This window comes from Lynx rufus, unplaced genomic scaffold, assembly GCF_022079265.1.
Source record: "Lynx rufus isolate CCGP_SWC_20201006 ecotype Redwood Valley unplaced genomic scaffold, mLynRuf1.p SCAF_12, whole genome shotgun sequence".
Classification (NCBI taxonomy): Eukaryota; Metazoa; Chordata; class Mammalia; order Carnivora; family Felidae; genus Lynx; species Lynx rufus.
The window spans coordinates 26,517,731-26,661,909 of record NW_025814826.1 but is presented as its reverse complement, the minus strand read 5'-3'; positions in this window follow the sequence as shown (position 1 = coordinate 26,661,909).

Sequence of the window (144,179 nt, the reverse complement as noted above, 5' to 3'; positions counted from 1 at the left end):
TTTCTTGTTCAGTGGGTTCCCTCTAACTTTTTTTGCATTGGTTATGAAGCTATCGTCTCTCATAGTCTTCCATGTTCAGTTTTGTGATTCTGGGGTTGGGACTCAGCAAACCACAGTTTTGCTTCACCAGCTGTTTCCTATTAGGTTCTGCAAATGAAGGGAGCTTGGAAGGCTAGAGGAAGAAGGGAAATACTCCCTCCGTTTTGTTTGCTATTCCCATTTGTGTCACCTGAGGAATGGCTCTTCCTCCCCCCCTCTGGCAGCAGCAGTTGGTTCACTCATTGTTTATATAATTATTTTGTAACCTAAATAGCCATATAGGAGGTACTAGCACCCTCCTGGTGCTGGGCTTCTCAGAGGTGTGAATTCAGCTCCTTGGGGTTCCTTTTCAGAATATCTGAGGTGCCAGCATCAACAGGACAGCACTTCTCTTTAGAAGCTGTGGGTCTCAACCCCTTCTGAAGCCTGCTCCAAGCTTCTAGAGTCTGAGACCAGTTGTTCCTTTTTGTTCCATTAGCCCTACAGACGAAGGCTGACCCTTGAAGTTACTATCTGCTAACTCAGTTTTGTTTGTTCATTTGTTGCCTTTGTAATTCTCCTCTATTAAATTTTCCCCATTAAAATAGGTGGCACAAAAAGCTGTTTTCTTGGTTAGATTCTGATAGGTTTCTTATTTTCCTTCTCACTTCAAACATTCAGCTGAAAACACTTTACGGGCCTTTGTTCCTATTGAAACTTCAAGAGATTCTTCTGTTTTATGTGTGTGTGTGTGTGTGTGTGTGTGTGTGTATTTTTTTTTTTTTACTTAAAAATTCACTTCAGCGGTGCCTAGGTGGCTCAGTCGGTTAAGCATCCAACTTCAGTTCAGATCATGATCTCATAGCTTGTGAGTTAGAGCCCCGCATCGGGCTCTGTGCTAACATCTCAGAGCCGGGAGTCTGCTTCTGATTCTGTGTCTCTCTCTTTCTGCCCCTCTCCTGCTCATGCTCTGTCTCTCTTTCTCAAAAATAAATAAACATTAAAAAAAACCTCACTTCAAAATGACTAAACAAGAATCTGAGAGCCTCCAATGTTCAAGACCTTATACAAGACACCATTAGGGGTACATAATACCAATGGTGGAGCAGTGGTGTTCTCTTGATAGATGACAGAGAGACAGAGAGAATGACTGAAAGATACAACAATATATACATAGATAACAATATATACAACAATATATACATAGATGTATAACAATGTGTACATAGATATCTAGATAAACAATAACAGAAGACCTCCAATATTGTATTATACTTTATCAACCAAATAACAACAACAACAACAACAACAAAACACTTACATTGTCTCAATACTTGGTAAATTTTAATGAATGTCATTATTCTTGGCATGTTTGTCTTATTTTAATTTGAGACTGAAATAATCTAATTTTTTACTTATTTTACATGGATAGTTAGGTTCCCTCACATATACACTGGAATAGCAAGAATTTAATATTAAAATGGTTCAATTATAACCACTATACTCATGCAAATGTGGTTTTAGAATGCACAACTCTCTCTACCTCTTCCCTGAATGCCTTCACTTCTTGACTAGGCTGTGCAGGGGGCAAGGGGAGGAGGTAAGAGAAGGAGAGTTGGTAGGGGATTGTTAATTTGTGTATAGAAAGTAGCAGCAGCTTAAAAATTGGATGAGAAAAATTTGCCGGCCCAGAAGGTGAAAAGAGAGAAGGTTAAAATGGAGGAGTCAGCAACATTGTAAAGGAACACTGGCTCTAGTTAGAAGCCTGGAAAATCAAATAGTAGTTTAAAGGCAGTTGGTACATTGGGCCTCTTAAGAAGTAGAGAAGACACATTTCATATCCTTTGTTTGAGATGAATGAAATCTCAAGCTGCTAAATTTCAATGAACTGAAAGATACATTATTTGTGGAATATATTTAAGAATTCCTAAGAGTGCTAGATCAACAGGAACTGGCATAGTTTATTATATTTCAGCTGACAGAGTGAAGAATAAAGACAATTCTGTGCAAGGGTCACATGAAAAAGGAAGTCAAGTGTAAAAGAAATCGGATCTTACTTTTTTCCTGATCTCTAGCCAAACATTCAGTTAAGAGGTGAACTTTTCTTCCAGCAAAGAAATGTCGCTTGCCAAGAATGTGGAGGTAAGCTATCTTATTCCAGGCCAAGCTGGGAATGAATTATGAAAGCGAAACTTATATCTTTTGGGAAACCAGATCAACTAAAGATCTGATGCAAAATGTTAAAAGGAATTGAATTCAGGAAGATCTGGATTCTAACTTAATCTCAGAGGGAATTCAAGGATTTTGTGGTTTCCTCCTCCCCCCCCCCCCCACCTCTGGAATCAAATTTTACAGTTCTTACCTTTGTAGAAAAAACATATAATGTTTTCTGAACTTTGTGTATGTTTCGTAGGGCCTTTAAATTGCTAGTTCATTTAAATAGCAGAAGATGGTACATTTAATTTATGACACTTCTGTGTATCATGTGGGGCAATGTTGTTCTCTGAATGTTTCTGGAGCATCACCTAATTCCTCTGGCCTTCCAAACAACATGTCTTTGAAGGAAAAATTATCAATGATTAAAATCAAGCATGATGGTGCTATGTTTTGATAGTAAAAAATACTTGAATAATATGATATATTCATAATTTGCATGCCTACTTATTATTTATATTCAAAGCAGAGAATAAATCACTGGCATTTGGCACTTGTTTATAATATACATGCATTTGTAAGTGGCCACTATTGGATGCTCTTGAAGCAAGTAAAGCACTTCTGGTAAGAGAATAGTATAAGCTAATGTAGGCAATGTATTTGTAAAATATTTTAAAAAGCATGAAGAATTATACAGCATGATGTATAGAAATAAAGAATGTAGGGTGTTGTTTGACTAATACAATGTGTGGTAAGTAATTACTCCCTTTCCCTATTTTGCGAGGTGAGGATGTTACATCTGTTCACTGTTAGACTATGTTTTATGAAATTATTGTCTGGATTGAAGTTTCAGTAAGAAAGTATGAGCATTTCCTTATAAGCCAATCTTCATTACTATGAGTTTTAGATTACTTTCCAGGGTACAAGGTTTGCATCTATGTGGCAAGAGACAGGAACCCTGTGGTGTGCTTATCTCAGGACCATGTGTTAATCAGCAATGTCTAAGTGCTTTCTGTGGAAAGTAATGCAAATACAGATGAAATGCCAGTAGAACCATTTCTTGATTTCAAGAATATTTTGCTGTAGTAGTACTTTGTTTAAAAACATTCCACTGTTTAAAAACCACAAGGGCATACCAAGAGTCCTGTAAGTAAAAATAAAATTTGGATCATTTTACCAGTTTTCCTCCACTGGGTGTTTTGGAAGTTTATGTTGCTTTTTCTGGTTAGAGTGTTCATGCTATTTGAGGTTAAGAGTTTGAATAGGAAGGTACCAAGGCACTGATTCTCCTGCTAAGTGAGATGATGACAGAGATAGGAACCATTCAGCAATATTTAGTTAAAAAATACTAAACATAATAGATAGTGGTTGATTGGGGCGCCTGGGTGGCTCAGTCAGTTGAGCTGCCAACTCTTGATTTTGGCTCAGGTTATGATCTCTCATGGTTTGTGAGATGGAGCCCCACATTGGACTCTGTGCTGAGAGCCCGGATCCTGCTTTGGATTCTTTCTTTCTCCCCTCTTACCCTCCCCTGCTCACGTGCATGCTCTCATTCTCTCAAAATAAATAAATAAACTTTAAAAATAAGTAAATAAATAAATAATAAAAAAACCATAGTGGTAGAAATAAATTGAGAATTAAATATATTACAGTCAATAGCTAGTATGTAGGGATGTACTCTAATAAAAACAGAAGAGTGATTAGTGGCACTAAAAAGGAGCCAATCGACTAGTATAGGAATTCCAATACCAACAAAGTAAGCTTGTATTTCCTGAGAGAAACAGGAAAAGGGTGACAATTAAGAAGTGAAAACTGGTAGACAGCATCTAATAATTCTTATCTACTGATATTCACGTCCTTATGTAATCCCCTCCCCTTGAGTCACTTTCTGCTAATGGACAGAATACCACAATGGTGACTGAATGTCACTTCTGAGATTACATTGCAAAATGACACTGGCTTCCACCTTGGTCAGTCTCTCTAGATCTCTCACTTGCTTTCTCTCATGAAGTAAGCTGCCACAGTGGGAGGGGACCTATGCGGAGGCAAAGAACTGAGGGCAGCCTCCATACAGAAGACATATGAATAGACACTTTTCCAAAGAAGACATCAAGATGGCCAACAGACACATGAAAAGATGCTCAACATCACTCATCACCAGGGAAATACAAATCAAAACCACACTGAGATAACACCTCACATTGGTCAGTGTGGCTAAAATTAACAACTCAAGAAACAACAGATGCTGGTGAGGATGTGGAGAAACAGGAACCCTCTTGCACTGTTGGTGGGAATGCAAACTGGTCCAGCCACTCTGGAAAACAGTGTGGAGGTTCCTCAAATAATTAAAAACAGAACTACCCTACGACCCAGCAATAGCACTACTAGGAATTTATCCAAAGGATACAGGAGTGATGATTCATAAACATGTATCCCAATGTTTATAGCAGTGCTTTCAACAATAGCCAAATTATGGAAAGAGCCTAAATGTTCATCAACTGATGAATGGATAAAGAAGACATAGTTTGTATATACAATGAAACACTACTTGGCAATGAAAAAGAATGAAATCCTGCCATTTGCAGCAACGTGGATGGAACTGGAAGGTATTATGCTAAGTGAAGTAAGTCAGTCATAGAAAGACAGATATCATGTTTTCACTCATATGTGGAACTTCAGAAACTTAACAGAAGACCATGGGGGAAGGCAAGGGGAAAAGTAGTTACAAACAGAGAGGGAAGGAAGCAAACCATAAGAGACTCTTAAATACCAAGAACAAACTGAGGGTTGTTGGGGGCAGGGGAAGAGGGGAAATGGGTGATGGGCATTGAGGAGGGCACTTGTTGGGATGAGCGCTTGTATGGAAGCGATGAATCATGGGAATCTACCCCAAAACCAAGAGCACACTGTATAAACTGTATGTTAGCTAATTTGACAATAAATTATATTAAAAAATAAATAAAAATAAAAATAGGTATTAAAAAAAGAAAAACAGAACAAAACAAAAGCCAGTAAGAATGTTAGGGCCTCAGTCAACAGTCCATGGTGGACCGAATCTTGCCAACAACCACACGAGTGAGTCTGCAAGTGATTCTCTTCCCGATCAAGCCTTGAGATAACTGCGGCCCTGCCTGACACCTTGATTACAGCTTAGAGGGAGACACTGACACACAGACATCCTCCAAATTATGCCCAGAGTTCCTGAGGCAAAGAACATATGAGATAATAACTGTTAGTTGTTTTCAGCTGCAAAGTCTTGGAGTAATTTGTCACACAATCACAATTAACTACAACAACAAGGGCCCTGAAAGAGCAGAAAATTTCAGATAAATAGACCTAAGTAGAAGAAGGGAAATTAAAATGTATTCTTAACAGAAGGAATAGCATAAGAAATGCAGAGAGGTAGGGAATTTCATGGTGTTTTTGAGGAAAAGCACTTATGTAAATTTTCTGGAGCACACTGTGCTTGGAGGTGGCATGGAGGTGAGAATTCAGAACAGTACTTTGAAGTTCTCAACATCACAGATAGTCTGGAAAGTCAAGTTTAAGATTTATATTTTATTTAGTTAAATCAGGTACATGAAGGGAGCCAAGCAGTACTTTAGGAAGTTTTGCTGAGAGTAATGTAGAAGATGAATGAAAAGGGAAAGACATAAAATGTACTACTGCAAGACCATATAAAAGTACAGAAGAGAAAGAATGAGCAAAGGTGACAGAATAAAGATGTGAGAGACTAAGGTAAAGAAAAGTGACAGAATTTTTTTCTTTTATCAACTGACTTTATGTGGGAGTCTTGAAGAGAGAGATAAGACACTTGCAAGGATTCAATCTTGGGATACTGGAAAAACAGCGAAACAACTTTAGAAATACTGAATTCAAGAGGAGATGTATGAAAAGACAAGGATTGATTTTTGACCTTTCAAGGCAAGATATCAACAAAACATTGTGGTGACAAATCAAAGCTACTGGCGAACATTTTAGGATAAAATTTGTATATGAGTTATACTTAAAGATGTGTGAAATGATCAAAGTCAGAGTCTCAAAAGAACTTTGAGAATGGGAAAGGCCCACATTTAAACATGAATGAAAAAGTATAAAAGAGCCAGAGAAAACAGTGCATTAGCAGAAGAAAGTGGTTGGTATCAATGTAGATGCAGATAAGTCCTTATACAAATAGGAGATCATAACCCAGTGTTTTAGGCCAAAAACTGTGTAATCAAACTTACTTCTTAGCCATTCAAAAAGAAATTTCAGAAAAGCTGCCATTTAATCCCTACATTTTAATATGGAATTTCCATGTGTGCTACAGTTAATTTTTATTGTACTTTCCAAAACAAACCAATTATAAGTGGACCTAAGTAACTGAACTAAGCTACTTGTTACATGGCATTTTTGAAAAGGAAGTATCTTTGCAAGACAATTACTGAGATTTTAGGTCCTTATTTGTGGCAAATAGATAAAAGTGTCAGCTGTGGACTGGAAAACTAAGAAGTCAGGAATTCCATCTTTATTAAATGAGGTCGTTATCTTTTATAGGTAATTCTACCCAAGTGGTAAACATCTGAGCTTTATAATGATCAACATTAAATTTAGAAGCAGAGCATTGGACAACTTCCAGCAAGTTGGGAAATTGGGAAGGGCAGGCAGCACACTTTGGACTACTTTTGTTCAATTAGGAAATTTTCCTTTTCTATTCTTACTCTGTCTCTTTTACAGATTGGTAAAAATTGCTGTAAAGGAATAATTTTACGTAGTGACAAGATCATTGATATTTAGTCTTGCTGTTGCCATCTACTCTACATTTTTGAAAAAGTTAAGAGTGATGATAGGAAAAAAACCCCTAGAAGCTTCCCTCCCTCTCCCTCTCTCTCTCTGTCTCTCTCTGACTCATAAGTAATCACCTTTCTCCATCTGAAACAAATTAACTCCTGGGGAGGAGATGTTCCAAGAGCTTTCACATAGTCGTTTCCAAGGAAACAGCTTCTTTTGTCCACAAGCGTCCTGCAGTTCAGACAGTAGATTGCTTTGTATCACCAGACAAGAGTCCATAGAAGCCAGCTAGTTCACATATACCTTAGAGTGTTAAAATCAAACTAATGATCCCACTGTAATCAGTACTGGATTACCATTTTAAAAAGTCTCAATCTACTATAAGGGGTTGTGGAAAATGCTAAGGGTGGAGTTTCAAAATACAGTTTACTATGTTGGGTATAATCATAAAATGGCTTCATAAGAGGAACCTCCTCATTTTTTGTGGAATATAACATCCTTCAGTCTTGTGGAGCCCTCTACTGGAAAGCTCTGTGTATCAAACTCAGAGAAAGGTATTTTGCTTTTTAAAATCCATCTAAGTGTGAATTATTATATTGGTAAATATCATTTAACTTTTTCTTAGGAATTTATCTGTATTTCAACAGTTCGTAGGTACTTTGTCTAAAGAGTTGCTCTTAACTTTCTTGTTATCGTTTTCTGTTTGGAGAAAACAGTGTTGTTGAAGACACTTGATCTATATTCTTTTATGTTGACAGAAATCATCATCTTAAAAACCTTGTATCAATATATTTGAAATATATGAAAATTATAGAATAGGAAAATATAATAGTATCTCTAAGGTGACATGATGAAACTTTAAGCATTGTAAAATGAGAACTGTATTCAGTTAGGCAAGAGAGATTACAATTCTAACCATGCAAAGAACAGTACAAGGAAAAGTTCAAAATTCAGCATAAAGTCAAACAAAGAGTAATTTTCTGAGTGTGAAAATTTAGAAAATATAATATTTTATTTTAGAAAATGTATCACCAGAGGGGTGCCTGGGTGGCTCAGTCGGTTCAGCGACCAACTTCGGCTCAGGTCATGATCTTGTGGTTCATGAGTTTGAGCCCCGTGTCTGCTCACTGCTCTCAGCGCAGCGCCCACTCTGGATCCTCGGTCTCCCTCTCTCTTTGCCCCTCCCCTGCTCACTTTCCCTCCCCCCCTTTCTCTTTATCTGAAAAAAAAATATTAAAAAAAAAAGAAAATGTATCACCAGAGATAGGTTACCATAGGTTACTCCATATTAGTGATATAATTCAAAATTAACTGTAATGACATTTGATAGAAATAAAAATATTATATTTAAATCACATTTATGTAAGAATACAGGGATGTGAATTAGAGTTTTATACTTCATGGTTTCTGACTTTTTCCAGTGTAAATTAACCTAAGTGCCTACTAGAAGAGTTGTAGAATACAGGAAGCATTTTGTAAATGTTGCATCATACTCAGGATGGATATTCTAGTGACTCTGAGACAGTGCTGTCTATATGAGTACAAGCAGAGTCTGTCCCTGTAGCAGCAATGACAGGGTCTAGCCCTCTAGGTTTAGTGAGAAATATTCAAGTAGGGTGTTCATATTATTCGAAGTCCAAACAAGGAAGCTTTGGGGAGTAAAAGGTAATTGATTATTCCACGGTAATAGCACAGATAAAAACTGACTTGGGCTGACAGCTATACTCACACAAACTACAACTCCAAATATGTCTGTTGCATGAAGGCTTAGTCAGTTGGGGCTGAAACAAAAGATAATATTGGAAATAATGACTATTCTAGGTTTTACAGTACTTTTCCCTTTTCCGCTCTAAATGGTTTATATTTAAGCCACATATCTAGGGGCTCCATATTTTGAAATATGGCTATACAAAGGGCTATAATAATTATGCTTACTGTTATGTAGCACTGATGATTACCTAAAGTATGAACTAATATTAAGAGGATAGTATATATTAAGAACATTGCTTTGAAGTCAAAGTGGATCCCACTCCATGATTTAATGTTTGGCATTTAAGCATAATTTTCTCCATGTATAAAGTAGATATACTGTAATACTCATGTTTAAAAATTGTGATGAGGGTTTAATGAGATAATAAATATAAAAAACAATAAAATGCTGGATATATCACAAGTGATCCAAATGTGAAAGATACTATTATATATTACCAGGAGCAACATTTATTTACTTAGTGCTTTTGATTTTTCTAATAATTTTCATATGTATGTTTTGATACTTTCCCTTATGACTCTGATATTTGTAATTTTTTTTTTTGTATTTTATGAGTGAGGGCACTAATATTCACAGAGATTATGTGATTTAACCAATCTAGGGTCACCTCATGAAATGTAAAAACCTCTGGCAGCTATTTAAGGAAAGGAAGAGTAGGAAAGGTAAGTCAACTAATTTAGTTAGATGCACAATTAGACTGGAGCTCTTTTAAAGGTGTTTCAATATGTGAACTCATCTTTGGAGAAAGGATTGGAGACTCTGAAAAGAGGGTAATGTTTCCTTAACCAACTAATTGTTCCACTTACATACTTGGACTAGAATTAGGGTTCCCTACCCCTTACTTTCTGAGGTATGTGAGTTTTTCTCACCAAAGGTTTCTACGAAACCCTGAGAAAACTCTGCAGCCTGCAGGTTTTGAGGTGCAGTCATTGTACCTGTTACACGGCACTTACGTTCTCAGGGAATGTGATTACCATATGAAGCTTCCTTGCCTGGCACTGCTGTAATCTTGTACAACTAGCCAAAATGCAAGTCCTTCTGTCTTCACCTTACTTCCATAGCTGAGTTCCTAAATTTGTCCTCCTCTCTCAACTAGCCTGCATCTTTCCATCATTATAGCATAGCGGTTAAGAGGATGTTCAGGTATCAGACTTTCTGGCTTGAATCATTTGGTTTTTGCCTGTTACTGTCTTCACAAGTTTGGGCAAGCTGTTAACCCTTTGATGTCTCTGTTCTCTTCTCTGTAAAATAGGCAAAACAGTATATATTGCATGGGTTCTTGTGATGATTAAAAATGAGATAACATTACATTTAAGATTCTTGGAAGTGTCTAGGTAATAGGAAGTATCTAAAATATTAATTTTCATTATTATTGATACTCTTTCCACCTCTTAACAATTTCCTGATATGATCCCATTCCACTGAGCCAGATATAATTCAATTTCATGACAAAGAAACCAACTATTCTAAGCTACTGACTTTTGTTAAAGTCAAAATCCGATCATGTGAGAATTTCTGCTTCCTCTGTTATATCTTTAAATGGGGATTGCTTATTATCCAAAATTCTATACTTTGCAGGCTAGAAGGAAAGAGTGTTAGGATTCTACCTCTTTTCTCCAAAGACAGTATCCTACCACACTCAAATAAAAATTTCTTCTTTAGGTTTATGGTGTTATGCTATTCTACCTTCCACCTCAATGCTGGTATCTAAGGCTTCATGGTCAGACTTTATTTGCTGCACCTGGCTCAAGTCTTTTTACACCCCTAAATTACACTATCGTCCAAGATGGTTTCAATATCTATGCTCATCTATCCAGTAACCTTGTATCACAATTTACTGCCTTTCTTAACGTCAATCACCTGCACCTCAACTTTACTGCAGCCAACTATACCCATGGTCGTAACTTGGAACTAGTCATTGCTAAGAATTACCCAACATTCCAAATACAAACTCTACCACAACTTCCACCAAGCTGTTTCACATTTTTATGCTTACACATCATTTACTAAGTTCATGATTTCCTTTCTTCTCCTTCCCCCCTTTCTTCTCCATTCTCTCTCTCCCCCTCTCTCTCGGACTCTCAGTCCCCTAAAACCTCATTACTTACACCACTAAGCCACCCATATCTCACTGCCTTGTCTATTATTTCTTCTAAGTAAACTTAAAATTCTACAATACCCCCTAAAAACTTTCTAACCCAGGATTAGTCCATTCATTCAGCTTCTTCTTACACCCTGTCTGCCAAGAATTTCTATACACACATAATTTGAATTGGCACCATCATAGATTCATGGTCTTTAGTCTCAGCTGGAAACCCAATGTGTCTTACTGAAATTTCATAGGCTGCAATAGAAATCCAGCTCCTATTTCTCAAAAGAGCCACTTTTAACCTTTTTTACTCTGATTAAAATTATTTTATATAACATTGCCATAATCACACTAAGTAAACTCTGCCTCCCAACTCAATAAATAAAGGCCATCTGACAGGAATTCTTTCAATTCTTGTCCTTCCCTCACTAACAAACTTGCCTACATGGTAAATAATAAATGATCTGAGTCAGGGACGGGGGTTTTAGATGCAGACTCAGAATTTTCAGAGATGGGTTCTTTGCTGCTGAAGGGTTCTTCTTTGTTCAAAAACACAACTCTGTTTCCCTGACCACAGATGACTGTGTCAGCCCATAACTCAAGCTGGGTCAATTAGATTATCTTTTCTGGGAATTTGAAATTTGGTTTCAGAGATCATAGGCAGTTTTGGATGATGCTTTGAACTGCCATATGTACACTCAGGAGCCATGTGCACATGGAAAGGCAGAGAGAAAGTGATATTGAAGCAGGGGTACCAAAGGAAGCTGAGATGAGGGAACTACAGCCCCGAAGAGACTGATTTTGGATCTTAATGAGACCCTGGTTCCTCTTTCCAGTCCCTGGTGATTTGTGTCTTCTGCTTGGAGATCCTAGCAAATACCTCTGAAGCTTATATTACCCCCACTCCCTTTGTTTACACTAGTTTGAATGGGTTGTAGTTACTTGCAACCAAAAAAATTTCTACTGAGGCAAGTAGTCACATCCATTCATTCTCTTTCTCTCCAATTTCATACAATAGTTTTTCTTCTATCATGGGTGAGTCCTTCTATATGTGCTCTGGATCCACTCTTCTCTTATGCCGTTAGTTATCAACACTCTCTCCTCTATGTCTTCAGCCTTACCTTCTATCTCTTTTCACTCAGAATATAAACACCCTTCACCACTCTAACCTTGAAAACAACATTATCTTCCTTGAACTCTTGCTTCTCTCAAACACTGCCACATTGTCACAATGACACTCAGCAGAAAACCTTTTATCCTCTACTACCAAACTTCTGGGAAAAGCAGTTTAATCTCACAGTTTCTAATTATTCACCTTCACTGGCAATTTGCTTTCTGCTCTCAATGCTCTTTGCTGACAAGTTTCAGTTCTTTATTTTTTTCTGATATATTAGAGCATTTGACATAGGTTAACTCCCCTTCTCTTTTAAAACCAGCTCTTTCCATGGGGCGCCTGGGTGGCGCAGTCGGTTGGGCGTCCGACTTCAGCCAGGTCACGATCTCGCGGTCCGTGAGTTCGAGCCCCGCGTCGGGCTCTGGGCTGATGGCTCGGAGCCTGGAGCCTGTTTCCGATTCTGTGTCTCCCTCTCTCTCTGCCCCTCCCCCGTTCATGCTCTGTCTCTCTCTGTCCCAAAAATAAAAATAAACGTTGAAAAAAAAGAAAAAAAAATAAAAAAAAAATAAATAAAACCAGCTCTTTCCTGGTCTCTGACATATTATAGTCTATAGTATAAACATTCTTCTTTGTGAAACTGATCCCTACTAATTTTAATGACACAGAATTGTAAATGTATCACTCAGATCTCTCTTCTGAATTCCATTCACAGGGATCCATCTTGCCCATGTCTAAGGGTGGTAGTATCTATGTCACTCCTGTGCTGGAACTATATGATCTTTTCTCATTAACGTCATGCTAAAACTCAAACAGCTAAGATGTTAGGCATGACTCTTCTTGCTCTTTCCCATCTTTCCATTGCTCCTTCAATCCATACCTTTGCTCTGTGCTGAATTTCTCATACTTCCCAAACCAGTTAGGTACTCTCACACTCACATACTCTGCCCATGGTCTTGTCTTTTGGTAATGCTCTCTCCCAAATTTATTGCCTGGGCCATTTCTACTTACTCCTGAAATCTCTTAACAAACATCACTTCTTCCCAGGAAAGAATATATATTTTTAAAATTTAATTTATGTATTTAAATTCAAGTTAGTTAACATACAGTGTAGTATTGGTTTCAGGAGTAGAACCTAGTGATTCATCACTTACATATAACACCCTGTGCTCATGCAAACAAGTGCCTCCCTGATGCCCATCATCCATTTAGCCCAGGCCCCTTCACACTCCCCATTCAGCAACTCTCAGCTTGTTGTCTGTACTAAAGAGTCTCTAATGGTTTGCCCCCCTCTCTGTTTCTATCTTATTTTTTCTTCCCTTCCCCTATGTTCATCTGTTGTGGTTCTTAAATTCCACATATGAGTAAAATCATTAAGTATTTGTCTTTCTCTGACTGACTTCTTTTGCTTAGCATAATACACTCTAGTTCCATCCACATTGTTGTAAATGGCAAGATTTCATCTTCCATAAAGAAGATGTGGTATCATATCTTTTATTTATCTTTTTTATTTTTTTCATATTTTTCCTTTAAATCTGTCTTCATATTTAAATTGGCTTTTTTTTAAAATATGAAATTTATTGTCAAATTGGTTTCCATACAACACCCAGTGCTCATCCCAAAAGGTACCCTCCTCAATACCCAATCACCCACCCTCCCCTCCCTCCCACCCCCCATCAATGCTCAGTTTGTGCTCAGTTTTTAAGAGTCTCTTATGCTTTGGCTTCTTTATTCACTTGTCAGTTGATGGACATTTTGGCTCTTTCCATAGTTTCGCTATTGTTGACAGCACTGCTATAAACATTGGGTGCATGTGCCCTTTTGAGTTAGCATATTTTCCTTTAGATAAATACCAGGTAGTGCAATTGGTGGATCCTAGGGTAGCTCTATTTTTGAATTTTGAGGAACCTCCATACTGTTTTCCTGAGTGGCTGCACCAGCTTGCACTCCTACCAGTGTGCAAGTGGGTTCCCCTTTTTCCACATCCTCGCCAACATCTGATGTTTCCTGGGTTGTTAATTTTAGCCATTCTGACAGGTGTGAGGTGGTATCTCATTGTAGTTTTGATTTGTATTTCTCTGATGATGGGTGATGTTGAGCATCTTTTCATGTGTGTATTAACCACCTGGATGTCTTCTTTGGAAAAGCTTCTATGCATGTCTTCTGCCTATTTCTTCACTGGGTTATTTGTTTTTGGCTGTTGAGTTTGTTATATTCTTTATAGATTTTGGATACTAACAATATGTCATTTGCAAATATCTTCTCCAATTCCATCAGCTGTCTTTTAGTTTTGTTGATTGTTTCCTTCCTGTTCAGAAGCTTTTTATCTTGATGAGGTCCCAACAGTTCATTTTTGCTTTTATTTCTCTTGCCTCTGGAGGCATGTCTAGTAAGAAGTACTGTGGCCAAGGTCAAAGAGTTTTCTGCCTGTTTTATCCCTAAGATTTTGATGGCTTCCTGTCTCATATTTAGGTTTTTCATCCATTTTGAATTTATTTTTGTGTATGGTGTAAGAATGTGGTCCAGGTTCATTCTTCTGCATGTTGCTGTCCAGTTTTCCCAGCACCATTTGCTGAAAAGACTGTTTTTCCCCCCATTTGATACTCTTTCCCGCTTTGTCAAGATTAGTTGGCCATACACGTGTGGGTCTGTTTATGGGGTCTCTATTCTATTCCATTGCTCTATGAGTCTGTTTTTGTGCCAGTACCATACTGTCTTGATGATTACAGCTTTGTAATATAGCTTGAAGTATGGAATTGTGATGCCTCCAGCTTTGGTTTTCTTTTTCAACATAACTTTGGCTGTTGTGGTTCCATACAAATTTTAGAATTGTTTGTTCCAGCTCTGTGAAGAATGCTGGCATTATTTTGCTAGGAATTGCATTGAAGGTATAGGTTGCTTTGGGTAGTATCAACATTTTGAACAATATTTGTTCTTCCAATCCGTGAGAATGGAATGTTTTTCCATTTCTTAGTGTCCTCTTCAATTTCTTTCATAAGCTTTCTATATTTTTCAGCATACAGATCTTTTACCTCTTTGGTTAGATTTATTTCTAGGTATCTTATGGGATTTGGTTCGATTATAAATGGGAAAGACTCCTTGATTTCTCTTTCTGCTGTTTCATTATTGGCATATAGAAATGCAACTGATTCTTGTATGTTGATTTTATATCTTGTGACTGCTGAATTCACGTATCAGTTCTAGTGTTTTTTGTTTTTTGTTTTTGTGGATTCTTTTGAATTTTCCATGTAGAGTATCATGTCACCTGCAGAGTGAAAGTTTGGCTTCTTCTTTGCCAATTAGTATGCCTTTTATTTATTTTTAATATATGATTGCTGAGGCTAGGACTTCCAGTTCTATGTTGAACAACAGTGGTGAGAGTGGACATCCTGTTGCGTTCCTGACATTAGGGGGAAAGCTTTCAGTGTTACCCCATTGAGGATGATATTAGCTGTGGGTCTTTCATATGTGGCCTTTGTGATGTTGAGGTATGTTCCTTTCATCCCTACTTTCTTAAGGGTTTTTATCAAGAATGGATGCTGTGTTTTGTCAAATGCTTTTCTGTATCTATTGAGAGGATCACGTGGTTCTTGTCCTTTCTTTTATTGATGTGATGTATCACATTGATCATTTTGCAGATATTGAAGCATCCTTGCAGCCCATGAATAAATCATACTTGATCATGGTGAGTGATTTTTTAATGTACTGTTGAATTCTATTTGCTAATATCTTGTTGAGAATTTTTGTATCCAGGTTCATCAGGGATATTGGCCTGTAATTCTCCTTTTTAGTGGGGTCTTTGTCTGATTTTGGAATCAAAGTAATGCTTGCTCCGTAGAATGAATTTGGAAGGTCTACTTCCATTTCTATTTTTTGGAACAGTTTGAGAAGAAAAGGATTAACTCTTCTTTAAATATCTGGTATAATTATTCTGGGAAGCCATGTAGCCCAAGATTCTTGTTTGTTGGGAGAATTTTGATAACTGATTAAATTTCTTTGCTGGCTATTGGCCTGTTCAAGTTTTCTATTTCTTTCTGTTTCAGTTTTGGTAGTGTCTGAATTTCTAGGAATTTGTCCATTTCTTCCAGATTGACCAGTTTGTTGGCATATAATTTTTCACAGTTTTCTCTTATAATTGTTTTTATTTCTGTGGTATTGGTTGTAATCTCTTCCTCTTGCATTCGTGATTTTATCTCTTTGGGTCCTTTCTCTCTTCTTTTTGATGAGTCTGTCTAGGGTCTTAACAATTTTGTTTATTCTTTCAAAGAACCAGCATTTAGTTTCATTGATTTGTTTTTGGTTTTTTGTTTGTTTGTTTCTATATCATTTATTTCTGCTCTAATCTTTATTATTTCCCTTCTTCTGCTGGCTTTAGGCTTTATTTGCTGCTCTTTTTCTAGCTCCTTTAGCTGTAAGGTTAGGTTTTGCATTTGGGACTTTCCTTGCTTCTTTAGATAGGACTGGATTGCAATGTACTTTCCTCTTAAGACTGCATTTGCTACATCTCAAGGGTTTGGACTATCATGTTTTCATTTTCCTTTGCTTCCATGTATTTTTTCATTTCTTCCTTAATTTTCTGTTTAACCCACTCATTGTTTAGTTGGATATTCTTTAACCTCCATGTATTTGAGGACTTTAAAAATATTTTCTTGTGGTTAATTCCAAATTTCATAGCATTGTGATCTGAAAATATTCACGGTATGATCTTGATTTTTTTATACCTGTTGAGGGCTGATTTGTGACCCAGTATGTGATCTATTCTGGAGAATGTCCATGTGCACTCGAGAAGAAAGTATATTCTGCTGCTCTAGAATGGAATGTTCTGATTATATTTGTTAAGTTCATATGGTCTAGTGTGTCATTCAAAGCCATTGTTTCCTTGTTGATTTTTTGCTTAGATGATCTGTCCATTGTTGTAAGTGGGGTATTAAAGTCTCCTTTTATTATGAATTCCTTTATGTTTCTAATTAATTGATTTATATATTTGTGTGCTTTCAAGTTGTGGGTATAAATATTTACAATTGTTAGATCTTGATGGACATACCCCTTAATTATGATATAATGTCCTTCTTCATCCTTGTTACAGTCTTTGTTTTAAAATCTAATTTGTCTGATCTATGTATGGCTACTCTTTTAGCCTCCATTAGTATGATAAATGGTTCTTTTGACCTCCATTAGCATGATAGTTCTCCATCTCCTCACTTTCAATCTGCCAGGGTCTTTAGGTCCAAAGTGAGTCTCTTATAGGCAGCATATAGATGGATCTCGATTTTTTAATATACATTGTAATACCTTATGTCTTTTGATTAGAGCATTTAGTCCATGTACATTCAGAGTGATTACTAAAAGATATGAATTTAGTGTCATTGTGTTACCTGTAAAGTTGGTGTTTCTGGTGATGTTCTCTGGTCCTTTGTAGTCTTTGTTGCTTTGGTCTTCTTTTTCCTCCACTGTGAGACTTCCTCTCAAAATTTCTTGCAGGGCTGATTTAATAGTCATGAACTCCTTTAGTTTTTGTTTTTTGGGTAACTCTATCTCTCCTTCTATCTGAATGACAATTTTGCTGATAAAGAATTCTTGGCTGCATATTTTTCCCCCCATTCAGCACATTGAATATTTCCTGCCAGTTCCTCTGGCCTGTCAAGTTTCAGTGGATAGGTCTGCTGCTAACCTTATCTGTCTACCCTTGTGGGTTAAGGACTTTCTTTCTCTAGCTGCTTTCAGAATTCTCTCTTTATCTTTGTATTTTGCAAGTTTCACTATGATATGTCATGGTGTTGACCTGATTTGTTGATTTTGAGGATTATTCTCTGTGCCTCTTGGATTTGAATGCCTGTTTCTTTCCCCATATTAGGGGAGCTCTCAACTATAATTTGTTCAAATAAAACTTCTGCCCTTTTCCCCACTCTTCTTCTCCTGGGATTCCTATGATACAGATATTTTTTCATTTTATAGAATCAGTTCTCTAAGTCTCCCCTCATGATCTAACAATTTCCTTTACCTCTTTTTTTTAACTTCATTATTTTCCATAATTTTATCCTCTATATCACCGATTCTCTCTTCTGCTTCTTCAATCTTCATTGTCACTGTATCCAGTTTGTTTTGCATTTCAGTTATAGCACTTTTTATTTCATCCCGACTAGTTCTTAGGTCTTTGATCTCTGCAGCAAGGATTTCTCTTGGGTCTTCTATGTTTTTTTCAAGCCCAGCTAGTAGTCTTATGACTGTTGTTCTAAAATCTTATTCAAATATATTGCTTATATCTATTTTGAGCAAGTCCCTGGTTATGATTTCTTCCTGACTTTTCTTTTGGGGAGAATTCCTCTATCTTGTCACTTTGGTTAAGTTTCTGTCTTTTGTGTGTTTTAAAAGCTTGTTATGTTCCCTAAACCTGGGAGTATTTCTATATTAAAAAGGGGTCAGGAGCTTTAGTAAGTGTTTCTGGTGTATGCTGTGTGTACACTCTTTTGTGTTTGGGCTGCTCTTTCTCACTGGTCAGTCCTATGCAGAGTTCCTCTTTTTTTCCAGGGGTGGAATATTTGCTCCTTTAACTAGCTATGCTTTTATTGTTTGTTGAAGTAACCATAGAAAAAATGGTGGGAAAAAGCCTGAACCCAGAAAAAGAGAAAAGGAACAGGAACAACAGCAACAGTAAAAAACAAACAGAGAATCAAAAACCTATAAAGTTGAGTCAAAAGAAAAAGAAAGGGGAAATAAAAGAAAAAAAAGTAAAAAGAAAAATATTAAAAAGTCTGATTCAAAAAAGAGAAAAGGAAATGAAACAAACAAACAAACAAGAAACTATGAGCCTGGTTCCAAAAGAAAAAAAAATTAGAAATTAAAAAAACAAAAAAGAACTGTAGGTGCCATTTTGAAGCACTCAGTTTTCAGTACACTTGGTGCATGGGGTTGCTGGCTGTGTTAGTCTTCTGGAGAAGAGGTTTGCTGCATTGGCTCAGAGTCAGTCTTGCCTCAGTAAATAAGCAGTTGCCAGGCATGCATGTGGGGGGGCAGGATTGGTGTAAGCAGGTCCTGACTCCACTGAAGGCCACTGTGCTGCTTTCTGAAGTACCACCATGCTGGTGTTGGATGAAAAATGGTGCCACCCTAATAACTCATCCCCAGACAGGGGATCTCACACCCCCTGCTGTTCAGGCAGCCCTCACAGAATAGGGAGGACAGTCAGTATGCCCTGCGACACAACTCTCCTGCATTTTTCCTTCGGTGTGCGGCTGGGATACAAAACCCAAAGCACTGTGCAGATCTGCTCTCCTCCTCCAGAGTAGAGCATTTCCTTGCTATGTCTTTAGCCCTCTGTCCCTGAAAAACAGGCTCACAGCTACATTATTGCACAGAATCTATGGTATAGCACCATTTAAGCGGTAAAGGTTATATTCCCTCTGGGTGCACCTCTGTCCCCTGCTGACGAAAGGCCTTTTACTGACACTTGCAGGGTCTTTTGTCCTTGGGGAGGCAATAAATCTGCTTCCAAAAGACTCTAGGAAGGGGAATATTCTCTCCCAGTGCACCCTGGAGATCTCTACACCACACTATACACTCTGGGGTCAGCTTCCTCCTCCCCAGGAGTGTATGCTACAGCTCCACTCTAAAGAAAGTTGCATACTTCTGAAACCTCAAATTTGAGCTGCAAAAAGTTTGAAAAAACAAAAACAAACAAACAAAACCAAAAACCAAAACAAAACAAAAAGACCTGGGACACTCAGTACTTCTCTCTCCGCTGTGGTCCACAATGGTTTTCCTCTTGTGCACACTTGATGCTGTACTTTCTCAACCCCTCCCTCTTTGTCTCCCTTTTGTCTCTCCACAAAAAGGGTTTCCCTCCCTCCACAGCATTGCCATTTTTGTCTCCCCCAATTCACTTCCAATGCCCTTACATCTGCCAAACTGTCTTCCTCCAACTGTGGAGATCCTTCTGCCATTCTGCAGATTGATTTCCTGGGTGTTCCAAGTGATGTGACCTCAATACAGCTGTATTTGAGGGACAGGAAAGCCCAGGGTCCCCCTACTTCCCCACCATCTTAACTCCTCCCCAGGAAACAATATTTAATCACTTCCCTGGACTCAGGATAGCATAGCACTTACGAACATGGATTCTGAAATCAGCCTGTCCACGTTCAGATCCTAGCTCTAACACTAACTAGGTATGTAACCATGGGCAAATAAGTTAACCTTACTGTGCCTCAAGTTCCAAAATGGAAATTGGAATAATACCTACTCATGATGTTGTTGTGATGATGAAAAAAAAAAACACTGAGAATAATCCTAATACATAGCACATATTAAATAAATGTTAATTCATTATAACTCCATCCAGACACTATGCTTGACACATCGTAATCAATACATGTTGTGGACTGTCTGGGAGAAGTTCCTGCTTTCTAGGATATTCATAAATCACAATGGAATAGAAACAAGAGAATTGATCTAGCTTTAAAATTTTACCTCAGAATTTCCAGTGATCAGGCTATTCATGTCCAGATGACCTAAAAGTCTAAATTAGGACTCTGTAAATGGTCTGATACAAAGATTTCCATTTGGAATTTGGAGTACAACTTTAGAGAACTCAGAAACATTCTTCTGATGAATGAATAGTTGTCAGACCTTAATTTATGAGGGAATGGAGTCAGTCTTAGGTAGGAGGACAGAAAAAAAAAAAAGGCAGGGTAGAGAGTCTCATTATCATTCACAAATGATTCTGTCCAGAAAATATGCCAGAGTTGAGTTTTCATTAGAACTCTAGACCTGGGGGCGCCTGGGTGGCGCAGTCGGTTAAGCGTCCGACATCAGCCAGGTCACGATCTTGCGGTCGTGAGTTCGAGCCCCGCGTCAGGCTCTGGGCTGATGGCTCGGAGCCTGGAGCCTGTTTCTGATTCTGTGTCTCCCTCTCTCTCTGCCCCTCCCCCGTTCATGCTCTGTCTCTCTCTGTCCCAAAAATAAATAAAAACGTTGAAAAAAAAAATTAAAAAAAAAAAAAGAACTCTAGACCTGAATGGAAACTGTACTACTCATACAGAAGAGGCTCAAGGTCTGGAAGAGCTGTGACTTGAAGCACATCTTCCCTGGATATCCTAAGTAGTAATCCTGTTTCCTGGACCTTATTTGCAAGGAGCTAGACAAGCTGAACACTGTGGAAGGCCAGCAGATGTTTATGAGTCACTGTTTTTGGGGAGTAAGAACTTGCTGTTAGAATGCTCTACATCTCAGCCAAGATTTTATCTCAAATTTGATTGAGCTAAGTATGCCCAAATGTATGGAGCTAGGTATTGGCAAAGTCTCTGGAAATGAAGCAGAGACCTTTAAAGTAGCTGTGTCAGAATTTCAATCGAGTTCTGAATTCTGAATCTTGTGCTTTTACCATTTTAAAAAATACCAGGCATCATCATTTACTGGAATAAATGTGTTCTAGGAAGTAAAATGGAGTAAATTGTGTTTCTACTAAATCCTTTTCCACATTTTTCTTATAAATGTGGCGACGTGTTTCTACCAGCACAGAAAAAGACATTTCAGCATCAACATGTGAAAACAAAATGTAAGTAACAGCTATTTCATTTTAACCTTAAAATCCTGAAAGATAAGGAAGGAAGCTATATATTATCACCTCCTGTTCCCTGTGTAGAAAGGAAAATGAAGCACATTGGGGTCAAGTAATTTGTCAAAGGTCACCAAGTGAGTTGGTGAGACTAACACTCTTCCAATATGCTTTCACCAGACCATGTTAGACCTAAAAGGTCATGGATACACACTTGTTTCCAAGTCTGAATTACATTTTGGAGTGTGGAACCAGGTGACTAATGGAGAAATAGTGTTTGGATACCATGTTGTTGAGCTTGGACGAAACAGTCCTATTCAAGCCAATGACTGAAACTGAAGGAATAACCTGATGGAAGACTTAATGTTCCAAAGCCAAGTGCTGCCTGCCTATGTCAAGATACATGCAGTTTTACCCCAGCACTAAAGAGAGAAACATCTGTTACAATGGAGTTACTCCAGTGCAAGGGAGATGAGAAAAAAATGTTGATTAGAACACTGACAATATCCAGCTAATTTCATAAAAACGCACTATTGCACAAAAACAATTTGCCAGGTAATAAAAACTGCTGGATTAACCAGGTGGCATTGTTGGATCAAATCTTGCTTTCCACTTTGCACAGTAGATATTCAAATGTCAACAGATGATTCCTCCAGGTCCCTTTACTTCTGTGGCTTATGGAAATATTTAATTAGCTTTATTGACATTCCATCATCCAATATGTTAAGGTTGGAATTCCAAACATTGTAAATTTACAGCAGGATCTTTTTAATCTCTTATATATATTTTAAATATTTTTATGAAGAGTGATAATTAATATGCCCTTTCTACTTTTGCTTCTTAATCTAAATGCATTTTTCTAGCCTACTTGCTTGGATTTGCAGCTAAGCTTGTTTGGGGAGGATTTTGTTGACTAATCCAAGAATCCTAAATAATTTCTCTATGTAAAGAGGTCAAAATCATGGGAATACCACACCTCTTCCCTCATGACCCAAGGGTGGTGAGCACTGTGATTGCACTGATTTAATGTGTGCTTTGCTGCCTGTCTCTCCACAATGAGATGCTATACACAGTCAGAGGACTTAGTCCATGTCCAATGTCAGAATGTAGCATTGTGCTCCATCCCAAGTTTCTCTGCGTTAGACCTTAATAGTTACTTTTTGTTAAGAAGTATGAAATAAAGTACTATGATATCTGAGTCTTTAAAAACATGCATATTTGCATAATAGGTCAAAAAAAATGGCTTCCAAACCCACAGACAAAATACTTTTAATGATGCCTCTTTTTTTTCTTTTTTATATTTTATATTTGAGAGAGAGAGAGAGAGAGAGAGAGAGAGAGAGAGAGAGAGAACAAGCAGGGAGGGGAAGAGAGACGTAGACAGAATCTTAAGCAGGCTCCAGGCCCTGAGCTGCCAGCACAGAGCCCAATGAGGGGCTTGAACTCACAAACTGTGAGATCATGACCTGAGCTGAAGTCAGATGCTTAACGGACTGAGCCACCCAGGTGCCCCACAGAGAAAATATTTTTATACTTTCATATGATTATCCACCTCCATTTTTGCAGACAATTGAGAGATGATTTAGGGATTCAATTGTATTTCTGGTCTAATCTACTAAATTATACTTTTTACTGAAACTCAACTCAACTACTAGGATCCATCAAAGTAGACTATGTGTGTATAGTGGAAAGTGTATATATGGAAAGAAAATGAGATTAGATTGAAATGTTTTCATTAAAGATCGTAGCCAATAGTGACATATTTGGCAAAATTATGGTAATATATACAGAGATTTACACAAAAAAAATGTTTGCACAACTAATGCATGTAAGAATATGCACACATATGGGGAAAAATAGGCTGGGAATCTGGAAGAAGACATGTTATTCAGGATTACGTGGGCACTAATTCTTATTCCCCTTTTCACCCAGTAATGACAAGATATTTTGATGCTGTGCCTATTTCAAAACCTAACAGAACTCAGAACAAATGTTTCCCTATATAGAAGCACTCAATTATTACAGTATTTAATGAGAGTGGAATAAGCTCATAGTATGCAGGAAAATACAGTGGCAAGTGCTTGTGGGGTGTGGTTAGATCTTACCTCCATGAGACAGTGCTCCTATTAAGGACTCTAGGGACTAAAGGAATTCTCTTGATTTTAATTAAATTCTGTTCTCTTGGCTAAATGAGTTTTAACTCAATCTGATATTCTACAGGAATGTTGTATACATCAAAGCAAGATGTATGGGTCAACAATTGTAGGTAGGTTCCTTATAACAGTAAATGAAACAGCACAAAAGAATCTCACCACATACTTAACACAATCAAATTTCTCCCACTGCCTCACATTCGTATTATAAAAGGCTATTATAAAAGTTATCTGTTGGCTAAATGCAAAAAGGAAAATCACACTAGTTTTTCTCATCTTTATTACCTATCTTTTGCTAATCAATTAGAAATGAATAAAATCAAACCCCAAAAAGACTATTAGTTTTAGACCATCAGTAATATACATTCTTTCAGTACATAGGTGAAAAGAATTTGTACTTTTATATAGTCGTTTATTTATATATTCAGATAGGCATATCACTATTGTAACTAGAATTTCTATAGACTGGTTCACTTTATAAGACATTTTTACTCCATCAAAACTATAAGATCACTTTTATTATCATAACTTTACTGATGAGAAAACCAAAGCTCTGAAAATTAACTGATTTGCCAGAAGTAAACAGCTATTGCAATTGACCAAAGTGGGACTTGAACTCAGATACACTGACGCCATCCATATTCCATATGCCCTTCACTATACCACACTTATTAATTTTTATATCTGTACTCTCAGGTACATAAGATGTGTTTATAATGTGTGTTAGTGGTAACATAATTTCTGCTAGAAGACAGAAACACCCAAAATAGAAGTTTCAGAGACTGGCAAAAACTTAGTTTGTGGCCACACCTGATTGTAAGCCAGGTTTAGGAATACAGCTTTCATTCTGGGGGCCATGTGCCATAGTCAATAACAGGTTAATAAAAAAAAGACCTAAGAACTGGTTATGATATTCTTTGTCATATAATGGGAAATAATTTTTGATTCTTTGAATGGTGTCTGAAGAGTTCCCATTTGTGTATTTAATACAATTTCCAGTAAAAGGTCTTAAAGATGGAAAGGAAAGAAGAGTTGCAAACTCCATTTTAAAATTAAATTATTTTTAAACAATAAAATAAAATCATTAGTTTTAAAAAATTTTTTAAACATTTAATTATTCTTGAGAGACAGAGCGTGAGTGAGGGAGGGGTAGAGAGGGGAGGCAGAAATCTGAAGCAGGCTCTAGGCTCTGAGCTTTCAGCACAGAGCCCAACATGACGCTCGAACCCACTAACCATGAGATCATGACCTGAGTCAAAGTCATACGCTCAACCGACTGAGCCACCCAGGAGCCCCTAAAATTAATTATTTTAAACAATAATTTCAACAAAGCTATTTTTAGTCCCTTGGAGTTTAATATATTTTAATTTGCATACTGCATGAATTTAATGGGTAGAGGCACATCTATTTTAACTTTTATGCAGTTTTTAGTTGAAATTCATGATTATATGAAATTTAAGTACATAATTTTAGTGCCGCTAAATGTGCGGATGTGAAAAAAAGATAATCGGCAATTTGATATTCTGCAAGTGTATTGATAACTGGCTTCAGAAAAAGTAGTGAAGATAGCTCTTTGTTCATTTAATTTGAATATATAAATAAGTTATACTCTTGGAATATCCCTTAACCATCAGAAAATATTATGGTTGGAAAGGAATAACTTGACAGTGGGCCACAGCCAGGTTAACTGGACATGCATTCTTTCTGGATTCCTACATTTTTCTCTTCAATGAAAATAGAAAAAAGGCAGAATAGCTTCTTGATGCCAAAATGTAAGACATTTTACATTCCTCCATCTCAAATTTGTCTTCACATGATTAGTTGGAAAACAGATTGAATATTCAGGTAATAAATTCCTCTGAACCACACATTTTCTTTGTTGTTGTGTTGTTGATGTTGTTTTATTTTGTTTTGTTTTATGGCATATGACAGCTTTCTCTGCATGTGTTTTTCTTTTGGTATCAGTCCAGTATCTTACTTTTCAGCATCGCTTTAACATCAAAATGCAGGGATTTTCTGACATGAGCCGTAGGCAAGATTCTGCGGAAGCAAGTTTCTTGGAGCTTCAATATTAATGTTATGATTTAAATTACATTTATTTCAGTTCTACTTTACTCCTCCTAAAAATTAGAAGTTATCACAATTTGTCTAAGAATGTGTATATTGTAAATTCCTCTAATGGTTCATACTCTTTCCCAATGCATCTTGCTCAATTACTTATGGTGGAATGATATTGGACATAACTATCACCGAGACTGAAAATTATACAGTTGACACAGGCATCATGTGATCTGCAAATTGGGCTTGAATTTAGGGGATGTTATTGTAATGTTTTGTCTTCTTCTTTTTGAAGTTTATTTATTTTGAGAGAGAGAGAGAGAGAGAGAGAGAGAGAGAGAGCATGCAAGAGAGAGTGAGCGAGCACAGGTGCACAAGTTGGGGAGAGGCAGAGAAGAAAAGAGAATCCCAAGCAGGCTCTGCACCATCAAGCCTGATGTGGGGCTCAAACCCATGAACTGCAAGATCATTACCTGAGCTGAAGTCAGACACTTAACCAACTGAGCCACCCAGGCACCCCTAAAATGTTTTGTCCTAATGTAATTTTATTTGAGGCCATATGTCCTCTTTCAGGCTTATGAAATTTCTAGAGTAGTCTACAGGAGTTGGATGGAACAGGGAGGAGGTGAAGAGGAAGAGAAACTGAAAGAATCCCAAGTCCCTAACACCTCTGGAATTGGTGTTTCCAGAACTGTCTAGTTGTATTTTTAGTTGCTTTGTGAATATTTATATTATTAAACACACTAATATTTAAATGTAAATATTAAAATGTATAGTGTGTACCATAAAGCCACTCTTGTCCCCTCTAGTCTATTTTCAGTGCAGCTGCAGAGGGTCTGTTCAAAATCTGTCATGCCATTTATCTGCCCACCACCCATCCGCTGCAACCACTCCCCACTTCACTCAGATAAAAAGCAACTATTGTTGCAATGGCCTCTCAGCTTTCTCTCTCTCTCCCCCATATAAACCCTACCACCTCTTGGCCTCATCTCCTTTCTTCTTTATGACTCACCCCAGCCACATTCACCTCTCTGCTATTATTTGAACATACACGGCATCTTTCTATCTTTAGGCCCTTGTTTAGCTCTTCTCAGCCTAAAAGAGTTTTGCCCCAGATAAATGTACTTATTTCACTCTTCTTCCTCTTCCTCAACTTTCTGTTCAACTATCGGCTTCATAATGTGGCTTTCTCTGACAACCTATTAAATTACTCTCCACCCACACCCCTGACAACCTCTTTACCTTGCCTTTATTTTTTAAATACAACTTACCATCTTCTAAAATGCTATAAAATTTACTTAAAATTTTTTTAAATATCTATTTATTTTTGAGAGAGACAGAGACAGAATGTGAGCAGGTTAGGGGCAGAGAGAGAGGGAGACATGGAATTCGAATAAGGCTCCAGGCTCCGAGCTGTCATCACAGAGCCCAACGCAGGGCTCGAACTCAGGAGCTGCGAGATCATGACCTGAGCTGAAGTCGGACACTCAACTGACTGAGCCACCCAGGTGCCCCTAAAATTTACTTTTTAATTATGTTCATTGCCTATTGTCTTTTTCTTTTCTACAATATAAGCTCCATGAAGACAAGGATTGTTGGCTTGTCCTCTATGTATCAAAAAGGCCTTAAATGGTGCCTGACACGTTGTGGACACTCAATATAAAGGAGCTGAACAAATGAATATAACAACCTTCCACTCCTAAATATCCTGCTCATCCTCTGTTTCTTTATTCCTCTCTATGTTTCTTTCTTTCTCTCTCTTACACATGTACAGTCACATACCTATTAACTCAAAGACACAGTAGCTCTTCCATTCAATATCTCAGCTAGAAGTAGCAAATGGATACTTAGCTCCACAACAGAACTCACTACTGCAGAGAGTCTATTGTGGAAATAAATGAAGACCAACCAAATGAGCAGAAGCAAAAGGTACTTATTCAGAGTTTTAGCAAGGAAGTCAGCCATCATCACTCATGGCTTTGGCAGAGTCAAAGGCTGGCAGAGTCAAAGGCAGGCAGAGGAGTAGAAAAAAAAAGGGAAGGATTCCGCCCTGAGTGGAAGCTATTAGTAGGCAGAAGCTGGAGATGAGTTAACAAGAAATGGGACATTTTATGTGATTATTTGGAGGTACATATTTGCTTTCTCTGGTTGGTAGTAAGTCAGACAAAAATCATGGAAACTTCCAGTATTAATCAAGTCTGGTATTTTTGGCTTAAGTGTTACTATTTGGCTCTTGGATTGTTACAACAGATTGCAGTCGGACTTCTTACAAGCTTGACTTAAAAATAGCAGGCTGCGTTCCTGAAGGGCTGGTTACTGTAGATAATGGATTGGTTTCCTCAGCCGTTGCTGTAGGCTTTGGGTCAGAGTTCTATATTGTATATAATTTTACTGTTGCCCATTTATATTTTATGTCTCACTGTATATAAAACAAATGAACAGAGCAGTGTTTAAAAGATGGGAAAACAGTACCTATCTAAATAGCCTCTAAATATTCTTTTTTAACAACCATTATCACTTCAAATTCTCTAGACTTCCAGAATCTCAGTGAATTACTTTTAGGCTGGAATTAAAAAAAAAATCCTCAATGCAATCCTTTCTGTTTCTGAGATTTTTCTCATTGGGTTATAAAAATTTTTGAGGGTAAGCCACCCAGATGTATTTGCGGATGAGGTAACAATCCATTGATCATGTCAGCACTGGGCCAAGACCTATATTCATTGGCTTCCATCATCTATTCTTACTCTGCTCCAATCTGGTTTCCATACTGCAACTATTAATATATGTAAAATTGAGAGTGATGGCACAACTTATTAAAACATCACCTCATTTAGTCCCTTCATTGATTTATTATTGCTCTGAGGGTAAAATACAAGACCATTAATATGGCCAGCTAGACCCTTAATTGGCTTGGCTTTACCTTCCTTTTCAGCTTCTCCTCATCCCTAAACCTCTGTTTTTGTTCTAATTACTCTGGGAACTGCCTTGTGCTGGCCATGTTCCCTCTCACCGCATAGGATTTCCCTGCACTTTCTCAATTCCTAAAATTTTCCCTACCTCACCCCTGCCATTGTTTTGATTAATTAACATATTATCATGCTACAGATGTCAGCTGAGACTTTAACCCTTTTGCTAGCTTTATATATCTCTGTTTATAACCATTATAACATTATACCATTTATATGGTATACCATATATACAATTTATATACCATATATAATAATGATATACCATTAAACCATTTCATTTGTTATTAAGAATCAAACAAATAAACGTTGTTTGTCTTCTCCACTAGACTGAAGCTTTGGAAAGAAGGTAACAATTATTCAACACTACTTTCACCTTCAACACTACATAATGAATACTCAACAAATGATGTTTAATGAAAGAACCAATTAATGACTGCTAAGAATGCACATAAGAGTAAAATAGGAACAGTAATCTGAAGGAGCTTATTGTCTAGACAGGAGTTAAAATAAATCAGACATAAATAGTACAAAGTAATCTACAAAGTAATATGAAATAATCATAGAACAGGGAACAATTAACTAGAAGAATAAGGTCAGCTTCTCAAACAATATGTTCCTTGAGTGGGGTTAGAGTAGGATTTTTTCAGATGTTGAGGAAGAAATGAAAATCAATGATACCTTCTTATCTATGATTGCTGTAACATAGACTTTATACATATATTTTTTGTAATTTTTGGATCTGCAACTATTCTTTATTATCCACAATAATGCTTCTCTGTTCACTGGGCATGATGATTTATGGTTCAGTCATAAACTATATAGAATATTTTGGAAAGAAATAATGACATTTCTTTTCAAAGGAATTAAACAGTGATTTCCTTCACTATTCTTAGTGTAAATTAAAAAGGGGGGGGAAAGGAAAAGAATAATCTTCCATAATGCTCATAAATCAAGTTATTTAAAGCTATTCTTTGATGGATAGGGAAATATTGAACTAGGCAAAGTAGGATCTGAAAACTAAGAAGAAGCTGGGTTATGAGACAGGGTTTTATTAGGTTTTTCCTACAGCACTCAGTCACCCTTGCTGCTCTCGGTTCAAGAGGAAAAAACAACACTCTGTAAGTCGCTGTTGAAAATACAAACTTTCTTTATTTCCAAAATATTTCTTCTTTGAAGAACTGTATGTTTAAAAGCCAATATCTTCATACTCTTAAACAGCCTTGCCTTTTCAAATAGTAGCATTAATAATAGAGATTCACTTGCTCCAAATATTAAATATGTCTAAAGCTTTTAGGAATCGATACATTTTAGGTAATTCTATACTCAAATACAAGCCTTTAACTAACACACAATATCTCTTTTTATATGGTGAAAGTGTATAAAAGTGCTAATGTTTCCTGATTTGCTCCTGATAAACAACAAAATCCTTTAACATTGCAATGATGATCTATTACCATTAACAGTATTTTAGAAGACCCCTGAAGAGAAATACAATGTAATGAGTTCCCTTTAAGTCTTTACTTACAGAGAAAATATAATATATTCTTAGTCCCATCTGAATATTCAACAATTTTTCCAGTTCTATTTGATTAAATTCCAGCTGAGTCTACCACAGGGAGTAGTATTTGCAACATCACTGGAAAAATTGAGGTTGATGTTGAAACACAGACTGAACAGAACTGGTATTTGAAGATTTTTCATTTTTTTCTAAGTCTAATATTATTGCCATGGAAATGGGAGAAGGACTGATGACAATGTCTTTTTAGTAAGAGTCCAGCAGCACTGTATCTGATGTGCTAATCAAGAGCTGAGACATCTAAGTATCTTAAATCCAGGGGTTTGTGTTTCCTTTTTATCTCCTTTAATGCCTAGTCATATATTAACCTTAATCAGCAGTTTACATGGTGATATGTCACTCTCTTAGCAGAGAATTAAAAAAAAAAAAACTTGCCACTTCAAGATAAATAAGTTTTGACTAGGTTATATATTGAACAAAAGACAATATGTGCAAAGCCTTTTTACAGGGATAAATGTTTGAATGGAAGCTTAATGCCCCTGTATTGCTTTTTAGCACTAAGAGACAACTTAGAAGGCTGTGTCCGTTCCCATTCCCTGTGGAAATGACCTATTGATATATTGTAAGGAAGATATATCTGTATCTAAACCTAAGTTTATCTATAAAGTGTTTTAATTGCCATATCCATCTCTGCTGTACCAATTGTTGATTGTGCACTCAGTGAGATTAAGTAGAATGATTAATTTTTACATTTTCCCATACTTTGCATTACTGACTTGTGGAAAAGTTACTTTTTTTTTCTTTTTTTTTTCAACGTTTATTTATTTATTTTTGAGACAGAGAGAGACAGAGCATGAACGGGGGAGGGGCAGAGAGAGAGGGAGACACAGAATCGGAAACAGGCTCCAGGCTCCGAGCCATCAGCCCAGAGCCCGACGCGGGGCTCGAACTCACGGACCGCGAGATCGTGACCTGGCTGAAGTCGGATGCTTAACCGGCTGCGCCACCCAGGCGCCCCGAAAAGTTACTTTTAAAAACAGACTTATTCATACAAACAAGTGGCATTCTTAGGGTTTAATTGTTATGGCTTGTGTGTATTAGCTGAGTATGTGACCCATTGTTTTATTTTTAATTTTTTTTAAGGAACTTCTGAGTAAGAACATCCACACAGCTGGATGATCCAACTTGACTTTCTGCCCAGGTCCACACTCAAAATTTTCTTACAGTTCCCTGTGAACATTAGGTGTCAGCATAGGGCAATCTACTTGCAATTATTCCCAGCATGCCATTTCCTAAATTAGTATAAAGTCATTAGAATTCTATTTTTGTGTTCTTGATTAATTACCATCTACAATAGTCTCTTTGTTAATTTCTTATCCTTTCTTTGCCTCTTTTATATTTTACGGTGCAAGCTATGATGGCAGGAGGCAGAATCAAATTACTGGGGCCTAATTTTCTTTTACTTAGACATAGATCTGGTCTATTTACATAAAAAATAATAGAAATGTTAGAGAATACAAAGGAAACTACTTTCTTAGCTATGATGATATATATCTGTGTGTGTGTGTGTTGCTATTCATTAAGACAGTTTTGCTTAGGTATATATTAAGTGTACACATTACTGCATTCCTTAAATTTAAACTTTTAATCAAAATTAAGTGATTAAATAAAATTAAAAATACATATGAAAAACAGGAGTCCCTATCTGTGTTCTCTAATTCCCTCTCTGAGAGGTATTTGACTTTTTCAGACTGATGGTATTTACATTTATAGATCTAACTAATGTACATATACTTTTACATCTTGATGTTTTTTTCTCTTTTACATAGTATTAATTAAATTCCCTAATCAAAGAAAAGGATTTCACTCTCTCCCATTCTGTCCTCCACTATACCACATCCTTTATTTTCCCTCTCATTATAATTATTTGTGAATCACAATTCACAACTAAGTAATATTTACTTTATATCATGTCCTTTCTCGCACAAAATTGTGTTGGCCCTGGAAGTAACAAAGATCTCTTTTTGATTTCTTCATTTGCTCAGTTCTAGTCACCATTTCATCCCCAGATTCCAATGTAAAGGGTCAAACTCTTTTTAATATATTTTAGTTCAGAAGTATTTAATAGTTTTGAGATATAATTCACATACATACATTTCACCTATTGAAGTGTATGATTCAATGGCTTTTAGAATATTCAGATGTGTATGTCCATCACCACACTCTATTTTTAGAAGATTTTCATCACTTCGAAAAGAAATGTAATACCTCTTAGCCACCACTCTCACACCCACTTCCCCCCAGCCCTAGGCAACTGTTAATCTATTTTCTGTCTATAGATTTGCCTATTCTGGACTTTTCATAGAAATGAAATAATGTAGTATGTGGTCCTTTGTGATAGCTTTTTTGTATTAATAATGCATCCACTTTCATTTCTGATGCCAGTTCTCTTTCTCTCTGTCTCTGGTCTAGCTAAAAATTTGTCAATTTTCTTGATTTTTTGCAAGAAACCAACTTTTTGTTCTATTGTTTTTCTATTCTACTTCTTTTATCTCCACTCTAATTTGTATTATTTTTTTCCATCTGCTAGCTTTGACTTTAGCTTACTCCTGTTTTTCTTGTTATTTACAGTTTAACTTTGGTTTTTGATTTGGGATCATACTTCTTTTTAACAGAAACAGGGATAGGGATGCCTGGGTGGTTCAGTTGGTTAAGGGTCAGACTTGATTTTGGCCCAGGTCATGATCTCATAGTTTGTGAAATCAAGCCCTGCATGGGAGTCTGCTTGGGATTCTCTCTCTCTCTTTCTCTCTGACCCTCCCCTGCTTGAGCATCTCTCTCTCTCTCTCTCTCAAAATAAATAAATAAACATTAAAAAAACATAATCAGATATAGCCACAAAATTACCTCAGGGTAGTCCTTTTTTATTTCTAATACTGAGAATGTGTTTTTATTTATTATTTTTTATTTGAATTTTAGTTAGCTAATATACAGTGCATGATTGGTTTCAGGAGTAGAATTCAGTGACTCATCACTTACACACAACACCCAGTGCTGATTACAAGTGCTCTCCTTAGTACCCATCACTCATCTAGCCCATCTCCCACCCACCTCCCTTCATCAACCCTCAGTTTGGTCTCTTGCAGTTTGTTTCTCTTTCTTCTCTCCCCCTGCTTCCCATTTGTTCATCTGTTTTGTTTCTTAAATTCTACCTTTGAGTAAAATAATATATTTGTCTTTCTCTGACCAACTTATTTCACTTGGCATAACACATTCTGGTACCATGCACATTGTTGCAAATGTCAATTCCATTAGTTTTGATGGCTGAATAATATTTATTATAAATATATACCATATCTTCTTTATCCATTCATCAGTCCATGGACATTTGGGCTCTATCCATAGTTTGGTAATTGTTGATAATGCTACTATAAACATCCCAATGTTTTTTCTGTGATTGATTTCTAGTTTAATTCCATTATGTCTGGAGAAGATATTTTGTGTGATTTAAGTCTTTTTAAATGTATTGAGACTTGTTTTGTGGTTTAGCATACAGTCTATCCTAAGACTGGTCCATGTGCACTTAAGAGTATGTATATTTGCTATTGTTGGGTAGAGTGTTTTGTACATGACTGTTAGATAAAATTAGGTTTTGGTGCTGTTGAAGTCCTCTGTTTCTTTACTGATCTCCTATCTAATTTTTCTATTCATTACTGAAAGTGGTGTATTGAAATGTTCAACTGTTATTTATTTATGAACTGTCTATTTTGATTTTGTCAAGTTTTGCTTCATATGTTTTAAGGCCCTATTACTAAGTACATATATGCATATAATTATGTATTTTTGACAGATTGATCCTTTTATCAATATATAATGTCCTTCATTGCCTCTTGTAACAATGTTTTACTTAAAGTCTATTTGGTTTAATATTAGTACAGCCACCCTAGCTCTTTTGGTTGTGGTTTGCAGGGAATATATTTTCCTATCTCTTTCTTTTTAACCTATTAGATTCTTTGACTCTTAAGTAAGTCTCTTGTAGAAATCATATAGATGGGGCCTATTTATTTAACCATTCTTCTAATTTCTGTCTTTTAACTAAAAACTTTATCCATTTATATTGTAAGTTAATAACACAGAGTCAAGAACTTACTTCTGCATTTTGCTAGTTATTTTCAACATGGTATGTCTTTTTCTGTTGTTCTGGATTCTTCCATTAATGACTTATTTTTAGTTAATTATTTTTATTTTTAAAATTTATTTTGAGAGAGATGGCGAGCAAGCAGAGAGATAGGGGGAGACAGAATCCCAAGCAGGCTCCACATCCTCAGCGTATAGAGCCTAACGCAGGGCTTGAACTCAGGAACCGCGAGATCATGACCTGAGCCGAAATCAAGGGTCAGACACTTAACCAACTGAACCACCCAGGCACCCGTATTTATTTCTTCTTGTCACATACCATTTTTATTCCTTCTCAGTTATTTTTGTGAATATTTTAAAGTGATATTCTTAGTGGTTACATTTGAAATTATAATTAACATCTCCAACTTGTAACAACCTAGTTTGAAGTTATAGCAACTTAGCTTCCATAGTATTCAATTCCCCTGTTGCTCTACATCTCCATTCCTTTCCCTTTATAGTGTCATCTTCACAAATTACATCATGACATGTGCCTGTTAACATAGGTTTATAATTATTATCTTATTTATTTGTCTTTTAAATTATACAGAAACAAAAAGAGAAGTTACAAACCAAAAATACAATACTGGTTTTTATATTTACATATTTAGTTACCTTTATTTGTATCATTTATTTAAGTTATTCTCTAGCATCTTTACATTCACCCTGAAGGACTCTCAGTAGCATGCTTGTAAGGCAGGGCTACTAGGAATGATGTCCCTCAACTATTGTTTCTCTAGGAATGTTTCAAATCTTCTTCCATTTTGCAGGATACTATGCCAGATATAAAATTCCTTTTTCACAGTTTTTTTTCTTTTATTTTCTTTCAGTGCCTGAAATATATTATCCTACTGCCTTCTGGTCTCCATAGTTAATGATAAAAAAATAAAATGTTATTCTTGTAGATTTCCTTTTATGTTATGATTTGGTTCTCGTATGAGGCTTTCAAAATTCTCTTCGCCTTTATCTTTTGACAGTTTGATTATAATGTGCCTATATGTGTAAGTCTGTTAGTTCATCCTACTTGGAACGCGTTGAGTTTCTTGGATGTCTAGAACCATAATTTTCATGAACTTCGGAAAGCTTCTGTACCTTATTTCTTCAAATATTCTCATTCATCTCCTTTTCTTGTGGAATTTCTACTATGTGTATGTTTGTGTATTTGATGGTGTCCCACAGTGTCTTAGGCTGTGTTCAATTATTTTCATTCCTTTTTTTTTTCCTGACACTTCAGAGTAGACAAATTAATTGACCTAACTTTAAATTTGTTGGCTGCTTCTGTGGCTTGTTCATATTTGCTTTTGAACTCCCACAATGAATGTTCCATTTCAGTTATCATGCTTTTTAGCTCCAAAATTTCTGTTTGGTTCTTTATTATAATTTTTCTCTCCTTATTGATATTCTCTATTTGTTGAGATGTTGTTCTCTGGCTTCCCTTTAGCTTTCTGTCCATGGTTTACTTTATTTGCCTAAGCATATTTAAGATAATTGATTTAACGTCTCTGCCTTATAAATCCAATGTTTATGTTACATCAGGAACAGTTTCTGTTAATCCTCCTCCTCCTTTTTATTTCCTGTGAATGGGTCATACTTTCTTATTTCTTGGAATGCATCTTAATGTATTGTTGAAAACTGGACATTTTGAATGTTATGATATGAAGAAAACACTGGAAATCAGGTTCTACATTGTACCAGAATTTTTTGTTTATGGTTTATGTAGGGTTGTAATTATTTGTTTAGTAACTTTTCTAAACTTTCTTGGGGCCACATTGGATTTTTTTTTATCATGTGTGGTTTCTGGTCTCTTTTCTTTTGGCTTAGTCGCTAGCTATTGGTTTAATATAGATTTCCATAAATGCCTTTAGTCAAAAAAAAAAAAAGGAAATAAGAAAATTTAAAAATCCTTCTTGTTGAAACATTCCTTCAGCATATAGCAAGGTACTTTACAACTCTGCCTTAGCTTCTTTATTTTTCCAGCTTTACCAAGATATAATTGCCATATAACATTGCGCAAGTTTATGTCCAACATATTGATTTGATACACATATATTGCAAAATGATTACCACAATAAAGTTATTACATCCATTGCCTGACATAATAAAAATGTGTGTGTGTGTGTGCGCACACACACACACGCTTTGTAGCGAGAACATTTAAGATCTAGTCTGTTAGCAATTTTCAGGTATATAATTCAGTGTTGTTATAGTCACCATGCTATACAGTAGACCCTCAAAACTTATTCAACTTATAACTGGTAGTTTGTACCCTTTGAGCAACATCTCTCCATTTACTCACCTTACAGTCCTTGGCAACCACTACTCTGCCCTGTTTCTATGAATTTAGCTTTAGATTCTAAATATGAGCGAGATCATGGGGATGCAGATATCTCTTCAAGATAGTATATTCATTTCCTTCAGATATATACCCAGAAGTGGGATTGTTACATCACACAGCAGAGCTTTTTTTAATTTTTTGAGGAATCTTCAAACTGATTTCTGTAATTTAAATTTAAATTCCCTTCAAAAGTGCACAAGGGTTCTCGTTTTTTCAACATAGTTGCCAACACTTATTTTCTTTTGGTTTTTGATAACAGGCATTATTACGTGTATGAGAAGTTATCATGGTTTTGATTTGCATTTCTCTGATGATTAGAGATGTTGAACATTTCACCTATTGGTCATTTGCAGGTCTCCTTTAGAAAAGATCTATTCAGATTCTATGCAAATTTTTTCATCAGTTTTTTCTTTCTTTTCCTTTTTTTTTTTTTAACCACTGAGCTGCAAGTTTACTGTATATTTTGGATATTAACTCCTCCTCAGATGGTTTAGCAAATATTTTCTCCCTTCCCATATGTTGTTTTTTAATTCGGTTGATTCTTTATTTTAGTGTTCAGAAGGTAGTTTATTTTTATTTTTGTTGCTTGTGCTTTTGGTATCTTATCCAAAAAATTGTTGCCAAGAGCAATGTCAGAGAGGTTTTTCCCTATGTTTTATTCAAAGAGTTTTATGGTTTTAGATTTTACATTTAAGGCTAATCCATTTCAAATTATTTTTTGTGAGCAAGGTAAATTAGGGGCCCAATATCATTCCTTTGCATATGAATATCCAGTTTTCCCAACATTTATGGAAGAAACTATGTTTTCCTCATTGAGTATTCTTGGCTCTCTTATCAAATGTTAGTTGATTATTTACACATGGGATTGTGTTTAGGCTCTTAGTTCTGTTCTATTTGTCTATGTATTGGCTTTTATGCCAATTATATACTGTTTTGATTATTATAGCTTTGTAATAAAGTTTTAAATCAGCAAGTATGGTGTCTCCAGCTTTTTTCTTCTTTCTTAGGAATTTTTAGCTATTTGGGGTTTTTATAATTCCACAAACATTTTAGGATTTTTTTTCTATTTCTGTGAAAAATGCCATTGAAATTTTAGTAGACATTGCATTGAATGTGTAGGTAGTTTTGGGTAGGAAGGGCATTTTAACAATATTAATTTTTCTTATCCACAATCATGGGATACATTTCCACTTATTTGTGTCTTCTTCAGTTTCCTTCTTCAATGTCTTATAGTTTTCACTGTACAGATCTTTCACTTCCTTGATTAAATTTACTTCTAAGTATTTCATTAAATTTCTGATGATGATGTAACTGTAATTGTTTTCTTTTTTTCTTTTTCAGATAGTTTACTGTTAGTGTATAAAGACACAACTGATTTTTCTATGTTGATTTTGTGTCCTGCAACTTCATTTACTAGTTCTAACAACTTTTTGCTGGACACCTTAGAACCTTCAATATATAAGATCACATCATCTGCAAATAGAAACAATTTTACTTTTCCTTTCCAAATTGGATGTCTCTTATTTATTTTTCTTGCCTGACTGTTCTGACTAAAACTGACAGTGCTATGTTGCATAAGAGTGGTGAAATTGGACACCCTTGTTACATTCCTGATTATAGAGGGAAAGGTTTCAACCTTTCACTGATGAATATGATGTTAGCTGTGGGCTTGTCATACAGTCATATTATGGTGAGTTATGTTCCCTCTATACCTGATTTGTTGAGAGTTTTTATCATGAAATGATGTTGAAATTTATCAAATGCTTTTTCTGCATCTATGACATGTTTATATGATTTTTATTCTTTATTTTATTAATGTGATTACCACATTTATTGATTTGCATATGCTCAACCATCCTTGCATTCAAAACATATATCCTACTTGATTCTGGTGTATGATTGTCTTTTTTTTTTAAGTTTATTTTCAGAGAGAGAGAGAGAGTGAGTGAGTAGGGGAGGGGCACAGAGGGAGAGACAGAATCCCAAGCAGGCTCTGTGCTTTCAGTTCAAAGCCTGATGCAGGGCTTGAACTCACAAACCATGAGATAATGACCTGGGCCGAGATCAAGAGACAGATGCTTAACTGACTGAGCCACCCAGCATCCTAGTGTATGATCCTTTCAATGTGCTGTTGAATTTGACTCGTTAGTATTTTTTTTCCTTTTTTTTTATATATGAAATTTATTGACAAATTGGTTTCCATACAACACCCAGTGCTCATTCCAAAAGGTGCCCTCCTCAATACCCATCACCCACCCTCTCCTCCCTCCCACCCCCCATCAACCCTCAGTTTGTTCTCAGTTTTTAACAGTCTCTTATGCTTTGGCTCTCTCCCACTCTAACCTGTCTTTTTTTTTTTTTTCCTTCCCCTCCCCCATGGGTTCCTGTTAAGTTTCTCAGGATCCACAAAGGAGTGAAACCATATGGTATCTGTCTTTCTCTGTATGGCTTATTTCACTTAGCATCACACTCTCCAGTTCCATCCACGTTGCTACAAAAGGCCATATTTCATTTTTTCTCATTGCCACGTAGTATTCCATTGTGTATATAAACCACAATTTCTTTATCCATTCATCAGTTGATGGACATTTAGGCTCTTTCCATAATTTGGCTATTGTTGAGAGTGCTGCTATGAACATTGGGGTACAAGTGCCCCTATGCATCAGTACTCCTGTATCCCTTGGATAAATTCCTAGCAGTGCTATTGCTGGGTCATAGGGTAGGTCTATTTTTAATTTTCTGAAGAACCTCCACACTGCTTTCCAGAGCGGCTGCACCAATTTGCATTCCCACCAACAGTGCAAGAGGGTTCCCGTTTCTCCACATCCCCTCCAGCATCTATAGTCTCCTGATTTGTTCATTTTGGCCACTCTGACTGGCGTGAGGTGATACCTGAGTGTGGTTTTGATTTGTATTTCCCTGATAAGGAGCGACGCCGAACATCTTTTCATGTGCCTGTTGGCCATCCGGATGTCTTCTTTAGAGAAGTGTCTATTCATGTTTTCTGCCCATTTCTTCACAGGGTTATTTGTTTTTTGGGTGTGGAGTTTGGTGAGCTCTTTATAGATTTTGGATACTAGCCCTTTGTCCGATATGTCATTTGCAAATATCTTTTCCCATTCTGTTGGTTGCCTTTTAGTTTTGTTGGTTGTTTCCTTTGCTGTGCAGAAGCTTTTTATCTTCATAAGGTCCCAGTAATTCACTTTTGCTTTTAATTCCCTTGCCTTTGGGGATGTGTCGAGTAAGAGATTGCTACGGCTGAGGTCAGAGAGGTCTTTTCCTGCTTTCTCCTCTAGGGTTTTGATGGTTTCCTGTCTCACATTTAGGTCCTTTATCCATTTCGAGTTTATTTTTGTGAATGGTGTGAGAAAGTGGTCTAGTTTCAACCTTCTGCATGTTGCTGTCCAGTTCTCCCAGCACCATTTGTTAAAGAGGCTGTCTTTTTTCCATTGGATGTTCTTTCCTGCTTTGTCAAAGATTAGTTGGCCATACGTTTGTGGGTCTAGTTCTGGGGTTTCTATTCTATTCCATTGGTCTATGTGTCTGTTTTTGTGCCCATACCATGCTGTCTTGATGATGACAGCTTTGTAGTAGAGGCTAGAGTCTGGGATTGTGATGCCTCCTGCTTTGGTCTTCTTCTTCAAAATTACTTTGGCTATTTGGGGCCTCTTGTGGTTCCATATGAATTTTAGGATTGCTTGTTCTAGTTTCGAGAAGAATGCTGGTGCAATTTTGATTGGGATTGCATTGAATGTGTAGATAGCTTTGGGTAGTATTGACATTTTGACAATATTTATTCTTCCAATCTATGAGCAGGGAATGTCTTTCCATTTCTTTAAATCTTCTTCAATTACCTTCATAAGCTTTCTATAGTTTTCAGCATACAGATCTTTTACATCTTTGGTTAGATTTATTCCTAGGTATTTTATGCTTCTTGGTGCAATTGTGAATGGGATCAGTTTCTTTATTTGTCTTTCTGTTGCTTCATTGTTAGTGTATAAGAATGCAACTGATTTCTGTACATTGATTTTGTATCCTGCAACTTTGCTGAATTCATGTATCAGTTCTAGCAGACTTTTGGTAGAGTCTATCGGATTTTCCATGTATAGTATCATGTCATCTGCAAAAAGCGAAAGCTTGACTTCATCTTTGCCAATTTTGATGCCTTTGATTTCCTTTTGTTGTCTGATTGCTGATGCTAGAACTTCCAGCACTATGTTAAACAACAGCGGTGAGAGTGGGCATCCCTGTCGTGTTCCTGATCTCAGGGAAAAAGCTCTCAGTTTTTCCCCATTGAGGATGATGTTAGCTGTGGGCTTTTCATAAATGGCTTTTATGATCTTTAAGTATGTTCCTTCTATCCCGACTTTCTCAAGGGTTTTTATTAAGAAAGGGTGCTGGATTTTGTCAAAGGCCTTTTCTGCATCGATTGACAGGATCATATGGTTCTTCTCTTTTTTTTTGTTAATGTGATGTATCACGTTGATTGATTTGCAAATGTTGAACCAGCCCTGCATCCCAGGAATGAATCCCACTTGATCATGGTGAATAATTCTTTTTATATGCTGTTGAATTCGATTTGCTAGTATCTTATTGAGAATTTTTGCATCCATATTCATCAGGGATATTGGCCTGTAGTTCTCTTTTTTTACTGGGTCTCTGTCTGGTTTAGGAATCAAAGTGATACTGGCTTCATAGAATGAGTCTGGAAGTTTTCATTCCCTTTCTATTTCTTGGAATAGCTTGAGAAGGATAGGTATTATCTCTGCTTTAAACGTCTGGTAGAACTCCCCTGGGAAGCCATCTGGTCCTGGACTCTTATTTGTTGGGAGATTTTTGATAACCGATTCCATTTCTTCGCTGGTTATGGGTCTGTTCGAGCTTTCTATTTCCTCCTGATTGAGTTTTGGAAGAGTGTGGGTGTTCAGGAATTTGTCCATTTCTTCCAGGTTGTCCAATTTGTTGGCATATAATTTTTCATAGTATTCCCTGATAATTGTTTGTATCTCTGAGGGATTGGTTGTAATAATTCCATTTTCATTCATGATTTTATCTATTTGGGTCATCTCCCTTTTCTTTTTGAGAAGCCTGGCTACAGGTTTGTCAATTTTGTTTATTTTTTCAAAAAACCAACTCTTGGTTTCGTTGATCTGCTCTACAGTTTTTTTTAGATTCTATATTGTTTATTTCTGCTCTGATCTTTATTATTTCTCTTCTTCTGCTGGGTTTAGGCTGCCTTTGCTGTTCTGCCTCTATTTCCTTTAGGTGTACTGTTAGATTTTGTATTTAGGAATTTTCTTGTTTCTTGAGATAGGCCTGGACTGCAATGTATTTTCCTCTCAGGACTGCCTTCGCTGCATCCCAAAGCGTTTGGATTGTTGTATTTTCATTTTCATTTGTTTCCATATATTTTTTAATTTCTTCTCTAATTGCCTGGTTGACCCACTCATTCGTTAGTAGGGTGTTCTTTAACCTCCATGCTTTTGGAGGTTTTCCAGACTTTTTCCTGTGGTTGATTTCAAGCTTCATAGCATTGTGGTCTGAAAGTATGCATGGTATGATTTCAATTCTTGTATACTTATGAAGGGCTGTTTTGTGACCCAGTATGTGATCTATCTTGGAGAATGTTCCATGTGCACTTGAGAAGAAAGTATATTCTGTTGCTTTGGGATGCAGAGTTCTAAATATATCTGTCAAGTCCATCTGATCCAATGTCTCATTCAGGGCCCTTGTTTCTTTATTGACCGTGTGTCTAGATGATCTATCCATTTCTGTAAGTGGGGTGTTAAAGTCCCCTGCAATTACCACATTCTTATCAATAAGGTTGCTTATGTTTATGAGTAATTGTTTTATATATTTGGGGGCTCCGGTATTCGGCGCATAGACATTTATAATTGTTAGCTCTTCCTGATGGATAGACCCTGTAACTATTATATAATGTCCTTCTTCATCTCTTGTTACAGCCTTTAATTTAAAGTCTAGTTTGTCTGATATAAGTATGGCTACTCCAGCTTTCTTTTGGCTTCCAATAGCATGATAAATAGTTCTCCATCCCCTCACTCTCAATCTAAAGGTGTCCTCAGGTCTAAAATGAGTCTCTTGTAGACAGCAAATAGATGGGTCTTGTTTTTTTTATCCATTCTGATACCCTATGTCTTTTGGTTGGCGCATTTAATCCATTTACATTCCGTGTTATTATAGACAGATACGGGTTTAGAGTCATTGTGATGTCTGTATGTTTTATGCTTGTAGTGATGTCTCCGGTACTTTGTCTCACACGGTCCCCCTTAGGATCTCTTGTAGGGCTGGTTTAGTGGTGACAAATTCCTTCAGTTTTTGTTTGTTTGGGAAGACCTTTATCTCTCCTTCTATTCTAAATGACAGACTTGCTGGATAAAGGATTCTCGGCTGCATATTTTTTCTGTCTAGCACACTGAAAATCTCGTGCCAATTCTTTCTGGCCTGCCAAGTTTCAACGTTTATTTATTTTTGCGACAGAGAGAGACAGAGCATGAACGGGGGAGGGGCAGAGAGAGAGGGAGACACAGAATCGGAAACAGGCTCCAGGCTCTGAGCCATCAGCCCAGAGCCCGATGCGGGGCTCGAACTCACGGAGCGCGAGATCGTGACCTGGCTGAAGTCGGACGCTTAACCGACTGCGCCACCCAGGCGCCCCTGGCCTGCCAAGTTTCAAAAGAGAGATCAGTCACGAGTCTTATAGGTCTCCCTTTATATGTGAGGGCACGTTTACCCCTTGCTGCTTTCAAAATTTTCTCTTTATCCTTGTATTTTGTCAGTTTCACTATGATAGGTCGTGCAGAAGATCGATTCAAGTTACGTCTGAAGGGAGTTCTCTGTGCCTCTTGGATTTCAATGCCTTTTTCCTTCCCCAGTTCAGGGAAGTTCTCAGCTATTATTTCTTCAAGTACCCCTTCAGCACCTTTCCCTCTCTCTTCCTCCTCTGGGATACCAATTATGCGTATATTATTTCTTTTTAGTGTATCACTTAGTTCTCTAATTTTCCCCTCATACTCCTGGATTTTTTTATCTCTCTTTTTCTCAGCTTCCTCTTTTTCCATAACTTTATCTTCTAGTTCACCTATTCTCTCCTCTGCCTCTTCAATCTGAGCCGTGGTGGTTTCCATTTTGTTTTGCATTTCGTTTAAAGCGTTTTTCAGCTCCTCATGACTGTTCCTTAGTCCCTTGATCTCTGTAGCAAGAGATTCTCTGTTGTCCTCTATACTGTTTTCAAGCCCAGCAATTAATTTTATGACTATTATTCTAAATTCACTTTCTGGTATATTATTTAAATCCTTTCTGATCAGCTCATTAGCTGTTGTTATTTCCTGGAGATTCTTCTGAGGGGAATTCTTCTGCTTGGTCATTTTGAATAGTCCCTGGCATGGTGAGGACCTGCAGGGCACTTCCCCTGTGCTGTGGTGTATAACTGGAGTTGGTGGGCGAGGCCGCAGTCCGACCTGATGTCTGCCCCCAGCCCACCGCTGGGGCCACAGTCAGACTGGTGTGTGCCTTCTCTTCCCCTCTCCTAGGGGCGGGATTCACTGTGGGCTGGCGTAGCCCATCTGGGCTACTTGCACACTGCCAAGCTTGTGATGCTGGGGATCTGGCGTATTAGCTGGGGTGGGTAGGCAATGTGCACAGGGGCAGGAAGGGCAGGCTTAGCTCGCTTTTCCTTAGGTGATCCACTTCAGGAGGGGCCCTGTGGCAGCCGGAGGGAGTCAGATCCGCTGCCGAGGTTTGGTTCCGCAGAAGCACAGAGTTGGGTGTTTGCGCGGATCGAGCAAGTTCCCAGGCAGGAACTGGTTCTCTTTGGGATTTTGGCTGGGGGATGGGCGGGAGAGATGGTGCTGGTGAGCGCCTTTGTTCCCCACCTAACTGAGCTCTGTCGTCAGGGGGCTCAGCAGCTCTCCCTCCCTTTGTCCTCCAGCCTTCCCGCTTTCCAAGCAGAGCTGTTAACTTATGACCTCCCAGACTCTAAGTCGCGCTTGCTGTCGGGAACACAGTCCGTCAGGCCCCTCCGCTTTGCAAGCCAGACTCGGTGGCTCTGCTTGGCCGGCGAGCCGCCCCTCTGCCCTGGCTCCTTCCCGCCAGTCTGTGGAGCGCGCACCGCCTCGCCGCCCTTCCTACCCTCTTCCGTGGGCCTCTCGTCTGCGTTTGGCTCTGGCGACTCCGTTCTGCTAATCCTCTGGTGGTTTTCTGGGTTATTTAGGCAGGTGTAGGTGGAATCGAAGTGATCAGCAGGACGCGCGGTGAGCCCAACGTCCTCCTACGCCGCCATCTTCCCTCCTCGACTCGTTAGTATTTTATTTACGTATTTATGTGTTCATTTATTTCTATTCAAGTTAGTTAACAAACAGTGTAGTATTGGTTTCAGGGGTTGAACTCAGTGATTCATCATTTACATATAACACCCACTGCTCATCCCAACAAGTGCCCTCCTTAATGTCCATCACCCATTTGGCCCATCCCCTCCACCCACGTCCCTTCCGGCAACCCTCAGTTCGTTTTCTGTTTTTAAGAGTCTCTTATAGTTTGCCTCCTCTCTGTTTTTATCTTATTTTTCCTTCCTAGTTTGTTAGTATTTTGTTGAGAATTTTTGCATCTGTATTCATCAAGGATACAGGCTTAGAGTTTTCTTTCCTTGTAGTGTTCTTATCTGGTTTTGGCATCAGGATAATGCTGTCCTTACAAAATGAGTTTGAGAATATTTCCTCCTCTTCAAATTTTTGGGATACTTTAAGAAGGATAGGTATTAATTTTTCTTTAAATGTTTGGTAGAATTTACCAGTGAAACCATATTTTCCTAACCTTTCTTTGTTGGAAGGTTTTGAATTGCTGATTAAATCACCTTACTCATTGATGCTCTGTTCAGATTTTCCATTTCTTCATCAAGCCCTGTTAGATTGTATGTTTCTAGGAATTTGTCCATTTCTTCTAAGTTATGTTATTTATTTTGATGTATAATTGTTCACAGTATTCTGTTATGATCCTTTGTATTTCTGTGATATCAGTTGTAATGCCTCTTCTTTCATTTCTGATTTTGAGTCTTTGTTGTTTGTCAGTCCAGCTGAAGGTTTGTCAATTTTACTTTTTATTTTCATTCTTATTTTCTATTATTTATCTGTTTTCTATTTCTTTTATTTCTCCTCTGACGTTTGTTATTTCTTCCTTCTGCTAACTCAGGGCTTCATTTGTTCTTTTTGTGGTTCCTCTGGGTATAAGGTTTTCCTTATGAGATCTTTTTTCTTTTTTTTTAAATTTTTTTTCAACGTTTTTTATTTATTTTTGGGACAGAGAGAGACAGAGCATGAACGGGGGAGGGGCAGAGAGAGAGGGAGACACAGAATCAGAAACAGGCTCCAGGCTCCGAGCCATCAGCCCAGAGCCTGACGCGGGGCTCGAACTCACGGACCGCGAGATCGTGACCTGGGTGAAGTCGGATGCTTAACCGACTGGGCCACCCAGGCGCCCCGAGATCTTTTTTCTTAATGTAGGTGCTTATCACTCAAAAGTATCCTGTTAAAACTACTTTTGATGCACCCACTAAGTTTTGGAATGTTGTTTCCAGTTTTACTTGCTTCAAGATGCCTTTAAAATTTTTATTTTATTTCTTCCTTGACCCACTGGTTGTTCAGTAGTATGTTGTTTAATTTTCAGATTTTGTGAATTTTCCAGTTTTCTTCCTGCTATTACTGTTTCGTCCCACTGTGCTCAGCAAAGACACTTGGTACGATTTCAATGGCTCCTACCTTCCAGTCATCAGCATACCTCAGTATTCTGAGTGGAAATGGATCTCTTCCCAGTGTCCCACACAGCTGGGAAGCAAGGTGCTCACTCACATGCTCTCATTTTTCTATGTGAGAGAAACCGTGGGCCTCAGGGAGTTTCTCTTGGCACTGGGCTGTATCATCAAGGGAAGGGGTGATGCAGGGAAAGTGAAACTGTTCCTCTTAGCCTCTTCATTGCATTGCTAATTTTTTTATTTTTTTAATTTTTATTCAATTTTTTTAGTGATTTTCATGGTTCTTTTTTTTAAACTTGTTTTATTTTTTATTTTTTTAATTTACATCCAAATTAGTTAGCATATAGTGCAACAATGATTTCAGGAGTAGATTCCTCAGTGCCCCTTACCCATTTAGCCCATCCCCCCCACACAACCCCTCCAGTAACCCTCAGTTTGTTCTCCATATTTATGAGTCTCTTCTGTTTTGTCCCCCCTCCCTGTTTTTATATTATTTTTGTTTCCCTTCCCTTATGTTCATCTGTTTTGTCTCTTAAAGTCTTCATATGAGTGAAGTCATATGATTTCTGTCTTTCTCTGACTGACTAATTTCACTTAGCATAATACCCTCCAGTTCCACCCACATAGTTGCAAATGGCAACATTTCATTCTTTTTGATTGCCGAGTAATACTCCATTGTATATATATACCACATCTTCTTTATCCATTCATCCATTGATGGACATTTGGGCTCTTTCCATACTTTGGCTATTGTTGATAGTGCTGCTACAAACATAGGGGTGCGTGTGTCCCTTTGAAACAGCACACCTGTATCTTGTGGAAAAATTCCTCGTAGTGCAATTGCTGGGTCGTAGGGTAGTTCTATTTTTAGTTTTTTGAGGAACCTCCATACTGTTTTCCAGAGTGGCTGCACCAGCTTGCATTCCCACCAACAATGCAAAAGAGATCCTCTTTCTCCGCATCTTCCTCGCCAACATCTGTTGTTGCCTGAGTTGTTCATGTTAGCCATTCTGACAGGTGCAAGGTGGTATCTCACTGTGGTTTTGATTTGTATTTCCCTGGTGATGAGTGATGTTGAGCATGTTTTCATGTGTCGGTTGGCCATCTGGATGTCTTCTACAGAGAAGTATCTATTCATGTCTTTTGCCCATTTCTTCACTGGATTACTTGGTTTTTGGGTGTTGAGTTTGATAAGTTCTTTATAGATTTTGGATACTAACCCTTTATCTGATATGTCATTTGCAAATATCTTCTCCCATTCTGTCAGTTGCCTTTTGGTTTTGCTGATTGTTTCCTTCGCTGTGCAGAAGCTTTTTATTTTGATGAGGCCCCAGTAGTTCATTTTTGCTTTTGTTTCCCTTGCCTCAGAGACGTGTTGAGTAAGAAGCTGCTGCAGCCAAGATCAAAGAGGTTTTTGCCTGCTTTCTCCTGGAGGATTTTGATGGCTTCCTATCTGACATTGAGGTCTTTCATCTGTTTTGAGTTTATTTTTGTGTATGGTGTAAGAAAGTGGTCCAGGTTCATTCTTCTGCATGTCGCTGTCCATTTTTCCCAGCACCACTTGTTGAAGAGACTGTGTTTATTCCATTGGATATTCTTTCCTGCTTTGTCAAAGATTAGTTGGCGTTTATTTATTTTTGAGAACCAGAGACAGAGCGCAAGCAGGAGTGGGGCAGAGAGAGAGGGAGACAGAATTTGAAGTAGCCTCCAGGCTCTGAGCTGTCAGCACAGAGCCTGATGTGGCGCTCAAACTCAAGAGATGTGAGATCATGACCTGAGCCAAAGTCGGAAGCTTAACTGACTGAGCCACCGAGGTGCCCCTCTTCACTGCATTTAATTTTGGATTTTTTCCTTCTAATAGTATGCTAAAAGTTCTCTGCTGAACTGCCGGATTTTCACAAAGGCACCTTCAAACTTGGATGATGGTAAAAATCAATGCTCTTAGGGAAAAGATGGCAGAGTGCTCTTAATTATCCATTTGATCCTTTACTTCTTATTTTTAATGACCATAAAGATCAGCCAGAAGTGAAAGCTCTTCTCGGGTATTTACTAAGCACGCACACTGCCCTGTGCATGCACATGGCTTTCTAGATTCCTCAGTGTATGCAGAAACTTTTAAAATCTTGATGCCCCAAAATATCACATTCTCCAGCTTTTCCACCCAGGCTTTCAGCATGTCTATTGTTTTCCACAACTGTTATTTTATTCTCCAGGCAGAACAGTTGTTCAGTTGCCTTTCACTTGTGTCTTTGATGAGCATACTCCACACAGGCACTTCTCTGTACTTAGTGCCAAGTTAGATGAAATTAAGATTAGATCCTTGCATCTGTCCTCCAGCAAACCCACAGACAGGTCAAAACAGACAGACACGATTCCTTGGGAACAAAGTCCATTCTGCTCCTTCTGGAGCCAAGTACCCATGCCACCAAAACGGGCTGAAGTCTTCAAGATTGCTAACATCCTGGAGAGTAGGGTAGAACCAAGGTAAGTTAAAATGCCCAAAACCTCTCCTACCACGTTTCAGTGGCATTCCTCCCAGTTAAACAGTCACTTGTTTGCTTTAAACCTTTGACTATCTTCCAGAATTCCATATAAGGTTAAGTCTGACAGATTTGCCAGTTTTTCAGTGTTTCTGGTCAGGAACAGACCCCTGGAGTTCGTGCTATTCAATTTATGCTGACTGGACTCTTGCTGTGTTTTATATTCTATCATGTTAAGCATTTTATATTTAAATTTTCAAAGGTCAAGAAACATATTCTTAACTATAGAGAACAAACTGATGGTTACCAGAGGGGAGATGGGTCAAATAGGTGATGGGGATTAAGGAATGTACTTGTGATGAGCACTGGGTATTGTATGTAAGGGATGAATCAGTATGTTGTGCACTTGAAACAAATATTACACTACATGTTAACTAACTGGAATTTAAATAAAAACTTAGAAAAAAAAGAAAGCCAGCCAGAACATAAAAAATAAATTTTTAAAATTCAAAATATCAGGAAAATTTTGAAATTAATATAAAACGCCCACCTCTGGAGGTGGAATGCCAGGGGTACCTTACAAAAGCAAACACAAAAGCATTCTAGAGGGACCTCCACCTTAGCTCTACAAAATTACTCAATATAAAGCCCACTAAAGATTATCACACACTTCAAAGCCTATAATAAATAAACACATGAAGGAAAGTCTATCATATATAAGATTTAGAAGACTCAACCATAACAAGATTAGATAATCATGATCCTTAAAAAAACAGAAATATTGTTTGAGCCTGTTTTAAAATTTGATTTGTGTGATTAAATTAATTATACAGAGCCAGATGACAGGATCTCAAGACTTCAGAGATTATATATGTTCAGCTTTAAATAAAGCTAAATAATATGATATAGCAGTAGGAACAAAGCATTGGCAAACATTAAAGAGGTCTGAGATGTCCCGGTGCAGCTCCCAGGATCCTTTCCCATCAGACAGGCTATAGTAGGATACATTTTTTACTGCCCATCATTGCATTGCTCAAATTCTTCCATGGCTGCTCATCTATTATAACAAAGAAGCCATCCAAAGACCAAAGGTGGGTGTACAATTTATGGCTTTAGTTGTGTTATGTTTGTTTATAAATTTGTAGGTGTTTTTGTTTTTGATGGGCTTCAACTTGGACTTTCCTCCTTAATAAGATTTTTTATAATGTAGCACTCTAGAGTAAAATGCCTCTTATGTTCCAGTCCTTTCATACTTTCAGTTCATTGGCTTTTATCCAAAAATATATAAAACTCCATATCATATCCTTATTTTTATGATCTAGTTCCTCTGATGCCACAAGGAACATAATTTTTAATTCCATGCATTAAGCAGACTTATCTTTACCTTCTTTATTCAAAGTATAACCAATTACCTGTCACAATGCCTTCCAGACTGAATGTTGTCATTTGAGGTGGGGGGGGGGGGAATCTAACAAAGGGCCCAAAGGCATGGAAGCCACATTTTTATGTATTGCAGTGGTCCATTTCCATTTGATGAGTATCTGTTGGATTTCTTTCCCTGTTAGAATGTTGTTTTTACATGATGCATGCATGATGTGTATTTCAGATCTCAAAATAATTTTACACCCTTCTAATAGAAGCAGGTTTAACTAAAAAGCACAATAACAAGTGAACAATCGTCAGAGACTAGAGCTGGGAATTACATTAGGAAAATTTCAAGTAAAAAATCTTAGTGGTTACTACTGGAAGGCAGTAACAAGCTTTTGGCCAAGGGCTCAGCAAGTATGGTTGGAGTTGCTGGCACTTTTATCATTTGATCATCTTTGAGGTCGTAGGATTCCAGAAGTATCCATTATGTAACGGCTTTTTGACACTCCATGGTAGGCTACTATTGTTCAGAGTCCCATTCACATTCAGCTTTTCTTTTTCTGGTAACTTTGTGAGTGGGTACTAAATTTATGAGACAAAACAAACCAATTAATTTTTGTTTCAAGTTTTGAGCTGGTAGAAACAGTAGCTTATTTTCCATTGTTTGAGGAATGTTGCTAATGTCTCTGGGCCACATAATTCCCATGAATGTTACCATGTATTCTTGAACCTGCATTTTTACCTGGTCTCTGGTAGTGATATGATTAATCAGCATTTTTAATTATCTTAACTTGATCTTCAGATGGAGATCAGCATTATATCATCAATAAAATGTGTAACAGCACATTTCAACTGAATCAAATTGAACTAGTTATGGCACTAAGTAGAATTTAATTATCCCTAATGGAAACTCAGTAAACCTGTATTGGATTCTGTCCAATATGAATAGACAAAGGTTTGTTTTTAATTTAAGCACAAGTGACACACAATGTTACATTAGTTTCCGGTACACGACATAATGCTTCAATAACTATGTTATACTTTCCACAAATATAGCTACCATCTGTCACCATAAAATGCTATTATAATACCATTGACTATATTCCCTATGGTGTACCTTTTATCTCATTCCATAACTAGAAGCCTATACCTCCCACTCCCCTTGCCCTTTTTGTCCATCCCTCCAATCCCCTTTCCCTATGGCAACTACCAGCTTGTTTTCTGTATTTATAGGTCTGTTTCTGCTTTTGTTTGTTTATTCATTTGTTTTTTTTTAGATTCCACATATAAGTGAAATAATATAGCATTTGTTTTCCTCATATTTCATTTAGCATAATGGCCTCTAGGTCCACTCATATTGTTGCAACTGGCAAGATCTTCTTCTTTTTTAGGGCTGAGTAATATTGATAATGATATATATATATATTGATATATATATATATGTAATATGTATATCATGATATATATATCATGATATATATAATGATATATACCTATCATATGTATATCATATATATACATATATATGTATGTGTATATATATATGATATATACATATATATCATATATATATCACATCTTTATCCATTCATATATTGATGGACACTTGGATTGCTTCCATACCTTGGCTATTGTAAGTAATGCTGCAATAATCTTAGGGGTGGATATATCTTTTCAAATTAGTGTTTTCATTTTCTTTGAGTAAATGCCTAATTGTGGAATTAGTGGATAATAGGGTATTTCTATTTTTATTTTTTTTAAAAAACTTGAATGGGTAAGATCTTTCTAAGGATTTCCATTTAGTACACCCAATTAAAACAGTATATAGAGCAGATTTTTACAACATCTCTTTATCTAATTGTTTGAGTAAAGGAAGAGCTTTCCTTTCCTCCCATTCAAATGTCACATATATTCGAATAATACATTCTGGTAAAGTTGATACACAACCATAAATAATCTTTGTTCATAAATTTCTCCTTCAAGCCATAAAATTTACCACATCCCCATAACTTAATTATGTTGCCTTTTTGCTTTTTACTAGCAGGTTTAGGTATGACAGTAAACTATAAGCCACATAGAACAATTCTGATAAAATTTCTCCATCACGCCCACGACATTTCACTCACACCAATGCAAAAGGTCTTGGATACCCTGCTACTGATGGCACCCCACTTTCCACTCTGGGACCAACCTGATCTATCTTCTTTAACTCACCTGGTTTTAATCACTGCTGTTTATGAGGATCCTTATTTTTTCCCTATCACCATAAGATTTTTAAAGATTCACTATGACTAGGATAAAGTGAACAAATCTTTTCTATAACTTCTGGAGTTGGTGGTGCTGATGGGCCACATAATCTTTCCAGCAACGTATTCCTTTTTCATGACATTTTTAATGAACTATATCCCTCTCTGTTTAATTGTCCTAAGGTTTTTTCATCCCTTATAATCTTAAAGTAACTTTTTTCCCCTGAATAGTATTTTTCCCGTCACTTAACTCTTTAGGAGTTGAGCCAGTACATCTGTGACAGCTTCTCTCACATGCTTTTATGTTCTCAACAGGAGGGCCATACAAGAATCCCAAGCATGTGAGCCCCATTTACACATAAATCATTTCTTGGGTTAAAAGCCTAAATTTGGAATATACTTCATCATCATATGATCAATCTTAAGGTGCTTGTACTTTCAACATTTCAGTGCCCTCAGGATTACTCAGCTTCGTATAAGAGTGCAGTTGGACTATTACCCCTCTCAAGGTATTTTCACATAACCCTGCCTTCTGGACTCAACCAGCTCAACAGGTTAAGATATCCTTATTTATGCAATAAGTAGACAGCCTGAGCCCTTTCAATGTTCCAGGTTTGGGGTATCTCTTGAGCCCCATCTTTACCCTTACCTCATTCAAAGCCTATATAATCTTTTTAGTGATTATGAGTTGGGTAGGATAACATTCTGATCAAAAGAAGTATTTACATTACTCCCTGATTTCATCATGTCCCTTCCTGTTACAGACAGAATCAATGGTGGTAACTTGGCAGACAAAAAGCCTTGTGTTTTTTTCTTAGTGACTCTCATTTTGCCAAAGCAGCTAACAGCAGCCAAGGGACAGAATTCTTGACTGACTTCCCTTCTGTCTGAATTTCTTTTTTCATCCATTTAGGTATTTCCTTCAGCTCCAGATCTACCCACTTCCAAGTTGACATGTTTATCCTGCTGTCAATGGTCACAATACCACTGAATTGAAAGTCAACCTGAGGGAGCTAGCCTGGCATCAAAGGTCCTCCATATCCCATTTCATCTTCCTTTCCTCCAAACTAAGCCTTATCCATCATTTAATTATAGACCCAAGGCCACTTCAAGTATTCTGCCTGGAACACCAACTACAGCAAATTGCACAGGGTCAGGTGACTCAAAGAACTCATGTAGCCACAGAGTATACTATTGGGGAAGGTCATCAAGAAGACACGACTGCAAGTTGACCTATGAGGTGCACCCCAGCAATCAGAGGCTCTTCAACAGCCCCATCTATGGATTGTGGGTTTTTCTTGCCTTGCCCACTCCCAGAAGCTGCCCCTAAGACATAATAGCCTTGAGATAGTGATGTGGCACTGAGACCATCTGGCAAGTATACAGTCCCACTGTGATAAACCCAGTTGAGGCCTCCATATAACTTTTAAGATTTGGTGGGCAGGTGCAAAGATCTACTCACCTTGCTGCTGCCCAAGACAAGCCCTATATGTAAGTTCCCTTTGCTCACTAAAACTCCCACCTACCAACCTGGAGTGGCCTGCCCCTATCTTCGGTCTCTCCTTGCCCTCCAAGTATGGGGGCCAGTTTTAGATTTCACCCAGGAAGCTCCCAAGGAGGTTATAAACCAACATACATTAATATAAAGCTTTACTAAAGGTAAAAGATATGACACAGCAGAGGATAAAGCATAGACAACCTTGAGAGAGAATGGAGATTTCTAGGCACAACTTGCAGACTATTTTCTCAGAGGCAGGACATACTTCATTTTTGGATCATGACCACCAAGGTAAGTGTGGGAAATCAGGATTCAGCAGAACCAAGACGTAAGTTCACTGGATGGGTCTTTTATATTCCATTGGTCAGGGAACTAAAGCAGACGGGGTTTAAACAGGTGAAATAGATACAAACGATTAATCATGTATTTTCAACAAAAAAGTACCCACACTGGTTCAGAGAACCTCTAAGAAAGCTTTGGACTTTTTTTTTAATGTTTATTTAGTTTTGAGAGAGAGAGAGAGAGAGAGAGAGAGAGAGAGAGAGAGAGAGAACGACTGGCGGAGGGAACAGAGAAATGGAGACATAGAATCGAAAGCAGGCTCCAGGCTCGGAGCTGTCAGCAAAGAGTCTGACTCAGAGCTCGAACTCATGCACTATGACATCACAACTTGAGCTGAAGTCAGATGCTTAACAGACTGAGCCACCCAGGCGCCCCTGGACTTTAAATAACACATTATAAATTACTACCTAATGTGTTTAATCACTTCTTCCATCCAGTGTCAGTATCATGGTGAATCTGGACATAAGAATAGAGATACTGAAAACTAGCTTTTAGCTTTTTCAACAACTTTCAAAAATTGTATGTCAGAAGGTTTCTATTGTTAATCCATTAAAAAATGGAAAAGCATAAAGTCTTGGTTTTGAATCATGTAATGTTAGAAATACACATTAAACTGCTATTATATACACAGACATGCTATTTAAAAATATACATATGTGCTATTGATTGTTTTAAAACAAATTATTTGATTGGCTAGATCCTACTAGAAACCTTTTTGGTGACTGCCTGGTAAGCCCAAATATCTCCTTATCTGTGAAGCCACTTAGGTGATAGAGAAAATGTTCAAAATTAAACACAAATATGAAATGCTTTGATATGAAAAATGTATTTCTTAAGCATTTTAAAAATAGAAATGTTAAAACTGAAAATAAAGAAACATTAAAAAATGAGCTACTAAGCTATAAAAATATGGAAGAACAAATTCAAATTACTAAGTAAAATAAGCCAATTTGAAAGGGCTATCTACTATATGATTCTAACAACATGACATTCTGGAAGACACAAAACTACAGAGACAGTAAAAAGATCAGTGGGGATCTTGCCAGGATTAGTGGGGAGGTAGCAATGAACATACAGGGCCCAGAGGATTTGGGGGGCAGTGAAATAATACTATATTATATTGTGTGTATGCAATTATGTTGTAATAACTTATACTTGTAATATATATTTTGTATGTAAATAATATATATAGTATACATACATTATACTCTATCAATAGATACATGTCATTACACATTTGTCAAAACTCATATAATGTACAACATCAAGAGTGAACCTTAATATAAACTTTGGACTTTGGGGATAATGACGTTTCAATGTAGGTTCACCAATTATAACAAATGTACCTATCTGGTGGGGATGTTGAGAGTAGGGGAGGTTGTGGAGGGGAGGACAGAGGGTATATAGAAACTTTATACAATTTTCACTCACTTTTCTGTGAACCTAAAACTGCTCTAAAAAGTAGCCTATTGAAAAGAAAAAAAAAAGGATGGATGGAAAAAGATACACTAGGTGCATTATAACAAGTAGTTTACTATTACCATCAAGACAGGGGTATTAGGATCTTTACTCAGGATAAAGATATTTGCTACAGTTAATAAAAGGAAAGTTTACCAGACTGTTATATCAACTATGGACTTTAGTTTACCTTGTCAGCTTCTGGAGGCTGCCTACATCCCTTGTGGTACTTTCTCCATCTTCCAAGCCAGCAACGTTGCATCTCTCTGATCCTTCTTCTCCTCTTTCCGTAACTACTAAAAAGAAGAAGTTAGGAAAAGTTATCTTCTCTAAAATCTCCTATCATTAGATTGAGTCCACCTGGATAATCCAGGATGCTCTTCCCATCAGAAGGTCTTTACCTTTGTAACACCTGCAAAGTCCCTTTTGCAGTAATACATTCACAGGGTCCAAGGATTAGGATGCGAACATCTTTGAGAACATATTTTACCTTCTATAAGCTTCCAAGTTCAAGTTGTTTGCCAAAACAATCCATTGTGTCTATACAACTAAAGATCCCAATTTTTGCTTGCTATTGGTTAAAGGCAGTCTTGAAACCCTAGAGGCCGTCTCCTGTTTCTTGCCATATGTGCTTCTCCAACATAACTGCTGATTTCATGACACCTGTAGGGAGAATGTCTGGCTCTAGTATGCTATGATATAGTCATATAGCATAACCGAATCATGGAAATGATTGCCATATCCTATTGATTAGAAGCAAATCTTGGGGGTTGCTCAATCAAGGGGGGGGAGTGGGTTACACAAATGTGTGGACACCGGAGAAAGGAAAATCTTTGAAGCTCACCTTAGAACCTGCCTCCTCACTAGTCATTGAACTTCTTAGTATACTCTGAGAAAAATCTCACAGGAGACACATAAACACTTGTATGGAATACTAATTGTTGTATTATTTGCAACTGTGAAAATCTTGAAATAACCCAAATGCCCATTAGCAAAAGAATGAAATAAGTTGTGATACATCCAGACAATAAATATTAAACTGGTTAAAATGAATGAATTAGAGCCTCAGGTATCAGCATACATAAATCCCCAAAATGTGTTTTTTAACTCGACAAACTGTAATTTGTAAATCATATTGAACCATTTAGTTAAACCTGAAAACAAGAAAAAGGATATAATGTAATATTTATTAATATAAATCTGTGTTTAAAATTTCTAGAATACATGCATAGAAATGATAAAAACCAAATTCAGAAGAGTGGGTACTTCTGAAGGGATGAGTGAATTACGGAATTAGGGAGAGATATGCAACTGACCTCAACTGTGTCTTGAATGATTTATTTATTTTAAAAAATTCAAAAAATAACGAAGCCAAATCTGACTTTGAAGGTAAAATCTGACAAAGCTGACTGGGAAGCACAGGGTGTTCAATATTCTATATTATTTTTTTTTGTGTTTACCTGAAATATTTTGTGAAAAAAATGTAATATAGATACACTGAAACATCAATATTTAGTATTTAAAACAAGGACACTGGTTCAATCCCAAATCCCTCATTTACTGACTATGACCCATAGGCAAGTTGTTATACCAACATGCACCTCAGTTTACTTTGAATGGGTTACAAAGAGCATCTCCTCATTGAATTATGATGAAAACAAAAAAAAATGGTTTAATACATTTAAAGCACTTAAAACGGTTCTTGATAATGATAGCAGTTTTTATTATGTATCAACTTGACTAGGCTATAATGCCTAGTTGTTTGTTCAAATACTAGTCTAGATGTTGTTGTGAAGGTATTTGCAAAAGTGGTTAATGTTTACAATCACTGGATTTTATGTAAAACAGATTAACCTACATAATGTGTGTGCCAACAGTTAAAGGCTTTAAAAACAAGAAAAGCTCGGGACACCTAGGTGGCTCAGTTGGTTAAGCGTCCGACTTCGGCTCAGGTCATGATCTCACGGTTCATGGGTTCGAGCCCCACATCTGGCTCTGTGCAGGCACGCTCGGTGTCTGGAGCCTGCTTCTGATTCTGTGTCTTTCTCTCTCTCTGCCCTCCCCTGCTTACGCTCCGTCTCTCTCGAAAATAAAATAAAATAAAACATTTAAAAAATGTTAAAAAAAAAAACAAGAAAAGGAATTCTATCTTAAGGCTACAGCATAAAAATCCTGCCTGAGTTTTCAGTCTGCTGTCCTGCCCCGTAGATTTTGAATTCTAGACTGCACCATTAACTCATACCCTGCCGATTTTGAATTCTAGACTGCATTATTAACTCTTCCATAAATTTCCAGCCTTCTGGTTTGCCCTATAGATTTCAGACTCACCAGCCTCCACAACATGTGAACCAATTCCATAAATATACATCTCTCTATAAACCCCATTGGTTCTGTTTCTCTGTAGAACCCTGACTAATAGAGCAGTTTAGTATCCAGATGTTCTCAGTTTTTCTTTTGGTCCATATTAACACAATGGGCAATATGAGCTATATACTTATTTGGGGGATAATTTAATTTGCATATTTTCTCTTTTGCATTTATTGGATGTGGCCTTTTACAAAATTTTCTGTGGTTACAAAATTTTCTCTAGGAAGTCTTTAGCATATGTTTTCCATATACTAAAAGGTTAGAATTGGACTTTGAACTATTGCAGTTAAGATAAAGTAAGAATTAATGGAATATTTAAAATGTGATGTTAATAAAATTAGTATGTTTGGCATGTGGAAGAATGCTCTGGACAAAACCACTGAAACGAACTTCCGGCTAGATGTAAAGATATACCTTGTGGCCACTAGAGGGCACACAACATCTGCCACATTTTTCTTTAAAACCAGACTTCTGACTGTAAAGTAGTTACATTTTGTCTAAAAAGCAAGAAAATGGAGCCTCATTTATATTTAAATCATTATCGTTGAAATACAAATATTGACCTAATTAAAAATGAGTGCATTCACTTAAGATTCACTTTTCAGCCAATTTTCAATATTTAGGAATTTCTTCCCCAAGACAAGATTTTTAAATATAGCAATGCATTCGATTCTGATCAATGAGTATAAATAAGTAAAATTAGATTTTAAGTTTTTTAAAAGTAGGAATCACACCTTATTTATATTTGAATCCTAATACATTTGCTGACTGTCACATTTTAGGAACATACATGGTTTTTCATTATGAAATTCAAAGATTTATATCAAAAACAACATTAGGTTCTTTACAAAGGTATATAATGCAATTCCATAGATGTAATTTTGCTAGACATATAATGAGGTGATGGTAACAGTCAAATCATATTCTCTACGAATTCAGGGCCAGGTGACAGCCTTATGGTATATCAGAGGTAAAGCCCACTTGCCCAAAACTATTAGCTCTATCTGCCTGTTGGTTGTTGGAAAATTCTCTTAGGATCTTCTATTGATTAAATCTCAGGTCCATTTTTTCTTTCAAGCGTTGGGTACTTTGCGCCCATAGACTGTCTTCCTCAACCCCCTAGGGATGCATCTTATTTTCCTTTTCACAGACTGTTGCTTACTCCATTTCTTGCAAATGTTACCTACCACAGAGTAGATGCCAGTTCCTGAGCCCCAAACCATTTTTTTTTTCTCTTTAAAGGCTTTCATTTAATCTCAGAGAACCCTACTGGACTGACCTTTTCTGCTTTAGACATTGACACACACAGACTAGATGTATTGCTGGGTCTGATGTGATTTCATGCCTCATAGATTATAAATATACAGTCACAATGATTACTTCTTCTTTCTTTTCATCAGCTCAAAGAGTTATGAAAATATATAAATATTTCTTTTAAAAATATTCATATTCATTCCTTTCCCTCTGTTTTTACCACTACTTATTGAGTTAATCTCTCATGGCCCTGCATACGAATTACTATAAGAGTTTTTTTTTTTAATTGGCATCTCCTACTCTGTTTCCATTTTTGAATCTCTTTCTATAAAGACACTAGAGCAATCTTGTTTAAATGATTTCACGACCGTTCTCCCAAGCCAATACATCTCTAGTGATTTTTTACACCAAGTCAATGTGAAAGTGTCTGATATGTTAGCTCTCAGAATATGATCCCATCCATCATATGTATCAAAATTTATTTCCCTGGACTCCCACATGCATTTTTGTCATGACAAAAAGATTACTTTCACAACACAGCAACTTTAGACTTTTAAATTGTCATATACTGTAACATTTAGCTTCTCTAGAGCAGGCACCCTCTTGTTAGATTTGTATGTTCAATGTTTTCTATAAAGCAGGCCCCTGGAAGAAGCATAATCATTACTGGCTGAATGTATAAATCTACAAAACGACATCCAGGCTATATCCTCTTTATTTTTTTTTCACTGTTTAATCATATTTAGGTCAGTGTGGGTGGTACAGTAGATAGCATATACGACTTAGGAGTCATAGGTTTAAATTCTTGCTCTTCTATCTAATATCTTTGGAACATTGGGAACATGTCCAATCTTTTCCGAAACTGAGAAAAAAATAGTATTTTCAATTGCAAATATAATATAGACAGTACAGAGAATTTGGGGGAAAGGGGAAGAAAAATTTTACCTCTAAATCTGTGTTTTCCATTCCTATTACTGCTATAAAAATGATCATAAATTTAGTGGCTTAAAACAACATGAAAATTTATCATGTTTTGTCTTGTAGGTCATAGTCTGAAATGAATCTCACTGAACTAAAATTGAAGTGTTAGCAGGATCACATTACTTTCTGGAATCTCTAAGGAAGAATGACTTTAGGTTTTTTGTTTGTTTGTTTGTTGCCTTTTCCACTTCTACAGTTACCCCCTTCCATCTTCCAAACCAACGGTGGTCAGCTGAATCTTTTTCTCATTGCATTACTCTGACACTAAAGTTCTGTTGGAATTACATTATTGGATTATTTTAGATAACCCAGAACAATCTCTTTATCTTAATGTTCCTGCTGACTAGAAACCTCAGTTATATCTACCACTTTATTCCCCCCCTTGCTACTTATTCAGAGTCTCAGCATTAGAATATGCATATCTTTCAGGTGAGAGCATTATTCTGCCCCTCACAGCTTACCCTCTGGCCCTGAAATAGTTACGTCTATCTCAAATTCAAAATATATTAAATTCATTTTAATATTCTCCAAAGTCTCAATCAATTATAGCATCAACTCAAAGTTCAAATATGTTATCTAAATATCATCAGTTCAAAAGCCCCACTCTCATTATCTAAGTCAGGTTTGGCTGAGGTTCTGGATATAATTCATCCTTAGTCACAATGCATCTCCAGCTGTGAACCAGTGAAACTCAAGAAACAAGTTATTTGCATACATAATAAAATGGTGTGCAGATACGGGGTAACATTTTATAGACATTCTCAGGTAAAAGGGGAGACAAATTGTTTAAAAAGTGTTACTGGTCCCAATTTGGTATCAATTTCTATATCATCTGGGAGAGCTCCATTTGGTTTCAAGTCTTGGAAATAATCCTCTGTGCCTTGTGATTCCACTTTCTGGGCTCCTGATTCTGCCTTAGGTATCATTCTTTCTTGCTCTTCAAAGGTAGAACATGTTTTCAGTTCATTTGTTTTATTAACCTGTTGGGTATATCCCTTTTAAACCAAGGTGGCAGTGTTTTCTGCTGGTATAACATCGTCAAGAAATTTGTGGCTCTCCCATTTATGTTATGAGAATTCTTTCGAGACAAGAGTTCTCCACGTTCCTCTTGGATAATCATTCCTGGCTTCTGCTGATATGGCCAAGAAGACCTATGAATCACATGCCTAATCTCTTCAAAGAGCCCTCTATGTAACTGAATACTCTGACCTTTTTATCCTTCTGATCCACTAAATAAAAGTTTTCCAGCCACACCCTCGGCTTTCATTTAAAAGCATACTTTCCTGACAACAAACCTGATTTTCACATCTTGTGCAGTCTAGAAAGACAAGGATTTCTTCCACCTAACTAAAGAACACAATTCAGCTAAGCTCTCCGCCATTATATAGCAAGGACTTCCTTTTCTTTAGTTTCCAATAATAAGTTTCTCTTTTTCACCTTAGCCCTTATTAGCAGCTCCTTCCATGTCCATATTTCTACAAATATTTTGTTTTGTTTCTGATGATTTATGTATTCCCTTGCTTCGTTCTAAGAGAGCTGCTAACACCCACTAACAGTCTGTTCAAGGCAATGTAGGTTTTTTCTTTTTCTTAAAGCTTATTTATTTTGAGAGAGAAAGAGAGTGTGAGTGGGGGAGGGGCAGAAAGAGAGGGAGAAAGATAATTCCAAACAGGCTCCATGTTCACAGCCTGATGCTGGGCTTGATCTCACAAATTGTGAGATCTTGACCTGAGCCAAAATCAAGAGGAGGAGGCTTAACAGATTTAGCCACAGAGGTGCCCAATGTGGGCTTTTTCAATCATACTTCTCAAAATTCCTCAGTGTCCACCTATTATGCAATTCCAAACTCACTTCCATATTTTGAGGGATTTGTCACAGCAATGGTCTACTTCCAGTTACCAAAATCTGTATCAGTCAAGGTTCAATCAGAGCAGTAGAATGAGCAAGAGATATATATTGAAGTATTTATTACAAATAACTGACTTACAAGATGGTGAGGGCTGCTAGATAAGTCTAAAATCCAAAGTACAAGACTTAAGGAAGGGCAGGCTGCAACTCTTATAAAGCTGAAAATGCTGAAATGGACTTTGCTTTTCATCAAGGAAGCCTGAGCTCTATTTTTAAGGCTTCTCAAAAGATTTAATCGATCCTGCCCGGGTTATCTAGGATAATCTTTCTTACTTAAAGTCAACTGACTATGGATTTTAATAACACCTACAAAATGCCTTCACAGCCACGCCTAGGTTTGTGTTTGATTAAATAATTTGGGACTACAGCCTAGACACATCAAACACATTCAAAGATTATCATACTATTACTCTAACATAATTATTATAGTTTATGTATTTCCTTTGTCCTTTAAACATGCCTCTATACCTAATTATATTCATAATGTACACCACTTTGATGTCTACTTGTTTTGTGTAACATGCATAATAGACTTTTTCCATTACTGAATATTTCTCCTAATTAAAATAGTTAATGATTACATGACATTCAGTCCAGTACTTATGTCATAATTAACAATTGCCTTCCATTTCTTAACCACTGAAAATGGCATTATATTTAATAATTGCATACTAATGATTTTTCTGTATTTTTATTTTTAAAGACATATACCCCAAAACATAATCATTAGTTCAAAGAATATGAATACACTGATGTAAGTGAAGTTACCACATTATTAAATTGGAAGAATAATAAAATCATCCTCACCTACCTAAAAAGATATAGTTAAATTATGGCAAAATTTTTAACAAATTATAAAGATCTCTATAAACATGAATGAATTCTTGTTTTTATTATAATACATTGTGATATAAAATGGAGACTTAATCAGGGTTAAGCCAGACAGTAAATATTATAGGCTTTGTGGGCCCCATATGGTCCCTGTTGCACTTACCACAACTCTGCCACTGTACTGTGAAAGCAATCATAGCCAATATGCAAACAAAACACTATAAGCCAACAAAACTTTATTAAAAAAATAGAAAGTGGGCCAGATTTGTCTCATAGGTTAATAGCTACCCAACACTCTGGTCTAAATTATTGATTAGTAATTTGGCCAAAAGATTATTAATGTAATTTGAAACTATTTGCAATTTGGCTACTTTCCATCACATTTGAACCATTGAACCTTTTCTTTAAGTTTATTTATTTATTGTAGAGAGAGACAGAGACAGCATGAATAGGGGAGGGGTAGAGATGGAGTGAGAGAGAGTGAGTCCCAAGCAGGCTTCGCGCTGCCAGCACAGAGCCCATTGCGGGGCTCGAACTCACCCACTGTGAGATCATGACCTGAGCCAAAACCAAGAGTCGGACGCTTAACTGACTGAGCCACCCAGGCGCCCCCATCCTTTGCACCTTTTAAAAAATTTTATTGTTGCTGATATAAAGACCCTATCCCTATAACTGGGCATCTTAAAGAGCTCTGATATTAGAAAGATAGAGAACCATCTGGCCTGCAGATCATCATGCCCGTTGTGTATCCACCAATATTTTATACACTGACATTTTCTGGTCTCCTAATTCTGCTCCCTTGTAAGACCTAATAATCCCAAGGATATAGATCCTTAAGAAGCATAAGTGAAATAAAGTATCTGGGACATCTTGTTTGTCCCCCGGTGTTCTTTTTTTCCTACCTAAGGTACATACTCTTTGGCCCTGAATCATAGATGAGGTCTCCAAGTGTGAGGCGAGGTTTCCTTTACTCATCAGAAAACATTTAAGTTATAAAACATCTCCATTTTATAATCCATAGAGTTGTATAGCTTATATGACATTCCCTGGAGACCTATGCTTTCATAAACTCATAGACTTCAGGTTTATCTACCATCAGTAATTTTTAGCCAGGGACATTCTGCTACGATCATTCTATAAATAGCTCTTTTTCTTTAGGAAATTTCACCTGTTTGTTTGTTTTACTCAGAGGTGCAGCTGAAAAGGAGACTGGGCCAAGTCGGCTACTTCCTCCCCTGGTTCCCTACCACTGCCCCAGGAGCATCCTTCTGGAAAAGGGAGCAAATGGATCACAGCCCAGCTGCCTTAACTTCTTTCTCACTCACAATATACTGGATAATAAAGAAGGTTATGTTTTATCCCTATTGCATGTGCTCACACAAGTTTTCTCAAAAACTTGTGTAAATAATAAATAAATAAATAAATAAAGATAGATAGATGTCATGGAAAATATACGTTTCTCTGAAAAATAAGATGCTGTCACTGACAACAGAATATTGTAGCAGACCTGTAATGCATTAAAGAACAAATACGGGTTACACTGGGAGTAGGATCAATCAAGATATAGGTTAAATTACGAACACTGTACTTTGGCTCTCTTTTATTAAAGGACTCTTTATATAACAGAATAGGCAAAACAATACTGTTGTGGAGTGATCATCATCTACATATCTTTCCCCTTTCCACTAGTTTCTGATTTCCTTAATGGCTCACCTGTTCACCATTTTATACCCAGAGCTGCTGAAACAGCAGATAATCAGTAAATATTTTGAATGAACAAATTCAAGAATGAGTGGATGAATGAATGAATCTTATCAGCCCATATATTTCTCCATGTTTTTAATGTATTTTACTTTGAGAATACCATTAAAAACATTATTTATAGTTTCTGCATCATTATTACTAGTGCATATCAGAACCCTTATAACTTGTGGTGTATGAAGTTTCACACTTGTTGTATAAAATATGCTCAGTTTAGGAAAACATATACTCTAAAGTCTAACAAATGTTAATTTTCTTAAGTAGATATTTCTGAAAATATGACAAAAGAACACAATGTTCTTCAAATTGTGCTTAATATTTGATTTTTAACAGAAGTTCAGACATAAGCTTACTACCAAGTCTACTCCAAAATATTTGAAAATTCTGGGCGAACCCACAAAATATCAGTTTTCTCAGAACTATTTCTCAGTAATGATATTTCACACTCTGAATAACACTTTTCTTCATAGGCTTAATTAATGAAGAAACACAAGTGAGCAGGCAGATGGAAAATAAATCTTAGTATTTCATAATATAACTATTTCTTTAACGTTAACTTTGTTTTCTGCTTTAGAGAACAAACAACTCCTAGATGTGGAGGGAAAACAACATTTATTAACTAAGAAATCAGAAAGTGTCAAACTGAAGGGAGAAAGGAGATTGATAGTATGCTTATGGGACTCTTCAGTTGTTGGGAGTTTCAGTGACAACCTGCTGTCCAAGAGTCAACTAGTAGTTATTATTTGTTCTTTACATGGCAGTTATTACAACATCACAGTGAATAGGGGCGTCTGGGTGGCTCAGTTGGTTAAATGTCTGACTTTGGCTCAGGTCACAGTTTGTGAGTTTGAGCCCCACGTTGGTCCCTGTGCTATCGGTTCAGAGCCTGAAGCCTGCTTCAGATTCAGTGTCTCCTCTCTCTGCCCCTCCCCTGCTCACGCTCTGTCTCTCTCTCAAAAAATGAATAAAATTTACAAAAATTAAAAAAAATGTCACAGTGAATACTACAAGTAAGGAATTCTAGAAGAGTTTATGCCTAATTGCAAGAATGAAGATATGTAAGTCATCTTGATGTTTGGTGCCAATTTCAACCCCAAATATGTACTGTTTCTCTCAGTAGACTGAGAACAAAACTATACCAAAAGAAAATGGTTCATTAAAATCACTGTGCAGTAATTACTTCATATCATGTTAAGTTTTCCTATATGCCCCTGTAAAATAATCTATTATAAAAATTCGTAGCCTTTTTCTACTTTACCAAGTTTTCACTCACATGATGTTCATGTTTACAAATATATCAGAAAGCTATTTAAATCTCCTTTTTTGTCCCTGATTTAAGACATAAGAAACTTAAGGTTATACTATTTGAGAGTCTGTAGAAAGGGATTATATGAACTCCCCTTTGATTGTATGAACTCTCACATTATAAAACCTTCTTGTGTTACATTAAATTTTCTCAGATTTCTTTTCCTCCATTTCTTTCCATTATATTTCTTGCTTTGCACACTTTCCATGTTCTCTTCTATTGCCAAGCCTCCATGTATATGTTAGCTATATCCCTAGCCTTACCCTTTCTTCCAAACTCAATATCTACATTCCTCTTCTTAATGAATATTTCCAGGCTAGATAAACTTGAACTTAATAGGTCCAACATTAATTCATGATATTTCCTCTGGGAAAGAATTTCTCCTAAATATTTTATTGGGATAGCTTTATATTTAGCTGTAGTAAATATTTATCTTATTTCTATGACTTTCTTACATTCACATGCTGATAATACACAGACAGATGGGAATCTGGAAAGAAGTTACACATGACAATTTAGTAGTAAGACAGTGCTGTCTCACCATTCCGTCAACTGGGGAAGGGTATGCAAGAAGATCAGGGATATATGAACCTTGTATGTTGGAACAGAAACCTTGATCTCAACAAGTCCTGATATTATGTTTGAGTCAACAATGTGATATAACAATAAATCATGCATCAAGAAACAAAAATCAAATAAATTTTAAACTTAATCTAAAAGATTTTCTACTTAATTTTCACAAATATTTTCTGAGTTGTACAGTAGCTTGCAATCGTCAAGTGTTACAAATGTGATGATTGAAAGTTCTGTTAGCTTTCTTCCACATTCATCAAATCTATCAGAAGAGGAAACAATTTTCTGTCTTTTCAATTTTAGAAGCGGCCCTTAATTTTCTCTAAAGTCTTCTTTCTCACTGTTCTTGATCCAAATTAATGGAATCATAAGCATCCACTTTACTTTTTTTCACCACTGACTTCTCTCTTAATATTCATGTAGTTGGGATTCAAATTCTGTTTATTTGACCTCAGAAATGATTCTCAGTTTGGGCTTCTCTTCTCCTTATCATTCCTATTCCTTAATGCACAAACTCATCATCATTTTTGTAGGCCAGGGTTTTCAGTCTCAGCACTACCGACATTTTGATCTGTATAGTTTTTTATTGAATTAGGAGAAGCTATCCTTTGCACTGTACTATGTTCAGCAGCATCACTGGCCTCTATCAACTAGATTCAAGAAGCACTCTACCTCTACTACCATCACCTAGTAGTGAAAATAAAGAATGTCTCCAGATATAACAAGTATATACTTCGCAGGCCAAAATCACCTGTAATTGAGAACCACTAACCAAAAATAAACATTGCTCCAGGCCTGAATAACAAAGCTTACAAGCAAGACCCAAAAGAACCAAATGACTTCCAAGTTACCTTAATGTATTTCAGGAACAAAACACAAAAATATTTATAGACATATAAACACAGCACTCAATAAGTAAAAATGACAATGTCTGCAATCTAATAAAAATTATGAGACATTCAAAGAAGCTGAAACATAGAATCCATTGTCACAAGAAAAATCATTCCATGCTCATGGATTGGAGGAATAAATATTGTTAAAATGTCAATACTACCCAAAGCTATCTACACATTCAATGCAATCCCAATCAAAATTGCACCAGCATTCTTCTCAAAGCTAGAACAAACAATCCTAAAATTTGTATGGAACCACAAAAGACCCCAAATAGCCAAAGTAATATTGAAGAAGACCAAAGCTGGAGGCATCACAATCCCAGACTTTAGCGTCTACTACAAAGCTGTAATCATTAAGACAGCATGGTATTGGCATAAAAACAGACACATAGACCAATGGAATAGAATAGAGACTCCAGAATTGGACCCACAGAAGTATGGCCAACTAATCTTTGACAAAGCAGGAAAGAATATCCAGTGGAAAAAAGACAGCCTCTTTAACAAATGGTGCTGGGAGAACTGGACAGCAACATGCAGAAGGATGAAACTAGACCACTTTCTTACACCATTCACAAAAATAAACTCAAAATGGATAAAGGACCTGAATGTGAGACTGGAAACCATCAAAACCCTAGAGGAGAAAGGAGGAAAAAACCTCTCTGACCTCAGCCACATCAATTTCTTACTTGACACATCTCCAAAGGCAAGGGAATTAAAAGCAAAAATGAACTCATGGGACCTCATGAAGATAAAAAGCTTTCTGCACAGCAAAGGAAACAACCAACAAAACTAAAAGGCAACCAACAGAATGGGAAAAGATATTTGCAAATGACATATCGGACAAAGGGCTAGTATCCAAAATCTATAAAGAACTCACCAAACTCCACACCCGAAAAACAAATAACCCAGTGAAGAAATGGGCAGAAAATATGAATAGACACTTCTCTAAAGAAGACATCCGGATGGCCAACAGGCACGCGAAAAGATGCTCAACGTCGCTCCTCATCAGGATATCACCTCACACTCAGATATCACCTCACACAGGTCAGAGTGGCTAAAATGAACAAAACAGGAGACTATAGATGCTGGAGAGGATGTGGAGAAATGGGAACCCTCTTGCACTGTTGGTGGGAATACAAACTGGTGCAGCCGCTCTGGAAAACAGTGTGGAGGTTCCTCAAAAAAGTAAAAATAGACCTACCCTATGACCCAGGAATAGCACTGGTAGAAATTTACCCAAGGGATATGGGAGTACTGATGCATAGGGACACTTGTACCCCAATGTTTATAGCAGCACTCTCAACAATAGCTAAATTATGGAAAGAGCCTAAATGTCCATCAACTGATGAATGGATAAAGAAATTGTGGTTTATATACACAATGGAATACTATGTACCAATGAGAAAGAATGAAATATGGCCTTTTGTAGCAACATGGTTGGAACTGGAGAGTGTTATGCTAAGTGAAATAAGTCATACAGAGAAGGACAGATTCCATGTTTTCACTCCTTTGTGGATCCTGAGAAACTTAACAGAAGACCATGGGGGAGGGGAAGAAAAAAAATGGTTAGAGATGGAGGGAGCCAAAACATAAGAGACTCTTAAAAACTGAGAACAAACTGAGGGTTTATGGGGGGTGGGAGGGAGGGGTGGGTGGGTGATGGGTATTGAGGAAGGCACCTGTTAGGATGAGCACTGGGTGTTGTATGGAAACCAATTTGACAATAATTTCATGTTAAAAATAAAATAAAATAAAATTCATAAGAAAATGTGAAGGACTGAAGAGACAAACAACTTTGAAAGAAGAATAAAATTGGAGGAGATTCACTATCTGATGTTGGATTTATTATAATGCCATAAAATCAAGACTATGTGCTACAGGCATAAAGACAGACAAATAGATCAATGAAGCAGAAGAGGAGGTCCAGAAATAGACACACCTATAGGTAGCAAAAGTTTTCTATATAGTCTTTTCAACAAATTTTGCTGGAATAATTAGATACCTATATCAAACAAAACAAAACAAAACAAAAACTTTGATACAAGCATGTACCATATAGAAACATGAGTTCAAAACATACCAATGATTTAAATGTAAAACCTAAAAATGTAAGGATTTCTCAAAGTGTAAAAATAAAAAATAACCTGAATTTCTTTTTTGTTTTAGAGAGAGAGATAGGCAGGGGAGGGGCAGAGAGAGAAGGAGAGAGAGAATCTCAAGCAGGCCCCACACCCACACAGAGCCCTCCATCTCATGACCATGAGATCATGACTGAGCCAAAATCAAGATACAGACATTTAACCAACTGAGCCACCCAGGCCCCCCAACCTGAATTTCTTAAATGTACAAATTATTTTTTCTTTGTTTCAAGTTATTTAAATTCCAGTTAGTTAACATGAAGGGTAATATTAGTTTCAGAAGTAGAATTTGGTGATGCATCACTTATGTACAATACCCAGTGCATATTACAAATGCCCTGAATAATACCCATCACTTATTTAACCCATCCCCCCCCATTTCCCCTCCAGCAACTCCCAGTTTGTTCTCTATAGTTAAGAGTCTGTTTCTTGGTTTGCTTGTCTCTTTTTTTTTATTTTCCCATGTTCATCTGTTCCATATTAAATTCCACATGAATGAAATCATATGGTATATGTCTTTCTCTGACTGACCAATTTAGCTTAGCATAATACTCTCTAGCTCCATCCACATCACTGCAAATAGCAGGATTTCATTCTTTCTGGAGGCTGAATATGTACACACACACACACACACACACACACACACACACACACACACATACCACATCTTCTTTATCTATTCTTCATCCAATGAGCTATTTGTGCTCTTTCCATAATTTGGCTCCTGCTGCTATAAACATTTTGCTGCTATAAACACTGGGGTGCTTGTGTCCCTCCAAATTAGTATTTTTGTATTCTTTGGGTAAGTACCTACTAATCCAATTGTAGGGTAGTTCTATTTTTAACTTTTTGAGGAAACTCCATACTGTTTTCCAGAGTGACTACACCAGTTTGCATTCCCACCCACAGTGTAAGAGGGTTCCCCTTTCTCTGCATCCTTGACAACATCTATTGTTTCCTGTGTTGTTAATTTTAGCCATTATGACAGGTGTGAGGTAGTATCTCATTGTAGTTTTGATTTGTATTTCCCTCATGATGAGTGAGGTCGAGTATTTTTTCATGTGTCTACTGGCCATCTGGATATCTTATTTGGCGGGGCGCCTGGGTGGCGCAGTCGGTTGAGCGTCCGACTTCAGCCAGGTCACGATCTCGCGGTCCGTGAGTTCGAGCCCCGCGTCGGGCTCTGGGCTGATGGCTCAGAGCCTGGAGCCTGTTTCCAATTCTGTGTCTCCCTCTCTCTCTGCCCCTCCCCCGTTCATGCTCTGTCTCTCTCTGTCCCAAAAATAAATAAACGTTGGATATCTTATTTGGAAAAATGTCTTCGTGTTTTCTGTTCATTTCTTCACTGGAATATGCGTTTTTTGGGTGTTGAGTTTGACAAGTTCTTTATAGATTTTGGATACCAAACCTTTATCAGATATGCCATTTGCAAATATCTTTTCCCATTATGAAGGTTGCCTTCAGAAAGACAAAACAATAGTTGTGTTGATTGTTTCCTTCACTGTGCCGAAGTTTTTTTTTTTTTTTATCTTGATGAAGTTCCAATATTTCTTTTTTGCTTTTATTTACCTTGACTCAGGAGAAATGTCTGGTTAAGAAGTTGCCAGGGTCAATGTCAAAGAGGTTGCTGCTTGCGTTCAACTCTAGGATTTTTCTGGTTTCCTGTCTCATATTTAGGTATTTCATCCACTTTGAAATGGTTTTCTACATAAAGTATGATGTCTTCTACAATAATGGAAAGTTTGACATCTTCCCTGCTGATATGGGTGCCTTTTATTTTTCTTGTCTAATTGCTAAGGCTAGCATTTCCAGTACTATGTTAAATAACAATGGTTGAGAGTGGACATTCTGCTCTTCTTCCTGACTTTAGAGGAAACACTCAGTTTTTCCCCATTTAGGATGATATTAGCTGTGGATCTTTCATATATGGCTTTTACGATGTTGAGGTACATTCCCTCTATCCCTATTTTGGTCAGGGTTTTTATAAAGAATGGATGCTGTATTTTATTAAATGCTTCTTATGAATCTATATACAGGATCAATGGTTCTTATCCTTTCTTTAATTAATGTGGCATATTATATTGATTCATTTGTGAATACTGAACTACCCTTGCAACCCAGGAGTAAATCCCACTTGATTGTGTGAATGATTTTTTTAATGTAGCATTGGATTCAATATGCTAGTATTTTGTTGAGAATTTTTGCATCCATGTTCACCAGGGATATTGGCCTGTAATTCTCCTTTTTAGTGGGGTCTTTGACTGGTTTTGTAATCAAGGTTATGCTGGTCTCATAGCATGAATTTGGAAGCTTTCCTTCCATTTCTATTTTTTGCAACAGTTTGCAATGAATAAATATTAACTCTTTAAATGTTTGGTAGAATTCCATTGGGAAGCCATCTGCCCCTGAACTTTTGTTTGTTGGGAGATTTTTGATCACTGATTCAATTTCTTTGCTGGTTATGGGTCTGTTCAAATTTTCTACTTCTTCCTGTTTCAATTTTAGTAGTTTATATGCTTCTAGGAATTTGTCCATTTCTCCCAGATTGCCCAACTTGTTGACATATAATTTTTCATAATACTCTGTTTTTATTTCTGTGGTGTTGGTTTTGATCCCTCCCCTTTAATTTCTGATTTTAGTTATTTATGTCCTTTCTTTTTTCTTTTTGACAAGTTTGGCTAGGGGGTTATCAGTTTTATTAATTCTTTCAAAATCCGACTCCTGATTTCATTGATCTTTTCTACTGCTTTTTTGGTTGATGTTTGTTTCTGTATTATTTATTTCTGTTCAAATATTTATTATTACCCTTGTCCTTCTGGCTTTAGGCTTCATTTGTTGTTCTTTTTCTAGCTCTTTTAGGTATTAGGTTAGGTTACGTATTTGAGATTTTTTTTTCTTCTTGAGATAGACCTTTATTGCTATATACTCCCCTCTTATAACTACTTTTGCTGAATCCCAGAGGTTTTGGACAGTTGTCTTTTCATTATCATTTGCTTCCATATTTTTTTTATTTCTTCTTTAATTTCCTGGTTGACCCATTCATTCTTTAGTAGCATGTGGTCTTTCTAACTTTTTTTCTTGTGGTTGGCTGCAAGTTTCATAGTGTTTCGATCCAAAATTATGCATGGTACAATCTCAAATATTTGTACTTGTTGAGACCTACTATGTGAACTATTCTAGAGAATGTCCCATGTTCACTCAAAAAGAATGCGTATTTTGCTGCTTCAGGATGAAGTGTTCTGAATATATCTGTCAAGTCTATCTGATCCAGTGTGTCATTAAAGCCAACCCAAATTGGGGGAGTACCCAAATATTTACAATTGTTAGATCTTCTTATTGGATAGACCCTTTTATTATGATATAAAACCTTTCTTCACCTCTTTGGCTTAAAATCTAGTTTGTGTGATAGAAGTATTGCTATTCTGGCTTTCTTTTGACATCCATTAGCATGATAAATGGTTCTCTACCCCCTCACTTCCAGTCTGCAGGTGTCTATAGGTCTAAAATGAGTCTCTCATAGGCAGCAAATAGATGGATTTTGTTATTTTTACCCATTATGACACCCTATGAATTTTATTAGAGCATTTAGTCCATTTGCATTCAGAGTACTTATTGACAGATATGAATTTAGTACCATTTTATTACTTGCTTTGTCATTCTTTCTGGAGAGTCCTCTGTTCCTTTCTAGTCTTTGTTGCTTTTCTTTCCCACTCAAAGAGTCCTCTTTAATATTTCTTGCAGGGCTGGTTTAGTGGTCATAAATTCCTTTAGTTTTTGTTTGTCTGGGCAACTCTTTATCTCTCTTTCTATTTTGGATACAGCCTTGCTGGGTAGAGTATGTTTGGCTGCATATTTTTCCCAGTCACCACGCTGAATGTATCATGCCACTCCCTTCTAACCTGCCAAGTTTCTGTGGAGATGTCTGCTGCTAATCTTATTTGTTTTCCTTTGTAAGTTATGGATTTCTTTTGTTTTGCTGCTTTTAGACTTTTTTTTTAATCTATTTTGCGAATTTAACTATAATATGTCTTGGCGTTGGCCTGCTTTTGTTGATTGTGATGGGAGTTTTCTTTGCCTCCTGGATTTGGATGTCTGTTTCCTTCCCTAGATTAGGGAAGGTTTTGGCTATAATTTTCTCAAATAAACTTTCTGCCCCCTTTTCCCTCTCTTCTTCTTATGGGACTTCTACGTAAGAATGTTATTATGCTTTATGGAGTCAGCTAGTTCCGTTAGCCTACATTTTGATCTAATATCTTTCTTTCCCTCTTCTTTATAGCTTCATAAATTTTCATAATTTTTTCTTCTATATCACTTATACATTACTCTGGTTCTTCCATCCTTGTGGTCATTACATCCAACTGGTTTCAAATCTCAGTTATTGCATTTCTCATTTAGGCCTGATTAGCTTTTAGGTTTTTTATCTCTGCAGTAAGTGACTCCCTGGTGACTTCTATGCTTTCCTCAATCCCAGCTGGTATCCCTATTATTGTTGCTTTAAATTCTGGATAAGGCATATTACTTATCTCTGTCTTGATTAGATCCCTGGCCATGAACTCTTCTTGTTCTTTCTTTTGGGATGAATTCCTCCATCTGGACATTTTGCTTAGATCTCTGTTTTCTTTGTGTTAGGTAAGCCTGTTATGATTCCTGCTCTTGAGTAATGGCTTTGTAAAGAGAAGGTTAGATACTGTCTAGGGACTTGCGCTTCAGGAAGTGTCTCTGGTGTATGCTGTGTGCACTCTGCTGCTGTGTTTTGACTGCCCTTTCTCTCAGGTTAGTGATCTGCAGTTTCTCCTTGCCTGCAGCAGGGAGTGTTTGAACCTTGGCCAGAGTGTGGTGAGTTTTAACTAGATATGCACTGATCTGCTTGTGAAGAGACCTGAAGCTATTTCCACTAGAGCTGAATCTTTCCAGACCCCTATGGTTAGTAGATGTGGTGCATGCAGAGGGGTTTGTGCTAGTCTTCTAGGGAGGCACCCACTGCTCTGGTTCTCAGACACACTTGCCCGAGAAAAGCAGCACCTGCAGAATGCAGGGGGTTGGGCAGGGCTTGGTGTAAGAAGTGGCTTAAGCCATCACTGTTGGTGCTGAACTGCTTACTGAATTTGGCTTATGCTGAGGGGCAACGGAGAGAAATGGCACCAGCGCCCTCTCTGGTCCTTGGAGAGTAGAGTTTGCACCTGCCACTGTTTACAAAGCCCTCCCATAGGAGTGAACAGCCTCCCCTTGTGTGCCCCAGGCATCCCTCAGATACCTGCCTTCACATTGTCTGTGTCCAGGCTGTCTACCCACTCAGCAGCACAGTGCACCTGAGTTCTATCCTAGGTAGGGTGGCTGCGTTTTAAAACTCCAAACTTTAGGGACCTGTTGTGGCTTCTGGGGGAGGGTCTTGCTGCAGGTTTGTCCCAAAAGGGCAGTCACACCAAAGCTCAGAGGCACGGAGTTTGGAGTAAACTGCAGCAAACAGCAGGAGTCTCTGCACCTATGCTGAGGGGCAGGAGAATGTAATGGCACCTGCTATCTCTTTTGTCCTTGGAGAGGCAATACCACCTCTTCCAGATGTGCTCCAAGAAGGGGGAACTGCCTCTCCCAATATGTCCCAGGGAGCCCTCAGATTGCACCATCTTCCCCAGGTTATCTGCCCCCCTCCACAGGAGCACTGCAGCACCCTCAGGGTTCCACACCAGCCATGCAATGAATGTCCAGAACTCTAGTCTTTGAGTGCCACTGGTTGTAAAAACTCACAAAAATCAGCCCCTTTTATTTTCCCAGTCAATGGCTTCGTGTGCTCATTTTTTTTCTCTCTTTCTCCCTCTCTTGGTGACCAGGGCTTCCTCTTCCCTGCAGCATCTGAGATTCCTTTCTCCCCCAAACCACATCTCTGCACCTCCTACCTTCCATGATGTGGCCTTTTCTTTATCTTTCTTTGTGTGGTTTTCTGTCAGTCATCAGATAGATTTATTGGGTATTCCGAATGATTTGATATTTATCTGGCTGTGTTTGAGGGACAAGGAGTGTCTAGGGTCTTCCTACTACACAGCCATCTTAGCTCCTCCCAAATGTAAAAATTATTTTAAGAGATTTCACCAAAAAAGACATATTAAAGCAATGAAAAGTTGAAAAGATTCTCAACAGTATTAGCTAAGCAAAGGAAAAGGTGTCAACATCATTAGTCATTATATCAAGCACAAATTAAACCCTCAGTGTGATACTATACATTACTACCCTTACTTAAAACAGGTTTTCTCAATCTAGGCACCACTGACATTTTAGTCACAGTATATCTTTGTTGTTGGGGGCTATGTTATAGATTCTAGGGTTCAGCAGCAAGCTTGCCCTCTAGACTCCATCAGCACACTACCCCTCCAATATTCTCCAGGCACTGACAAATGTGCCCTGGGAACAAAATCACCCCAGGTTGAGGACCATTGACCTATACTATTGAAACCACTTCCAGTATGTTCTCAATGTTTTCAGTCTTGCCCTACTTTCTCCTGCTCTACACTATTGTCCAAATTACCTTTTAAAAACCAACCTGATTATATTCATCTGTCCATTTAAAGACCTCTGGTATTTAATTGCCTTTTAGGCACAAGTCCTAAATTTTTTGCTTGTTTGTTTGCTTGTTTACTTATACAACTTCTTCACTGTCTTTTTCCATGACTTCTCATATATAGACTGGGTTATAGAAAGTCAGAGCTCCTTGCTGAATACATGTATCCTTTTGTGCTTTTGCAATTCAGAGCATTTGGGCATAGTGCTTCTTCCCCACAGAATATTGTCCTGTCACTATATTCTCTCCCATTAGGCAGAAATCTCTGCCAGAAATCCTGCAATACTCAGAGGACATCTTCTCTGTGAAAACCTTGCTCCTTACTACAAAGCAGTATTATATTCAGGTTCTCAAAGTGCAACTACCACAATACAGGTGAGAAAAAAAAAGTGCTTTATTTGTTGTTAGCATGAGGGTCTATCTGAATGTGGGTGTATATGTGTTTCTGGCAGTTAGCAGAAGTTTATGTGTTATCTGCACATAAGGGGATGTTAACATTAGTTAATTGTTCTCAATACTCACAAAACAATGTTCTCTGAGAGTAAGCAAGCCCAGGAAAAATACTTGGGTAGTCTTGGACTTTCCAAAAACATAGCAATTTAGGCTCTGGGCTTGTAATTCTTTGTTATACAAGAGTTGTAGAACTTTGTTAAATCTTTACGTTTTTAGCTTCATATGATGAGTTTCCATAGAATATATCTTCATACCTTGATTACACAGTATTTTTCATATTACATTTTTTTCATATATTCTTATCTTCCCAATTCAATTATCAATTCCTCAGAAGCAAAGCAAAAGCAAAGCCAGTGTCCAATTTCTCTACTTTATCCTTCGTATAGCACTGACCACGCATGGTTGTATTGTGTGCAATGCTCAAAGACACCCAGGCAAGATAGATGGTCAATGGTGGCTGAAACCCAGTGTGTGTGCCCTTGCAGAGAGCTGCAACCACTAGAGGAGAAGGGAGGCTTTCTCTAAACTGTAAAAAGGCACTATAAGGCTAGCCGTGAAGCTGTTATAATGTTCAGTGTAGCTCATAATAACTACTCAATTAAAGCTAGTTTAAATTCAGAATACTCTCTCAGACAAATGAAAGATTCGGGACTAAGTCCAAGCCAGCCATCCCAGAACATCATGCCGTAAGTTACAGGTGGAAAAGTTAAAATAGATACAAGAATGAGGATTAATATGTAAGGTCAGGCAAGGAGAGAGTGGTTCAGACGGGTACACTGGATGAGAAGTCAGGGAACATTACAGAGGCACTGATGTAGAGAGAGGTGACAATGATGATGGTAATAATAGTTCAAATTAATTAACTCCTTTTTCTGTTGAATTTTCACGTTTAATATAGTGAAGAGAAACAAACACACCTGGCCTCAGAGACTTAATTCTTACTTTCGTAAAAACACAGTGACATTAAATAATGAAAAGCAACCTGCAAAAAGAATTTTTTTAAAAAAGCACTTTCTAGTTAAAGATATGAATAATATAAAGATAAAGTAGATGTATAAAGTTTCATTTAACTCTGACCTTTAAAAAAGGAAATAATACAGGTTTAGACCAAGTGTATGTTTTGGCAAAGTTCAAATTTTAGTGAAATCTGATAATGGCCAAATATTTTATGCATTTCCAAAGTCAATTGGCTAAGAATCAAAATAAATTTTCATTTGGAAATTGGAAAGTCTACTTAGTGAAGTGACTTCTTATCAAACATCATTTAAGTCACTGAATACAGTCTTCATAAACATGAAAAGTCTAATAGCATTTTGAAAATTCTGGGAACAGTGAGGAAACACTAGATCATGCAAATCCTAGAAAGGATTTTTCTTTTTTTTTTTAAGTTTGTTTGTTTGTTTATTTATTTATTTATTTATTTAGAGGGAGAGAGAGCATGAGAGCATTTATTTATTTATTTATTTAGAGGGAGAGAGAGCATGAGAGCATTTATTTATTTATTTATTTATTTAGAGGGAGAGAGAGCATGAGAGCATTTATTTATTTATTTATTTAGAGGGAGAGAGAGCATGAGAGCATTTATTTATTTAGAGGGAGAGAGAGCATGAGAGTATTTATTTATTTATTTATTTATTTAGAGGGAGAGAGAGCATGAGAGTATTTATTTATTTATTTATTTATTTAGAGGGAGAGAGAGCATGAGAGTATTTATTTATTTATTTATTTATTTAGAGGGAGAGAGAGCATGAGAGCACACAGTGGGGAGGGGCAGAGAGCAAGGGAGAGAGAATCCCAAGCAGGCTCCCCACTGTCAGCATGGAGCCCGATGTGGGGCTCAAAGTCATGAACTGTGAGATCATGACCTGAACTGAAATCAAGAGTCAGATGCTTAACTGACTGAGCCACCCAGGTGTCCCTAGAAAGGATTATTCTTGACTTTTTACCTTTTTTTAAAAATAATATTTTATGGGGTTTTCTAAAGAATAATTGTTGCATAAAGAATGTCAGTTTATATTCCATGGATCTTAGATTATATCCCTGGTAGGCTAAACTTTGGGTAGATACTAGTACATATTTTCATGTTCAAAAATAAGCAAAACCCCCAGATATCTTGTTATTTTTGTATCAGCGAGAGTCCTGTAAGAAATCAATGTCATATATACATTTTAAGAAATGTTTTAAAAGTGACTGTTTGCACAAGCATGGATAGGTTTTAAGGAGAACACAAGGGATAGTTTGTATCCATCAGCAGCTATTTCAATACATTATTTCAGGTTTTTTGTGAATCTTAATGACATGGAAACTTGAGCAATCAAGTACAACTATGACCTGTTTTTGAGAGCCTATCACTGATGGTCTCAGTGTTGGGAGAAACTGCCTTACATGGAAAATCTCTGGGCCAACATAAAAAAAATGCTACATTCCTCCAACTTACCAGAGAAGGAAGACAAAAATGATGCAAGGTATCTATCACAAGAACTACTTAAATTTAGTGCAGTGTTGTATGTCTAATGCATGGTGATTCCTGATAATAGTCTTGGGTAGTTTTTCCCTAGGACTTCTTTCTGGCTGGCTACAAGATTTTATAAGTCTAAAGTGATATATTCTACACTGTTTACATTACTAGTGCCAGTGAGTACTGACAACCTCATCATGTTGACTTTTAGTTCACAATGGTCATACCCCAAAACTTTTTAGTTTCTTCTATAAAGGCAAACATCAGCTGCTATCCTACTTATCACAACAGTCATATATTACGTATGTACTTTAAATAGTTTTTGTAAGCCATAAATTAAAACAAGATGTCCAAAGTTTGAATACAATTAAACATGTGCAGTACCATATGGAAAAATGCACTCAGGAAGGATTTATCAAACTTGGACTATGTGTTCTGCGTTATCCATTTGGGACCACTCTCTTGTAAGGTCAGGGTAGGCATTGCTCAGTGTTAGAATGCATATACTTTTACTTAAGAGGATCTTGAACTTGATGTCATATTGTCATGCAGTCTCTTGGAGTTACTCTGTGATGAATCCCAGCATTGCTGATTCAGAAGTGTTCAAAGATGGGATAATGAAAAACACCAATTTTTACTCGCAAGACTTAGTCATAATAGCTTTCTTAAGAAATTAAAGTTAATGATTTTATCAAAACTAACATGTATTTACTCACTTATTTACATAATTCCTTGAGAATAATTCAGGCCCCAGCTTTCAATGGCCCAATTATGTAAAATTTCATGTAATATATAAAACTAAGTCCAAATATGTATTTCCTTAAGTGACACAACGGATTGGAATGCAATATTACTAAATACTTCCCTTTTCTTTACTGATCATATTCTGCTAAATACCTTTACAAAGAGACTCCAAATTTGAAGACTATCATGACTATAGAAATGGCATTTAGATAAATCATTCTAGGTAAATATATTCATATTTACGTTGTTTTAAATTATTTCATCTTACACTGAGAATTCCCTGCACTATTCGTTATCTTTGCTACAGGTATCTGACTACTCAGAGGGAATGATTTAATTACTCATGCAGTCCTATATTTGATAGCAAATACACCTCTATAAACATGAAATAACTATAAGAAAGAGGGCTGTGATTTCAGATAATCAGACTTTATATTCCCTGTTTTTCATTGCTTGTATAAAAAAGATTAGAGATTGAGAAGCCCAATATCTCTCTATTCTTACTAACAGACCAACAAGCAGCTATATTTTGAAGCCATAATCAAGCTCCTACTTGATTAATTCTCCTACTCAAGTGAGCCACAAAAAGTATGGAATTATGAGCAATAATAAGAGTCTAGTGTCATCTTGAAAAATTAACTAAGAAACTGAGGCTGCTTGAAATTTCTTAGAATATTTGTTTGGGGTTTGTCATTATTAGCTGGTAAATGAATAAATGGTTCTTTGCAAATTCAGTACATAAAAAAACTTCAACCTACATCAGTGCTAATGATCATGAGAAACATTTTAGCTGTTCCTTTTCAAAGTGACCATTAAGAAAAACCAGAGAACATGATATTTAACAAATTTAAAAATATAAAAACACTAAATAACAACAACAACAAAATAATTCCACATGAAGGGGTGGCTTTATAGATCGATATTAGATTAAGCTCTCTGCCATTACCACAGTATTTACCAGGAAACATAATATATTTATGAATATTCCAAGAATGCGCCCAAGTAGGAATTCAATTCCTATGTTTGCTGTCTTTGCTTTGATATCCAACATTATGATTTAATTTAATGTAATTTTTATCTGAGGGAGCAGGAGATGTTTTGTACACTGAAACAAGTTATCTGGATTAACAAAATAGCACTTTTTTATTTTTTATTTTTATTTTTATAATTTCACTTCTTAAACTCTTCAAAACTCAGATATTATTTATTGTAATTATTTTAAATCAACATGAAAGACTTCACATACTGTTTCTTCATTTTGATGACCAAGATTGTTAAAAAGGCAGATAGATGCACAGCACTCATTTTTATTATGGCCATAAATTCAAATTCAACTTCAGAAAAAGGCTAAGAACGGCTAGTGGGAAAACTTGGCCTGGCATTCCAGCTACTCCTGAGGAAATGCTGTGATTCCATCTCTTAAAGGAACTGAAGAAGTACTCCCAAGAAGGAAAGAAAGAAAATGAACGAATTCATCCAGTGCAGCCCATACTTTAGCATAGAGATATGACAAGGGGTAGGTTTTGTACATGTAGAAGTTGAAGTCCCATGGTGATGTCAATATGCTGTTGGATTTGGATGTCAAAAACTCAGGAGATGATTCTCAGTTTAGATATGCAGAATTGTCAACCAATTGACTAAAGATAGTAACTAGAGCCATCGGAATATATTAGTGGGAGAATGGAGTCAGGTAGAAAGAGATCCTAAGAGAACATTTAAAAATAAGGCAATTTTGGGGTGCCTGGGTGGCTCAGTTGGTTAAGCGTCTGACTTCAGCTCAGGTCATGATCTCGCAGTCCATGAGTTCGAGCCCCGTGTCGGGCTCTGAGTGGTCAGCAGAGAGCGCTCAGAGCCTGGAGCCTGTTTCTGATTCTGTGTCTCCCTCTCTCTCTGACACTCCCCCATTCACTCTGTCTCTCTCTGTCTCAAAAATAAATAAACGTTAAAAAAAATAAGGCAATTTGATTTCATTCTTTTTGAATGCCGAGTAATACTCCATTGTGCGTGTGTGTGTATATATATATATATATATATGTATATATATACCACATTTTCTTTATAGAATCTTGCCATTTGCAACTATGTGGATGGAACTGGAGGGCATTATGCTAACTAAGTGAAATTAGTCAGCCAGAGAAAGACAAAAATCATATGACTTCACTCATATGAGAACTTTAAGAGACAAAACAGATGAACATAAAGGAAGGGAAACAAAAATAATGTAAAAACAAGGAGGGGAACAAAACAGAAGAGACTCATAAATATGGAGAACAAACTGAGGGTTGCTGGAAGGGTCGTGGGAGGGGGATGGGCTAAATGGGTAAGGGGCATTAAGGAATCTACTCCTGAAATCATGGTTTCACTATATGCTAACTAATTTGGATACAAATTTTAAAAAATTAAATAAATAAATAAATAAATAAATAAAATAAGGCAAATTGAAAAATAAATTTCTTGGGATCCTGGGAAGATGGCGGCGTAGGAGGACACTGGGCTCACCGCGCATCCTGCTGATCACTTAGATTCCACCTTCACCTGCCTAAATAACCCAGAAAACCGCCAGAGGATTAGCAGAATGGAGTCTCCAGAGCCAAGTGCAGACGAGAGGCCCACGGAAGAGGGTAGGAAGGGCGGCGAGACAGTGCGCACTCCACGGACTGGCAGGAGGGAGCTGGGGCAGACGGGCGGCCCGCCAGCCAAGCAGAGCCCCCGAGCCTAGCTGGAAAAGCAGAGGGGCCTGACGGTGTGTGTTCTGACAGCAAGTGGAACTTGACACCTGGAAGGTTATAAGCTAACACCTCTGCTTGGAGAACGGGAGGGCCGGAGGACAACGGGAGGGAGAGTTGTTGAGCCCTGGACTACAAAGCTCAGCTTGGCGGGGAACAAAGGTGCTCACCAGTGCCATCTCCCTCACCCATCCCCCAGCCAAAATCCCAAAGGGAACCAGTTCCTGCCAAGCAACTTGCTTTGCACTGCACAAACACCCAACGCTGTGCTTCTGCGGATCCATCCCTCCGGCGGGTCTGACTCCCTCCCAGTGCCTCAGGGCCCTTCCCGAAGCAGATCTCCAAAGGAAAAGCGAGCTGAGCCTGCCCCTCCCAACCCTGTGCACCTTCCCGATCCACCCCAGCTAATATGCCAGATCCCCAGCACCACAAGGCAGGCAGTGTGCAAGTAGCCCAGACAGGCCACGCCACCCCACAGTGAATCTGGCCCCTAGGAGAGGGGAAGAGAAGGCACACACCAGTCTGACTGTGGCCCCAGCGGTGGGCTGGGGACAGATATCAGGTCTGACTGCGGCCCCGCCCACCAATGCAAGTTATTCAAGACAGCACAGGGGAAGTGCCCTGCAGTCCTGCACCACTCCAGGGACTATCCAAAATGACGAAATGGAAGAATTCCCCTCAAAAAAACGTCCAGGATATAACAACAGCTAATGAACTGATCAAAAACGATTTAAACAATATAACAGAAAGTGAATTTAGAATAATAGTCATAAAATTAATCGCGGGGCTTGAAAACAGTATAAAGGACAGCAAAGAATCTATTGCTACAGAGATCAAGGGACTAAGGAACAGCCAGGAGGAGCTAAAAAACGCTATCAATGAGCTACAAAATAAAATGGAGACAACCACGGCTCGGATTGAAGAGGCAGAGGAGAGAATAGGTGAACTAGAAGATAAAATTATGGAAAAAGAAGAAGCTGAGAAAAAGAGAGATAAAAAATCCAGGAGTATGAGGGGAAAAATAGAGAACTAAGTGATGCACTAAAGAGAAATAATATACGCATAGTTGGTATTCCAGAGGAGGAAGAGAGAGGGAAAGGTGCTGAAGGGGTACTTGAAGAAATAATAGCTGAGAACTTCCCTGAACTGGGGAAGGAAAAAGGCATTGAAATCAAAGAGGCACAGAGAACTCCATTCAGACATAACTTGAATCGATCTTCTGCATGACATATCATAGTCAAACTGGCAAAATACAAGGATGAAGAGAAAATTCTGAAAGCAGCTAGAGATAAACGTGCTCTAACATATAAAGGGAGACCTATAACACTCGTGACTGATCTCTCTACTGAAACTTGGCAGGCCAGAAAGGAATGGCAGGAGATCTTCAATGTGATGAACAGAAAAAATATGCAGCCGAGAATCCTTTATCCAGCAAGTCTGTCATTTAGAATAGAAGGAGAGATAAAGGTCTTCCCAAACAAACAAAAACTGAAGGAATTTGTCACCACTAAAGCAGCCCTACAAGAGATCCTAAGGGGGATCCTGTGAGACAAAGTACCAGAGACATTGCTACCAGCATGAAACCTACGGACATCACAATGACTCTAAACCCATATATTTCTATAATAACACTGAATGTAAATGGACTAAATGCGCCAACCAAAAGACATGGGGTATCAGAATGGATAAAAAAACAAGACCTATCTATTTGCTGCCTACAAGAGACTCATTTTAGACCTGAGGACACCTTTAGATTGAGAGTGAGGGGATGGAGAACTATTTATCATGCCACTGGAAGTCAAAAGAAAGCTGGAGTAGCCATACTTGTATCAGACAAGTATTAGCCTTTAAATTAAAGGCTATAACAAGAGATGAAGAAGGGCATTATATAATAATCACAGGGTCTATCCATCAGGAAGAGATAACAATTATAAATGTTTATGCACTGAATACAGAAGCCCCCAAATATATAAAACAATTACTCATAAACAGAAGCAACCTTATTGATAAGAATGTGGTAATTGCAGGGGACTTTAACTCTCCACTTACAGAAATGGATAGATCATCTATTGACACATGGTCAATAAAGAAACAAGGGCCCTGAATGATACATTGGATCAGATGGACTTGACAGATATATTTAGAACTCTGCATCCCAAAGCAACAGAATATACTTTCTTCTCGAGTGCACATGGAACATTCTCCAAGATAGATCACATACTGGGTCACAAAACAGCCCTTCATAAGTATACAAGAGTTGAAATCATACCATGCATACTTTCAGACCACAATGCTATGAAGCTTGAAATCAACCACAGGAAAAAGTCTGGAAAACCTCCAAAAGCATGGAGGTTAAAGAACACCCTACTCACGAATGAGTGGGTCAAACAGGCAATTAGAGAAGAAAGTAAAAATATATGGAAACAAACGAATATGAAAATATAACAATCCAAATGCTTTGGGACGCAGCGAAGGCAGTCCTGAGAGGAAAATACATTGCAATCCAGACCTATCTCAAGAAACAAGAAAAATCCCAAATACAAAATCTAACAGCACACCTAAAGGAAATAGAAGCAGAACAGCAAAGACAGCTTAAATCCAGCAGAAGAAGAGAAATAATAAAGATCAGAGCAGACATAAACAATATAGAATCTAAAAAAAATGTAGAGCAGATCAACGAAACCAAGAGTTGGTTTTTTGAAAAAATAAACAAAATTGACAAACCTCTAGTCAGGCTTCTCAAAAAGAAAAGGGAGATGACTCAAATAGATAAAATCATGAATGAAAATGGAATTATTACAACCAATCCCTCAGAGATACAAACAATTATCAGGGAATACTATGAAAAATTATATGCCAACAAACTGGACAACCTAGAAGAAATGGACAAATTCCTAAACACCCACACTCTTCCAAAACTCAATCAGGAGGAAATAGAAAGTTTGAACAGACCCATAACCAGCGAAGAAATTGAATCAGTCATCAAAAATCTCCCAACAAATAAGAGTCCAGGACCAGATGGCTTCCCAGGGGAGTTCTACCAGATGTTTAAAGCAGAGATAATACCTATCCTTCTCAAGCTATTCCAAGAAATAGAAAGGGAAGGAAAACTTCCAGACTCATTCTATGAAGCCAGTATCACTTTGATTCCTAAACCAGACAGAGACCCAGTAAAAAAAGAGAACTACAGGCCAATATCCCTGATGAATATGGATGCCAAAATTCTCAATAAGATACTAGCAAATCGAATTCAACGGCATATAAAAAGAATTATTCACCATGATCAAGTGGGATTCATTCCTGGGATGCAGGGCTGGTTCAACATTCGCAAATCAATCAACGTGATACATCACATTAATAAAAGAAAAGATAAGAACCATATGATCCTGTCAATCGATGCAGAAAAGGCATTTGACAAAATTCAACAACGTTTCTTAATAAAAACACTCGAGAAAGTCGGGATAGAAGGAACATACTTAAAGATCATAAAAGCCATTTATGAAAAGCCCACAGCTAACATCATCCTCAATGGGGAGTAACTGTGAGCTTTTTCCCTGAGATCAGGAACACAACAGGGATGCCCACTCTCACCGCTGTTGTTTAACATAGTGTTGGAATCGCTAGCATCAGCAATCAGACAACAAAAGGAAATCAAAGGCATCAAAATTGGCAAAGATGAAGTTAAGCTTTCACTTTTTGCAGATGACATGATACTATACATGGAAAATCCGATAGACTCTACCAAAAGTCTGCTAGAACTGATACATGAATTCAGCAAAGTTGCAGGATACAAAATCAATGTACAGAAATCAGTTGCATTCTTATACACTAACAATGAAGCAACAGAAAGACAAATAAAGAAACTGATCCCATTCACAATTGCACCAAGAAGCATAAAATACCTAGGGATAAATCTAACCAAAGATGTAAAAGATCTGTATGCTGAAAACTATAGAAAGCTTATGAAGGAAATTGAAGAAGATATAAAGAAAAGGAAAAACATTCCATGCTCATGGATTGGAAGAATAAATACTGTCAAAATGTCAATACTACCCAAAGCTATCTACACATTCAATGCAATCCCAATCAAAATTGCACCAGCATTCTTCTCGAAACTAGAACAAGCAATCCTAAAATTCATATGGAACCACAAAGGCCCCGAATAGCCAAAGGAATTTTGAAGAAGAAGACCAAAGCAGGAGGCATCACAATCCCAGACTTTAGCTTCTACTACAAAGCTGTAATCATCAAGACAGCATGGTATTGGCACAAAAACAGACACATAGACCAATGGAATAGAATAGAAACCCCAGAACTAGACCCACAAACGTATGGCCAACTCATCTTTGACAAAGCAGGAAAGAATATCCAATGGAAAAAAGGCAGTCTCTTTAACAAATGGTGCTGGGAGAACTGGACATGCAGAAGATTGAAACTAGACCACTTTGTCACACCATTCACAAAAATAAACTCAAAATGGATAAAGGAACTGAATGTGAGACAGGAAACCATCGAAACCCTAGAGGAGAAAGCAGGAAAAGATCTCTCTGACCTCAGCCGTAGCAATTTCTTACTTGACACATCCCCAAAGGCAAGGGAATTAAAAGCAAAAATGAACTCATGGGACCTCATGAAGATAAAAAGCTTCTGCACAGCAAAGGAAACAACCAACAAAACTAAAAGGCAACCAACGGAATGGGAAAAGATATTTGCAAATGACATATCGGACAAAGGGCTAGTATCCAAAATCTATAAAGAACTCACCAAACTCCACACCCGAAAAACAAATAACCCAGTGAAGAAATGGGCAGAAAATATGAATAGACACTTCTCTAAAGAAGACATCCGGATGGCCAACAGGCACATGAAAAGATGCTCAACGTCGCTCCTCATCAGGGAAATACAAATCAAAACCACACGCAGATATCACCTCACGCCAGTCAGAGTGGCCAAAATGAACAAAACAGGAGACTACAGATGCTGGAGAGGATGTGAAGAAATGGGAACCCTCTTGCACTGTTGGTGGGAATGCAATTGGTGCAGCCACTCTGGAAAGCAGTGTGGAGGTTCCTCAGAAAATTAAAAATAGACTTACCCTATGACCCAGCAATAGCATTGCTAGGAATTTACCCAAGGGATACAGGAGTACTGATGCATACGGGCACTTGTACCCCAATGTTTATAGCAGCACTCTCAACAATAGCCAAATTATGGAAAGAGCCTAAATGTCCATCCACTGATGAATGGATAAAAAAATTGTAGTTCATATACACAATGGAGTACTACGTGGCAATGAGGAAGAATGAAATATGGCCCTTTGTAACAACGTGGATGGAACTGGAGAATGTTATGCTAAGTGAAATAAGCCATACAGAGAAAGACAGATACCATATGGTTTCACTCTTATGTGGATCCTGAGAAACTTAACAGAAACCCATGGGAGAGCGGAAGGAAAAAAAAAAAAAGGTCAGAGTGGGAGAGAGCCAAAGCATAAGAGACTGTTAAAAACTGAGAACAACTGAGGGTTGATGGGGGGTGGGAGGGAGGAGAGGCGGGGTGATGGGTATTGAGGAGGGCACCTTTTGGGATGAGCACGGGGTGTTGTATGGAAACCAATTTGACAATAAACTTCATATATTGAAAAAACTAAATTAAAATAAAAAAATAAAAAATAAAAAATAAAAATAATAAATGAATAAATAAATAAATAAAAATTTAAAAAAAGAAAAATAAATTTCTCAGTACAGATTAAGAGTTATATAAACATTCATACCTACTGAAAAATTATAACTTTATTCATCTATAAAACTAATCTTCCATTCAGAAATAATCCAATGTTTGGAGAATAATTTTAGAAATCAACTTAAACAAAAATAGAGAAATGGCTATAAAAGATATTATATCCATTTAAAAATGCAATATATCGTCATTGAATTTTTACAAAAGTGTTTTTAGTAACACAGGCAACTATCATAATGGTAAATGAAAAATAGGCTAGGGGCGCCTGGGTGGCGCAGTCGGTTAAGCGTCCGACTTCAGCCAGGTCACGATCTCGCGGTCTGGGAGTTCGAGCCCCGCGTCGGGCTCTGGGCTGATGGCTCGGAGCCTGGAGCCTGTTTCCGATTCTGTGTCTGCCTCTCTCTCTGCCCCTCCCCCGTTCATGCTCTGTCTCTCTCTGTCCCAAAAATAAATAAACGTTGAAAAAAAAAATTAAAAAAAAAAAAAAGAAAAATAGGCTATGAAATAACTCATCCAACTTGAGCCCAGCTGGTTAAAACACACACACACACACACACACACACACACACACACACACACACTCACACACACAGACTCTTCAAAAATATTCCCAGTGTTTCTCTCTCAGAAGATTCCTATTTATTTATTTATTTATTTATTTATTTATTTATTTATAGAAAGAGAGAGCAGGGGAGGGGTAGAAAGAAAGGGAGAGAGAATCCTAAGCAGGCTCCACACCCAGAGGAGAGCTCCACACGGAGTTCACCTGAACTGAAATCACGTGACAGATGCTTAACCAACTGAGCCACCTAGACATCCCTGCTTCCCTTATATTTTAGTCAATCTTCAATTTTCTACAAAAAATCTCTATTTTTAGTTTGAAAACCAAAATGTTCAATATTTTTATAGGACATCGCAGTGTCCCTCCTTTTTTGTGTGGTGTTTATTTTGTTTTAATTTGTGGTGGGCTCTCCTGGTCTGCATAAATTTGCATATATACTATAAGCTAACTGATGAGTGTACCACATTTATGTGAATATGGATATTGGGGCATAGATGGGTATATAATTCAAAATAGAATAGTCATACTCAGAAATTTTATTGGAATAACTGAGAAATGGCATTCTATTTGATTTGGGATAATTAGTCTAAAGGTGATGTAAGGCCCCAGCTGGTGATCATTTTTATTTGAAAATGAAACCAACATAAAAGAATTCAGAGTTTAGAGATGGAGAAAAAGACCTGTTGTTTGAAGCCTGGATCCTGCCATGCAGAAATGAGTCACCTTTACCTGTTTCTGTTATGTGAGGTAACAATTGAGGGATGGGTGTAAGCTAGTTTGATTTTCTATCATTCACAAATGAAAGGTCAAATGATAATAGGCCCATAACAAGGTCAAACACTGATGATCTACCCTACAAATCTCTCTCTCCAATTCTGATCTGGTAACTTTAAAGAGATGACCTGATGGAGAATAGAAAGCATTGGGGGAGCACAATACCAGAGCTGAAATCCAGAAAGGAGGTTGAATTGTTCATTCCACTTACACCTTACTTGTTGAGATGATGCCCGATACCCACATTATAACAAACATTATCTGTCCACAAACATTCGGCCTCAACCTCAAAACAAGAGATTGAAGAGGACATCGAGTGAAGTCAAATCATTATATGAAGAGAGTAACTAATGATGTATCCATTTGCCAACTCTGTTTGTCCTAGGATTAAGGACCAGGAGGGAAGGACTAGACAAGTGATAGATGATGGATGGCTTTCATTATTTGTCCGGTTCGTTTCTGTGTAGTAGCCTACTTAGGACTTTTTTTTTCAATGAGTAGGCTAATAACACTCACTTCAGTTAATCCTCATTTGTTCGTACTGAAAGTAGTGGCGAGTTTTTATACGTAATTTCCTTCTGATTACTAGAGCCAACTCAGAGAATACATTACAAAAAAATCAACAACATTGCAAAAAAATCAAATATAAAACAGAGAAAAAATGAAGTAATGAAGCATATCTGGAACAGTCACTAGAACTCTGAACTAAGGAGACATACTGTGATTGAAAAAAAGTTAACTTCCTGGCTAAAACAAAAATTAGATAGACTTTTTTTCTAATGAAATGTGGTTTATAATCCACATGTCATTTATGTCAGGTATTTTTTTTCAAGAATTACTATCATAATATTTGTGATGTTTCATTATTTTTGATAGTCCTTATCATTTTACCTAAACTGAATATGGGCTTGCATGGGTTTTTTAAAAACACATTATTAAAAATCTTGGCATTTATTGCCAATGAAAATTCAATTAAAAAGTTACTAAATTATCTAAGACGTTTTAGGATCCTAAAATGTTAAAGACAAAGGTTATTAGTAATGACCAAATTATTTAAAAATTCAATTAACAATCAATATAATATAGATAAGAGTGCACTGCCCTATGTAACACACTAAGGGATAACATACGAATTGGATTCAAAACACACAATTTATAGCCAAAATTCTGTATGCTGCATACTTGACAAGTTAACCCACATGGCAATATCAGAAATGTTTGGAACCTACACTAGTAATAATGCTTAGTTTAATTGATTTGGTCAACAAGGAATGCACTGATAAATCTTAGGGAAACCAATCTTACAAATCACTGGTATCTTTACTGAGAAATTTAAAAATCAAATGAGCTTTTAAAAAGTTGTTTCTTCTAGGTCTACTTTCTCAACGTTTATTTATTTTTTGGGGACACAGAGAGACAGAGCATGAATGGGGGAGGGGCACAGAGAGAGGGAGACACAGAATTGGAAACAGGCTCCAGGCTCTGAGCCATCAGCCCAGAGCCTGACGCGGGGCTCGAACTCACGTAGCGCGAGATCGTGACCTGGCTGAAGTCGGACGCCCAACCGACTGCGCCACCCAGGCGCCCCCTAGGTCTACTTTCTAATAGTGAATGCACTTTGAAAAACAAATAACCAAAGCCCCCTTACTCTGTTTAAATTGTGGGTGTTTACTATTCAAAAGTAGAGAGATTTCATTTATTTTTCAGTCCAGGAAAAAGAATCACACCCTGAGTGTCAATCATCAAAATTTATTCAGTTTTCAAAACAGTGAAAAACAAATCAAGGCTCTTAGTTGAATTCCGTTTGGCATATACACTATAAATACTCTGTGGCCAACAAGAGTGTTTATAAAGTAGTGGAAAGCTGAAAGAGCACAGAAGTACTAGTTTCGAATTTTAAACAAAAAATTACAGCAAATCCAGTGATTTCGTGACATGGGCACATGTACCTAGGATTTTTAAGACGATTAGATGCCAGTTAGTAGTTACTTTGCTGAATAAGTAGAAGTAATTTTCCATCAATGTTAGTATATGAAATGTAAACATTAGAATTTTGATGAGTAAAAAATTCAGTAGAAGACACCCTCTTTGCATTTTTCCTTTTCCATACAAAAGATAAGCCCCTTATCTGACCTTCTTTCATAATGACCTTGAAAAATTAAGCAGACTTCATTCATATTACTTCAAATACATTATTATGAAGAATGCCATTTTTCTTACAGTTGGTACATTAGTTTGTTCTGGTTCCACAGACACTGTAATTAGGTTCAAAGTGACTCCCTATCATTGTCTGGCTTACCATTTCAGTGAGCATATGACATATGCAAAGCAATGAGGAATCAGAGTCATATGTACACCGCTTACATTTTTTACTCTGGACAATCCAGGAAAAATCATTCTTCATAAAACTTTAGTTGACTCATTTATAAATTGGATTTAATAATATCAACCATGCCTGGTGTTTGTTGAGAGAATAAAGGAATATAGTAGAGTTAAACATGTTCATCATGCTGGACATAGATATGAATGAAGTGAATTCTCTTTTGTACTTGAAATACCATTTCCTCTGCCATCCACCGATGTTCCATCAGCTGGAATTAATCACTTCTTATTCAACACTACTCCTACTGTGGCATTATGGAAAATCTGAAAACATATCTCAGCCATCATTTGGATCTTTCCCACCTATCACAAACAATTCGTTAAATTTTTTTTAAAAGTTTATTTATTTTGAGAGAGAGCAAGTGCAAGCAGGGCAGGGACAGAGAGAGAGAGAGAGAGAGAGAGAGAGAGAATTCCAAACAGCCTCCACGCCATCAGTGCAGAGCCTGATGTGAGGCTTGATCGAACAAACCATGAGATCATGACCTGAGCTGAAATCAAGAGTCAGATACTTAACCGACTGAACCACCCAGGCACCCCTGAAATTGTTAAATTTTGCACTAACTTTAAAACATGAGAATAATTAAACAATGTTAAAGTTATAAAGCAACCCCCAAAATTAGAGTTAGAAGATAAAACTTTTAAAATCAGAATAGTAGAAAAATATTAAAACTTAAGTATGAAAGTATATAACTACGGCAAGGCTAAAATTATAATAAGACAAAAATTGAAGACTACTGAGCTTGTGAATGTAAAGGAGCATAAATAAAAGGGATAAGGTAAGAAATAACATAGTCTTTAAAGTTGCAACTTTAGGAGCTTTAGGAATAAATTAAAATAGATAATTTCTACATTTGAAAATGAATATTAAAATAAAAAAATTACTAAGAACAATAGTTTAAGAAGCTAAAATAAATAATAATCCAAAGATATTAGAAGGTTAAAGGTATATAAGACAAAATAAAATACTTATTTCAAGTCAAAGTGATAAAATGAGAATATGCATATATAATTTTAAAATGATATGGTTTAAAAGCTAAACCAGAAAGCTTAAATTATGAGAAAGAGAGCACAAAGAAGAAACCAGTTTAAAAATAGCATCATTCAATATAATATACTGAAACATTATATATGTATGAACAACATATATCATATGTATGAACAGCACACACACACACACACACACACACACACAAATACAATAAACAATAAGGAATAGATTATAGAAAAACAGAACACTTTGCCCTGTTCTCCAAACTATGAGCTCAATTTCAACAGTTGTCAAGAGAAAGAACTTGAAACAACTCTCCTAAGTGTTTTGCCTCATGATTTCATCTTCTGCAAAGTAAAATAGTCAGCAGAGCAAGGTAGGGATATTAGATGTTCTAAATGTAGAAATCATGTATGGAGATTATGTCTGTCGGTGGACACTGCATGGGTGGAGAATATATGGAGAGGTGAATGGAGGATACAGAAAGTCTTGAGTGGCAGGTTATAGTGCTCTTTGTATAAAACAGTGAATGAGAAGATCTGAAGAGTATGGGTGCAAGAGGGAACAAAGGAAGAGAGAAAGTGTCTATGAAAAATATGTCAGGAGTCTATGGACTGAATCTCACTTAATATCTTTCTTGATGTGCAAATGAGTTTTGGAATTTCTTTTTAATTTTATTTTATGCTTTTTTTGGAGTGAGGATGCTATCTGGATAATGGTTCCTAAATGTGATGCCAATGTGTAAAATCTTGGTTATAGTTTCAATGGTATGTCCATTACCCAAACAGATAAATGGTTGCCTACAGTGTTGCTTCCGAAACATCCCACTAGACAGGTCCTGGAGTGCTGTCCATCTTTGATCCCCTCTACACAGCACAACATCTTTGCTGTGATAAAGCCTCAATGGAACGGTCTTAAGCTGGTGCTGGAAATCTACATTTGAATTCCTGGACTTCTTTATACAAACACATTCTAGAAAGGAATTTACTTATCCACTGATTATGTTTGTCAAGTAACTTTTCACATTTCTCACTCCAAAAGGTAGTTATTCGTTTTACAGCTGCTAACAAAATCATGATGGAAGGACTGTAAGGACTTCAGCATTGCATCATTGTTTAAATTATGTGCAAATATTTCTGAAAACATGTTTTCCTTTAGATAAAAAACTCTTTCAAAGTATATTTTGCATAAAAAATGAAATGGAAAATATAAGTATTAAAAATGAATATTATAAGATAATTTGGAAGAAAAATACATTACTATATTCAGGGACATCATAAATGAAGACTGTTTTATTACATTTTCTAGCTTACAATGTTTTACTGAAAAAATATTAAAACACACAAAGTTTGGAAACCTCCAAGATAATTTGCCTTTTACTAATCTGTGCTCTGTTGTTTACCTGAATAGCAGGAATCCAATACTTAGACTCTATGGGGTTTTGTGTTTAATTCTTTTGATTTTACTCAAGTGAATACTAAGTCTTGCCAGCCCCTAATGGCATCCTTTCAGTCAAGGGCCTCATTTATCCCCTTCCTCTTAGAATGTTTACTTTTTTTTTTAAATTTTTTTAATGCTTATTATTTTTGAGAGAGAGAGAGACAGAGAGACAGAGAGTAAGCAGGGGAGGGGCAGAGAGAGAGGGAGACACAGAGTCAGAAGCAGGCTCCAGGTTCTGAGCTGCCAGCACAGAGCCTGATGCGGGGCTCGAACTCACAGACTGCGAGATAACGACCTGAGCCAAAATCGACGGCTTAACCAACTGAGCCACCCAGGCGCCCCTAGAATGTTTACTTTTTTATCATCCACACTATTCCGTTCTTCTCATCAGCTCTTAAACATGATGAAAACAAAAAGACAAACATGATTAAATTTCTTCCATTTTAAGAAAAGAAAAATCCTCCTTCCTCTAACTTCCTCCTACTTTTCCCTCCAACTACCCACTCGTCTGCTCAAGGCTAAACCTCTCAAAAACTCTATATAGAGTTACAACCTCTATATACTCACTTACCTCATTCTGTAAGTCTTTTCCAATCTGATTTCCAACCATATGACTCCACTGAGACAATTACCTTTTATTTTTTTAATGTTTATTTTTGAGACAGAGAGAGAGAAAGAGAGAGAGAGAGAGCGGGAGAGAGGGAGCAGGGGAGGGGCAAAGAGAGAGGAAGACACAGAATCTGAAGCAGGCTCCAGTTCTGAGCTGTCAGCACAGAGCCGGATGCGGGGTCCAACTCACAAACTGAGATCATGACCTGAGATGAAGTCAGACACTTAACTGACTGAGCCACCCAGGTACCCCTCCATTGAGATTAGTATTAAAAGTTGCTAATTATGCCCAATGGATTATTTGCTACCTTTTTGTTGTTGTTGTTGGACCCCATGGTAACATCTGACACATGCTTGATCACAACTTTCCTGAAAAATACTTTCACAATCACTAGAAATCCCTGGATTTCATTCTATCTCTCTGGCAAATTATTAGTCTATCCTGTGCATCATTTATTCAAACTCTGAATGTCGGAATTATTATGGCTTACTAAATGTTCTCCTTTCACTCTGTACTATCTTCTGTGTCCATCACAGAGACTTATATGGCTTCAATTATTATCTATATGGAAAGAATGTATAATTCTCTGACTATAATATTGTATTCCTAGCTTCTTGCTTGAGTTTTACTTCAAATGGATTTTCCCCGGGTACCTTAAACTCAGTATTCCCCAAATGGAGCTCATGATTGAAATTCTACCTCCACCCTCCAGAATACTAGCCCATCAATGTTTCCACTTCAATAAATGGCACCAGCCAGAAACTGGGAATCATTTTTAAACTTAAAGTCTCCTTTGGGGAAGACAATTGTTATTATTTTACAAAATATCTTTATGGCCTAATTGAATGCTAAAAGGTTGCTCCAAATTATGATCTAGAAATAAGAGGCAATACAAAGGAAGGATGGAATTGCTTGCATAAAAACAATGAGAAGAATTAACTTTAAATTATTATTTTCTTTTAAGAAAGCAATGTGTTGTGAATGGCCCTACACAAAAAGGGTAAGAAAGGCTATATGTAAGAAGGAAAAAAGTAAAGCTCAATTACATGGTTTAGGGATATAGCCTGTGGGATAATGACAACCAGAGATAAACTTGACGGCAGAGAAGGCTAAGAAGTCTTACAGGATGACTAATACTTTAAATGTAATACAATTGTTACATTCTTCTGTGATTCCCCATTTTGAATAAAAGTCTGATGATACTTTATGATATCATTAGCTACTATAAATTTTAATAAATGAGTTTTATGACAGATTTGAAGCAAGGTGGGACAGAAAGAAACAGGGCACATAATATATAATAACAATTGAGAATTCAGAAGAGACAGGATGTTAAGTATCAAATCACTAAGAGACATAGCTACATACGAGTCTTGGGAGATATTGCAAGCAGAAACAAGGAACTAGATTTGTCAGTATTGTGGAATGAGACAGCCAGTTATCGTAAGATTTCAGTGGCGAAGGCAACTTCAGAAAGTTTAAGATTTAGGAGTACATGAACTTCTGATCATTGAATTACACAATAAACTATCAAACCTACTTCCCAAGTATCTTCTTAAAATATCTATTTTACTCTATTTCTATTCCCACCGCCAATACTGAAATGTTCTCTGAACTTTTCTTGCCCTTTACACTACTTTTTAAAGTTTATTCATTTATTTTGAGAAAGAGAGAGACCCAGGGAGGGGCACAAAAAAAGGGGAGAGAGAGAGAGAGAGAGAGAGAGAGAGAATCCCAAGCAGGTTCTGAACTGTCAGAACAAAGCCTGGCATGGGGTTCTATCTCGGCTTGTTTTCATGGCTTGGATCTCATGGCTCTATCATGACCTGAGACAAAATCAGGACTCAGATGCTTAACCGACTGAGCCACCCAGATGCCCCATCCTTTACATTTTTTTCTCCCTTCTAATCCATCTTCCACTCGTGTAACACATCTTCCCTCTGTAATGCTAACCAGAGTGAACATTTTAAAAATAATATTATCTGAGATTTTCAGTCTTTTAATAGGCAAAAGTAATATCCATGTAGTTTATGACACATTCGGACTTACTTCTACCACATCATTAAGGTTTCATGTCTATTATGCTTATCCTTTGCTTATTTTTCTCTTTATTAACAACATACTGTCAAAAAATGTTCTTACTCTGCAGAATAGTATGGAGGTTCCTCAAGAAACTAAAAATAGAAATACCCTATGATCCAGCAATTGCACTATTAAATATTTACCCAAAGGATACAAAAATACAGATTTGAAGGGGGCACATGCACTCCAATATTTATAGCAGCATTATCTACAATAGCCAGACTATGGAGAAAGCCCAAATGTCCATTGACTGATGAATGGATAAAGAAAATTGGGTATAGATATACCCAATAAAGAATATTATTAGAATAAAGAATGGGTAAAGAAATGGGTATAGATATAGATACACACACACACACACACACACACACACACACACACACTGCAATACAACTCATTCATCCAAAAGAATGAAATCTTGCCATTTGCAGTGACATGGATGGAGCTAGTATGTATTATGTTAAGCAAAATAAGTCAATCAGAGAAAGACAGATACCATATGATATCACTCATATGTGGAATTTAAGAAACAAAACAGATGAACACATGGGAAGGGGGAAAGAGAAGAGAGGGAAACAAACCACAAGAGACTTCATGATAGAGAACAGAGAGGTGATGGAGGGAGGTGGGTGGGAGATGGGCTAGATGGGTGATGGGTGCTAAGGAGGGCACTTGTGATGGGCACTGGTTGTTGTATGTAAGTGATGAATCACTGAATTCTACTCCTGAAACCAATATTGCACTGTATGTTAACTAATAAATTTAAATTTAAAAAGGGGGCGATAAAAAATGTTCTTACATTTTTATTTCAACTTTATACTTCTCCTATTTTAGTACGGGTAGTCCTCACATTTTTAGTATATATGCCCAAATTTTCTTGTCTAATTTTCTAGTTAATTTGTATCTCTACCTGTAGCTGCAGAACTGTGAAAGAATAAATTTCTGTTGTATAAGCCACTCACTTTGTGGTACTTTGTTACAACAGCCCTAGGAAACTGAAGCACACACCATTTTCCCACAAACTTCAGGGTGTTCTTTCTTCTCCTTGACAATTCTGCACCCAAAGCTTCTTACTAACCTAGTTAACTACATCTTTGAAATTTTATTTCAGCTAAATATTGCTTTATCCCTGCCCTCCTTCACCACATAGGATTATGTTATGTATTCTAATTGAGACCTGCAGTTTATATAGCACTTCCCATAAATGTAACTAAGTTTTAAGATAATGATTGTTTATTTTTTACGTCCTCCACTAGAATGTAAGCTCCAGAAGTGCGTAGATACATGTTTACCACTACCAACTCCTATGAACATATCTATCTAGTCCTTGGTGGATTTTAAATAAGTATATGTTAAATTAAGTAATTAAAACACTGATAGGCTAAATTTCAGAGTACTGACATTCCTAGTTTTGAGAATATATCTGCTCAGGTTGAACAAGCTGAGATACTTTTAACTTTGGAAGACACCCAAACGCAAAAAACACCTACCATTGTAAGTTCAATTTTAAAAATTCTTATAGTACTGTCTTTGAACGTATTTGATTAAAGTTTCCATCAATGTCAGTCATCCACTGGAACCACAGTCCTATCACAAAAAAACACTTAATATCACTGCTTGAGTATATTTCCTTCATTGGCAGAAATCTCGTTTTTTGTCCAACTTCTACCTACCTGAGGGCTACTTTTCAGACATTTGCCTAAAACTATTCTTCATACATATAAACATAGAATATGAAGTTCCTCAAGTGACAGTGATGAAAGGCAAGTGTCGGAGTGTCAAGGGAATAATCACATTAGGTATCAAAAGGTCCCCCCAGTTCCAGGAGAATGGCCTGGAGACAACTGCTACCAACCAGGAAGCAAAGAGAATGTCATAAACTGGAAGTATGATTATGAATAAACATGGCAATGATTCTGTAGAATGAGGTTGAAGAGAGAATCACAGAAATTTGTATGAGCCAGAACACTCACAAACAGGTAAAACTTCGTTAGATGAACAAAAAAAAATGGGGACCTTCTGGTTTACAAACAGAACTGTGGGGGAAAAAAGCTATTCTGCCATGGCTGCAAAATTGCCTTTGCAATGAGGATTCATTAATTTTGGTGATCCTTACTGCTCAATGGAGACTGATTACAAAAACTCTACCCCCAAATGAGAATACACAGACAAGTAAATCCTTGACAAAATAAAAGTTTTACAGTTATTTTTAATGTTTTTATTTATTTTGAAAGAGGAAGAAACAGAGCACGAGTGGAGGAGGGGCTTAGAGAGACACACACAGAATCTGAAGCAGGCTCCAGGCTCTGAGCTGTCAGCACAGAGCCTGACGCGGGTCTCGAACTCAGGAGCAGTGAGATCATGACCTGAGCCGAAGTCAGACACTTAACTGACTGAGCCACCCAGGCGCCCAAAAAGAGTTTTAAAGTAGAATGGGTGGTAATAAAAAGTTTATCTCTCAAAATATAAAATCAGTAAGCCATAAATACTTCTTGGTGGCTACAGACATGAGGAGTACCCGCTTAACTTTGTAATGCTTTTATTTAACATGCAACAGTAAATCATTTCATTATTTCTTTTATATCTAAGTTAACACATGCTCTTGAGACTTCCATCAGCTAAAATAAGTATATCTTTTCTCTTTAGTGGATGAGGTCTTCCATATAGACACATAACGCTTTTACTTTTAAATTTTTTTTTTTCAACGTTTATTTATTTTTGGGACAGAGAGAGACAGAGCATGAACGGGGGAGGGGCAGAGAGAGAGGGAGACACAGAATCGGAAACAGGCTCCAGGCTCCGAGCCATCAGCCCAGAGCCTGACGCGGGGCTCGAACTCACGGACCGTGAGATCGTGACCTGGCTGAAGTCGGACGCTTAACCGACTGCGCCACCCAGGCGCCCCATAACGCTTTTACTTTTAATCAAGACCATATTTTCAAAAATTGTAAAAATAAGTCCATTTTCATTGAATACTTTAATTATTTTTCTGGGGGTGGTTAACAATATATAAATCCAAGAAAATGGTTTATTCTTGACCTTTTAATTTTCTAAGAAATTGAGAATACATATTTTCATATATTAAAATTTTTATATTTTAAATTTTAGACCATAGTTTTAGAGTTATAGGTGATTAAGGTCATTGAGTTTCTGAAAAGGCATTAAAAAGACCCATCATGAGTTAAAGACATGGAATTCAGTAAATGTGAATTTGTGAGGATTATTTAAATTAAAAGTGTATAACACCAGTAAGATCTTCTCTATATTAAAATATCACAAACTCAGAAAAAAAGCATTTTTCCTCATAAATAGTTGCCACTGTCTCTGACTGGAAATTGGCTGAGCCACCTCACTGATTAGCTGAGCTTGTTCCTGTTATTTATTCTCAGTTGGGAATCACCTAACCTAGGCTAGATTATGCCTCCAGCCTCAGGTTTTCAGGTCAGCCATGTAGCTCTGCCCAAAGCATATCTCATCTCCTTGGACCAGAAAGCTAGCTACAATATCCTTCTCTTAGAGGGAGAAGTGCAAGAGAGCCAGTCCATTCATGTAATTGCTTTCTTTGGCTTTCGTCATGTTACATGCACTGTTTGGCTTTGGTCCTGTCACATTCACCAATATCCACTGACCAAGGCCAAAGAGTAATAAAAGTATATAGCCCATCTTCTGTAAAAGGACTTGCAAAATTATATGACAAAGGGTATGAATACAGAGAATGGTGAGTGATTAAGATAAGGTAATTCAATCTGTCACAGGCATATTTTTTAAATTTTATCGATAATTTGATTCTCAATTGGCTTTTGGTAATAGAAAGAGCTGAGTAATTAGCATGCTGGTTAAGAATGAAAGATGGCTATATATTGTTACCTTGCTCTGCTTTTACTCTTGTTCTAAATGAGATCATTCTTGTAGATATGCATCATGGGCATGCAAAGTAGAAAAAACTAATATTAGAAAGTATAATAATTATTAAAATATCAGGTAGAGAAGAATGATTTTTAGTGTTTCTGAATATATGGGAATACTGAAAACTAAGGTTTGGCTTTACACAGAAAAGAAAATCAAAAGATCCGCACTGCCTGAGGAAAACTACAGTCCTTATAACTCAAGGGTTGAAAGATTTATTTCCCTATGGACCAAGCTTTCAGCAGATTAACTAATAGAGCATGGTCTTCTCTTCTGCTGCCATGTGCAGGAAGAAAAATGTGTCGATTATGCCATCTCAGAGCACTGTGTACACAAAGTCAACTTTATGGGCTGGTGTAACCTACAGTGTAGGACTAAGAAATTGGGAACCAGAAAATAATCAGTCTCTGTCCACTTGGCAGGATGGACTACCATGAAGGCCAGTGGTTGGCAGGCAGGATCTGGAGCCCCAAGTGGCTCTCGCTTCACAGCTTCTGATCAAAAGAATGAAGCTTCTGAAACTCAATAACGTCTGAGAATCAAATTACTATATAACATATGCCCTAAAATTTACAAAGAGCTTAGAGCAATGTAATCTTTCCCTTCTAGGCAAGGAAATGAGCACCATTAGTATGTTTAGGTTTTACAATACTGCAAAAGAAGGAAAATGCCATTAACATCATCAAATCAACCATAATGAGTTCTCTTTAGGCAAAGGGCTTTTTGGCTTCTTCCCTTATAGGCTCCCTGTGTGGAGCCTCTAATAGGTTAATGGCAGACTTCTTGCATAGTAAAGCAATAAATCAGCCCCTGATTAGCCTGGTTTCCTTTAATCTCATGAGTTTTAGAATAGTATGAAAAGATATATCATTTTTAAATACTTTGTATGTATTCAAAAGACTTATTAATTCTAAAATACTGACTGAGTTAAGTAAAATAATAGCTCCTTTCCAATGTGATGTGATAACATTGCAGATACATCACTGTGCCCCAGAACTGAGGGTGACCTTGGTGACATTAAATGTAACTTTATACTCTAGTAGGAATCCCTTCTAAAGTATCTCTGAAAGAATGTCATCTACATTCCGATGGAGCAATTTCAGCAAATGATATTCCTAACAGACAGAACAAACCTGACAATATCTGTCAAATTCCCCACTGATCATTTATTCAGATCCATAAAATAAACTGTAGTGCAAAAAAAAATGGAAGAAAAAAGTAGGAATTAATAGATAAAAATGTAAACCCTTGATTAAGAAATTTAAGGTATTTTCACTTCAATTTTTTTAACTTTTAATCTAATTTTATTGTGTATTTGTATCTTTTCCTCTAGATTTATAATTCTGAAGAAAGAAGGGAGATATGAGAAATGAATAGTCAGCTATATTTATGGTGTTGAAGAAAGAATTTGGTTTTCTGGAACACGGCCTGTGATAGCAGAACAACGCCTGGCAAGAAACAGGTTATGTTTGGCTAAAGAGTCATTGGCACTATCAAGAAATATTAAACTATATTTGAGAGAAGAGAAAGACCCAAGCAAAACTACAAACCAGTGGGATGGAGAGAGCAGCAGGATAATGCAAATATGGTCTATTGGTCAATAGAATTAGCACGCAACTTTGCATCTCTTTTGTAGGTCACAGAACTCTTATTACTAGTCTTCATATTTCACTCAAATCAAGGAATCAGGAAAATCTCTCAAGCTTTACAGGTGGACATATTTGGTACTTTCTAAATGTTAAGATATGAGAAGTTTCCAACAGGGTCCCAACTTTAATACAAACACATAAAAAGAAAGCAGAAGTTTCCCTGGGCTTTTCTCCATTTGAGAGTAACAGATTGCCAATTGGCATAGAGGTTAGTGCCTAAGAAACTGATTCTCCCATAAATAACAGCCATAAGTCTAGACACTGAACAACAACAACAACAACAAATATCTGAAGCTCTGGAGACTGAATAAAAGCAGGAAATTTGTGGAGTGGGGTCAAAATCTAGAGTAAACATTCAACACAGAGAGCTTTTTGTTTCTTTTTTCCCCTATCTACTGTGGGTATATGCAGTTTGACCTTGGCTGTAATGTCAAGTGACTCAAATTCTGATAGAAAATTTCACCATTTTTATGGAACTAGAGGAAGGACTCCTGGGGCAACCATAGTCTCTAAAGATTGAGAAGGAAGCTCCAGAAAAGATACCCAGAGATACCCAATTTCATGCATAAATTCACCTTAAAGTCTATACTGTTCCCCGAACTACTTCTGTGCAGAGCAAACTATAAGTACCTAAGAACTAAGTTTTGAAGAACTGAACTGATATCTGAGTTACTGCCCAGATTTGTGTTGTATCCAAGTTAACTGCCTGATGGAAACAAACATATCAACACTTTTGAGCTTATAACATAATCTGGAATTCATATATTATATTCATAATGTCATAATATGCAAGAAAATTACTTAACATAAATTGAACCATGAAAATGGGACCTAACCTCAAGGGAAAAGACAATCAAAAGATGTCAACCCAAAGGTAATAGAAATGCTGAAAATCTTATGACAAAGACTTTAAAACAGCTATTTTAATTGTTTAGTAGAATAAAAAACACATGTACTCATGAAGAATGAAAAAAGAGAAAGTCTCAGCAAAGACATGTAAACTAGTAAAAAATAACCAAATATAAATTTCAGAATTATAATACACAATATCTAAAAGTAAATTCACTGGATCATCTCGATAGCAAATTGGGAATGATAAAGGAAAAAGTTAATGAAGATAAATCAAAATTATACAATCTGAAGGACAGAGAGGAAACGAGATTGAGCAAAATAAATAAGCAGATCCTCAAAAGTCTGTGGGAATACTTCAAAAGTAATTATATACGGGCACCTGGGTGGCTCAGTCGGTTGAGCATCCGACTTTGGCTCAGGTCATGACCTCACGGGTCCTGAGTTAGAGCCCCACATTGGGCTCTATGCTGACAGCTCAGTGCCTGGAGCCTGCTTCGGATCCTGTGTCTCCCTCTCTCTCTGCCCCTCCCCTGCTTGTGCTCTGTCTCTCTCTCAAAAATAAATAAACATTAAAAAAAATTTTAAAGTATATATACAACAATTGAAATACAAGAAAAAGAGGAAAGAAAAGTAAATGGAAAAAATATTTGAAAAAATATGTCTGAAAACTTTCAAAATTCAATGACAGACATACATTTATGAATCAAGAAACTCAGTAAACCCAAATATGACAAAAATGAAAGAGAGCCACACCTAGGATCATCATAGTTAACCTGCTGAAAATCTTGAGAGCACTCAGAGAAACATGATATATTAATTACAGAGAGGAGAAATAAACTGAACACCAGCAAACTTCTCATCAGAAATCATAGAAGCCTGAGGCACCTGGGTGGCTCACTCAGTTAAGCATCTGACTTGATTTCTGCTAGGTCATGATGTCATCGTTTGTGAGGTCGAGTCCCACAACAGGCTTCATGCTGCCAGCACAGAGCCTGCTTCGGATTTTCTCTCTCTCTGCCTCTGCTCCTACCCTGCCCATGGTCTCTATCTCAAAATAAATAAACAAACTAAACTAAAGAAAAAAAAAAAAGAAATCATAAAAGCTAGAAGACAGAAGGAGCACCGTCTTTAAAGTGCTAAAATAAATATTAATAAAGTTCTATATCCAATGAAAGTATTCTTCAAGAATGAAAGCATTCTTTTCTAAAATTAACTGAATGTTTGTCTTTTGGTCTACTTCTAAATGGATTGCAGCATGTTTATAGTAAGTCTTGAAATCAAGTAATAGAAGTCCTCTAGATTTCTTTTTTTTTAAACATAGATAAAACTGCCATGATCTTTTTGTAATTCTCAGTTATATCATCATTGCTAGAAATTAAGTTTGTTTGCTCTCATGTTGCTGATAATCTAAAAACAATATTCAACATATTCACTATCTTTTTATGACTCATACAAATATTACTGGTCACCTCTTCACTTGTTTGTAATGTGGATATAGAGTATTCACCTCTCCTCAAACGTTTCATGTTTAATCATCTTAGAAAATGACAAATAGTTGTTCCAAATCTGTTTGCGTCTTTGTGAACTTATTTACAATTAAAAAGAAAAAGCATTGTTTGAGGTATAATTCATAATCGATGTATACTTTTATAGAATAAACAAGTTTTTAATATGTTTTTAACCTTATGAGAATGACACCATGTTTTGCACTATGTATTACTAAGCTAATGATAAAAAAAGTAGAGATAAGGCTAACATATAAAAGAAGTTTTGTGCCAAATGAAATCAAAATGATTTCATGTACTGTATAAACAAAAATTTTATGGTTCGGATGGATAACAATGGAGAGAACCAAGTCAATTATGGCACAGGTGCACTATATTCAGGACAAAAATATCTACAGCAATGTCATATATTAGCTCCTGATAGTTACTTGATGTTTATTAATGAGGAGGGCACCTTTTGGGATGAGCACTGGGTGTTGTATGGAAACCAATTTGTCAATAAACTTCATAAAAAAAAAATAAAAAAAATAAAACAAAAAAAAAAAAAGAGCATACAATTCATTACATCAAAATATAAGTATTCTGGATGTTAAATATTTTGTAGTTTTATTGAGTTTAATTGAATCAGGGTACAAAACTTATGCATAAATTAATTTGTAGCTCGTTAAAATATTATGTACATATTACAAACAAAACCATTCTAGCCATACTGTATTTCCAAAGAATTTTTTCTTAAAAGGTTTTCATTTGTTTGTTTTTGCTATTGCTAAAGTTTAAGAAACACTGATTTACAACCACAACATTGGCAAAGTAAAATCTTTTTTAAGAACTATATCTTAACTTTATTCAAAAGAGAAATGTTCCTGGGCATAAACTATTTTGGGGAAGTGAACCTGAACCCAAATATAAATCCAAATCATGGAGGGAAAAATGCTAATTTTCAAAGTTATCACACTTGTTGACTCTGAGTTATTAATTTTATAGAAAGTCTTATTAGTCACAACTGTATATGGGTCTTTAATGAATTTAAATCTGTTAACTAATTGGCTATAATTTCAATCACAGCGCATTTTAAAATAATGATTATACTTTACACATTTCTGTCAGAGATTAACAAATCAGTTGATGAGAGGTCATGTAACCACACTAAGGCTTAGATTATAAAGTATTAAATATCACAAATTTGAACTTAGTCTGTTTAAAAATAGTCACAAACAAAACCTGGTGCCTCTACCTGATAGCGTCAAAACTCCTTGGAAAGATATCTCCAAGTGAAAGATATCTAACATGATCTAATTTAAGCATAGAAAGTATCCACTGGCTTATGCGCCACAATAATAGCAGAGAAAAATGGGTCATGGCCCATTTGAAGTAGAATTTGCAATGTCTCTCATCTCTGGTTCTCTCACTGGGTTAAATTCAATATCCCCTTGCCATAGTATTATAGAAGTTGCAAGTTCATATCCTCAAACTTCTGACAAGAGAGGAAAGGGCTCTTCCTTTTCTCACTCCGATTTGAAAATTCCCAGAAAGGAGTGTGACTGCTCATTCCTGTTCTGACTGCTAAGACTAGTGGCTGGAGGTATTATGAATGTAATCATATACTTCCAGGGCTCATGATTCCACTAATTACCAAGAATAGGTTGATAATTATTTAAAAATTGGTGGCTTCTACTCAGAAATTTGGAAGTGGGACATGTGATGGTACAAAGGAGAATAATGTCTCAAAAGGGAGGAGGTATTTTTCAAAGGAGACCAAGAAGTAAATGTGCTTTCAGTCAACCTTTGGTTGAAGACACCCCTTTGCATACACTCCTCACCTGCCTTCTTTTCACAATTCCAATAAGGTCAATGAATGAACAAAATCCATCAGTAGTCATTTATCCAAATAATGGTGGGTTATTTTTCTCACACAATGAAGCATCCAGAGTTAGACACTTCAGTGCTACTATGGTATCTCCGTGATGTCACCAATGCCCTGGGCTCCTTCCATATTTCTCTTTACCATCTTTAACATATAGCTTTCATTCTCATATGTCTAGAAATTAAATCTCTTGAATCTGTACAACTTTAGTCTCACAACCACATGTTATTAGGAAAAGAAAAAAAAAGTAAAAAGGAGGATGGGAGAAACCAATCTTAGAAAAGCTAAATTGTCATGGAAAAGCTATAAAATTTTAGCTTGTATTTTTGTTTTTGGTCAAATGTGTAACATAAGGTTATAAAGTCTACAAAGAAAGCCTGAAAATGTTTTCTAGCTGGGCAGCTTGCTACATTATATAAAATTCAGATTTTATTAATAAAGAAGAAGTTTGGCAACTGATATTTCCACTTAGTTCTCCCCTTTAGCACCAAGCTCAGGATTTGTTAGTAATTTTTATGTCTTTCAACTATTAGACTTAGCTCTACAAACCTGTGTGGTTAAAAGTAACTGTAACCAGTCATAACACACGTATAGTGCCTGAAATCAAGTGATGTTGAAAATAAAATTAAAAGAAAAAAATAACTTGATTTCAGAAAAAGGACAAAGGGGAACCAATATGCAGTAGTCAATAATCCATGACATACACCACATCCCACTGGGAAGGGCTAGAAAGGATTCATTCCTTGGTATTGGGAAGGCCTCCCGGTCAGTCACTCTGCTCTTTACAGGTTCTATTATATAAGCTTATCTGAACAAGCTGCAAGTATTACTCTATGCAAGTATTACTGCATAGAGGGATAATGACTGTTTCTCTAATACTTGCTTAAAATACCCTTCATATAAAAAGTGTACATAGAGGCAATCAAATAGAGTGGTGGAAACACAGATTTGATGTTGAATGGTACTGGGTTTGGGACACAACTCTCCCAATTGGTTAATATGTGTGACCTTGGATAAGTTATATACATATATTCTAACACTAATCTTCTCATTGGTACATTAGGGATATTAGTATCTATATCATAAAAATATTGTTAACAGAGTACCAATACATAGTAAATGCTCAGTAAATTTCAGTTATTGTTATTATTTTGCCATTATTATGGTTCAAGTATATTTGTTAAGGCAAATGTACACCACTCTATGAAACCAGAAGCCCTTTCTATTCAAGATTATCTGGATATATTTTTCAAATATTTTTCAGAGCAAAATACTAACTAGAATATTGTATTTATATACAGCAGCCACTGCTATCACCTCTATTATGGTAAATCTACAATGGTCTAGAAAAATTCAGGCAATTGCAGTGAAAAGGAACAGCTTGCTCCAGTTCCTCCACTGTGCGCCTGGCACCCAGATCTGGATTAAACATTCCTAGGACTGAAGGCATTTAGGAATCTGGGGGCCCCTTGAGCTAATTGTGAGAAAATTCCCAGGTAGTAAGCATTTTAGGCTTTGCAGGCCAAGAGGAAAAATCAAGAATGTAATGTAGGTAGCGTTATAACAAGAGAGAAACAGATTCCATAAAAATTTTATTGACAAAATTCACAGTATAAAGGTAATAGTTGAATATAGTTTCTTTCTTTTTTTGTAATAAAAGTATAATGAAAAGAATGAAGTTCTTTTCTTCAAGGGATAACGTTTTGCTTAATTAGGGTTCAAAGTATTCCCTATTGTCAAGTTGATTGAAAATGTTCATTTGTGTTATGAATTATGCTCATTTCTGTACTGAATTTTGTCTCTTCAAAATTCATATATTGAAGCCATAACCCAGAATGTGACAGTATTTTGTATATAGGGCTTATAGATATGGAATAAAGATTAAGTGAGGTCATAAGAGTGGGGCCTTACTCTGATAGGACTGGTGTTCTTATGAGAAGTAGGAAAGACAGCAGGGATACGTGCGCACGTAGGAAAGACCATGTGAGGACACAGCAAGAATGCAGCTGTCTACAAGCCAGAGTCCACACCAGAAACGAACCCTGCCAACACCTTGATCTTAGACTTCTAGCCTCCAGCACTGTGAGAAAATAAATGTCTGTTGTTTAACCTACCTGACTAATACAATCTGTAAAAACCATTCTTAACTTGCTGGCCATACAACAACAGGTGGCAGGCAGAAGTTTGCTGATCCTAAGCTAAATGATCAAGAAAGAAACCACTTCTGGAAAATGTCCTTGAATAAAACCAGGGAAGCAAAGTAATACATTCTAGCCCCATGGATAAGATCTTATTTGCTCTGGAATCAGGAGCATTGAGGGCTCTAGCTGGTCCTCAATGAAACCTTTTCTGGTTAGTGACGGTGATCTCTAAATTCAGAGATCATCCTGTGTTTGCAATTAAGAACTTAGCCTCAATCTTGTTATTATACTTATACTGCTCTTAGATTGCTATTTAACATTTTTTGGTCTTTTAAATTATCATAATCTTCCTGAAAGGAAAAGGAATGCCTTACAAACATTTGCAAATAAGTTAATTATTAAACGACCCACTCTAGAGAGATTTAAGGATTTGCATCTACTACTGGAAGATATAGTAGGAGCTAGAAAAGGAGCACAAATAAAGCCTGAGGCAGCAGAAGAAGGGAAATAATAATTATTGGAGCATAAATAAATGATATAGAATCCCCAAAACCAGCATAGGTCAATGAAACTAAAGGCTGTTTGTTTGTTTTTTTTAAAGAATAAACAATACCAGCTCTAGAGAGATTTAAGGATCTGGATCTACTACTGTTCATATTCGCTGGTATTTTAGACATGGCTATTGGCTTTGCTTTACAACATGAACATGTTATGGGTATATCTCAAGTTATCCTAATTTAAATAGTGTTTAAAAAAGGAACAAACCTATTTGTATGTCTTCTTTGGGAAAATGTCTATTTGTGTCCTCTGTCCATTGTTTTTTATTTAAATTCAAGTCATTTAACATGCAGTGTAGTCTTGGTTTCAGGAGTAGAACATACTGGTTTATGTCCTACATATAACACCTAGTGCTCATCTCAACATGTGCCCACCTTAATGCCCGTCACCCATTTAGCCCACCTCCTTACCCACCTCCCCTCCAGCAACCTCAGTTTTTCTGTATTTAAGAGTCTTAGGATTTGCTTCCTTCTTTTCTCTGTGTTTATCTTATTTTTCCTTCCCTTCCCCTATGTTATCTGTTGAGTTTCTAAAATTCCACATATGAGTGAAATCATAGGATATCTTTCTCTGAATGACTTATTTTGCATAGCATAATACCTTCTAGTTCCATCTACATTGTAACTGGCAAAATTGCATTCTTTTTCATTGCTGAGTAGTATTCCATTGTATACATATACTGCATTTCCTCTATCTATTCATCAGTCAGTAGACATTTGGAATCTTTTCATAATTTGGCTATTGTCAATAGCACTGCTATTAACATTGGGGTGCAGGTGCCCCTTCTAATCAGCATTTTTGTATCCTTTGGATAAATTCCTACTAGTGCAATTGCTGGGTCATAGGGTAGTTCTATTTTTAATTTTTTGAAGAACCTCTACCATTTTCCAGAGTGGCTGCACCAGTTTTCAGTCCACAAGAAAAAATTTGGAAAGCCCTCAAATTAAAGAAGAAATTAAAAAATACATGGAAGTAAGTGAAAATGGAAACATGACAATCCAAACTTTTCAGGATGCAGCAAAAGAAGACCTAAAAGAAAATACATTACAATTCAGGTCTATCTCAAGAAGCAAGAAAGGTCCCAAATACACAAAGGAGCTAGAAAAGGAGCAGCAAATAAAGCCCAAATCCAGCAGAAGAAGGGAAATAATAAAGATTAGAACAGAAATAAATGACATAAAATCAAAAAATAAATAAAAATAGAATATATCAATGAAACTAAGAACTGTTTTTTTTAAAGAATAAACAAAACTGATAAACCTCTAGCCAGACTTCTCAAAAAGAAAAGAGAGAGAACCCAAATAAATAAAACCACAAATGAAAGGGGAGATATCAAAACCAACATCAAATAATTACAAACAATCCTCTGCCCATTTTTAAGTTGGATTATTTGTAGGGGATTTTATGTGTGTGTGTGTGTGTGTGTGTGTGTGTGTGAGAGAGTTGATTTGCATAAGTTCTTGATAGATTTCGGATATTAATCCCTTATCAGATACATCATTGGACCTAGAGGATATATGCTAAGTGAAATAAGTCAGACAGAAAGACAAATACCATATGATTTCACTAATATGTAGAATTTTGGAAACAAAATAAATGATCAAAGAAGTAAAGAGACAAACAAAACACAGACTCTTAAATCCAGAGAACAAACTGGTAGTTGCCAGAATGGAAGTGAGTGAGGGAATGGGTGTAACACATAAAGAAGACTGAGAATACAATTACTGTAATGAGCACTGAGTCATGTATAGTACTGGTCAATCAATATGTTGTACTCTTGAAACTAACATAAACTGTATATAAATTATTCTTTAATTACAAAAAAAAGAAAAAGACAAATCTATTTCAAATATTTTTAGGGTAAATAGACATATCTAAAAATTTTGTTTTTGTGTTCTCTCATCACTTCTCACCTCTGAAAAGAAGGGGGTTGATGGAGGACAATTAGCAGAAGGTGGGGAAGGGGTCCCTGGATAGAAGTCCCATCCTAGTGTCTCATATTTTTGGTGGCAAAGCATTCAAAATAACAATAGAAGGGAAAGAGATGCTCACAGATATGATAAGTTAGCTCATCTTTTTCTAGTCTGCCAGAATGTTCCAACAACCCTTACAGCAGTGACAAACTGTCCTTTTTAAAAATTTTTTTAATGTTTATTTTTGAGAGAAAGAGAGACAGAGTATGAGAGGCAGAGAGAAAGGGAGACACACAATCTGAAGCAGACTCCAGGCTCTGAGCTGTCAGCGTAGAGCCTGGCACAGGGCTCGAACCATGAACCACAAGATCATGACCTGAGCTGAAGTTGGACGCCCAACTGACTGAGCCACCCAGGTGCCCCAAACTGTATTCTTTCAATCGGAAGCTGCCCTGTAGGCTGAATGAATCCCTTTCTTGAGACACTAACAAGGGTATAATATCATATACTATCATATGATAATACCTAACTCTCAGCACCTCACCATAGCCAGACATTTATTCAAAATGCAAATCCACCTTATGGCATTATAGAAAAATATAACATTATAACAAAATATTCAATAAGTCAACAGATCCCCTAAAGGATTTCTCATAACAAGATATAATAACTGGAGGAAAATAAAGTCAAGAGGATTTTTCTTAAACTATCTTCTGGTTGTATACTACCTTGAAAAACAGTATCTTGGAGTGTTATAACATAGGGCATTATTTGTATCCCAAATCTATTTCCTCGTCTTCCAAATTAGTAACATTATTACCTAGGCACAGTCTATTTAGAGTAAAGTCTTTATTTCTCAGCCTCCTTTGCAGTTCTGGACTGGACTTAGTGGTAGCCACTGGACTTAGTGGCCAATGTGATGTGAACGACAGTAATATGTGAAAACTTTCAGTCACCAAATAATGGAAAAGTAACATACAGCCAGAGGATCTCAGTAAAATTAAACGTTTAGGATTCTAGACAAACCCAGACTTTAGCATCCAATCTGATCTATACTATTGAGAAGACCAAGAGAATAGGGCACCCATACAGTTCATAATTTCTTTTGGCCTCACTGACAGAGTTCGGTGTGCTTGAGTCAGAGCCAAAAAAAGGTCAGTGAAGGTCAAGAATCTGGATTCTGCAAATCAAATTTGCTGAAGATACTGTCTCTGCCAATGTCAGCAGGGGTATAACTGCAAGGGTGAAGAGTAAGTTTTTGTTCAGAAATCATGCGAACCTAAGAGGGAAAAATGGAGTTGCAATCAGTTTTGTAGTGGTTTTATTCTTGAAAAATCATGATTTCATTAGAACTGATAACTCTGCATAGTTAATTTTGATAGCTGAAAAATTTTCTCAAATAGTAACTCAGTTTCAAATCATTGAACTGGAAATGTCAATCTCTGTAAGATATTTGGGTTTGCTTTTCAAAGTCTAACTTCTAAATTGTTCTACTTTACTTAGAAAGCTAGAGGATACATTTAAGAGAAAAATGCAGATTTAAGAAAAATTACTTAAATATATAAGCAATGATGAAAGTTAACAGAATTAAATTTCAAATTTCACCCTTTGAATGCATATAAATTATACCTGCTATATTATTTTAAAAATATTTTACATATGATTTTATAAGTTGGTTTTATTGATTCTATTTCATCAGTAAGTTTTATTTATCCTATTTCAGCATAAATTGTTTAAACTGAATACTAAAAACAATACATACTTGTAAAGAATCTCTTTACCTTAATATTTAATTTTTTCTAAGTTTATTTTGAGAGAGACAGAGATAGCATGAGTGGGGGAGGGGCAGAGAGAGAGGGAGACAGAGAATCCCAAGAAGGCTCCAAACTGTCAGCATAGAGCCCAATGTGGGGCTCCATGAGATTTGTGGGATCATGACCTGAGCCAAAACCAAGAATTAGATGCTTAACTGACTGAGCCACCCAGGCGCCCCTTAATATTTAGTTTAGAATTTAGCTTCTTTTATAAGTGCTTTTTAAGTTATGTAAATAATATTTGCTTTTCATAGGTTTTAGAAATAAGAGTTTCCTCTTAAATATAATTTTTACACTGTGTGATTTTATTTTATTCTCCTATTTTTTATTTTTTAGAGAGAGAAGGCACACACAAGAAGGGGAGGGGCAGACAGAGAGGGAGAGAAAATCTTAAGCAGGCTCCACACTCAGCATGGAGCTCAACACAGGGCTTGATCCCACAATCCTGATATCAGTACCTTAGCTGAAATCAAGAGTCAGACACTCAACCGACTGAGCCACCCAGGTGTCCCTATTTGATTTTATTTTTAAATAATTTTAAATTTATTTTCAAAACTGCATTATTTGTACCCAAAAAAATATTTCCTAAATCATTTGACAGTAAGTTACCAGTAGAATGCCCCAATACTCTAAATGCTTCAATGTGCAACTTCTTAACAACAAGGATATACTCTTATGTAACCACAATACAAACGACACTCATAGGTTACTATCTCCAACCTATAGAGCCCAGTCAATTTTGCCAATAAAGCCCTGGACTCCACTTGCCTATGATCACTTTTCCATTTAGCTGCCATGTTTCTTTTAGTTTCCTTCAATCTGAAACAATTTCTCAGTTTTCCCTTGACTTTCATGATTTTGACCTGAGAAGATTACAGGTCAGTTATTTTCAAGAATTATTCTCAATTTGGATTTGATGTGTTCTCATATTTAGATTTAGATTTTACAAGTTTTGTTGGCAATTTTACTGAACTGATACTTTGTTCTTCACACTGTACACTATGAGGCTGTATGCAATATCCATAAGGTTCATTCTTACTTTTTTTCTCTACATATTTGTAATTCTTGCCTTCAATAGTAAACATGTGGGTGTCACTGAATTAAATTTTTGTGGCCTTCCTGGTACAGAGGACCATCATGTGGGTCTCCTGGGCCTTGAACCAGAGTAAAAAATCTGGTTCCAATTATTTCATACGTATATAAAATAATTTGATCAATCTCCTGTGAATGTAAGAAATCTCATGTCAGTGCCACTGTTACTCATTGTAGATTCTTTCTTCTTCTTCAGCTCCTACACATTTTTCTGGATAACAGTGGCATCCAAGTATCATGCAGATGCTCTTCTTATTTAGCCTTTAATACCCCAAACTAGACAGCCCCCAGCATAGCTATTCCCATTCCCAAATGGATGATCTTTCTAACCTGCTTGGATGATGAGATCCTGCACTGGGCCCTTCCCTCTACCTGTGGGAATACTTACTTTGCTTTATTATTGAGTATATCTTGACATGATTTATTCAACAAGAGAGGAAAGAAGTAAGGAGGAAAGAAATAAAGGAAACAATGGCAGAGTATTTAAAACTATATCTAATTGTTCTGTTAAAATTTTACATATATATAATTTCAAATTATTTACTTATTCAAATGATTTACATATATATGTATATAAATAATATGGTTCACATATATCCTTTTATAACTAATGTACTCAAGCTTTTGAGAAAAAGTTCCATAAGAAATAAAGAATTTAATTTATAAGACTAAGAAATGTTAAAAGACAGAGACCTATATCTCAAAGAATATCCAAATAATACAAAATAATTATACCAAATGAGAATCTATCTATTCTCCCCATGGAAACTTCACTCTCAATTAATCAAAGTAATTATACCTCCCAGATAGGAGTGACCTGAGAAGTTTCAAAAATAATCCTCCACACTGTAGTGAAACCATTTTTGTCTCATTGCTAAAGCAAAGTTCTTCCCTGCTCCTGATCTGCAATTCACTGACTTACAGATGTTTCTTTGGTTTAGACAGTAATGACTACAGAAGGAAAATTCAATTAAAAGGCCATTTTATAATTAACTAAGTTACCTGAAAGAGAGTTGAAATAACTCTAAAGTTCTTCCTTTTATGAAACATTAGAATTTTTTTCAATCCATCATAGTTACATTGCTCTGGATCCTCAGCTACATAGTCCTGGATGTGAAATAATGGAGGAATGTCTGAGAATTGACCCAATGAAGATTAAAAGCTCTGGGAACAATTATTGCTTGGTTTTTTTTTTAATTTTTTTTAACGTTTATTCATTTTTGAGACAGAGAGAGACAGAGCATGAATGGGGGAAGGTCAGAGAGAGAGGGAGACACAGAATCTGAAACAGGGTCCAGGGTCTGAGCTGTCAGCACAGAGCCCGACGCGGGGCTCGAACTCACGGACCGCGAGATCGTGACCTGAGCCGAAGTCAGACGCCCAACCGACTGAGCCACTCAGGCACCCCTGTTATTGCTTGTTAAAAACCATGGGCTTGTCAGAAGACTGGGTACAAATGGAGGACACAGAGCAAATCAATCTTTTCTGATACCAATTTTATATCCTTTGGACCAGAGTCTTCATTATTAGTGCTTTGAATGATAATAAATTGGAGCTGCCCAAAGTTGTCATTTATTACATTTCCATTGTCATTACTTCATCAAAAAAAACTCTAGCCCTTTAGTCAATTTCATAATTCACATTCACCAGTCACTAAGGTTAACTTATCTCCCAAATACTCCCGGAAACTTTCCAAAACTAAAGAATACTCAGAAAGAAAAGGAGGTAAGGCTTTATGTCATGATTTTGAAAATTCTTCCAATATAACTATTTTTTTCTTGTAGTTTATTTAACCTTATTTGTAGAATCCTTGAAAATTATTTTCCTTTATCTTTGAAGTCTAATAGTTTTATTAGCGTTTTTCTCAAGGTTGATGATTCCAGATTATTTTTCCAGTTTCTTAGTGGACCTTTTCAATATTTAGGTTCAGGCTTTCTATTTCTGGAAATATTTCTTCATTAACAATTATAAATATTAATTTGTACCAATGTGTTTTTTTAAAATCTTTAGTGACTCCAATTATACGAATATTATGTCTTCTTTGCCTGTCTTCCATTCTACCATGCTCTTACTAACTCTTCTCATTTTTTAATTTTTGTATTCTTGGTTGTTCCTCTGCCTTTCTTAAATTACTATTATGAGGTTTATATTTCATTTTATTCTCTCATGTAATAGTTTTTATTTCTGATATAATGTTTTCAATGCCTTCTACATCTTTACTAAAGTTAATCCATCTTTCCTTCTTTCTTTCTTTTTTCTTAATTTTTAAATTTATAATTCAAGGTCTTTTAGTTTTGTTTTCCATATCCACATGTTTGTTTGAGTATATTTAACTAATATTGCCTCATGGTCATTTTTTGCTACAGGTTTTTCTTCTTGTTACTTTTTGGAGAGATGAAGAGTTTTATCAATGTTCACTATTTGTTTTCTGGTTTTTATAAGAATTCTGTGTAGATTTATTGAGTTTTCTTTTGCTCACTGTTGTGAACGTGGGTGTTTGACAAAACTTCTAGTCCAAGGCCATCCTCTTTTGTCAGTTAATCGAAAAAGATCGTAATCTAGATCTTTAGTAGGACTTTTCTTTTTTTATGGTTAGGGAAGAGGTTATGTATCTCTGCCATTTGGGTCTCTAAATTTTCCCCTTTGTTACTGAAAGTCCCCCAAATTCCTGTCATTTTTCTTTTCCCTGCTGCTTTTCTTGGCCTGTTCTTGTTCACTGCTCTGGTGCCATCGTGTGAAGCTTGTTTCCTTTGGATTTCATGTTTTTCTTTTATTATTTACTGTTGTTTTGAAGTTTGGTCATTCTTCATCTTCAAGTCATGTTAACGCAATTTGTTCATAGTATTTTTGCTATTATATTTGTTGTTGTTTTATGTTGCCTTTCTTCTTATAGTTTTGAATTGTTTGGGGTGGACATATCGAAAGATGCAGACTTTGTTGTCTTCAGCTTCAGCTACCTGGAGGTTGTTTTTCTTTTAAGTTTTTGTTTCTATTTGGTCTATTCCCCTTAAGCCATGTTATTTAGACTGAATTATGTGCAGTGAGCAAGTTATCTTATTTACTATTATTATTACTATCTCCTCCAATAATCAAATACACACATTATGATACCAAGGATGAAATATAAATTGTTGGTAATGTATTATAACCAATAAAGTGAAACTTGAACAAAATAATATCCAATTCTGATGCTGGAGATTTCCATTCCATTAAATATAAGGTAAATGTGCTGTGTAATCAAGCAGAGCATTTTATATTACCAAATTATACCCCTGCTGTACCTGTAATGTAGTACAGACAAAGGAGTTCAGTCTTGTGAATGTCAACTGGGTAGTTTTTACTAGTAATAAATTAAGTTTGAATACATTAAAACATTTAAATGAAACTGCACTATATTACCCAAAATGAGGTAGGTGTAGGTCATTAGAGCAAAAATTATTACCCATTTTAAAAATTGCTAGTTTCTTGTTTTCTGGCAAGAAAACACTGAGCCATTTTAGAGACTTGGCAAAGCCAAGTGTATTTTAGCACAGTTTCAAGATAAAAACAACTTGTCATGTCAATAGCTGAGGCAAAGAAGTTAATGAGATGTAGTTTAGTACCAATATATCCTATTTTGCCATGCAACTGAAAAAAAAAAAAAAGGTAGCGATAGGTTTGACTCTACATTTCACTTTACCAGTGACAAATTATAGTGATTATTGGAAATAATCCTTATCTAAATAATAAACAATGCTCTTTTTAAAAATTTGTTCTCAGTTGCACTCAGCTTCTTTCTAGTATCCTTATCAAGAAAAACAAACATCATTTTCCTTTCTTCCAAATGTCTGTAAGATGCTAATATTATTTGGAATTTACATGATGAATTGTCACTAAAGATGTTCAAAGTCCTTTTACATGCATTGCCCCAGGGCCCATCTTCAACCACATCACAGCCAGCTCCTTTTTTTCTCTTTCTCCACTTAGCCAAAGGGGCTAATTTTTCTTTATTTCTACATTTGTGGTTGCAACCAACTAATCTATCCTTTGGGGATTTGTCTTCCCCCAAACTTGAAGTCAAATGGGGATGCTGTCTCCCTTGTTCTTTAGCTTCTTCCTTGCCACTAAAAATAAACAAGCCAGTGGATTTTACTGCTAATCACTAAAAGGAAAAAACAAGACTTCACAAAATTAAATACAAACAAGTTGCCAAAATTATAAATTTCCTACTTCATGGTTCCTGGAAAATGATTAATTTTCCTTTCTAAAATTGAAACTTGAGGCTCTTACACACATTTTCCTGGCTATTAGTTTTTATTCTTGAGATAGGGCTCATCAAACAGATCAATATCCCTTACATTTTTGTCTCGAAGCAATGTATTGTTTGAAACATTTTCATAAAATATCCTACCTCCCAATTAGGAAATATCCAAAAGTCTAGGTAATAAGTTCCTCTTTTATACAAGTGGACAATTTGCATGTCATTAAGCTTAAGACTAAGCCAAGGGTTTTTATTCCAGGTATCTTCTTAGTATGAGTCACTTCTTTGAGTTACAGTTTGGTTGCTTCCATTTGGTTTTCATTTTTTTTTAATGGAAATTATTTTCAGAGCAGTTTTAGGTTCATAGAAAAATTAAGCAGAAAGTACAAATAATTCTCCTAAACCTCCCTGTCTGTACACATGCACAGCTTTCTTCATCATCAACATCTCTACCAGAATGGTACGTACATTTGTTATCATTAATAAACCTATATTGACACATCATTATCATTGAATGTCCACTGCTGACATTAGAGTTCTTAGATTTGTACATTCTTTAAGTTTGGACCAAAGAATAATGACATATACCCACCATTGTAATATCAAACAGAATAATTTCACTGCCCTAAAAATCCTCTGTGCTTTGCATATTCATCCTTCCCTTTCCCCTATCCCCTAGCAACCACTAATTCTTTTACTGTTTCCATATCTCTGCCATTTCTAGAATGTCATGTAATTGGAATCACACAGTGTATAGACTTTTCAGATTAGTTTCTTTCACATAATAATATGCATTTATGTTTACTCCATGTTTTTCATGGATTGACAACTCATTTCTTTTTCATAGGCTTTATTGTTTAGAGCACCTTTAGATTCAGTTTTGAGCAGAAGTTACAGAAGTTTCCCCTACACCTGCAGCACACATGCACAGTCCCCTCCACTACTGATACTCCCCACTAGAGTGTTATATTTGTTATAACTGATGAGTCTACATTGATACATCATAATCATCTGAAGTTCATAGTTTATATTATGGTTCATTCTTGGTGTTATATATATTCTATATGTTTGGACAAATGTATAATGACATGATCTACTAATATAGTATAGTTTCTACCAATATAGTTTCACTGCCTTAAAAATCCTCTATGTTCTGCCTATTTATTTCTGCCTCCCCACTAATCATGGCAACCTTGAGCTTTTTACTCTCTCCATTGTGAGTAAATGGAGAGAGCTTTTTACTCTCTCCATTGTCTTTTTCAGAATGTCACATAGTTGGAATCAAAAGGTAGCCTTTTCCGATTTCTTTCTTCACTTAACTAATATGCATTTAAGATCCCTTCATATATTTTCATTTCATTAATATCACATTTCTCTTTAGATTCAAATAGTATTCCATTATCTGGATGTACCACGGTTTATTTTCTCATTCATCTACTGAAAGGCATCTTGGTTGCTTCCAAGTTTTGGCATCACTTATTTCTTTTTTTTATTAATATTTAATAACTTGAAAATTTTACTTTTTAAAAATTTATTTTGGGTGCAAACTCTCTAGTTCTAAGAATGTTACCAGATGGTGGTCCGTAGGATGCTTTTCAAGCTACTTATCCTCATGACATTCCATTAACACAATATTGATGTATTTATCCCTATCCAGGAGCATATCATTTCCATCTCTAAAAAAAATAATGCCTTGGAATATTCCGACCTCACTCACTCACTCACTTGATAGTAGATTGTCATTTTTTTCAATTTCGCATATTGTAAATTGAATGCATTTCTTTTCCTTTTTTTTAATTTACAAAAAACAACCAGATCATGACAGAGTAAATTTGTTTCTACACCTTAACATGACTACTATTTAAAAGAGAGAGAGATATCTTTTGAAATAAGGGACCTAATTTGAAAATTGGTTCATTCTAACTTCTTTCCTCTGTAAACTTAATTGGAAAGAATACAAATTATACATGATTTTTAGTCAAGAAAATTATATGTAAGTATTTTTTTAATGAATCTCTTATTTACTGCTGGCTCAAATAATCTAGTAGCATTCAATTGTCGAGACACAAGAAGGCTACATACCCCTTCCAAAAAATCTGTATGTTTCAAATATCATGGGTTAATTATCCACTTGTCAATATGGCTAGAATTTTCCCTAAGGTTCTGTATCTGAACACTGAAACACCTCGAGGAAAGTAATTTTGGGAGTTGATATTTTGATGAACAACTCCATGAAAATGCTCACATAGAAAGGTGCATTTCCTTGCAGTGCAAAACAATGTTCTTTCTCCTTCTACACTGGTATTTTATATACAAGGGATTTTTCTATAATTTTATCCCTTTCCTCAACCTGGAATAAGAAGAGGAAGCCTGACTTGTATCCTTTAGGTGAGAAGGGTTTGTTTCTTGCCTCACTCTGATCAGTCTATTTTCTAGATCCAACACTAGTAAATGTTCTCATACTTTGTCTCTTCTCAGATGGTTTCTCTGTTCTGTATCTCAGGCTTTGCCTTATCCTGTTACCATACAATAGAGAGTTCTTTGAATGTTTTTCTGTCCATATAATCCAGTAAAATAACATGACCTAAAAGAAATACCAATACAAAAACATAGGATACTATAAATAGTGAGGCATGCAATTGAACAGAGATTGGACCTGTGAAGAAACTCAGAGAAAACATAAATAATATGTGAAATACATTCACAGGAATTTTAGTATTCGTGTTGCAAAAGTCAGCATATAATTATGGAATGCTTCACAACTTAGCTTTTGATCTGTGTGCATGAGCAATGCCACAATTAGACCTTCTTTGTCCTTAAAGATTAAAGCAGACAAACAACAGGATATTGATAAGGCATTCCTATGAATTTCCTAAATCACAATGAACATTAGATTTTCTTTTGCTACATATATAATTTCCAAATGGTTTATCTCATTTGCCTCTGAGGTAGTTACGATTAAAGCAAATAATTCTGAAATCTTGCGGGGAATTATTGAAGTTGACAAATGCTGTATGGAATTCACAAGCTTCTCTTTCTAGCAGAGAAAGCTGAGTGTGCAGTTTGAGGAATCAGGAAATAAGGACACCTGGTTACAATTTATCACCATTTTCTTTGGCTAGACTGAACTTCTTGTCTTGTGATCTTTTATTGCTCTTGACTTCCCTCATTAACTCTTTCAAACACATTACTGCATTATGCTTTCAAAGTTCACAAAGGTTCAGTAGATATGGGAGTTAAAAACACTGTGCAGTATATGGATCAGAAGCTTTGTGTTGTTAGACCAGTATTAAGCAGCTAACCCACATTGAGTTTAGATATGTTTAGCCCCTTCCCTTTTGTACCACCCACTGTTGCTTTGTAAGGTTTCAGGGGAAGGCATGCCAAGAATTGTTTCTATTTAGCAAAAATCCTCTGGCCTATTGGCCTTCCTTAAAAAAAAATCAGTAGTAAAGGAGTCTTCGCATCTATAATTGTCCGAGTTGGTTGACCAGAAAATCTGGCCTCAAGCTACAGCTAGCCACAAACTGTTTGAAGCTTTCTTTCCAAGTCCAACTTCCCCAGAGTTTCTGTTGAAATGAATAGATTCATTGAAATGCATCTGTATATATAATGTTAAGAAAGAAACTTTTCTTTCAATATTTGTTCATTTCCCCTTCTACAATGTCACATTTAGACTATGATTACAGTACTTCCACAATTTACTGAACAAAACTTGTCCTCTTCTGTTAAAGACGTTTAAATTGCTAACTTTACCCAAGAAAATTCTCTTGGGAACCAGACCATATATCCAACTACTACTTACTGAACCTCTACTTTCAGCTTCCATAGTCATCTAAAACTCAACATTTTCAAAAATTCATCTTGCCATCTCTTCCCAGCCTTCTTAGTCCCTCCCTTATCTCCTTCTATTGTTTTTTGATATCTAAATGATTGTTATAACTATGCATGCAGTTGACCTACAAAAAACTTCGAATTTTATCTTGGATTATTCCCTATCACCCACAAAATTCAGCTACTGCTAAACATATTGATTTTATTTTCTAAGTATATCTTTTTCTTGTTTTTAATATTTTTTAAACGTTTATTCATTCTTCAGAGACAGACAGACAGAGCATGAGTGGGGAAGAGGCAGAGTGAGAGAGGGAGACACAGAATCTGAGGCAGGCTCCAGGTTCTGGGCTGTCAGCACAGAGTCCGACACGGGACTCGAATTCACGAACTGTGAGATCATGACCTGAGCCAAAGTCAGACACTCAACCAACTGAGCTACAGGTGTACTTCTAACTATATCTTAAAACTATCCACTTTTATTACAAATATTGCTCTGAACAAACCGGCATCATAGTTCAGTATCTTAATTCCTTTTTTCAAGCTTTATACATTCTCTCTCATTATTCACATTAGAGCCACAGCATCTGAAAATAATCATCTAGTCAGTTTAGTAATTAAAAATACACTAAAAATTTTTAGTAAAAAACAAAATCTACTGCTTTTTTCTCTTAGAAACAAATCCAAATTAAGTAGTATATCTTACAAGGTCTTAAATGATTTAGTGCCTGGTATTTCTCTAGCTTCATTTCTTATCATTTTTAAATAAACAAACTCACATCATTTAAGTCATCATAAATTTAATAACATGAAGCTATTTAGCTCCATAAACTGTTCTTAGTTTTTCTAAGTATATTCTATAATAAAGGAATTATTAATTTTAGTGGTGGGCATTTATCTCTCAAAAAAAAAAAAAGATCACACACTATTGCCTAATAGCAAATCAATTAATATCAACTATACTAAAAGATGAAAACCATTGAAGGTCACTTAAATACCTAATAGCTATTAGTTAAAATGAGAAAAAAAAAACTAGTGAAAATAAGGTGACACTGACTAATATGAAGTAAAGATTTAACAAGTATGAAAATTATTGTATAAGAAAAATTACAAAATAAAATAGTCTTTAACTTGGGTAAAGGGAAAGCTTTTAATTATGACTAAAAATCCAGAAGCTATTAAAAAATGATTAATTGGCTATATATTTTTTAATTGGAATGACAAAAATACCATGAATGAAACAGAAATGTAACTGGCAAACTGGGAGAAAATATTTACAACACCTATCACAGAAATAGGACTAAATTCAAATACATAAAGAACTCTTAAAAATTCAGAGAAAAACTACAAAAGCCTGAAAGCATAACAGACAAAAAATAGTGATGGGTAATTCTCAAACAAAAGGTAAAAATATTATCTTTAAACATAAAAGCATGTTCACCATCACACATAATTAGAGAAAAGCAGTTGAATACATCACTGGGATACTACTTTTACTACCAAATGGAAAAAAATTAAAAAGTAAAATAACACATCTATTGGTAGAACTGGGGAAACTGACTCTCATATATTGCTGGTGGGAACACAAATTTATAAAACCTTGTGGAGGAGAATATGGTAAAACCTACCAAAAATACTTACTTATTGATTCAGAATCCCAGTTTTAGAAATGTATCAAAAAACAAATCTCCAGCAGTACTAAAATACACATGATGTGCTCAAGGATATTCATTGCAACATAATTTGTTATTGCAAAATACTGGACACAATATAAATGTCCCTACACAGAGTAGTGACTGAATGAACTCTGATATATCTATATGGTGTAGCTGATAGAGTACTATACAACTGTGAAGATGAATAAGGAGAAACTAAATGTCCAGAATTTATTGTTATGTTAAAAAGGCTGTCAAGAAGGGTATCTTTAGTATGTTCCCTTTTGTGTAAGAAAGAGAGGGAAATAAAACATGTGTGAGAATCACAGAAGAGATAACTGGATAGTAATAAGATTAGCTACTTTCAAAAAGTAGGTGGAAATTGTATATTTGCTATATCCTCTGAATACATGTTTCCCCTGCTATCCGAAAGTAGAGCATCCCTATGAAACTTTTTATAAACTGAAATAGCCTAAAGCAAAGAATGCCCCCATTTTCTTAAAGTTCACATTAAACCATTTTGCTTTTAAGAAAGACCTACATTAGTAACTGTTTTTGTTAACTGAAAAAAAATAGAGAGAGGATTTCCACTTAAAAAAAAAGTCTTTACTGTACTAATGCAGGTCTTTCGTAAAACTATGAAAATGGTGAAACTAAAGCTGAAGAGGCACAGAAAACTGAATCTGTAGGTAACATGGGAGAATGAATTGCCATGAAAAATGGGGGTTGATTTTGTGTACCTCATGGGACAAGTTTTAAAAGTTATTTTTACCAATTACCAATGTTAATTTTTTAGGATTCTATTAATTGGCATACAAAAAATATAAGGATGAACATTCTACCTTCTCATAGTCATGTTTTTTTGGAAATTTCTATCATCATCAAGCAAAATAAATGTCAATTTAATATTGAAAGCTATGTGTAAGATTGATTCAGCATTCGATGCACTTGCTTTAAAAATGTTGTCCTGTGCATACTACGGTGTTTTTACTGTGCATATTTAATTTTTTCACAGTTTTTCTAAAGCCAATAATCAGTGGTGCTTTTGTACCTAAGTTTTATGTGATTTTAATGAAACATGGATAGTTGTGGACACCTGCTGATTATTTGTGGTTTAAAATAAAATTTTGCCTGCAAAATAAAATAAAATAAAATAAAATAAAATAAAATAAAATAAATGACTTAATGTGAATTTTTAGAAAGCAGAGGATCCCTGTATTCCTTTTTCTACACATCTGACTTTTATAGTCATGTTAATATTTCATATATATAGAAAAACTAAATACAAAATACTATAAAATTGAATACAAACAAGAACATATTAACTTAAATGCTTTCAAATGAATAACATTTCAACTTCAATATCAAAACTGTGTCACCTTTAACATAGAGATTAGACTATATACTCCCAAGGTAAATACAAAAGAAAAACTACTTTCTAAAAACACTCAAAATAAGTTGAAATCCAAGTACTCAGCTTCTTTAGGATAAAAGCATGAATGAGCAGTTCTGAAATCACTTTCTGTGCTTTCTAGGACTGAACACCTATGTAAAACTTTGTAGAAGTGGGAGACAGGTTTCTTAGAGAAGAGAGAAACAAAATAGATGTAAGAAGAAAGAATAAGGCCTGTGGATTTGGATTGTGCTTTGCAATATCAGTGTGATAATTATGTTTCTGTACTCTAAAAATGTACAGAAAACAATGGATCCCCAGTAGCAATGAACATACCTAATAATATGATGTTGACTTCTTTTTTAAAAATTGTATTTATTTATTTTGAGAGAGAGAGAGAGAGAGAGAGAGAGAGAGAGAGAGACTGATCATAAACAGGGGAGGGGTGTTGGGGAGACAGAGAATGCCAAGCAGTGGGAGTGGTAGTGTGGAGCCAGGTAGGGGGATTGAACTCAGGAACCACAAGTTCATGACCTGACCCAAAACCAAGAGGAAGATGCTTAACTGACCGAGCCACCCAGACGCCCCTAGGATTTTGGTTTCTAAATACCACTTTCTACTTAAAAGTACCAAAAATTCTTGGGAAAATTGCTGATTCCAGAACTGGGGTAGGAAAACACCAAGATAATCCTGGAATATTTCTGTGCCAGAATGTAAGTAAATGCACAAAGAATGATGGAGGAATGTCAAAAGGGGCTGGAGCCAACTTAAGGAACTAGTATTACAACGTAAATATCAAAATCGAGTAATATATTACATTCAATAAAATAGGAGTCTGTAACTCATACTGATATAAATAAGTAAAAACATAAGTGGAGGAGGACAAATTAGTTCTTTTTAGTATCATGCTAACTAATAATTGTATAAGAATAATGGCATTTGAAATCACCATTTGCCAACCACTATCATAATATTTTATTTCCTTTTTTAATTATAATAATTGACTCAGGAATCATCAATAGATGCTAACAATTAGTCCATCGAAAGTAAGAAGATATTTGTAATATCTTTGCATATCTTTTGACAAGTTACTTATTAATCAGAAAATGTAAACTAGTAACATTACAGGGGAAAAATTTGGCAGAAACCACCTCAACCAAATGACCAAATTAACATTGCCAGTAATGAGACAAGTCAACAGCAAGTGCTCCCAGCTATAACTCAGCATTGGTTCTATGGCATTTCTACTGAAAGTGCATACTGTCAGTGTAATCATAAGAAAACACCAGACAAATTCAAATTGATGGATATTGGAAAAGGTAACTATCTTCTATTCCTCAAGACTATCAATGACAAAATGCAAAGAAAAAATAATAATAAAAGAGACTAAATTTATATGATAACTAAATATAGCACATGATTTTGGATTTATTTTGGTCCAACTGTCATTAATACAGAGATTGGTGAAATCACAATAAGGTCTTGAATCAATGTTAATTTGCTTCTTTGAAAACTACACTATGGTTATGTTCTTGGAAAACAAATATTTAAGTGTTTATGGTAAATGGACATCATGTCTATAATTTATTTTTTAAAGGGTTAGAGAAAAATTTTCTATCTACCTATTTACTTGAAAGAGTGATAAAGGAAATATGGTAGGATGTTAACATTTGAAGACTCTTGGCAATATTCTTGGACAAGAATTCTATTTACTACTCATGTAATTTTTCTGTAAATCAGAAATTATTTTGAAAAAAAACTAAATAATTATGGGTTTAAGTAGCTCATAAATAGTTTTCTCAGAGCTAAACTAGTTTCTTTTCCACTAATAATTATCTACATTTCTTCAAAATCTATTTTTGCATTTTTTTTCCATTCTGGATTTTGTGTAGTAGAAGATGCCAGCTACTATTAGTCTGCAATAAAATGGTAAACATTATAGTAAATAGACTAAGAAAGTACTTAAGACCAAATTTTAAAAAAGGAGGGAAAGCTATTCAAAAGTAATAGGAACAATATACTCATAAATAAGATATTTATAGCTAAAGTAGTATTTTTACTTACATTCGCTATTATAGAATACTTGTAGTATAAGGGACCCATGGCATTTTACACAAAAGGACACTAAATTATTGATAAGCTGAGTGTTTAAGTTCATAGAATTGGGAAATGGCAGAGATGGAAATAAAACTCAAGATTTCTGACTGCACTGGTGTAGTGATTAGGATTTGGCACTCTCCCTGTTATTGGCTGGGTCTGAGTCCATGACCGGGAAATTCTTTCTTGAGGAAGTATAGTTCAGTGGTCCCTGAGATCAGGACAGGGACTTAGGGGACTTGTATTCTAGAACCAGCTCTGTTGCTAACTATGTAACTTTGGGGAAATCTCTTCCAGCTCTAATTCCAAGTGTAAAGATATTTCCCCAACTTTAATTTATTAAAATAAAAATAATTAATTAAAAATTAGCATTGAGGGGTGCCCAAATGGCCCAGTCAGTTAAATGTCCAACTTCGACTTGGGTCACGATGTCATGGTTCATGGGTTTGAGCCCCGCATTGGGCTCTGAGCTGACAGCTTGGAGCTTGGAGCCTGCTTCGGATTCTGTGTCTCCCTCTCTCTTTCTCCCTCCCCCGCTTGGGCTCCCTCCCTCTGTCTCTCAAAAATAAATAAATAAACATTATTTTTTTAATTAGCATCAAAACATAAATTTTAGTGGTGCCTTGGTGGCTCGGTTGGTTAAATGTCTGACTTCAGGCTCAAATTATGATCTCACCATATGTGAGTTCAAGCCCTGCATCAGGCTCTGTGCTGACAGCTTGGAGCCTGGAGCCTGCTTCAGATTCTGTGTTGCCCTTTCTCTCTGCCCCTCTGCCCCATCAAAAATAAATAAACATTAAAAAAAATTTTTTTAACCAAAATTTAAAATTAAAAACATCCATATCCCACGAATATAGCTTAGACAAGTACTCTATTTTTCAAAATAAATTCATAAAAGACTGTCAAACTTGCAGATAAGCAAACAATGCTGATAGGAAAATAGTAGGTACTTTCTGAAGGATTATATAACAATACACCTTTAAAGCTATAGTTGTATGTGTACACTTTCCCTGAAAAGTCTACCAATAGAGAAAGCACCATGGAAGAGTGGAGGGATATAGAAACAGAGTACAAGGGTTCACCTTGGACCACAAATACAACTAGATAACTATCAAATCATCCTAAACACTGCAGAAATCAACCTGGAGGGTGGCAGGATAAACTCAACAATTAAAATTAGAGAAGAGGCCATATCAAAGAAAGTAGGAAGTGCAGAGACATGGCTTGGGAAAGAAATGGATCATGGCTGCAGTCTTGGGGAGGGAGTCCCAGTTGCAGTGAAGGGTGAGAGATGGACTAGCACACAAGGGAGCACACAGGGAAAACGAATGCCCATAGCATTGTCTTGGAAAGCTAGAGGGCATGACTTTCATGAGTTCTTGACTCCAGGAGGGTTTAAAGACTGAAGTTTTAAAGGGAAGCATACTTGGCTCTGGAAGAGCTTACAGGGCATTGGGGCTGCTCTTGGAGAAAACACAGGGCAAACAGCATGTGGATATACAGCATGGAAAAAGCCATTGAAAGAATACCTGAGGCACACAATGGGGAGGTTAGTTGCTCATCTTGGAACATGTCCCAGAGAGGCAGTATTCACAGAGAGACCCCTCCAGGAACAAATTAACTTGTAGGTACCATTTCCCTTCCGTGCCCCTAGGCAGAAACACAAAACCACATGCAGGAACCAGAACAGTGTCTACACTCTCTACCTAACTTGCTTACACCAAGCCCTGCACTCCTGTGTTCTAGCAAAACCACCCCTCCCAGTCATGCTTGCTTCAGTCCCAGTACAGCAGGCCACCTCCTCAAGAAGACCAGCCCAAACCCTTGCCAACACCACACCTCCCTACCCAGGAGTTTCAGTTCAGTTTCAAGTGGCAGTGGAAACAGGTCTCAATTCATAAGTGGACCAGGGCACAACTAGGTAAAATGTGCCACATTAAGGGTCTGGACCAAACACTGCCCAATACAGGAAAAAAGAGCCTATGCAGATGACTAGTTTGAAGGATAAAGTCACGAGGACACAACAGCAGAGCAAATGTAGCATACACTAGAGACACTCCTGGAAGCACCAGGCTTAGAAGAACAGGGGACACTACACTGCAGGGTACTATAGGATCTCTTCTTTATAAATTAATTACCATCAAGTATAGGAGATATAAGTGATCTTCCTAACACAAAGAAACAGGCAAAGGGACTTAGACAAAATATGAAGACAGAAGAATCTGTCCCAAATGAAAGACCAGGACAAGGTCATGTCCAGAGATCTAAGCAAAACAGATGTAAGTAGCATGCCTGATGGAGAATTTAAAGCAATGATCATAAGGATATTCACTGGATTTGACAAAAGAGTGGAGGACATCAGACCATTAAGATGACGATAAGGAATTACATAGCAGAGACAAAGGGCTAAAAAAATGAAATAAGAAACACTCTTGAATGAAGGACATGCTGGAAGAAGCAGATGAATGAATTAATAACCTAGAAGAGTAATAGAAAGTAATCAAGCTGAACAAAAGAGAGAGAAAATAATTATGCACAATGAGAATAAATGTAGGAAACTCAGCGACTCCATCAACCATAATAACATTTATATTACAGGGATCCCAGAAGAGACAGAAAAGGGGGCAGAGAATTTATTTGAAGAAATAATAGCTGAAAACTTGCCGAATTTGAGGAAGGAAACAGATATCCAATTCCACGATGCACAAAGAACCCCAACAAAATGACAAAAGCAGATCTACACCAAGATACATTGCAATTAAAATAGCAAAATACAGTGATAAAAAATATTAAAAGCAGCAAAACAAGGGGCACCTGGGTGGCTTAGTCACTTAAGCGTCCTACTTCAGCTCAGGTCATAATCTCACAGAACGTGAGTTCGAGCCCTGCATCTGGCTCTGTGCTGTTAGCTCAGCTTGCTGAGCTGGAGCCTGCTTCGGGTTCTGTGTCTCCCTCTCTCTCTCTGCCCCTTTCCTGCTCACACTCTGTCTCTCTCTCTCTCTCTCAAAAATAAATAAAAATTTAAAAAAAAATTTTAAAAAGCAACAAAACAAAAGAAGACAGCTACATACAAAGGAAATCCCATAAGGCTATCAGAAGATTTTTCAGAAGAAACTTTCCAAGCCTGAAAGTAGTGGCATGACATATTCATAGTGCTGAATGGGAAAAATCTGCAGCCAAGAACACTCTATTCAGCAAGGCTATCATTCAGAATAGAAGGAGAGATAGAGTTTCCTGGACAAACAAAAATCAAAGGAGCTTATGACCACTAAACGAGCCCTGCAAGAAATATTAAGGGGGACTGTTTGAGTGAAAGGGAAAGACCAAAATGACAGTATAAATGTAGGAAACACAAAAGCAGTAAAATGAGTATTTCTGTGCAAAACCAGTCAAGGGATTCACAAAATAAAAGGATGTAAAATATGACACCACATACCTAAAACGTGAGGAGGAGAGGAGTAAAGAATGAGGTTAAACTTAAAAGACCATCAACTTATTATAAACTGCTACATGCATATACAACCTAATGGTAACTACAAATCAAATACCACTTATAACTATGTAAAGAAAAAAAGAGAAAGAATTTCAAATATATTACTAAAGAAAGAATAAACCATGAAAGAAAGACAAGAAAGGATTGAAGAAAATCTTCAGAAACAAGCACATAACAAGTAATAAAATGACAATAAATACATATCATGAACGTAAATGGACTAAAAGCTCTAGTCAAAAGACAAAGGATGACAGACCCGTGTATATGCTGCCTACAGGAGACTAATTTTAGACCTAAAGACACCTGTAGATTCAAAGAAAGGTGGTGGAGAAATATTCATCATGCAAATGGATGTCAAAACAAAGCCAGAGTAGCAATACGTGTATCATACAAAGACTCTAAAGCAAAGACTGCAACAAGAGACAAAGAAGGACACTGTACAATAATAAGGGGGACAATTCAACAAGAAGATATAAAAAATTGTAAATATTTAGGCACCCAACATGACACACCCAAACACATAAAACAGTAATAACAAGCATAAAGGAACTAATCTAGAATAATACAATAACAGTAAATGACTTTAACACTCCACTTATGTCACCTGACAAATCACCTAAACAGAAAATCAACAAGGAAACAATGGTGTGGAATGACACACTGGACCAGATGGACTTCACTTCACAAACATTTTATCCTAAAGCAGCAGGATACACATTTTTTTTTTTCAAGTGCACATGAAACATTCTCTAAAACAGATCACATATTAGGCTATAAAAGATGCCTCAAAAAATTCTAAAACAACAAAGTCATACCATTGTATCTTTTCTGACCACAGTGCTATGAAGCTAGAAGTCAACCATAAGAAAAAAAACTAGAAAGACCACAAATATATAGAGGTTAAATAACATGCTACTAAACAATAAATGGGTGAACAGAGATAAAAAATAATAATTAAAAATATGTGGAAACAAATGAAAATGAAAACACAACAGTTCAAAACCTTGGGGATGCAGCAAAAGTGGTTTTAAGAAAGAAGTTTATAGCAATACAGGCATATCTCAAGAAGCAAGAAAAATCTCAAATAAACAACCTAAACTTACACCTAAAACAGCTAGAAAAAAACAACAACTAAATCCTAAAAAGGAGCAGAAATAAATAATAAATATTAGTGCTGAAATAAATGATATAGAAACTTAAAAAAAACACAATAAAGCAGATCAATGAAACTGGGAACTTGTTTTTTTTGAAAAAAAAAAACAATAAAGTTGATAAATCTCTAGCCAGATTTATCAAGAAAAAAAGAAAAAGGACTGAAAGATATAAAACCACAAATGAGAGAGGGGAAATAACAAACATACCAGAAATACAATGAATTATAAGAGAATATTATGAAAAACTATATGCCAACTGACTGGATAACTTAGAGAAATGGATAAATTCCTAGAAACATAAAACCTACCAAAACTGAAAACAGAAAGAAACAAAATTTTAACAGACTTATAACCAGCAAAGAAATTAAATCAGTAATCAGAAAACTCTCAACAAACAAAAGCCCAGGACCAGATGGATTCACAGGTGAATTATACCAAATATTTAAAGAGTTAATACCTATTCTTCTCAAACTGTTTCAAATAAATAAATAAATAAAATGGGAAGGAAAACTTCCAAACTCATTCCATGAGACCAGCACTATCCTGATACCAAAACCAGGTAAGGACACCACAATAAAAAAGAACTAGAGGCCAATATTTTCAAGAACACAAATGCAAAAGTCCTCAACAAAATACCAGCAAACCAAACACAACATACATTAAAAAAATTATTCACCTTGATCGAGTCGGATTTATTCCAGGACTGCAAGGGTAATTCAATATTTGAAAATCAATCAATGTGTTATCAGAGCAATAAGAGAAAGTATAAGAACCATATGATCATTTCAGTAGGTGCAGAAAAAGTATTTGACAAAATATAACAACCATTCACGATAAAACCTTCAACAAAGTAGGGTTAGAGGGAACATACTTCAATATACAAAGGCCATATATGAAAAGCCCAGATAGTATCTTCAATGCAGAAAAATTGAGAGCTTTCCTCTACCATCAGGAATAAGACAGGGATGTCCACTTTTACCACTTTTATTCAAAATAGTACTGAAAGTCCTAGTCATAGCAATTAGACAACACAAAGAAATAAAAGGCATCCAAATCAGCAAGGAAGAAGTAAAACTTATACTATTTACAGATGATATGATATATATAAAACACACCAAAAAACTGCTAGAAATGATACACAAATTCAGTAGAGTCGCAGGATACAAAATCAATGTACAGAAATATGTTGCATTTCTATACACCAATAATGAAGAAGCAGAAAGAGAAATGAAGGAATCAATCCCATTTACAATTGCATCTGGAACAATAAGATACCTAGGAATAAACCTAACCAAAGAAGGTAAAGACCTGTATTCTGGAAACTATAAAACACTGGTGAAAGAAACTGAAAACAGAACAAAGAAATAGAAAGATACTCTATGCTCATGGGTTGGAAGAGCAAATATTGTTAAAATGTCTATACGACTCAAAGCAATCTACACATTTAATGCAATTTGCAACAAATTACCAACAGCATTTTCACAGCGCTAAAACAAACAATCCTCAAATTTGTATGGACTCACAAAAGACCTTGAATAGCCAGAGCAACCTTGAAAAAGAAAAGCAAAGCTGGAGGCATCACAATTCTGGACTTAAAGTTATATTACAAAACTGTAGCGATCAGAACAATATGGTACTAGTACAAAAACAGACACATAGATCAATATGATAGAATAGAAAACCCACAAATAAACCCACAATTATATGACCAATTAATCTTCAGCAAAGCAGTAAAGAATATCCAATGGGGAAAAGACAATCACATCAACAAATGGTGTTGGGAAAACTGGACAGCAACATACAAAAGAATGAAACTGGACCACTTTCTTAAACCATATATAGAAATTAATTCAAAACGGATCGAAGACCTAAATGTGAGACCTGAAACCATAAAAATCCTAGAGGAGAACACAGGCATTAATTTCTCTTACATTGGTCATAATAACATTTTTTTTTTTACAACAAAAGCAGGAATAACCTACTGGGACTTCATAAAAATAAAAAACTTCTGCACAGAGGAAAAAAAAATCAATAAAACCAAAAGGCAACGTATGGAATGGGAGAAGATACCTGTAAATAACATATCAGATTAAGGTTTAGGATCCAAAATATATAAAGAACTTAGAAAACTCTACATCCAAAGAAGAAATAAATGGGCAGAAGATATGAACAGACATTTCTGCAAAGAAGATATAGATGGCCAACAGACACATGAAAAGATGCTCATCAGCACTTACCAGGGAAATGCAAATAAAAACTACAATGAGATATAACCTCACACTTGTCAGAATGGCTAAAATCAACAACACAGGAAACAACAGGTGTTGGTGAGGATGTGGAGAAAAAGGAACCCTCATGCACTGTTGGTGGGAAGGCAAACTGGTAGAGTCACTATGGAACACAATTTTACATAAAGGAAGGAGGAAATGACCCTAACATTTATTATCTGTTATACACAGAATGCTGAAAAAGTTGACTTATTACATATCATCTTTTAAAATTTAATTGGAAATTAAGTAATTCTAAGTCAAAATACAATGATTTCATGAACTAGGAATTAAGAATGTTCTGTTGAATTCTACCTTGTACCATTTTCTTCCTTCCTGCAAACTCTTTGACTATCATTTTACTGCCAGCATGCTTTTTCTCATTTGTGTCCCTGGTAAATGGGCTAAGCAGTAGGGAGCAATGTTTCTTTTTATTCCCAAAATGAATCCACTAAATTTCATTATTGTTGGTTTCTTACAGTCAACTTCTGTAGAGAATTAATCTAGTCCTTGCTTCCTAGGTGGTTAAATTTCTCTTACCAATCCTGTCAGAGGGTTATAAACTTGCTTTATTAAGTAAAAGAAAATAACATCATTAAAAAGCAAAAGTAGACCATCCATAATCAACATCATATAACAACAACAAAAAGATATTTTAATATCAAAAAGTAGAAAGGGCTTAATTCCCAAAATAGAAGCCTGCCCTTTCCCAAAAAGGGAAACTGGCCATCATACACTGACATACCCAAGAGTCCAAAATCAAGGAAAAAACTACGGGCATGTACAAAGGCAAAAAAAAAAAAAAAAAAAAAAAAAAGAAAGAAAGAAAAAAGAAACAACAACCATAGCCTAACATTTTATTTTATCATATTACATCATATTTAATTGATTTCTTATTTGTCAGTTTGAAGATCTCTATTCTATATAATCTGAATCTTATTTGTTTCAGGATTTTGTCATTGAAAACCAAGTCATACTCATATATGAATTTCCCTGGGCAGCTGTAACAAAATACCACAGGCTGGATGGCTTAAACAACAGAAATGTACTTTCTCCCAGCTCTGGAGGTCAGAAGTCATACCCGAGTGTTATCAGGGTGGGTTTCTCCTGAGGCCTCTCTACTTGGCTTGCAGATACCACCTTGTCACTATGTCCTCACATAGTCTTTCTTCTCTGTGGATGTATCCCTGGCATCTCCTTGGGTGCAAATTTCTCTTCTAAAGGGACACATGCCAGACTGAATTTGAATCCACCCTGATGACCTCGTTTTAACATAATTATCTCTTTAAAGACCCAATCTTCAAATATAGTTGGTTACATTCTAGTTACTTAGAGTTTCAACATAAGCATTTTGGGGAGACACAATTCAACCTATAACAACTAGCAATACCACTAAAAGTAGAATATAAACCTATCTAAAGTTGGTACTTTCTCTGAGATTAAAAGATAACTTAGTCCAACTGATATTAAGACTGAAAAATCCAGAGACTTTTACCTGTTAGCTGTGACCTCTGAGGGCAAGAATATATTTAGTTCTTCTAGGAACTGTGGAACTATATTTTTAGTCATTAAATAATAATTACCAATTCCTCTGATATTGAGAAACTAATATACGTTTTTCTAATTATTCTTTTTTAAAAGACAGTGTTAGCCACTTTCATTAAGTGGGTTTCCAACTCTAGCAATGGCATTAACGTGACACTGAGATCGGCATGATGCTTTTCCCTTCACATCCCTCTTACATCATGAATCTAAAATAGAAAACCTGAAGGTTATTCAGCATAGAGGGAAATGGGATTTTTTAAAAATACACATGCATTCTTGATTGATAAGTGAACTTATCTTTGTGCATGAAATAAAAAAAAAACACCACCATTATAATACCTGTTTGTTTAAACACAGGCATAATATGTATCCAAGATTCTACTTCAAATTGAAATTTTCACTTTTTCTCTACATTTCTATTCTAAAACAGGCATAAATAGGCCTTTTTAGCTTTTGGGGTGTTTCAAATGATTGTTTCGTAGATCTAGATCAGACTTTTTGTTTGCAAGCAACAGATAGGAACTTGGATAACTTAAACAGAAAAGGTATTCAGTTAGGTCACAGAATTGAGGCTGCAAAACTTGGGTCATACATAGGACAGTCCAAGGGGTTGCTGTTCCTGGCATTATGCAGCTAATTTGTTGCAGCTGCAGGCTCTAGTGAGACTCTTGCTGCTACCAAATTGTCCCTGGTACCACCAAAACTGCAAGGATCTTACCCACTCCATTGACTCCACTTGGAACCACATGTTCAATATTCAAAGTCCCTAGCAAAAATGTCTTATTGGTGGAAACTCAGAAATGTACTTGAATCCTCACTAAAGGATATACAGCCTTTTCATCTTCCATGGTGGAGCTAGGTACTGGAAATCACCATTTAACAGACCACGGTAGTAATTCCACATAAGGAAAGTGCTCTATGAGTTGGGGGATAGAGAGGCACTACATTTGTCATTGTGCCTAATCTGTTCTCATGTGGGCCTGGGGGACAACATGGAAGGAAAATCCTTTACGTGTGTGAAATTCAATCAATTTCAAACCAAAATTTGGGGGAAACTCCAAATCTCAATTTATAGACTAAAAAAAGGGTTAAGTGTTATTAAACATTTAAAAATAGCAGTAGGTCGGGGCACCTGGGTGGCTCAGTCAGTCAAGCGTCTGACTTCAGCTCAAGTCATGATTTCAGTCTCTGAGTTTGAGGCCCGCATAAAGGCTTTGTGATAACAGTTCAGAGCCTGGAGCCTGCTTCAGATTCTGTGTCTCCCTCTCTCTGCCCTTCCTCTGCTCATGCTCAGTCTCTCTTTCAAAAAATAAATAAACATTAAAAAATGTTTAAAAAAGAGCAGTAGGTCTTTTGGTAACTTCTGAAAAATAACGGTTTCTTCAAGTAGTTAGTAGAATCTAGATGTAGAATAGTATATTCGTAGAAAGAAAAAGCTCATGATATTGTCTTATTTCAGCCAAAATTTCAAAGAATCCTGGGATCTATGTATGGCTTCATCACTAAAATCAGTACTCTCATAAATGAATTCAATCTAGAAGTTCTGGATAAAATGGCTTGAAGGTTCTGTCATCCTAACACATCTGAACAGGTTCACATTTTGCTTCAAATCTTGTTATGTAAAGGTTGCTTAATGTTAAACACACCAAATAATCAACAAAGGGATGCTTATCTTTACTTAAATAATTAACATTTTACTAAACTAATTCCCTGGGTTATCTTGTGGTCATGGTTCAGAAATTCTAAAATGAAGAAATATTCAAACAAAATATAATGCAGAACCAATTATCCACCAACCAGAATTTAAGTGTTATAATGTGATCACACTGTTTTATCTGTTTTTATACAATCACTAACATATATTATAGATCAATTTGAAGCCCCTTCCCCTATGTCTAGTCACTTCCCCTTCACTGGAAATAGGTATTATCATGAAGTGAGTATATGTACTTGCAATCTTTTTAATACATTTATATATACATATGTGTGTATTATTGAAGAGCATGTAGTATTTTTTGTTTTTTTTATAAATGTATCATATGTTTTTGTAACATGTTATAATTTTATAATTCTTTTATCATTATGTTTTGAGATTTATTTTTTGATAATTAATTTTAGTTCTTATTTTAACTGATATGCTATAACCCATCTTATAAATATGTTCTATCTATCCCCTATTGATGGACATTTAGTTTATAAGCATTCCTTTTTTGTTTCTACCAGTAATGCTGTAATAAACATTTTTGTACATATGTTTTTATGCACTCATCTGACAGTTTTTCTAAAAATGTAAATTCTGGGTCACAAAGGCATGGGCATTTTTTATTGTGCTAGATGACTGAAAATTATTTTCACCATAAATTATTTTTTTAAAAATTAAAATCCTCAGAGATAACCTGTATTTTTATAGACTCCTACAATTTATAGACATGTCTTCTTCTTTTTGCTCTTATATCACAGACGTAAATCTTTCTAAGAAGATAAAATAACATAAAATAACATACAATGACTTTTCCCAGCATTACGGTTTTGGGTAATGATTTAATTTGCCAATGTGTTCGTTTTTTTCTTGCAAAGTAATTTTATTGTATGACAGGAGTCCCTTTTCAAAGGGGAATGCTTACTTATGAAAATTAAAGACAGATTTTCTTTTGGAAATATCTCCAAATTTACCAGACATATTGGCAGAGCCAGCACTATTTCTATAAAGTTTTGGGAAAATAAAACCTAATTAAAATTACTAAAATTAGACAAATAAAAATCGTTTAGTCAAGAGTTCTAAAAAATATCTTGAAGCTTTTCATAGGATTGAGTGATGACACACAAAAAATCATTAGATTTGAAGAGAATTTTTTCACAATGGCTGTTACATAGATATATGTTTCCTTTTCATCTATTCAAGTAAAGACTCTGTTTTGTCTTACTGTTTCCACATGTTTGATCAAAACTGAGGAAAAGTAGCAACTTGGATTTACCACTGTTTGTGTTATATTCTGAAAATAAAGCAAACTATTCTATAATACAGTAACTTGTCATGGTGAGTTTGATTTATCTAGTAAAAGATGTTGGGGGCATTCTTTATTATTGGGTTTCTGCCATCAATTAAGATTTATTTTCCATCTTTTCTTATTTCTCAAGAAATTATTTTCTAAATACACAGTTTATAAAAGCAGAGGAGATAAGTTAATTCTCACATCCCTCTTCACAACGTGAACTGACTTTTGCAAAGTTAATGTAGGGAAGAAGGTTTAAGAGTGTGTGTGTGTGTGTGTGTGTGTGTGTGTGTGTGTGTGTGTGTGTGTTAAGGTAGGTGCCCTACTTACCTCCCTGCTCCCATTCTGAAAGAAAGGAAATGTCCCCTTACAGTGCAAAGATCCTATCTGGTTACCAGCCAATATATTTTGCACTCTCAGACAAGGGAAATATTTGAGGTCTAGAGGTAGAAAATCTCTGGGGAGACTGAAGTGGTTTTGTTAATGTAAAGAAAAATACATTTTGCTTGAATATTTGCATGTTTCCACTTATGCAGTGTACTGACTTTCCTTTCAGCTCTGCACAGAATTTGGGCAACCTGAATGTGAAGTTCCTGAAAGTTGAGCTTTCTGGAGATTAAAATAGGATTTCTCCTGATTTACTACTCCTTGTCAGTACTAGTATTCAAGCAGAGTCTGATTATCTGTTGTGACAGTGGTTGGATGGATGACTATTTTAACTGGGCAGTTGACCTATGTCGTTTTGTAAGACATTTCTAATATTAATGTGTTATGATTCTATCAATCTGAAAAAGAGAGATCAAGTTTGGCTCAGCAGGTGGAAAGAGCATCAAAGGAGGAACAGACTCTGAAACACGAAACGTGGGTAGAATTTTTATGCGTGATAACATATGTAAGGGGCAGATCAGTCAGAGCAAACCTGAACAAAGGTATAAATGGTGATGGTCATCCTGATGCATGTAATTGCTCTAGATCAAAGAACAGCTTTCTAGTAATATTGAGATTAGAAACCAAATTTCCCCACTTCTGAGTGCTCATTCTACTTTGTCAGCAGAATGAGAGAAGTTGTCATTCACACATTTTAGGCAAGTTATCTATCCCTTATAAATAAGAATATATATTTATATTTACAAAATATACTATATATTGTATATAGAGACAATGTATAGAAAATATAAAATGGGAGCAAGATGGTTTTCTAAGGACAAGATAACAGTGTAAATAAAATATAATGGAAAATGTGATTTTTACGTTGCTATTTTAAAAATTAAATAAATATCCAGAGGATATATCTCCAAACTCTGTTATCTATTCAACTGACATGGGCAAACTCATGGTTATTAGTTCAATTTAGGGATATAAATTCTTCATGAAACTGTCAACTATATTCAAGATACTCATTATCACTATAAAAACATATTTATAAGGTACTTAAGTTACATAATTGAAAGTAGCAATTTGTCTAAGGGTTAAATGAAAATACCTTAACCAAATTATGATTTCAGGCAGTAGCAAGTAAACAGTTTTCCTTAACCTGGCAAAATCAAAAACAAAGATTTAGACACTTATACAAACTCACTCTCTCTCTCTCTCTCTCTCTCTCTCTCTCTCTTTCACTGAAAAGCTAAGTTTTAGCCTCCAGGGCAAGTCTGGTGTTAATGTACTTTATATCCTTCTAACTGAGATCTAGCTGGGGCCCACATGCCTTAAGTAAACCATCTCTTTTCAGCCAAAATTGAGCATAACATTCATTCAATTTCATGGTGTTTCAACGTGTACCTTTTAGAAATGATGAAGTAAGGGAAACTAACCCCAAATCAACTATTGAAGCCCATTAAAGTGGGCTTATTTGCATACTTTGGCTTTATATGGATAACATGCTCCAGAGAGCTGTATGAACTTTTGGGCTGAAGGAGATACTGGGCTATGCCTAATGTTTTCTTGTACAGACCATTCAGAACTCACATGATAGCTAAAGTGTTGTTGATGAGTCTGTCATAGATCAGCACTTCTTGGTTATTTGAGCAGACAAAGAGGTTCAGAAGTATTGAATCTGGAAATGTTAAGGGGTTCAAGGCAATACAAGTGTGCCACTTAGAAAACTGCATCTATGTAGGTTTGGGTTATTGATGTTTAATTAGTGCTCTTGAGATTTCACTCCTCCACCACATGATCCACTTTTCTGATATAAAAGTAGGAGACTTTATAAAATAAATATTGATGGTTTATTCAGTGTAGGATTTCAGCTTGTGAGGGCTAACAGAGAGCCAAACAACCCAGAAGTAGTGGGTTTTGGCTCAGAAGAACAGGGGAAAAAGGTCTGTTGTGTGATTGACAGGTGAGATTCTGAGGGAAAAAAAAGTCACTCCAACTCCAGCGCAGATAATAATGTACTTCTGAATATTCAAGCACATCCTGTTATTTTAAAGTTTAAATATAAACTGAGTAAAAGAATCACAAAACTAACCTTAAAAATACAACTCAAACCAAGGTAACCAGATAGGATTTTTAACACTAAAATTACAGTTCAACACTATCAAAAGTTATATTTCATATGTGAAAAATTTCAAAGCTGTGTGTTGTATAGTCCAAGGTCTGAAATCTTTGACAAGAGCAAGTTCTGAGTACGAGGATTAAGTGTATTGTTCCTCAATTTATGCATATTTGAGTATAGAACACTTAACACATGCGAATTTCTATAACCTGATGAATGAAAGTTAAAGAGAATGTGTTATTTAATGTTTACCAATATAAAAAGTGATATTTTAGGAAGCTCATCTTATTGGACAACTTAATTTTAATGTTATACATATATGAATAAGTGACATATTTACTTGGTTCAAATGTAAAATGACTGTACTTTTGTCCATGATTGGACCCTATTTTTACATTACTAATTTTCTGAAAAATCCAAATATTCAAAATGATTTGTTAGAAATATGTAAGAGGGGCACCTGGGTGCCTTAGTCGGTTAAGTGTCTGACTTCGGCTCAGGTCATGATCTCACAGTTCATGGGTTCGAGCCCTGCGTTGGGCTCTGTGCTGAGAGCTCAGAGCCTAGAGCCTGCTTTGGGTTCTGTGTCTCCCTCTCTCTCTGACCCTCCCCCACTCACACTCTGTCCCTGTCTCTCAAAAATGAATAAACATTCAAAAATATTTTTTTTTAAATATGTGAGAAAAAACACTGATCTGTAAAAATAAGTTACAAATAGAAAATGTTTAAATTTACTCTGTAATTTCAATACCCATTCAAGATTGAATACTGATTTTTTTTCTTAAATAACAAACATTTATATAGCACTTACTATCTATACACCTTGTAAGATAATAGAAAATACATAATTGGTCCATGCCCCCAGTTCCTGGCAGAGTTCCAAAACCCTTGAAGTAACCTAATTGAGAAGAGCTACAAGCATCTTTTGTTCTAATATTTGGTCTTTGATCCTGGTTCCTGACACCACCCTTCTGAATCCCTAGGAATATCCTGGGGAATATCCCTTTTATTCTAATGAGGCTACTCTAGATGGGCTCCAAGATGGGAGACAGTCATAAGACAGACCAAGCCATATCTAGAAGCTTGGATTTTCAGCCCCACACCTCATTCTCCAGAGAGGTAAGAGGGGCTAGAAAGTGGGGTTAATATGCATACATAATGCATACATAATGCATACATTACGGATACATAATGAAGTGTCCATCCCCAAAGCACATGTTTGGAGAGCTTCCATGTTGCTGAACACATGGAGAAGGGGGGACAGTGGACTATCCAGAGGGCCACATCCTTTCCTTTTCCCTTGTCCTATGCATCTCTTCTATTGGCTCTTCCTAAATTATATCCTATCATAATAAAATAGTAATATAGTAAATAAAATGTTTCTCTGGGTTCTGTGAGCCATTCTAGCAAACTGTTGAACCCGACAAGGGAGTCATGGGACCCCCAATTCATAGCCAGTAGGTCAGAAGTACAGGTCACAACCTGGAACTTGCAACTGACATTTCAAATGGGGAAGGCAGTCTTGCGGAACTGAGGCCATAATTTGTGGGATCTGATACTAACTTCAGCTAACTTCTGATGGTGACAGAATTGAATTCTAAGATTCCCTGGTCATGTCACAGGGTACTGCTTGTGTTTCTCCCAACACAAATTTGGTGGCCAAAAGTGTCAGAAGTGCTATATGTGAGTAATAAAGAAAAAACATACAGGAGAAGTGATTTTTTTTCCTACTGAGCACTTTTGCATACATTTTAGTAACATTAATTCATTATTCGCCATAAGACACCTACAATGTATTATCTCCATTTCACAAATGAGGAAATTAGACTAAGGTTAAGTAATTTATCCAAGGTGACATAGCTAGTAAAGGCAAGGTCCAAGCTCTTAAACTACACTCCACATGACCTCTTCTTCTCATGGAGCCACTCAAGAGAAGACTGTGTGGGATTAGAAGCTAAGCAAAGAGGAAATGCTATCAAATTTGAATCACTAATAATATGTAACAACTGTTGTCATTCTTTAATTTGTCTGATATGGAGAGAATCATTGAACATATTTGACATCCAGTTGAAATTTGCATTTCTGATGGAATTTTCACTGTGATAGAATTATGATTTACAACTATCTCAGTTATTTTTCAGGAAAGAGGGGCATCTTTGTCAAATATTTACTTCTAAGACAGTTTTTCCATTTTATTGAAAATGAAGGCATGTATCTCCTCCTATGACATGGTAACATTGTTACAGATTTTGGAGAGGCAAATCAAAGTTGTTTAGTTGTTAAATCAGAAAGAAACTTCCAAGTATTGTATTCATTTGACAAATATTTAGAAAATGGAGTCTATTTTTCAAAATACATATTATTTATTGTCT